This window comes from Arachis stenosperma, chromosome 7 (genome assembly GCF_014773155.1).
Source record: "Arachis stenosperma cultivar V10309 chromosome 7, arast.V10309.gnm1.PFL2, whole genome shotgun sequence".
NCBI lineage: Eukaryota > Viridiplantae > Streptophyta > Magnoliopsida > Fabales > Fabaceae > Arachis > Arachis stenosperma.
In genome coordinates, this window is record NC_080383.1 from 2,901,477 (window position 1) to 3,027,816 (window position 126,340).

At 31.8% G+C, this 126,340-nt stretch overlaps 8 protein-coding genes and 1 pseudogene across 27 annotated transcripts; 5 read left to right on the forward strand and 4 right to left on the reverse strand.

Moving 5' to 3' along the window:
- The first annotated feature begins 19,532 nt into the window (after nt 1-19,532).
- On the forward strand, nt 19,533-24,691 carry LOC130940550 (aconitate hydratase 1-like). Of its 14 annotated transcripts, none has more exons than XR_009070319.1 (9): nt 19,533-19,682; nt 20,715-22,285; nt 22,503-22,652; nt 22,726-23,278; nt 23,351-23,570; nt 23,664-23,745; nt 23,882-23,976; nt 24,158-24,348; nt 24,510-24,689. XR_009070319.1 is itself a non-coding variant. In XM_057868718.1 (8 exons), the coding sequence occupies exons 2-6, from the start codon at nt 22,072-22,074 to the stop codon at nt 23,118-23,120; spliced, it is 345 nt and encodes a 114-aa protein (XP_057724701.1). In that variant the 5' UTR covers nt 19,533-19,682; nt 20,715-22,071; the 3' UTR covers nt 23,121-23,278; nt 23,882-23,976; nt 24,158-24,496. The 14 variants fall into 14 exon arrangements, 1 of the variants encoding a protein (XP_057724701.1); XR_009070324.1 differs by lacking the exon at nt 24,510-24,689 and having other exon boundaries at nt 22,726-22,793; nt 23,111-23,278; nt 24,158-24,496; XR_009070326.1 differs by lacking the exon at nt 24,510-24,689 and having other exon boundaries at nt 20,715-21,228; nt 22,157-22,285; nt 24,158-24,496.
- Nucleotides 24,692-31,297: 6,606 nt separating this feature from the next.
- LOC130941887 (60S ribosomal protein L7-4-like) lies at nt 31,298-37,039 on the forward strand. 4 transcript variants are annotated; one of them, XM_057870517.1, is made up of 7 exons: nt 31,298-31,401; nt 34,868-35,046; nt 35,160-35,257; nt 35,371-35,428; nt 36,183-36,262; nt 36,354-36,456; nt 36,658-37,039. In XM_057870517.1, exons 2-7 carry the CDS (start codon nt 34,870-34,872, stop codon nt 36,871-36,873), a joined length of 732 nt encoding a protein of 243 aa, XP_057726500.1. In that variant the 5' UTR covers nt 31,298-31,401; nt 34,868-34,869; the 3' UTR covers nt 36,874-37,039. The 4 variants fall into 4 exon arrangements, with proteins under 4 accessions (XP_057726500.1, XP_057726501.1, XP_057726502.1 ...); XM_057870518.1 differs by having other exon boundaries at nt 31,301-31,475; XM_057870519.1 differs by having other exon boundaries at nt 31,301-31,450.
- A 3,638-nt stretch (nt 37,040-40,677) lies between these two features.
- On the forward strand, nt 40,678-41,499 carry LOC130940276 (putative aconitate hydratase, cytoplasmic). The gene is made up of 3 exons (XM_057868377.1): nt 40,678-40,949; nt 41,023-41,090; nt 41,407-41,499. The coding sequence occupies exons 1-3, from the start codon at nt 40,752-40,754 to the stop codon at nt 41,414-41,416; spliced, it is 276 nt and encodes a 91-aa protein (XP_057724360.1). The 5' UTR covers nt 40,678-40,751; the 3' UTR covers nt 41,417-41,499.
- A 4,322-nt stretch (nt 41,500-45,821) lies between these two features.
- Nucleotides 45,822-46,646, reverse strand: LOC130941215 (transcription factor GTE12-like). Its single transcript, XM_057869634.1, has one exon. It carries the CDS (start codon nt 46,644-46,646, stop codon nt 45,822-45,824), a length of 825 nt encoding a protein of 274 aa, XP_057725617.1.
- Nucleotides 46,647-51,961: 5,315 nt separating this feature from the next.
- LOC130940565 (syntaxin-61) lies at nt 51,962-54,902 on the forward strand. Its single transcript, XM_057868737.1, has 7 exons — nt 51,962-52,110; nt 52,569-52,679; nt 53,088-53,201; nt 53,377-53,570; nt 53,745-53,835; nt 54,004-54,069; nt 54,477-54,902. Exons 1-7 carry the CDS (start codon nt 52,057-52,059, stop codon nt 54,585-54,587), a joined length of 741 nt encoding a protein of 246 aa, XP_057724720.1. The 5' UTR covers nt 51,962-52,056; the 3' UTR covers nt 54,588-54,902.
- Nucleotides 54,903-86,205: 31,303 nt separating this feature from the next.
- On the reverse strand, nt 86,206-95,293 carry LOC130941121 (uncharacterized). Of its 4 annotated transcripts, none has more exons than XM_057869516.1 (5): nt 94,874-95,293; nt 93,541-93,726; nt 93,301-93,360; nt 93,136-93,220; nt 86,206-89,175 (listed from the first exon to the last, which is right to left on the reverse strand). In XM_057869516.1, the coding sequence occupies exon 5, from the start codon at nt 87,732-87,734 to the stop codon at nt 86,295-86,297; it is 1,440 nt and encodes a 479-aa protein (XP_057725499.1). In that variant the 5' UTR covers nt 87,735-89,175; nt 93,136-93,220; nt 93,301-93,360; nt 93,541-93,726; nt 94,874-95,293; the 3' UTR covers nt 86,206-86,294. The 4 variants fall into 4 exon arrangements, with proteins under 4 accessions (XP_057725499.1, XP_057725498.1, XP_057725497.1 ...); XM_057869515.1 differs by having other exon boundaries at nt 86,206-93,047; XM_057869514.1 differs by having other exon boundaries at nt 86,206-93,220.
- A 3,905-nt stretch (nt 95,294-99,198) lies between these two features.
- Nucleotides 99,199-102,667, forward strand: LOC130942258 (AUGMIN subunit 4-like). Its single transcript, XM_057870979.1, has 13 exons — nt 99,199-99,318; nt 99,396-99,443; nt 99,577-99,696; nt 100,032-100,382; nt 100,469-100,574; nt 100,684-100,732; nt 100,934-101,027; nt 101,179-101,250; nt 101,324-101,382; nt 101,642-101,710; nt 101,797-101,848; nt 102,172-102,249; nt 102,452-102,667. Exons 1-13 carry the CDS (start codon nt 99,199-99,201, stop codon nt 102,515-102,517), a joined length of 1,284 nt encoding a protein of 427 aa, XP_057726962.1. The 3' UTR covers nt 102,518-102,667.
- A 382-nt stretch (nt 102,668-103,049) lies between these two features.
- On the reverse strand, nt 103,050-105,750 carry LOC130942034 (calcium-dependent protein kinase 2-like; annotated as a pseudogene).
- A 1,916-nt stretch (nt 105,751-107,666) lies between these two features.
- Nucleotides 107,667-112,316, reverse strand: LOC130942033 (calcium-dependent protein kinase 2-like). The gene is made up of 8 exons (XM_057870708.1): nt 111,032-112,316; nt 110,055-110,198; nt 109,777-109,929; nt 109,524-109,639; nt 109,012-109,179; nt 108,795-108,922; nt 108,378-108,477; nt 107,667-107,970 (listed from the first exon to the last, which is right to left on the reverse strand). The coding sequence occupies exons 1-8, from the start codon at nt 111,819-111,821 to the stop codon at nt 107,896-107,898; spliced, it is 1,674 nt and encodes a 557-aa protein (XP_057726691.1). The 5' UTR covers nt 111,822-112,316; the 3' UTR covers nt 107,667-107,895.
- Between the last annotated feature and the right edge of the window lie 14,024 nt (nt 112,317-126,340).

Here is a 126,340-nt window from a genome sequence, read left to right on the forward strand (position 1 = left end):
AAACGATTACAGAAATACACCCAAAGGATTTAAAAAATACACCCAAAACTGGGGAGATAATATATTTCTTCTTAAAATCTTTTAATGTTTTGCTGGTTAAGGATGAGGCACATGGTAGAGACAATCTAGAAGAAAAACCTCGAAGAACAGTAAAACAGTACCTTGAATAATGTTTCTTCCTTTTTTTCTGGTGATTTTTTATGGAGATTTGTATCTTTTCTTCTTGATTTCTTCTACTCTTTGCGAGGAGTTGGAACGTTTCTGCAGAATCGTAGTAGTTTGCTTTGAATGTCCCTTGAATCTTGATGGCTTGCGTTTTGATTGAGGAAGAAGAGGAAGAGTGAACTTGTTGTGGAATGGGCGCGTGTTTTTTTCTTGATAGTTTGCGTTTTGATTGAGGAAGAAGACGAAGAGTGAACGTGTTGTTGAAGGAGCGCGTGTTTAAAAAGGCTTGTATGTGTAGCAGGCCTCTATTTAAAATTAATTAATTACTTATCAAATATTTTAAATTTTAAATTAACCCCATTGTATGCATTGTACAATACTTCTATTGTCTCATCGTACTTTCCCTTTTTATTATTTTACTACCCGCTCAACAAGCACTATCAACAGCTTTTTATTATTTTTTAAAAAATTAATTTTTTTTGTTAATGTATTATTCATTCTTTAAATTTAGTAGATAAATATTTTTATCATTATTTTAATATTAACGTGATCTTATTTATATCATAATTTTTATCTTAAAATTATTATAAAATTTTTTTAAAATATTAAATTATAAAAACACACAATAAAGAGATATATATATTATAAAAAAAATATAATTAAAAAAATAATATTATTATTCTGATTCAAAAAGAGTATATATAAATCAAAATACATGCTACTTATTTATAAAAGATAATTTTGCTTAAATATCATGAATATTTATATTTGTCTTTATTTTTTTAAGTATTAAATTAAAATATGAATTTAGATCTGAAGAGGTTTCATTTTTCTATAAATAATTAAAAAAACAAAAGAAATGAGAATGCTTGTCTTTTTTTTTTGAATATCAAACTATAAGAATAATTAATAAATAAAATGGGAGAATATAAAAATTGTGTATTTGAATTTTTTTTTCGTAATTCATCATACATCTTTTTATTAATAATTTTTTGAGTCTTGAAAATCTATAACATTTTTTTTATCATAAAAATAATTATATAAACGATTTAAGATTATTCAAGTAAATTGATTCTTTATTATAGGGACCAATTCAATTAATTCAATTAAAACCTGTAGAATTGAGATATTTTGTTTTGCACTGAATTTTTTGAAAAAACAAAAAAATTGACATTAATCTTAGTTTATGTATAACAAAATGTAAACTAAATGACATTACATCGGATATATTAGGAATTTATATTCATTAACAATTACCTGTAATGATATTGTTTGTCACCAAAATGAGCTAGTTGTGCTCTTCTAAGTTTATGACTGAAAAAAAATTAAATTTTTAACATAATTAGTATATATGTCTAAATAGATGATATTATTATTATATAATAAAAATTTATTTTATTACCTTTTATTCTTTTATCCAATATTTTTCCTTTTATCATCTTCCTGAGTTTTGTTTGCTACGGTATTTTTTCAACCAATAGAATAAATTTTGAGTAGACGAACCTGATTTAATATCACGTTTGATTATTAATATTAAAATAAAAATACGTATCATCAATACAATTGTTACGATAGTTAATATAATAATACTTAATTTACTGTTTATTAATTGGTCTCATTGATACAATAAATTGATCATCTTTTCATATACTCTATAACGGTTAGAATCCTTTTTCCTCTAATTTATTGTATATATGTATTACAATATATCTTAATAGTATTTTATATATTATTTTAGCATTAAATAATAATACATCCCAATTAAGATATACCTTTATTTTTTATTGGTTTTAAAAATTTTATTTTTATAATAAACGTCCATGTCAATATAAATAGAAAAGAATCAGAAAATAGTGATAATAAAAATGAAAAATAAATAACGATAATAATATAATAAAAAAGTACAAAACAATATATATTAGATAGTAGAAATAACAATAACTCTATAAACAAACTGCTCTTATGATAGTAAAAATAATGATAACTACATATGAGTTATATTGGACTGCTCTTATAATAGTAGAAATAATGATAATTGTATCGGTTGTTTAGGGTTATAGTGATAGGAGTAAAACAAAAAAAATAATTGGACACCAAACTCTTATGTCTCTTTTAATTTATCAGGTAACCAATAAAATAAAATATTATTATTTACAGTATAAATTAAATTAAAAAATATTTAATCTGTAATATTATATTTGGAGAAAATAATTATTATAACAAAACTTAAAATTGTCAATCATACAATAGTACTATTTCAATTCAACCTTGTGAAAAAAGAAAAAGAAAATTCGAATATACATTTATTAAGTATAAAATAAAATAAAATATTATTAACATTATAAATTAAATAAAAAATACCAATATTTTTAGAAATAAAAAATTAGATTTTGTAAAATAAATAAATAAATATATTTTATAAAACAACAACTTTTGTACGGAGAGTGATTGCACATAGTTTATAGAGCATAACTCACTTCAAGATTTGAGTGTTCAAATTTAAATTTTAATATTATTTTTTATGATAGAAATTTTCTCGTGCATCAGTTACCTTACATAAAGAAACCACTTACAGAACGACAACTTATCTTCTCTATTTCATTTTCATCTCTATTTCAGTAATAATTATAAAAAAATTATGTGTAACTTCTTCTTCAATTCTTTACTCTATTAATTTACCTTTAAATTTGTTTCACTTTTTTTTCAATTTTTTTTACTTCTATTTCTAATTCAGGATGCACTTTTATGTATGAAACAATTATTATTAGAATAAAAAAATAGTTATTATGACAAAAATAAAAAATAATAATTAGAAAATAGTAAAAAAAATAGTTATTATAATAAAAATCAAAGTTGTCAATCCTACTATGGGACTATTTCAATTCGAAAAGAATAAAAGAAAATTCGAATCTAAATTTATTATATATAAAATAAAATAAAATTACATAAAACACAATTATTTATCGTATAAATTAAATAAAAATTTATCAATATTTTTAAATAAATATTTTATACAACAACTGCCAAGCAGAACTCACTGAATAAAAAAAAAATTGAACATCAAACTCCCATGTTTTCTTTGTATATTGTTATTTTGTTATAGTATAAATAATAGTTTTGAAATTATCTAAATATTTTAATATAAATTATTTAATATTGTCATAGCTAAAAAAATTAAGAGATAAAATTAATATTTCTTCTAAGAATGATTATTTTTAAAATTATAAATACACAATAAAAAATTAGAATACATTAAAATAGTACCATAATAAAAAACAATTCAAAAGATAAAATTAACAAACTAATGGAATATATATACACAACTAACCAATGTTATCATCATTCAGAATATTATTTGGACCAATTCTAATACTTGAATATTTAAAAACATATTTTTAACATATAAATAATATTTTTTGAATTTCATAAATCTTTTAATATAAATAATTTAATATTGTCTAGACAAAAAAAAGATTAATATTTTTTTAAGAATAATTTTTATCAAAATTATAAATACATAATAAAATTTAGAGTACATTAAAATAATACTATAATAAAAAAAATTCAAATATTAAATTAATAGTATAAATTTTTTAAGTAAACAATTAACAATCATAATACACTATATTATAGATATATGTAATATAGTATAATAGAAATAATTGAAAGTTTACTAAGTATAAATTAAAGTTTTTAAAAAATTGATAATTTATACCCACTAATATTATTACCATTCTATCTATTATTTAGATTTGGACCAATTTTATTATTATTATTATTATTATTATTATTATTATTATTATTATACGAATATTTAAAAGCAAATCTATTATTCGCATGAGACTAATATATTTTTAAAATCTATTAATGTATTCAATAATATTAATAAGAGATGAGATGAGAAGAAAAAAATGGGTAAAAAGTAGAGACGGATCCACTTATATAAGGATGGGGCAAATGCCCCGATAAATTTGAACAATACAAATAATAAATATACATATATATTTGCAATGTCCCCATTATAATAATATATTTGTCCCCACATTTAAAATTTTTTACTTATAGTGTGAAAATAAATTATACTATTAAATATTAATATAACTATAAAAATTATTGTATTATATAAATTTAGAAAAAATATAAAAAATAATTTTTAATTAGTTAATATTAATCTATTTTAGTGTTTAGGTTTATAATTTAGGATTCATAATTAAAAATTAATAATTTTAAATTTAAATTTTAAGATAAACAGAATAATTTTTAAAAATTGACCGATGTTGGCTAAAAAACTTAATTAATTTCGTAAAAAAAATTGTAACATAAATATTATAGAATGTCAACTTAATAATTAAATAATAAAAAATATTTGAATAATGATTTAATTAAAAAAAGAGATTGTCTATAACTATATATAAAAGAATTGTGATTTGTTTGATTTTTTAATTTTTATATTTTACACAATTTTTTATTGTTCTCACACACAATTATATTAAAAAATCGAAGTTAGTCTATTTAAGTTAGGATTTTTATAGATTTTTTTCAAATATTAAGGTATAATTTTTTTATTATATAAAAAATAATCAACAAAAATAACTTTTTTATGGGTATAAAATATTGGTTTAATTACTGTGTTAGTCTATATAGTTTTGCAAAATTTTTAATTAGGTCCCTGTACTTCTTTTCTTTTTAATTGAGTCTTTGCACCAATTTATTTTTTTAATTGGGTCCCTATATTTTTTTTTATTTGAGTCCCTGCACCTATTTTTTTTAGTTGGTTCTCTATACAATTAAGCCAATTAGTCAATTACTGCCAATATGGACCTAATTGAAAAAAAAAATTGGTGTCGGAATCTAATTAAAAAAAAATATAGAGACCTAATTGAAAATTTTGCGAAACTATAAGGACCAATAAAATAATTAAACCTAAAATGTTTAATAACATGCTAGTATTAAAATAAAATACTATGCGACATATTAGAAAATTGATTAATATATTTTAAATTTTAAATGTATAAATATATTATTATTTTTGTCTTGACTACCAAAATTTGTTGGATCCGTCGCTGGTAAGAAGTGACGGGTAAAAATTACGTTAAGGTGGTCAAATAGAGTAATAAGAATTTTTTAGAAATAAATAACTGATGTTAAGTGAAAAAATTAACTAGAAAGGCTAATACTGAAAATCTTGAACACCAAACTATGTATTGCTATTATATATTATTAGGAAAAACTACCAAAAGTACCCATGAAGTTTACGAACGCGGACAAAAGTATCCATAAACTAAGGAAATTAATGATGTACCCATGAAAGATGAGTTTCATATGACAAAAGTATCTAAATCTTAATTTTTTGTTGATTTTTTAATAAAATTACCAAACTATCCCCACCCTCAATCTCAATTCACTTTTTTAACTTTCTATAACTCAACATGCATCTTTAAAACCATTGCCATGGAGTCCAAAACTACTCCTACAACAGACGAAATGAACCATTTATGGTGAAAATTTTGAATAGTAACGCAACAGAGGATTGCAGCGCCAAGATTAACAAAAGAATCAATCAATACTGATGAAGAATCAGAGAAAGAATTATAAAGGAACAGTCTTTAATCGTTTAAGTTGTTTTTTCCTTTTTTTCTTAATTTGAGGGCTTTCTTTGTGTGAAAAGATTGGTGAAAAAAATGGGAAAGAGCTCACCATACTAAATTTATTTGCCAGGAATCGGTCGAAGTCCTTTACCATCACCATTATCATTGATTTTGGCCTGGTCTATTATAGAAGTAGTTTTGGACTCCATGAGACCATAACAAAGGTTTTAAAGGTATAAATTGGGTTATGAAAAGTTGAAAAAGTGAGTTGAGGTTGAGAGTGGGGGTAGTTTGGAAATTTTATTAAAAAATCAACAAAAAAAAATAGGATTTGGATACTTTTGTCATACGAAATCCATTTTCCATGAGTACATTGTTAATTTCCTTAGTTTATGGGTAATTTTATCAGTGTTCGTAAATTTCATGGGTACTTTTAGTAGTTTTTCCATATTATTATAGATATATACACTTTTTATAAGGCCTATTTTTTTATATGAAATTTTTTTAATGTTTTGATTAAAAATAAACTTATTTAGTGTAATTATAGGTAAGTGAATATTGCAGGTGATAAAAATATTTAAAATTAATCAAATTCGAATAAAATGGATCAACCGAACTGGAAAAAAAACAAAAAAAATAACATTTTGCAATTTTTTTGTTAGGAAAAGCTCTAATACTATGTTTGTTTGAAGAGAAAATAAAAAGAAAGAAAATGGAGAAAAGAAAAGAGGAAGGAAAATGATCATTTTTCATTGTTTTTTTTTTTTGTGATTGAACATAACACAAAGAAAAAAGAACTAAGAGAAAGAGTAGCACTCCTCTCTAATAATAATGTCTAAACCACTCTAGATACACCTGCTTGTTTAAAGCAGCAGTCTTAGCTATTAAATCAGCCGCTCTGTTTGCTGTGCGCTGGATGAGAACTAAAGTAGTTGTCCAATTGCGCTGGAGCATCTCTTTGATTTTGTCAAGTAGATCAGAGTCATTCCTAATCATGCTGGTTGCGCCTCGCGAAATAAGAAGAAACGCATCAAAATTATCAGTTTCACAGATGACCTATTTGCACTCGCAATCCCAAGCCATAACAAGCCCTCTCCAAATAGCATGAAGCTCACAACAGAGAACACTAGAAAGAGGTATACTGGCAGAACAACTTTTTATCCAAATTTCCATGCTGTCTCTAATAATACATCCAAAGCCAGCTAATTGCTCATTTTCAAAAACGCTTGCATCGCAGTTCACTTTACAAACATTCATTAGAGGTGGTTCCCAGTTATATTTCAAAGAAGAAGGAATAATATGTTTTTGGTTGGTAACAACATTAGAGAAATCTCGAACAGCATGTTTAACCAAGTGAACAATTTTCTCCTTACTCCATGGATCATCTTGATGAAAGATGTCATTGTTCCTATCCCTCCAAATCCACCAAAAGGCCGCTGCAAAGAGAAACTCATTGTTGTTGAGGTTAGAACGAATCCAAGACACAAAATCCAAACTAGAGTCCTCAGCGGTCATTCCCAAATTTAAGCTAATCCAAATCTGACGAGCTTTTTGGCAAGTCCTAAAGTAGTAGTTAATATCCTCTTGCGCAAGATAACATCTCTGACAAAAATCAGAAGTAGCAAGACCTCTTTGAAATTGGTACCTAGCTGTGGGAACTCCGTTGTTGAGGCAAAGCCAGAGCAGACACTTTATCTTCTCCGGTATTCTCAAGCGCCAAAGCCAAAGCCAATTTTCATTATCATTCCAGCCAAATTTTTTCTTCAATATCCATTCATACCCGCTTTTAGTCGAGTAGGTGAGAGTATTTGAGTTTGTCCAAAACCAACCTGTTTTATCTCCTGCCTGCTTGATAGGATCAAAGAGCATCAACTCAAGTTTAACTTCTTGCGAAATAATTGATCAAAGAATATCCTACCTGTTTTTATCATTTTTCATTGTCTGGTTATAAAAAGAAATTGAAGAGAAAAGAAAAGGGATGAAAAAAAACTGGTGGGACCACCAATTTTTTTTTCTCTCAATGTTAAAAAAAAGGGAAAGAAAATTTATTTTCTCTCACAACTTCTAATATTATTCCTTTATTTTTTTAATGTATTTTATAATACAAAGATAAAGTTGTTTTTTTATAACATTTTTTTCCTTCTTATTTTTCTTTTATCCAAACACATCTAAAAAAAATAAAAATTCACTCAATTTCTTTTTTTTCTATTTCTTTCCTTCCAACCAAACATAAACAAAATCGGTATTCTTAAAATATCGTAAATAAATAATAAACACCCTTCACAAAGTTTTTGGGTGAGGCGAGTATCACAAAAATTTACTCGTAGAGGGATCCGTTTATTACATGGGAAGGGACAGGGATGGTGGTACAACCCGTTCCATAGGAATCCGTTTTATGATCCCTGTTTTATATATATGATATGAGAGCAAACCTAGCTAGCCGTCACTCACACTGTATCACGGGCACGGATTCGGTACGCAGGAGTAGTTTGCGCACGGAAATGCCAAGGTACATTTTGGCGCACTAGTCAGCCAAAAATTATCAAAATCAAAATATTTGTTTTTATGGGGTCTTTTTTCTAATTACACATAAAATAGAGGGATAACTTTTTTTTATTTTTTTTAAATGAATATATTTTACTCAATTGTTAAAAGCTGCTAACTTCCTCCTCCAAGTTTTCTTCTTCTCCTTCCTTTGTCGTCGCAAGCGCTCGCCCCTTCCATTATCTCCACCACCAACAACGACTCAACCCTCTCCACCGCCTCTCCTACTTGCTCCTTCGCGCTACCAACTCCTTCTCTTTCCCACTCAGCCATGGTGGCTTCGGCATCGTCTTCTCCGGCATACCCGAAGTCACTGCCCACACTCTGCCGAAAATTGCATGACTCATACCGTCCATCCCTTCAAAAGTGCCCACGTCCTCATACTCAACAGTGAGATCCACTTCCATAGCATAGAGATTGGTGAAGCCATTGACTAAAGTTGGAGTCTTTGTGAATCACTGTTGAAAAAGCATCGCTCAAATTATGAGTTGGGTCGGTGGAAACTATGAGAACAGAGTTGCCAACAGTGGCGAGAAGAATCGAGAGTATTCAGCTGCATATAGTTTTGCCAACACCACCTTTACCACCAGCGAAGACCCATTTGAGAGCTTTTTGTTCTAGAATATTCTGCACCGTCCTGTTAATCCGCCATAGCCACACTGCTCCTGTTTCTCTCAACTGTGTTTTCGAATATTCTGTCAAAGCCTAAAAGGAGATTCGGCGCTTTTGAATAATTAGTTAATTTTTATGACAATTATAATTAATAAAATTAATTTAGCAATTACTAATTTTTCATATCATATTATTATAATTAATAAAATTATCAGAAATATAAATAATTAATTTAATAAAATTAATCTAAAAAATACTAATTTTTTTAGCATATTACTATACTCTAAATAATTAATAAATTTTTATGACATATTATTATAATTAATAAAATTAATTTAACCATTATTAATTTTTTATATTATATTATTATGATTAAGAAAATTACTTTGAAATTATAGTAATTTCTCATATTATATTACTATAGTTAATAAAACTACTAAAAAGATAACTACTTTCCTAAATCATATTACTATAACTTATAAAGTTATTCTAAAAAATTACTAATTTCACATAACATCTTATTATATAATGAATAAAATTATTCTCCATATCATTTAACTATAATTAATAAAACTAATGTAACAAATCACTAAGTTTCAATATATATTATTATAATAAATTAAATTACTCTACAAATTACTAATTTAGAGTTTAGGGTTTAAGACTTAAGGTTTAGGGGTTTTTTTTTCTTCTTCTTATCCTCGATATATTCCATCCTATTATTTGAACCTTAGAACTTTTTACATATATTTTCTTTTTATTTTCGATTTATTTTCTAAGTCAGCGATAATACCTATCAATTATTTAATAAAATTAATCAAAAAATACTAATTTCATATTCTATGTAATTAATACTTTTTTATGACGTATTACTATAATTAATAAAATTGATTTGACATAATAATTAATTTCTCATATCATATTAACATAATTAATAAAATTATTTTAAAAAAGATTTAATTTCTTAGATTATATTATTATAATTAATAAAATTACTAAAAAAATAACTAATTTCTTAAATCATATTACTAAAACCTATAAAATTACTCTAAAAAATTATTAATTTCATATAAAATCTTTCTAAGATTAATAAAATTAATATAACAAAATTACTAATTTTTAATATATATATATATAATTAATCAAATTATTCTAAAAATTATTAATTTAGAGTTTAAGATTTAAGGTTTATGAGATATTTATTTGTGTAATACGAGACTTCTTCTTTTTCGTGTTATCTTCTTGAATTCTTTTGTGTGTATTCTCTCTACTTTCTATGTACTCTCTATCTGTACTAACTTTTACGGTATCTTACTATAATTAATACTCTGTTGTGATAAGAATGAGCAACGTGGATGCCCATTCCCATGCAAGACTCATATTTTCAAAGAGAGAATGAATATTAAATATGTGTTGAAAATCAAGACCCCATGCATGTATAAATAGGGGGGTATGGTACGAGGCTTTACACACAACAAGAAATACAAATACTCTCTCTTTTCTTTCTTACACAGAAGCAAGTAATAAGAAATCTATTCCTTCTGTATGCTACAATCAAATACTATTCTCCTTATATTTCTACTACAATTCTTTCTCCTATTTTATTTTATAAGTATTTTAAATTCTATTTTCTATTACTCTTTACGTATAATATTAATAGCAATATTAACCATCTTTATTATATTGAGATAGTATCAAATGCAAATCTCTCTCTCTTTATTTTTAATACTTTTTCTTATCTTTGTATATATATACACAATACAACATATAATATTATTATATATATATAATAATTATTGAGCTAATTATATTAATAATAAAGTCTTCTATTTATACATATCTATTTTATATCTTTTACAACACGTTATCAGCACGAGACTCTGATCAAATCTTTAGGAAGACTCAGGTAATATTTTCATTATGTCGAAACTCTCTCATCTTGAATTCAATGCTCTTGATATATCTGGAAACAATTATTTATCATGGATATTGGATGCTGAAATCCATCTTGATTCAATGGATCTTGAAGATACCATTAAGGTTGACAATAATGCATCCCAGAAGGATAAAGCTAAAGCCATGATTTTTCTCCGTCGTCATCTTGACGAAGGATTGAAAAATGAATATCTCACATTAAAAGATCCTGCAGATCTTTGGAAAGACCTTGAAGAAAGGTACAATCATCAGAAAACGGTGATACTTCCTCAAGCCCGGTATGAATGGACGCATTTGCGTTTACAAGATTTTAAATCTATAAATGAATATAATTCTGCAATGTTTCGAATCACCTCACGAATGAAATTGTGTGGGGAAAAAATAACTGATCATGATATGTTGGAGAAAACTTTCTCAACCTTCCATGCCTCGAATGTGCTCCTGCAGCAGCAGTATCGAGAGAAAGGGTTTGAAAAATATTCTGAGTTAATTTCTTGCCTTCTTGTTGCCGAACGCAACAATGAGTTGTTATTAAAAAATCATGAAGCGCGCCCAGCTGGCGCCGCCCCATTTCCTGAAGTAAATGCGGCAAATCATTACCCCAGAAGAGGTAAATGGCAAGCCTTTAATAACAAGAAAAATTATGGAAGGAAAAAGAATTATGTTCAAAAGAGAGGATCTCACCAGAAGTGGGACAAAGAAAGGAATATCGGGCAGAATAAATCAACGGAGGAGAAGTGTTTCCGCTGTGGTGGAAAGGGCCATTGGTCACGTACCTGTCGTACCCCAAGGCACCTAGTCGATCTTTACCAGGCATCTTTGAAAAAGAACGACAAAGGAAAGGAAACAAATTTTGTTTCAAATGATGCTGAGAACTCCACCACTCATTATGATGTATCTGATTTCTTTGAGGACCCTGAAGGAAATATTGGTCATTTGATCAATGATGGAATAGTTTAATATGTGGGATTGTGAAGTATATATGTAAATAAATAATGTAAAGAACTTATTGTTAAGTTTTATTTTCTATGTATTTAAGTTTCAAATGTGATGTACATAAATAATAAAATATTAATATGAATTTTGAAATTATTAAATGTGTCAAATTTTAAAATAAAATTTTAGTATATGACATTATTTTATGTACAGTGTTTCTTAGAAAAATAATTCTGATCAAGTATTCAATTTAACTGTGCATATTACTCATTTTATTATTTGTTTTTGAAGAATGGCAAGGATATGTAATGAAGATGTATGCCTTGCGGATAGTGCAAGTTCGCACACTATTCTCAAAAGTGATATATTTTACCCATCTTGTGCCAAAAGAGGAATATGTTAATACTATTATTGGATCAGGCAATGTGATAGAAGGCTTCGGAAGAGCTGTAATTTTGTTTCCTGGAGGAACAAAATTTATAATAAATAATGCACTATTATCTACCAAGTCTCTGAGAAACTTGTTGAGTTTCAAAGATATTCGCCGAAATGGATATCATGTTGAGACGATGAATGAGGGAAATCATGAGTATTTATGTATCACAACTCATGATTCAAATAAGAAAGTTATATTAGAAAAATTACCCCCTCTTTCATCTGGGTTGTATTATACCAAGATTAGTGCAATTGAATCACATGCCACTGTAAACCAGAAGTTTACTAGCCCAAATGAATTCATAACTTGGCACGACCGTTTGGGTCATCCGGGAACAACCATGATGAGGAGAATTATTGAAAACTCTCATGGACATTCACTAAAGAACCAGAAGATTCTTAAAACTAGTGAATTTTGTTGTGCTGCATGTTCTCAGGGAAAGCTAATTTTAAAGCCATCACCAGTAAAGATTGGATTTGAGTCTCCTGAATTCCTAGAAAGGATTCAAGGTGATATATGTGGACCTATTCATCCACCATGTGGATCTTTTAGATATTTATGGTCCTCATAGACGCATCTTCGAGATGGTCACATGTGTGCTTATTATCTTCTCGCAACCTGGCGTTTGCGAGATTACTGGCTCAAATTATTCGATTAAAAGCACAATTTCCAGAAAATCCAATTAAAGCAATTCGTCTTGATAATGCTGGTGAATTTACTTCCCAAGCTTTTGATGCTTATTGTATGGCTAATGGAATAAGTGTTGAACATCCAGTAGCTTATGTTCACACACAAAATGGGTTAGCAGAATCACTTATTAAGCGCCTCCAATTAATCGCTAGACCCTTGCTTATGAGAACAAATCTCCCAACCTCGGTTTTGGGGCATGCTATTTTACATGCCGCAGCACTTATTCGTTTGAGGCCAACAAGTTATCATCAATTCTCTCCTATGCAATTAGCTTTTGGCCAGCAGCCAAATGTTTCCCATTTAAGAATAATTGGGTGTGCAATATATGTTCCCATTGCACCACCTAATCGCACCAAAATGGGACCCCAAAGAAAATTGGGGATATATGTTGGATATGATTCTCCCTCTATAGTGAGGTATCTTGAGATACAAACTGGTGATGTGTTTAAAGCCCGGTTTGCGGATTGTCATTTTGATGAATCAAAATTTCCAACATTAGGGGGAGAGAATAAGCTTCCTGAAAAGGAACTTAATTGGAATGCATCATCGTTGATGCATTTAGATCCTCGATCAGGGCAATGTGAACTAGAAGTTCAAAAGATTATACATTTGCAAAGAATAGCAAATGAATTGCCTGATGCATTTTCCGATACAAAGAGGATAACCAAATCTTATATACCAGCGGAAAATGCCTCAATTCGAATTGACGTCCCAGTAGGACAAGTAGCCACTGAAGCAAATTCACGCCAGAAGCGTGGCAGGGCGGAAAATACCCCAATTCGAATTGATGTCCCAGTAGGACAAATAGCCACGGAAGCAAATACACGCCAGAAGCGTGGCAGGCCTGTCGGTTCCAAAGATAAAAATCCTCGAAAGAGAAAAGAGGTAAATACGATTCCTGTTGAAAAAGACATAGTAAAGACACCGGCAGTTGTCCAAAATTCTGATATAACGCCAGAAGACATTCAGGTACCTGAAAATTGTGAAAATGACGAGATCTCGATAAATTATGTCTTTACAGGAGAGAAATGGGACCGAAATAAGACAATTGTCAATGAAATATTTGCATATAATGTGGCAGTAGATATCATGCATGAAAGTAAGGATCTTGAGCCAAGATCAGTCGAAGAATGTCGACAAAGAAATGATTGGCCAAAATGGGAAGCAGCCATGAAGGCTGAATTAGACTCACTTGCAAAACGTGAAGTCTTTGGACCTATAGTCCGTACACCTGAAGATGTAAAACCTGTTGGATATAAGTGGGTATTTGTGAGAAAACGAAATGAGAAAAATGAAGTCGTGCGCTACAAAGCCCGACTTGTGGCACAAGGTTTTTCACAAAGGCCCGGTATAGATTATGAAGAAACGTATTCCCCTGTAGTGGATGCGATAACTTTGCGTTATTTGGTCAGCTTATCTGCATATCATAAACTGCATATGCATTTAATGGATGTGGTAACAGCCTATTTATACGGCTCATTAGATCGGGATATCTATATGAAAGTCCCTGAAGGATTAAAGATATCTAAACCATCCAATGAATATTCGCAAGGGTTATACTCAGTCAAATTGCAAAGATCTTTATATGGTCTAAAGCAATCTGGACGAATGTGGTATAATCGTCTTACTGAGTATCTGGCCAAAAACGGATTCAAGAATGATGATATCTGCCCATGTGTTTTCATAAAGAAATCTGCATCAGGATTCGTTATAATTGCTGTGTACGTTGATGATTTAAATATCATTGGGACTCCTGAAGAGATTCCAACAATTATAAAAACTCTAAAAGAAGAGTTTGAGATGAAAGATCTTGGAAAGACTAAATTTTGTCTCGGCCTGCAGATCGAGCATATAAAAGACGGGATCTTTATTCATCAAACAACATTCACAGAAAAGATCTTGAAGAGATTTTATATGGATAAGTCACATCCATTAAGTACCCCAATGATCGTAAGATCTTTGGATGTGAAAAAGGATCAATTCCGTCCTAAAGAAGAAAATGAAGATATCCTTGGTCCTGAAGTACCATATCTTAGTGCCATTGGAGCACTAATGTATCTTGCTAATAATACGCGACCTGACATATCATTCGCGGTGAATTTACTAGCAAGATATAGTTCCTCTCCAACCAAAAGACATTGGAGTGGAATCAAACAAATTTTTCGATATCTTCATGGAACGGTTGATATGGGATTGTTTTACCCCTATGGATCCAAGTCACAACTAGTTGGCTATGCAGATGCTGGCTACTTGTCTGATCCACATAAAGGGAGATCTCAAACAGGATATCTGTTTACATATGGTGGTACAGCTATATCTTGGAGGTCCACGAAACAAAAAATTGCTGCAACATCCTCTAATCATGCTGAAATACTGGCGATTCATGAAGCTAGTCGCGAGTGTTTTTGGCTAAGGAGTCTGATTCAATATATTATGTCATCATGTGGACTGATTGATCATAAGATAGCTCCAACTGTCCTGTTTGAAGATAATACAGCATGCATTGCTCAACTTAAGGGTGGATACATCAAAGGTGATAGAACAAAGCATATTTCTCCCAAATTCTTCTTCACTCATGACCTTCAAAATCAAGGGACAATTGATGTCCAACAGATCCGTTCAAGTGACAATCTGGCAGATTTATTTACAAAGTCACTCCCAAAATCCTCCTTTGAAAGATTGGTACATGAGATTGGGATGCGCCGATTTCGAGACGTTAAATGATGTCGGCAAGAGGGGGAGACTGTACTCTTTTTTCCTTGGTCAGGTTTTTTTTCCCATTGGGTTTTTCTTGACAAGGTTTTTAATGAGGCAGTCCCCATCACAAAGGATATTGTACTCTTTTCCCTTCACTAAGGTTTTTTCCCACAGGGTTTTCCTTTGGTAAGGTTTTAATGAGACAATAATCCTAAATGGGCATCCAAGGGGGAGTGTTGTGATAAGAATGAGCAACGTGGATGCCCATTCCCATGCAAGACTCATATTTTCAAAGAGAGAATGAATATTAAATATGTGTTGAAAATCAAGACCCCATGCATGTATAAATAGGGGGGTATGGTACGAGGCTTTACACACAACAAGAAATACAAATACTCTCTCTTTTCTTTCTTACACAGAAGCAAGTAATAAGAAATCTATTCCCTCTTTATGCTACAATCAAATACTATTCTCCTTATATTTCTACTACAATTCTTTCTCCTATTTTATTTTATAAGTATTTTAAATTCTATTTTCTATTACTCTTTACGTATAATATTAATAGCAATATTAACCATCTTTATTATATTGAGATAGTATCAAATGCAAATCTCTCTCTCTTTATTTTTAATACTTTTTCTTATCTTTGTATATATATACACAATACAACATATAATATTATTATATATATATAATAATTATTGAGCTAATTATATTAATAATAAAGTCTTCTATTTATACATATCTATTTTATATCTTTTACAACATACTCTACATAATTAATAATTTTTCATAACATATTACTATAGTTAATAAAACTAATTTAACAAAATTATTAATTTCTGATATCATATTAATATAATTAATAAAATTATTTTAAAAATTTACTAATTTCTCAAATCATATTTCTTTAATTAATAAAATTACTAAAAAATAACTAATTTTCTAAATTATATTACTATAATAGATAAAGTTATTCTAAAAAATTACTAATTTCACATGACATGTTACTATAATTAATAAAATTGTTTTCGATATCATTTAACTATGATTAATAAAATTAACGTAATAAAATCACTAATTTTTAACATATATATTACTATAATTAATTAAGTTACTCAAAATATTATTAATTTCTCAAAACATCTTACCTTAAAAAAAAGATGTATTTTATATATCCAAATATTACTCTTATCTTATATATACAAATATCACTCTTTTTTTGTCTTTCTTTTATTAGATTTTGTAAAAAAAAAAAAAACAATTTTTAGAAAATATTAAAAATATTTTAATTGATAAAATTAAAATATTATATAGATATTTATAAAAATTTTCAAATATTAGTTTGACTATAACAAAATATATTTATCTTATTTTTCAAAAAAGTAAAACACTAATTACGAGAGTTTAGGGTTTGAGATTTAGAGTATTGAAAGTTGAAATTGGAGGTTTAGAGTTGGGAGCTTGTGAATCCTGAATCCTAAACTCTAAATGAGTAATTTGATTAATTATATATATATATATATATATATATATATATATTAGAAATTAGTAATTTTGTTATATTAATTTTATTAATTATAGTTAAATGATATGAAAAATAATTTTATTAATTATAGTAAGATATTATGTGAAATTAGTAATTTTTTAAAATAATTTTATAGATTTCAGTAATATCATTTAGAAAATTAGTTATTTTTTTAGTAATTTTATTAATTATAGTAATATAATATTAGAAATTAATTTTTTTTAAAATAATCTTATTAATTATGTTAATATGATAGGAGAAATTAATAATTTTGTTAAATTAGTTTTATTAACTATAGTAATATGTTATGAAAAATTATTAATGATATAGAGTATTAATTATAGTAAGATACCGTAAAAGTTAGTACAGATAGAGAGTACATAGAAAGTATAGAAAATACGCACAAAAGAATTCAAGAAGATAACACGAAAACGAAGAAGAAGTCTCATATTACACAAATAAAGATCTCATAAACCCTAAATTTTAAACTCTAAATTAATAATTTTTAGAATAATTTAATTAATTGTATATATATATATAAAAAATTAGTAATTTTATTATATTAATTTTGTTATATTAATTTTATTAATCTTAGAAAGATTTTATATGAAATTAGTAATTTTTTTAGAGTAATTTTATAGATTTTAGTAATATAATTTAAGAAATTAGTTATTTTTTTAATAATTTTATTAATTATAATAATATAATCTAAGACATTAAATTTTTTTAAAATAATCTTATTAATTATGTTAATATGATATAAAAAATTAATTATTATATTAAATCAAGTTTATTAATTATAGTAATACGTCATAAAAAATTATTAGTTACATAGAGTATGAAATTAGTATTTTTTGATTAATTTTATTAAATAATTGATAGGTATTATCGCTGACTTGAAAAATAAATCGAAAATGAAAAGAAAATATATGTAAAAAGTTCTAAGGTTCAAATAATAGGATGGAATATATCGAGGATAAGAAGAAGAAAAAAAAACTCCTAAACCTTAAGTCTTAAACCTTAAACTCTAAATTAGTAATTTATAGAGTACCTTGATTTATTATAATAATATATATTAAAAATTAGTGATTTGTTACATTAGTTTTATTAATTATAGTTAAATGATATGGAGAATAATTTTATTCATTATATAATAAGATGTTATGTGAAATTAGTAATTTTTTAGAATAACTTTATAAGTTATAGTAATATGATTTAGGAAATTAGTTATTTTTTAGTAGTTTTATTAACTATAGTAATATAATATAAGAAATTACTATAATTTTAAAGTAATTTTCTTGATCATAATAATATAATATGAAAAATTAATAATGGTTAAATTAATTTTATTAATTATAATAATATGTCATAAAAATTTATTAATTATTTAGAGTATAGTAATATGCTATAAAAAAATTTAGTATTTTTTAGATTAATTTTATTAAATTAATTATTTATATTTCTGGTAATTTTATTAATTATAGTAATATAATCTGATAAATTAGTAAATTTTTAAAATAATTTTATTAATTATAATAATATGATATGAAAAATTAGTAATTACTAAATTAAGTTTATTAATTATAATTGTCATAAAAATTAATTAATTATTAAAAAACGCCGAATCTCCTTTTAGCCTTTGACAGAATATTCGAAAACACAGTTGAGAGAAACAGTAGTAGGGTGGCTATGGCGGATTAACAGGATGGTGCAGAACATTCTAGAACAAAAAGATCTCAAATGGGTCTTCGCTGGTGGTAAAGGTAGCGTTGGCAAAACCACATGCAGCTCAATACTCTCGATTCTTCTCGCCACTATTAGCAACTCTGTTCTCATAATTTCCACCGACCTAGCTCATAATTTGAGCGATGCTTTTCAACAGTGATTCACAAAGACTCCAACTTTAGTCAATGGCTTCACCAATCTCTATGCTATGGAAGTGGATCTCACTGTTAAATATGAGGACGTGGGCACTTTTGAAGGGATGGACGGTATGAGTCATGCAATTTTTGGCAGAGTGTGGGCAGTGACTTTGGGCGTGCCGGAGAAGACGGTGCCAAAGCCACCATGGCTGAGTGGGAAAGAGAAGGAGTTGGTAGCGCAAAGGAGTAAGTAGGAGAGGCGGTGGGGAGGGTAGAGTTGTTGTTGGTGATGGAGATAATGGTAGGAGCTGGCGCTTGCGACGACAAAGGAAGGAGAAGAAAAAAACTTGGAGAAGGAAGTTAGCAGCTTTTAACAACTGAGTGAAATGTATTCATTTAAAAAAAATAAAAAAAAGTTATCCCTCTATTTTATGTGTAATTTAAAAAAAGACCCCATAAAAATAGATATTTTGATTTCGATACTTTTTGGCTGACTGGTGCGCCAAAGAGTACCTTGGCGTTTCCGTGCGCAAACTACTCCTGCGTACCGAATCCGTGCCCCTGTATCACACTCCTCTCTTCTACTCTATCACTATCAAACCTTCTCCTCTCCTCTCTTCTGTCCTGCACTCAGCTCAGCCACTCTTGTCTACATCATTAACTCCTCATGAATGGAGTCTCAAAGTCAGGTTGGTTCTATATCTTCACTATTTGGCTTCTGCTTCTACTGTTTTTTTTGAAATTTTTAGTAATTTTAATTTAATCTTAGTATTTGTTTTGAATTGTGGATTTGCTTGAAAACACTACTGTAATCATGTTTAGTCTTTTATCATTCATAATACACAATTTAAGTGATAGTAGCAGTTGCATCCATTAATATTGCGAGTTTCTTATAAAAGGAAAATAATTTAGCTTTCATTATTTTGATTAAATTGTTTGGAGTGTTACTTTTTGCTTCTAGAGTTAAATGTTGTAGTTTGAAGACTGATGATCCAATATGCATATATTAAACTGTGGTTAGAAAGACAAAGTTACTATATTATGTTGAAAATGTAAACTCATTATTAAAGTGCAAAAATTTCTATATGCTGATTTTTATTTCAAACATACTAACTTCAATTATAGAACGCTTATTTTATAGGAAGCATTTCAAGTGCACCGGGAGTACCGGTGCACCAATTGTTTTAACCGTTGATCTGAATTATAAAAAATATATATAATATATATTAATTTAGATCAACGGTTAAAACAACTGGTGCACCGGTACTCTCCGGTGCACTTGAAATGTTTCCTATTTTATATAACCCTTAATCTGCCGCTGCCATCCACCGCCACTGCCACCCCTCCCCTCTCCCCTTTTTCTTGTTGTGCTTCGCCTCCCTTCCCCTTTTGCCCCCAACCCATCCCCTTCCCTTTCACTGCCAACCCTTTCCCTCTATGTTGTTTGTTCCCTTTCTGCCCCACCAGCCACCCTCACTAGTCATCGTTTCTCTCCCCTTTTGCCTAAACCCTCTCCTCTGCCACCATATTGTCAAGGTAAATTTGGGGTTTAATTTTTATTTTATTTTATGTTATTTTTTGTCATAATTTTTTATTTCCTGTTATATTTCTTCTTGGGTTAATATTTAGTTAAAAACAAAATTATGTCACTTTTTTTTCAAATTACTTTATTGTTTTTTATTTTACTTAATTGACTATTTATTTTATTTCACTCTTTTCAGGTATTAAATTACTTCAATTAAGTTGTGCAGCATTGACATACAGCAGAATTTAATTGAAAAATTAAAGCGTTTGTTTCAAAGACAGTAAAATGCAGCATTTACGACAGAAGAATAATTTCTAATTATTATGAATGAGATTTGATATCTTGGTTAAAGACCAAATCAAGTTCGAAAGATAAATGAAATATAGATACTTGGTGGCAGACCATAAAAAAAAGACTTCACTTGAAATCTTATTTTTTTTATTATCTGCCACCAACTATCTACATCCCCGTTATCTTTCGAACTTGATTTATCCTTTTAACCAAGATGCCAAATTCCATTCATAGTAATCAGAAATTATTTTTTTTTTTTTGAGAAATGTAACAAATGTATTCTCAAGATGTTACTGTCCTAGATGTTACATTTTACATGTCTTTGGTAAAGAGAACTTCACAGTGGGAAGAAGGAGAAAAAAGAGTTGGAGCCGGCCAGTGGTGAGTACAACAGCACTGATGGATTCTGAAGAAGTTTGGTGAGTTTTTTTCTTTTGGTTTTATGGTTCTCAAGATTACCAAATTAACTCAAATTCAAAAATTGCAACCGGAGTAAAACAACTTTGTAACTTGTTGGATTCACTTTAAAATGTTACATTGTATTCTCACAATGTATTGGTTCAAATCTTCAATGCATTAGTATTCCTTTAGTTTAATAAAGGAATGAAATCAATGTTCAATATCCCCACCTTCCGAAGATGTTTTCAAGGGAATTTTTACAAGTCTTATTTAATCCTAAAGATGCTGAATAGGAAAAATTTTACAGCTCGCCTTCTCTGAATGATTCTAGAATTGGTACCAACTTTAATAAGCTGTCACTTTCTTTTGGATTATGTTACTTATGTTAATAAAATTTAACTAAATTGTGTTTTTGGTACATTCAAGATAGTTTGCCATATTCCATAAGGATTCTCCTATAATCCGCAATTTAAAATTGTGACAACTTCAAAGTTACTAAGGGCCTGTTTGGATAGGTTCACAAGTTACTTTTTTTTTTTTTTTAACTTTTAACTTGTGAAAAAGTATAGTATTAATGTCTGGTATAATTTTCAAAATCAAATTATAGCTTTCTAAAAAGTTATTTTAGTGCTTATGTAGAAGTTAAAAAAAAATGAGTTCTCTCGTAATGAAATTTTTTTTATCACTCTTCTCTTAAAATAAGTACTTTTAGAACAAAAAACCAAATACAAAATAACTTATTTATAAGTTATTTTTTAAAAGGAGCTTAATTAAGCTGTTTACCCAAACTGGGCCTAAGAATGATGTTGAATTGATTATGGATTGGAAGAACACTTCTACTAAGCAAACTTGAGATTCTTTTCATGCTAGCTCGTGTTCTGCGTCAGGTTTGTTCCATTTCCATGAATCAAGGTCTAGTTTGAATGATTGAACTTTTTGTTTCCTTAGCCTTTTGATTTTGTTACAAGGATGGTAACTGCATTCCGGCTTTGGTTGATCTTACTTCTATGAGGGATGCCATGAAGAATCTTGGCAGTGATCCTAATAAGATTTGTCCTCTGGTATGAATCCAAATAGGTAAAAACTCACGTGCAATTGTGTTCATATAAAGATGATAGTAAGAATTGTTAGATTGTTTGATATGTTTGATTAAACTATCACCTAACTATTCTCAATTATCAACTTCACATTAAGACAACTGCATCCGAGTTTTCATCATCCAATTATTTAATCACTTTGCTAGTAAATGCATTTAACATGTTTTTGGTTAATTAGGTTTAGCTATTTCATTCAGGTTGATGTAGCAAGATCAGATGATGCATTTCAAGCAAATATGGAATGTGAGTTCCATAGGAATAGAGAGAGATTTGGTTTCCTTAAATGGGGTTCGTCAGCTCTCGATAACATGATTGTTGTTCCTCCAGGTTCTGGAATAGTCCATCAGGTAAGATATATGTCATTTGTAGAATTCTGTGCGTAGTTGGACTCAGAAATGAGAGATTCAACTTAATTTGTAGGTGAATCTTGAATACCTTCGACTGGTGGTTTTCGAAGCTGATGGGAGTAGGCAGCAATGCTTGGCCAGGTTAAGTATATATAATAAAGGTGGTTTGTTTTTAGATATAAATCAAGATAAAAGTTCCATGTTATGAACTATTTGATGCAGCTTATAGTTTTAGTAGTATAATCTGATTGTGAATTACATCTCTCTGAATTTTCAAATGCTTATCTTAAGTTGGCTTTTTTAATATTTGAATCAAATGTGAATTACATGTCTGTTTTCACATTTTTCTAGCTTTGATGATCATGATAAGTGCACTCACATTTTGGTGTGACAGCCAATGACTATGATCTTTGTAAAACTCTGAAATTGATTACATGTCCAAGTTTACTTGGTTACAGGTTTCAATGATCGAATCATATTTGCAAGCGAACAAGTCAAGTTAGTACTTAACAGAAGTTTCGGATTTCTATGATCACGAAATCTTTGCTGGTTTTCCAGTATCATGATGAAAGAGTATATATATCTCAATTGGGAGATGTTGAGTCCTATGTTTCCGGGCCTAAGAGGTAAATACATAGCTCACAAATATTTCTATACTTGTAGTTCTATACTCAAGCATGGGAGTGTTGTGATTGCAGCCATTAGAAGTTGCACTAATACATCAAACCCAAGTGTTATGCTTTGTGCTGGCCTTGTTGCAAAGAAAGCATGTGAACTAGGACTAGAGGTTAATTAATCTCTGGTTGATTCAATCTTATGATTGTGTTTCACACTTGTTCTTGATCATAAGATAAAGCAATGGATTAAAACAAGTCTAGCTCCTGGATCAAGGGTAGTTACAGAATATCCGAGACAAAGGTTTTTTATACATATTGCCTATGCTTTTGTTATTAGTTGCATTTATATTTGAATAGAAGTGCATAAGATATTTATATTAAACTTTATATACAGTGGCCTGCAAAATTATTTGAACCAGCTAGGCTTTCACACTCAACTATGGTTGCACAACTTGCATTGGGAATTTCGAATAAGGGTACTTAGCGCAAAAGTATTTAGTACATGTCAATCTGCATAACTTTGTTCATAAGATTGGTCTAAATTTAACAATATTCAATGCAAAAAATGTTAACATGCTTTTTTTTTAACTACAATGATAATTTGCTTCTCAGGTTGACATTGATTTTAGTAAAGAGCCAATTGAAAATGGAAAGAATGTGTACTTAAAAGATATCTGGCGGAGAACTAAAGAGGTCTGAGATCCGAGGTATCAAGAAAAGTGAATCATGGAAATGAATTTATATTAGGCTGCGTTTGGCGACTGTTTTAGAATCACGGGACACGCATTTTTACATTTAGTGTCTCGAGAACTAAAACATGCGCCAAACAGGCCTTAACGAATGTGATTATTAGCATTTGAAAAATATTGTTTGTTATGCACATGTTAGGCTCTTCAAACTTATGTGCTTCCTGAAATGTTCAAGAGAATGTATGAGTCTATTTCAAAAGGGAGTCTAATGTGGGATCAGCTTTCAATTCGGGCTTCTCCTCTCTATTCATGGAATCCAAACTCAACCTACATGCATGAGCCTCCTTAGTTCAAGAATATGACAATTCTACTATGCATATACTCTTTATAGTAGGCATCATTTTAATATTCGTATTTTCTTAACCATTAATACATATTATCTTTATCTTGTTAAACAATAATTTAAATGTATAATTAATTAATAATAATTGTATTTTTATAGGAGTGACATGAGAATGTGATATGTTAATTTTTGAAACATGGTGGTGCAGGTGGAGCTGGCATAGATAGTTATCCGCAGCTTGATTAAGCAATGAGCTCTTTGTTCTTATGCTTCCATTTGCATGTGTATACAAATAAATATAATTTACCTTTTTTTTTAAATAAACTATGTAAATATGATAATGTCAAATCCGTGTGTTTATTCCATGTCTAATTTCCATTTTTATTAGAGTTTTTTTATGTATATGAATATATTTATCGTAATATTTATTCGAATGATGTTTTATTTTTTGTTCGTCTCCTTTAAGCACTACTATAACGAAATTAGTTTTTATGTTTATATAATTTTATTAAATTACTAATAATTCATTCAACTTAATGAAGTTAAAAATTAACTGTGGAAGTTTTGTGTTGTAGTTTAAATCAATTGAATATTCTCAAAAAGAGTATATATAAATCAAAATACATATTAGTTATTTACAAAAGATAATTTTACTTAAATGTGATGGATATTTATATTTGTTTTTATTTTTTTAAGTGTTAGGAATGAACTATAACTCAAATAGCATAGTCTTCCCATACTTAATTAAAAGGTTGCGGGTTCGAGTCTCCTATTTTTGGTTAAAAAAAAAGTGTTAGGCCAAAATATGAATTTGGATCTAAGGAGGCATCATTTTCCTATAAATAATGAAAAAACAAAAAAAAATAAGAATGTTTGTCTTTTTTGTTTTTAATATCAAACTATAAGAATAATTAATAAACAAAATAGGAGAATATAAAAATTGTGTATCTGAATTTTTTTTTTTGTAATTTACCATACATCTCCTTATTTACAATTTCTTAAGTCTTAAAAATCTGTCACATTTTTTTACCATAAAAATAATTATATAAACGATTTAAGATTATTCAATTAAATTAATTCCTTATTATAGGGACGAATTCAATTAAAACCCATAGAATTGAAATATCTTGTTTTGCACTGAATTTTTTGAAAAGACAAAAAAATTGACATTAATCTTAGTTTATGTATGACAAAATTTAAACTAAATGACATTACATCTGATAATATTAGGAATTTATATTTAATAACAATTGTCTGTAATGATATTGTTTGTCACCAAAATGAGCTAGTTGTGTTCTTCTAAGTTTATGGCTAGTTAAATTTTTAACATAATCAGTATATACATCTAAATAGACGGTATTATTATTATATAATAAAAATTTATTTCATTATTTTTTATTCTTTTGATCTAATATTTCTTCTTTTATCATCTTCCTGAGTTTTGTTTGCTTTAGCGGTATCTTCCCAATCAATAGAATAAATTTTGAGTGGACGAACCTGATTTAATATCACGTTTGATTATTAATAATTAAAATAAAAATACGTATCATCAATATAATTGTCACGATCGTTAATATAGTAATACTTAATTTATTGTTTATTAATTGGTCTCATTGATACAATGAATTGATCATCCTTTCATATACTTTATAACAGTTAAAATCCTTTCTCCTATAATTTTTTGTATATATGTATTACAATATATTTTAATAGTATTTTGTATATTACTTTAGCATTAAATAATAATACATCCCAATTAAGATATACCTTTACATTTTATTAGTTTTAAAAATTTTATTTTTATAATAAATGTCCATGTCAATATAAATAGAAAAAATCAAAAAAGAGTGATAATAAAAATGAAAAATTAATAACGATAATAATATAATAAAAGAGTACGAAACAATATACATGAAATAGTAAAAATAACAATAACTCTACGAAGAAATTACTCTTATGATAGTAAAAATAATGATAACTACATATGGGTTATTTTGGATTGCTCTTATAATAGTAGAAATAATGATAATTGCATCGGTTGGTTTGGGTTATAGCTAATGATAGGAGTCAAATGAAAAAAATAATTAGACACCAAGGTAGCGTTTGTTTTCGGGGGCAGGACACGGAGACATGAACAATACTTGTTTAAAAAGTGTTTGGAAGTAGAGACATGGACAGTGGACATATTGTCTCCGAGACAGTTTCTTATACTTTTGTGTCCACTCTTTCACGAAGGACAATGATGGACGGATTTGAAAGAGTGGACACGGACAATTTTATAAATTTTGTTTTCCTTTTTTTCCACTATTATCCCTTCTTATTTTTCCTATTGCGTTGTTCAGAGATAATTTTTTCTTCCTGTTCTTTCTCTATCTCTTTCTTTTTCAGGTATTTCTGTAGAATTTTTTATTGGGGGTAGATAATTCTTTTCTTTTTATCGTTTTACTTTAATACCATTTTAACCTTATATTATATTATTTGATTTGTAATAAAAATAATAACAAAAATAATTAAACTTAAAACTTTTGAAAGATAAATATTATCAAAAGTAAAATTGATCTTTTAAAATGTTAAAAAATAATTTTTAAATTGTAATTGATTTTATATAATTTAAAGAAAAATCAGTTTTTTATAAAGAAAAATAAGTTTCTAGATAAAAAGATTAGTGTCTTGTCCATCGTATCCAAACACAATACACAAAAGATAATTTTTAGTGTCTCCGTCCTATTGTCTCCGTTTCAGTGTCATGTTCTGTCCTGTCTCTAGAAACAAACGCAGCCCAACTTCTTATATCTCTTTTAATTTATCAGGTAACTAATAAAATAAAATATTACTATTTACAGTATAAATTAAATTAGAAAATATTTAACTTGTAATATTATAATTGGAGAAAATAGTTATTATGAAAAAAATTAAAATTGTCAATCATAGAATAGCACTATTTCAATTCAACCTTGTGAAAAAAGAAAAAAAAAATCGAATATAAATTTATTAGGTATTAAATAAAATAAAATAAAATATTATTAACACTATAAACTAAATAAAAAAATACCAATACTTTTAGAATTAAAAAAATTAGATTTTTAAAAATAAATAAATTTTATAAAATAACTACTATTGTACGGAGAGTGATTGTACATAGTTTACAGAGCATTACTCACCTCAAAATTTTAGTGTCCAAATTTAAATTTTAATATTATCTTTTATGATATAACTTTTCCCCTGCATCCGTCAGTTACGTTACATAAAGAAACCACCAGTTCCAAAACCACAACTCATATTCTCTATCTCATTTTCATCTCTATTTCAGTAATGATTATAAAAAAATTATGTGTAACTTTTTCTTCAATTCTTTACTCTATCAATTTATTTTTTTTTCAATTTTTTTTTACTTCTATTTCCAATTCAGAATACACTATGGAACAATTATTATTAGAATAAAAAAATAGTTATTATGACAAAAATAAAAAAATAGTAAATAGAAAATCGTAGAAAAAATAGTTATTATAATAGAAATTAAAGTTGTCAATCGTGCAATGGAACCATTTCAATTCGAAAAGAATAAAAGAAAATCCAAATCTAAATTTATTAGATATAAAATAAAATAAAATTACATAAAACGTTATTATTTACCATATAAATTAAATAAAAAATTACCAATATTTTTAAATAAATATTTTATACAACAACTGACAAGCAGACTCACTGAATAAAAAAAATTGGACATCAAACTCTCATATTTTCTTTGTATATTGTTATGTTGTTATAGTATAAATAATAGTTTTGGAATTATTTAAATATTTTAATATAAAATATTTAATATTGTCATAGCTAAAAAACTAAGAGATAAAATTAATATTTCTTCTAAGAATGATTATTTTTAAAATTATAAATACATAATAAAAAATTAGAGTACATTAAAATAGTACCATAATAAAAAAATTCAAAAGATAAAATTAACAAACTAATGGAATATACATATACAACTAATCAATGTTATCATCATTCAAAATATTATTTGGACCAATTCTAATACTTGAATATCTAAAAACAGAATTTTAACATATAAATAATATTTTTTAAATTTCGTAAATCTTTTAATATAAATGATTTAATATTGTCTGGACAAAAAAAAATTAAAAAATAAGATTAATATTTCTTTTAAGAATGATTTTGATCAAAATTATAAATACATAATAAAAATTTAGAGTACATTAAAATAGTATCACGATAAAAAAATTCAAATATTAAATTAATAGTGTAAATTTTTTAAGTGAAACAATTAACAATCATAATACACTATATTATAGATATACGTAACATAGTAGTATAATAGAAATAATTGAAAGTTTACTAAGTATGAATTAAAGCTTTTAAAAATGATAATTTATACCCACTAATATTATTACCGTTCTATCTATTACTTAGATTTGGGCCAATTTTATTATTATTATTATGAGTATCTGAATATTTAAAAGTAAATTTATTATTGGCATGAGACTAATGTATTTTTAAAAGCTATTGATGTATTCAATAATATTAATAAGAGATGAGATGAGAAGAGAAAAATGGGTAAGAGGTGACAGGTGAAAATTAGGTCAAAATGGCCAAGTGGAATAACGAGAATTTTTTAGAGATGAATAACTGACATTAAGTGGAAAAGTTAATTAAAAAGGATAATATTAAAAAAAATCTTGAACACTAAACGCATATATTACAATTATATATTGTTATAGATACATGCACTGTTTATAAGGCTTATTTTTTTATATAATTTTTTTTAATATTTTTATTAAAAATGAGCTTATTTAGTGTAATTATAAGTAAATGAATATTACAGGTGATAAAAATATTTAAAATTAATCAAATTCGAATAAAATCGATCAACCCAACTGAAAAAAAAAAGACATTTTGCAAATTTTTTTGTTAGGAAAAACTCTAACAGACTCGGTCTTCTGAAAAAATCCTAAATAAACAGTAACACCCCTCACTAAGAATGGCAAGGTTCTTAAAAAATCCACAAAAATTTACTCGTAGGAATTCGTTTGTTATATGGGAAGGGGCAGGGATAGTGATACTACCCTTTCCATGGGAATTCGTTTTATTCTTGTTTTATATATAAGAAAGTATAAGAAGCCAATGACTTAAGTATACAATATGTAAAATAGAAGTTTAAGAAATATTAGAGATATGACTATTAGTGTTATATTGTCTTGTCAGGTAATATTTTTGGGATGAGTGGTTTAAGATATGGTATTAGAGTTTTAGTTTGGGTTAACGTAATTTAAGCTTTTGCAAACCAGAGTCATAAAATTGATTTTGATGATAAGTTAGTTTGGGTTAACGTAATTTATGTTTGGTAATCTTTATATCAAAATTGATTATAGTAAAATAAATGTTGTTTGGATTATATTACTTGTTCATACCTTGGCCCAATAATAAAGGCCCAGGTCCAAATAAAAGACCTAGTTCAGAGGATTGAGCCTTATTAAGCACCAACCTTCACACTAAGAAGTCGGGACGGAGAATAGTTGGCAGATAAGCACTCATTCAAATGAGTAACTGTCCCTAAAATCTCTCTAACTACTTTATCGAGCCATATCTTAACCTCCCTAAGATAATGGGACGGTTAACACCCTAAAAATATGGCACTATGTGGTTATTGGTTCACCTCTAAGCCCAATACTCTCTAGACCTGCTCACCCTTGCTAACTTAGGCATCGGAGTGTCTTTGCAGGTACCACCCCCCATTCTCTCACGAGCACAAGTCGGAAGGAGGCTCCAACGTGCAAACTAGCTCGGAAGCCACCATCCGCCGACGATTGGGCCAACCAAAGCCATCCATCTTATTAATCTCCGGTTACCCACCGTAACACTACTCAAAATCACTTTTAGATGAAAAATTACTAAAATAGACATCAATTTTATATACCTGCAAAATCAGAATACTATAAAAAATATTTATCATATAAATAAAATAAATACAATAAAAAATAAAAATATAAAAGAGAGTACTATAAATTTTTTAATGTCACACAAAAAGAAAATATTCTATAATTTTTTTTAGTATCGTCAGTACTCTTTAATTTAGTATTATTTTAGACTATAAATTTTTATTATTTATGACTCTATTGTTACTTATAATTAATTTTTTATTTAGTTTGTCCTTTTTTATAGGATCATAATTTATATTAGTCAAAATTTTGATAATAAACGTAGTATTATAATAATTACAATTACAAATTTTACAAATTTAGAATAAAAAATAAAAAAATTAATACAAAAAAATAGAGTACATCAAAGAATAGAAAAAAAATTATACAGATAAAAAATAATAAAAATTCCATAAAACCAACAACATATATCATATGAACAAAAAAAACCATAAAACGTAATTTATGATATAAGTTAGTTTGGGTTAACGTAATTTAAGCTTTTGCAAACCAGAGTTTGCATAAAATTGATTTTGATGATAAGTTAGTTTGGGTTAACGTAATTTATGTTTGGTAATCTTTATATCAAAATTGATTATAGTAAAATTCATATGAATAAAATTAAATAAAAATAAAAAAATTTTAATTTGTTAGTGATTGAAATAAATCTGAACGATTTTGATAAAAAAAAAATGGAACTAAAAAATTATGAAGAAGTAGAAAGAACTACAAAGAATGACGGTGAAAATAATAGTTACTAGTATCATTCTTATAGAAGAAAATGAAGGGTAGGGTTGTTAAAAAAGAAATATTTTAGCTTCTCCTAAAAGTGAAATATGAAAACGCAGAAGTTACAAATTTGAGCTTCTCCTAAACGTGGGTTCAGAGGCAGAATCAATTCTGCGTTCACAAAGATAAAAATTACCGAACATCAAAGTAAAACTTTCAAGAAGCTCAAACGGGCTTCTCTCCTCTCCAACGTGTTTGCCAAACACACCCTTAACCCATTGTACACATTGTACGCTTATATATATAATATATATGTATGAGAGCAAACCCTAGCTAGCCGTCACTCACACTGTGTGTCACACTCTTCTCTTCTACTCTATCACTCTCAAACCTTCTCCTCTCCTGTCCTGCATTCAGCTCTTCTGTCCTCCATCGCTGGTTAGTTTGCTCGATCCTCGTCTCTGTCTTGTCGTTCCTCCCTCCGGTAGTTGAGTTTCGTTCCTCCGTCGTCGGTAGTTCTGCTTGCTCAGTTTTTGTTTTTTCTTTTGTTAATTTTTATGATTTTGAGTTTTTGTTTTTTAATGATTCAAATCTATGTTTGCTTCAATTTATGGTTGTTTATTTTGTTAATTTTACTGAGTAACTGAAATCTGAAATCTGATTCTTGAGTTGCTGTTTCTTTTTCTGTTTGTTGTGTTCTAAGTTGGGATGAGTTGCTGTTTTTCTCTATTTGTTGTTTTTTGAGTTGGAGTTGGTGGTGCCGTGGTGGTGTGATTGCTGAGTTTGGATTAAGTGTTTAAATTTTTTTGTCTTTGGATTCTCTGTTTTTTCTATTTTTGAATTATAAGAAATTATTTTTGAAAATGTTGTTCTATACTTTTGTTGCTGATTGACGAGGATTGCCGATTGCGCGTGTGGTGATTGTTTTATTAGAACTTAAAAGTTATTTAAAAAAAATTTACTTTGTGAATTTTTAAAGATAAAATATGAATAAAGTATTATGTAAAATCACAATTTTGATTTTATTAGATTAAAAATGATTAAATTTTTAATAATTTTATTTTATTTATATTTAATTTTTGTTTGTGAGTATTGGTGGTTTGATTTAATTCTTCGGTGTTTCCAATTCTTTGGGTTTTATTTTGTTTTATATCTATTTCTTAGCTTGATGTTTGCACCCCGTTTTATTTGTTGTCGAGTTGGCTCTAGGCTGTTCCTCCATTACTAATAGATTCTAATTGATAAGAAATCAAAACACTACTGCACTCATGTTTAGTCTTTTATCATTCATAATACACAATTTAAGTGATAGTAGCGGTTGCATCATTAATCATTGCGAGTTTCTTATAAAAGGAAAATAATTTAGCTTTCATTATTTTGATTAAATTGTTTGGAGCGTTAGTTTTTGCTTCTAGAGTTAAATGTTGTAGTTTGAAGACTGATGATCCAACATGCATATATTAAACTGTGGTTAGAAAGACCAAAGTTACTATATTATGTTGAAAAGAAAGAAGTTTATTAATTTAGAAAGTACTTGTGTCCAAGCTTTATATTTATATCCCTTGCCGCTCTTTATTTTTTGTGGATCTATTGTTTCCATCCATTTCATTACGAAAATTCCACAATCATAGCTAAAGAATTGAGAATAATACGATCATTAGTATATAAAATAAAACACATTAAAAATAGCACTATAGAAGAGAAAGATTCTTACCTTGTACGTTGACCATTCAATGGGATATACTCTGCTTCCTCTCCCAGTGCATCCTTCTCTAAAAGTATTTGGCATGACAGAAATTATTTTGTATTTGGTTTTTTAGTTCTAAAAGTATTTATTTTAAAAAACATATAATAAAAAAAATTTTATTAATGGATGTTGATGTTGACTTCAAAAAACTTGTCCCTTGTCCCTTGAGACTGATTACCATTCCTTTGGTTAAGCTGAGACTTTGGTGATTTCCTTCTATTGTTTTGTCGTTGAGGCATTTCATCGAATGCTTGAACTTCTTTGTATTAAACATCATCTTCACTGAATGTTTGGTCTTCTTCTTCAATTTTTGTTCCATTTTTCTTCAAGTCTGCTTCGGTCTTTGTTTCAACTGTTTCAAGTTTGGTTCTGAAGGTTGGTTCTGCAATTCTTCTTTTGGTTCTGTCTTGTATTTGCCGGTTGCTAATGGTGGAATTTGTATGTATGGTTCTGAATTCTGATTGTATGGTCTTCTTCTTTGTTTGAAGTTCTGAAATTGTTGTTCAATTTTTGTTCCATTTTTCTTGTAATGTTTTGTAAATTGTAATTGTCTGCTGCTGATGGATCTGTCTTGTATTTGCTGGTTGCTGATGGCTGTAATTTTTTTTTTCAAATTTACTGATGGCTCATTGGCTCTGTTAGTCTGTTGCTTTCAATTCTTTGCTCTGTTACTAATGGCTCTGTTACTGATGGCACGATGGTTCTGTTAGTTGCTGATGGCTCTTAATTTTTTTGTTCAAATTTACTGATGGCTTTGTTTGTAGTTGCTGGTTTTGCTGGGTGAAGGTTTAGTGTTTTGGAATGTTTTATAAAGTGCTAATGTTTGTAATTGCTGGGTGAAGGTTTAGTGTTTTGTGATTATTGGTTAATGTTTTGGTTTAGTGTTCTCTCTTTTCCAGATTTCCCTTCTCCCTGTATTTCTGCATGTTGCTGAATTGGTAATCAATAAATTTGCCTTTTTGCTGTAAATCGGGACTCTACTAGGATTTGTTAAATTTGTTGCTGTAACTTGAATTTGTTGCTGCCCAGTCACAGAATCAGAACAGAATGCTCAGTCAGTGCTTGATTGATTGGCTTTGCTCACTGATTGTATTTGATGATAAATTTTAAATTAATAACTTTTAAATTTTAAATTTGCACTGCCTATGTTACTGATTCACGGTTCTTTCAGTGCTTTTTGTTGTTGTTAATCATTGTGATGAGCTTTGTTAAAATTTGCACTGCCTATATTACTGAGTATTCCTTCAGTGCTTTTTGTTGTTGTTAATCATTGTGGTGAACTTTGTTAAAATTTGCACTGCCTATGTTTAACATTTTGTTGAATTTTAGGTTCTGAGTTGGAGTCTCCAATTGATTTTAACGGTGGTTGTTAATTTTGTTAATTGTGTGTTCTGAGTTGGGGGTTGGTGATGAGATTCTGAATTTACTTTGGATGCTGAGTATGAATTCTTTGTTTTGAGTATGGATTCTTTTAGTTTTTCTGTTTTTGGATTTTCTGACTTTGGATGCTGAGTTTTCTGTTTTTGAATGCTGAGTTTTTATTGTTGAATACTTGATTAGAAGTCTTTGTTATAATTTTTTGATTCTGAATTCTTTGTTGTTAGTGATTTGAATTTTTATGTAAGTTTATTATTTTGAATTTTTTTTTTGTGATTACCGAATTTGATCTTCTTGGTTCTAGCCTCCAAAAGCAAGAACTGTATATTGTTGCCAAGAATGTCATTAGAGGTAAAGGAATTGCTCAGAGATGATAAATTGGATAGAAGAATTATGCAGCACCAGCACCATTTTATTGTTGTGCAAGAGCCAATAAGTCATAGAGTGAAAGAGAATTTGAGAATAAAAAAGAAAATTGATTTAAATATTTAATTACACTGAAATGTAAAAATATTTTTACCTAGTTACTGCTTTAGTTTTTATAATATCTATATGTATATTAAATTTTAATAATTTGATGTAAATGGATTTTCATTGTTAAAAAACATTGGAAGGACCTATTTTTTATTGTTTAAGAGAGCATGTAGTTTTCTTATTTGAAACACTGAACATTTAGCTTTTGAGTTGGAGCTGAAATGTGTCAGTATAATAATTTGAAACTCATGAATTCTTTGTTGGATGTTAATTATAACTGAGATTTTTATTTTGAATGAATGGCAGAGATGGGTGAGGTGGTGAAAGCAATTGTTCCCGAGTCTGTGCTTAATAAGCAGAAGAGGGAGGAGGAATGGGCCTTTAAGAAAAAGGAGGAGCTTAATGCTGCAAAGAAAAATAGAGCTGAGAGCCGCAAGCTCATTTACAGCAGGGCAAAGCAATATGCAAAGGAATACCAGGAGCAGGTTGCATTTCACCTTAATCTATTTCCCTTTTTCTCTGTTTTAACGTTTGTTTCTGTTTCCTTTATTGCGCTTTGCATTTTTCTCTGCCACATTGACCCGCTTTTATATTATAGGAAAAGGAGCTGATCCAATTGAAGCGGGAAGCAAAGCTGAAAGGTGGATTCTATGTTGATCCAGAGGCTAAACTCCTGTTTATCATCCGCATCCGTGGGTATGTGTTTGTTTCCTTTGTTACTCCATATTTATGCTATTTATACTGTGTCCCAAGTTTTAACCAATTCTGTAATCTAGGTATTCTTACTTGTTTGAGCTGTGTTTTTTCAGTATCAATGCCATGGACCCCAAGTCAAGAAAGATCTTGCAGTTGTTGAGGTTGAGACAGGTACTGCTTATAATCATTGAATGTTGAGCTTTATTGTGTTATTTCTTGTGTGGGCGTTATTATGGTTTACTTGGTGCTAGTGGTACAGTTCATGACTGTTGTTTTATAACCATGTTTAATGTGATGATCATTGAGGTGCTTCAACTTGAATTTGCAGCTCTTGCGGTTGAGGCAGTAAATCTATTGTGATGATTTAAACTACTATGTTTATGTGTGTGCTGCCATGCATGCAATGTGTTTCTCCACTACTATGCCATTGATACTGGCATATCAGCTTTGGCCACGAATGATTTTTTGACCCTTCAACTATGCTATAGTTATGAAGTCTGTTCTTAAGTGCTGTCTCGATCTGTTTTATTGGTTCATTTGCTGTTATAGAGAAGCTATGTATTTAAATTGGAATAGGTTATATTTGTCTGGTCATTTTTTGTCATTCTCGAGAAGCATTTGTTTTTGGCAAATTTCATGTATTCTGATCTACTTGGTAGAAAAACCTCACTTTGGAAGGTAATGATTAGAAAACATTATTCTTTTGATTGTGCACAAATTGTTTGTCTTGTGTATTCATTAATATGCGCAATGTCTCAAGGCCACCAATATTAGTCACAACATAAACTTCAAAGTTATGTTAATTTTCTTTCACAACTTATTCTCCCCCAAATTATGCTCTTAATTGTGGTGTATCTTATATTTATATACACTATGTCCTTGTGGTATTAGGGTATAGCCTTATTTCAAGTTCTTTTGGCTTCAGATCTTTAATGGTGTATTCCTCAAGGTTAACAAAGCAACCATGAATATGCTGCACAGGGTAGAGCCGTATGTTACATACGGGTATGCGAATTTCACATATTCAGAGACCACATCATCTTGAGTTGCTTACCTGCATAATGCCTTCTTAAAGCATTCAAAATTGATATTTCAGGTATCCCAATCTGAAGAGTGTTAGAGAATTAATTTACAAGAGAGGCTATGGAAAAGTTGATAAGCAGAGAATTGCTTTGACAGACAACTCTATCATTGAACAGGTGAGTTTGGTGTATGATTTATGTTCCCTTCAATCTCTTTTATATGTAATTGTCACTTTTCTTTCAATCTCTTCACATACTTGTACATTGATCCAATGGTGTTAAACCATGATGGTGACACGGAAAAAGGAAACAAATTAAGTGATTGTTGTTGTAATGATATGTTCAATTGCCCTTATATGATTAAAATATCAATGTTAGACATTGGGGAAGCACGGAATTACATGCGTTGAAGATCTGATCCACGAGATAATGACGGTTGGTGATCACTTTAGAGAAGCCAACAACTTCCTGTGGCCCTTCAAATTGAAGGCTCCATTGGCTGGTTTGCGGAAAAAACGAAATCAGTACATGGAAGGAGGTGACGCAGGTAACAGGGAAGCTTACATAAATGAGCTTATTAGAAGGATGAATTAATTTACTTTTTTGTTATATGGTCATTAGTGTTATAAAATCATTAAGGATAAGATGTTATTTTCGTTCATGTTTTGGTTTGAAAAGAATCTTTGTTGTTTTGACTAATGCTTGAACTGATGAGGATGTTATGGTTTTTACTTTATTGTTCAATTCTGATTTCTGATCATTCTTGCTTTTTCTTTGATTCCTTTTCTGAATTTTGTTGTGGTTAAGTACAATTTACTCCCTCTAAACTATATCTCAATTGCATTTCACCATTTTGACAAGAAAGAAATAAACTATATTATTCTGTTCATGCACCTTGTTTGGGATCATGAGGAAGCAAAGGAAAATACCATTTAGTTTTGAAGCCCTTATTCAAGAATTGAGCTATATTAACATTTGACGAATGAAAAAAACACATGTATGGATTCAGAATATTATTATGGGGCTAATAATATAATTTTAAAATAAGATTTATGCAAATAAATTATATAAGATGTATTATAGAAATATACTAATAGAAAATATATTTTGAACTACAAAAAATATGTGTATTTTTTAGAGTAATTCACATAAACAGATGGTATGGATTCCAATATTGCACCGATGTCCTAAATCTAAACAGGTTATAAGGATGTCTTGTTTTCATATTTATATAAATCGAATCAAATGGATTCGATTTAGTAGGAAAATGCTTTGATTTTGACCTGTCCATAGTATATTGAAACAATTAAATTTGATTTATAAGAAACAATTAAATTTTATTTATAAGAAAAGGAGGTTAAGGTAAATCAAATTAAGTAAATTTGATTTACCATTAGTATACATATCTATACAATTTGAATTATAAATCACAATCCCCCCCCCCCCTTTCCTTCTGACCCACGCAAGAGAGAAAAGTGAGGCCACCACACGACAAGATTTAAAACTGCAGGCATGGAAAATGACCCAATTACAAGAAAGAAACTATAAATGAGAATAAACGGTGTTACATAAGTGTGCAAAAGGGGTATTAATAATTTTGAACATGAGTGATAACGATAACGATAAAAAAGGTGTGCAAAAGGTCTTATATATAAAAAAACCTTTTTTATCTTGAACATGGGAAAATGTTAAGAGTAATAATAATCTTTCTCGTTTTATTTTATTTGAATTACGTTTTCGAGCCATGAAATAGAAACGACGAGGATGAAATTGGAAAATGTAATATCTTGAGAATGTGAATCAGAGGCCTACAATAAGTCATTGTAATGTTATGCCACAACGAAAAATGTTGTGTCTTTTGAAATTTGGTTTTCAATCAATATTTTAATTCAAATAATATTATTTAATTAAATTTTAATTAAAATATATTTTTAATTTATAGTTAAATATGTTAATAATTAAAATTAATTTAAATTTTAAATACTAAAATTTTTATTACTTTTTTACAAATAAATTTACTATTTGATATTTAATTTTTTTATTATCATTATTAAATGAGTCGTGATATTTTATTTCTTTTTCGAGTGACTTACATGCTAACTCAAAACTCATTTATCGTCCAATGAAATTTTAATAAGATTATATCAACATTTGAATTAAACAATAAATAAATTATCACTCTATGTATCAATATTCTTTTCTTCTTCTTTACTTTCTTTTTTCTTTTATTTATTTAATCTTTATCTCCATAATAATTAGAGAAGACCACCAATATAAAATAATTAGACCAAATTAAATAAAGGAGCAATTGTAGATATTCGAAAAAAAAGATAACAAATAAAAATTTAATAAAAGTTTATAGTTTTCAACAAATTTTTTTATTAGTTGAATTTTTTCATTAGTTATTTGAACACTAACACTTTTAAAATTATTAAAATGTATGTTGGTAAAAATTAAATTTTTTTTCAATTGTAACCTCACTAGTCATCGTTTCCCTCCCTTTTGCCTAAACCCTCTCCTCTGCCACCATGTTGTCAAGGTAAAATTGGAGTTTAATTTTTATTTTATATTATTTTTTGTCATAATTTTTTATTTCCTGTTATATTTCTTGTTGTGTTAATATTTAGTTAAAAACAAAATTATGTCACTTTTTTTTTCAAATTAATTTATTGTTTTTTTATTTTACTTAATTGATAAATTAAGTTGTGCAGCATTGACATATGGCAGAAGTTAATTAGTAAATTAAAGCGTTTGTTTCAAAGACAGTAAAATGCAGCATTTATCTTGAAGATGCATTTGTTGCACTTTTGAAAAAAAGAATAATCTCTAATTATTATGAATGAGATTTGACATTTTGGTTAAAGGCCAAATTAAGTTCCAAGAATGTAGATACTTGGTAGCAGACCATAACAAAAAACAAAAAGACTTCACTTGAAATTTTTTTTTCATTGTCTGCCACTAACTATCTACATCCTCGTTATCTTTCGAACTTGATTTAGCCTTTTAACCAGAATTCCAAATCTCATTCATAATATTCAGAGATTATTCTTTTCTTTGAAAAATGCAATAAATGCATTCTCAAGATGTTACTGTCATAGATGCTACATTTTACTTGTTTTTGGTAAAGAGAACTTCACACAGTGGAAAGAAGGAGAAAAAAGAATTGGAGCCGGCCAGTGGTTCTTCCGGCAGCACAACAGCACAGAGGGATTCTGAAGAAGTTTGGTGAGTTTTTTTCTTTTGGTTTTATGGTTTTCTAAATTACCAAATTAACTCAAATTCAAAAATTGCAACCTGAGTAAAACAACTTTGTAACTTGTTGGATTCACTTTAAAATGTTACATTGTATTCTCACAATGTATTGGTTCAAATCTTCAATGCATTAGTATTCAGTTAGTTTAATAAAGGAATGAAATCAATGTTCAATATCCCCACCTTCCGAAGATGTTTTCAAGGGAATTTTTACAAGTCTTATTAATCCTAAAGATGGTGAATAGGAAAAATTTTACGGCTCCCCTTCTCTGAATGATTCTAGAATTGGTACCAACTTTAATAAACGGTTACTTTCTTTTGGATTATGTTACTTATGTTAATAAAATTTAACTACATTGTGTTTTTGTTACATTCAAGATAGTTTGCCATATTCCATAAGGATTCCCCTATAATCCGCAATTCGAAATTGTGACAACTTCAAAGTTACTAAGGCCTGTTTGGATAAGATCATAAGTTTTTTTTTTTTTTTAAACTTTTAACTTATGAAAAAGTATAATATTAATGTCTGGTATAATTTTTAAAATTAAATTGTAGCTTTTGAAAAGTTATTTTAGTGCTTATGTAGAAGTTAAAAAAAATGACTTATCTCATAATAAATTTTTTTTATTACTCTTATCTTAAAATAAATATTTTTAGAACAAAAAAATCAAATATAAAATTACCTATTTATAAGTTACTTTTAATATAAGTATTTATTGTTTAAGTTATTTTTTTAAGAGAAATTTAATTAAGCTGTTTACCCAAGCTGGACTTAAGAATGATGTTGAATTGATTATGGATTGGAAGAACACTTCTACTAAGCAAACTGAGATTCCTGTCATGCCGGCTCGTGTTCTGCGTCAGGTTTGTTCCATTTCCATGAATCAAGGACTATAGTTTGAATGATTGAACTTTTTGTTTCCTTAGCCTTTTGATTTTGTTACAAGGATGGTAACTGTATTCCGGCTTTGGTTGATCTTACTTCTATGAGGGATGCCATGAAGAATCTTGGCAGTGATCCTAACAAGATTTGTCCTCTGGAATGAATCCAAATAGTACTCACGTGCAATTGTGTTCATATAAAGATGATAGTAAGAATCGTTAGATTGTTTGATATGTTTGATTAAACTATCACCTAACTATTCTCAATTATCAACTTCACATTAAGACAACTGCATCCGAGTTTTCATCATCCAATTATTTAATCACTTTGCTAGTAAATGCATTTAACATGTTTTTGGTTAATTAGGTTTAGCTATTTCATTCAGGTTGATGTAGCAAGATCAGATGATGCATTTCAAGCAAATATGGAATGTGAGTTCCATAGGAATAGAGAGAGATTTGGTTTCCTTAAATGGGGTTCGTCAGCTCTCGATAACATGATTGTTGTTCCTCCAGGTTCTGGAATAGTCCATCAGGTAAGATATATGTCATTTGTAGAATTCTGTGCGTAGTTGGACTCAGAAATTAGAGATTCAACTTAATTTGTAGGTGAATCTTGAATACCTTCGACTGGTGGTTTTCGAAGCTGATGGGAGTAGGCAGCAATGCTTGGCCAGGTTAAGTATATATAATAAAGGTGGTTTGTTTTTAGATATAAATCAAGATAAAGTTCCATGTTATGAACTATTTGATGCAGCTTATAGTTTTAGTAGTATAATCTGATTGTGAATTACATCTCTCTGAATTTTCAAATGCTTATCTTAAGTTGGCTTTTTTAATATTTGAATCAAATGTGAATTACATGCCTGTTTTCACATTTTTCTAGCTTTGATGATCATGATAAGTGCACTCACATTTTGGTGTGACAGCCAATGACTATGATCTTTATAAAACTCTGAAATTGATTACATGTCCAAGTTTACTTGGTTACAGGTTTCAATGATCGAATCATATTTGCAAGCGAACAAGTCAAGTTAGTACTTAACAGAAGTTTCGGATTTCTATGATCACGAAATCTTTGCTGGTTTTCCAGTAGTTTCATGATGAAGAGTATATACATCTCAATTGAGATGTTGAGTCCTGTGTTTCAGGGCCTAAGAGGTAAATACATAGCTCACAAATATTTCTATACTTGTAGTTCTATACTCAAGCGTGGGAGTGTTGTGATTGCAGCCATTAGAAGTTTCACTAATACGTCAAACCCAAGTGTTATGCTTTGTGCTGGCCTTGTTGCAAAGAAAGCATGTGAACTAGGACTAGAGGTTAATTAATCTCTAATTGATTCAATCTTATGATTGTGTTTCACACTTGTTCTTGATCATAAGATTAAGCAATGGATTAAAACAAGTCTAGCTCCTGGATCAAGGGTAGTTACAGAATATCTGAGACAAAGGTCTTTGATACATATTGCCTATGCTTTTGTTATTAGTTGCATTTATATTTGAGTACAAGTGCATAGCATATTTATATTAAACTTTATATACAGTGGCCTGCAAAATTATTTGAACCAGCTAGGCTTTCACACTGTTGGCTATGGATGCACAACTTGCATTGGGAATTTCCAATAAGGGTACTTGGCGAAAAAGTATTTAGTACATGTCAATTTGCATAACATTGTTCATCCATTGGTCTAAATTTAACAGCATTCAATGCAAAATTTTGCAGACATCATTGCTGCTTCTGTTCTCCCCGGAACAGAAACTTCGAAGGGCGTGTTGATCCGCTAGTTGGCAGGGTCAGAGAATGTCGTCTTCTGCATCCATTTTGTAGCAGATGTAAAGAACTAACTTAAAAAAAATGTTAAACATGCTTTTTTTTAACTACAATGATAACTTGCTTTTCAGGTTGACATTGATTTTAGTAGAGCCAATTGGAAATGGAAAGAATGTGTACTTAAAAGATATCTGGCCTAGTACTAAAGAGGTCTCATAGGTAAAAAGAAAAGTGAAATTATGGAAAAAATGAATTTAGGCTGCGTTTGGCGACTGTTTTAGAATCCCGGGACACACATTTTTCCATTAGAAAAGTATAGGGTAATAACATATTATCTGTCAACTTATTACTAACAATAATTAATTATTAATTTATTATATTTTAAATATATATATAAAGAGACACATCCAGAAAATATATATATAAAGACACTTCTATTAAATACAGTCATAAAAAAGACATTTTATTAGATACATTTATAAAGACATTTTTATTAAATACTCTTATAAATAAGAGTTAGCAGAAGTTGGCAAAAATGTTGTTGATAACATAGCAAAATTGTATATTTAATGGTTCTTAATTATGATTTTACGGATAATACTAGGTAAACAATGATTATTTTAAATAACATTGAACAACCACTAATTAAATAAGAATACAATACACTCTAATTTAATGCTACTAATTAAATTTAAGATTAATTTATTCTTTTAATTCTATTAATTCACATTGTTTATACATTGTTTAAAAATATTATCAATTATCTATACTTTTTCTTTTTATACAAAGGTAATTACATTTGAATTTTTTTACTTACTTAAATATTAAGAAAAGTTAGTGTATGATTTTACAAATCCAAGAATTGTCATGTTTTAATATTAGAGATAATGAATAGGGCGAGAAAGCAGTAATTGCTTAAGAGCTTTGACAGAATCCACCCTAGCAACCTTGTTTTAATATTATAGTATGCATCATTTTAATATTATTATTTTCTTAATTAATACATATTATCTTTATCTTGTTAAACAACAATATAAATGTATAATTAATTAATAATAATTGTATTTTTTATACGAGTGGCAGGAGAATTTGGTATATTAATTTTTGAAGCATGGTGGTGTAGGTGGAATTGACGGAGATGTAGTAGAAGCTATTTTTTTTTTTGGATTATAAAAAGTTACAATTTGTGTGTTTGGCACCATTTTAGAAAAAGCTTTTAACTTTTCGAAAAGTTAATTTGTAACTTTTTAAAAAAGTAGAAATATATGACTTCTTTATTTTTCGATAAGTCATTCTACCACTTACTTAAAAAAAATAATTTTAAAACAAAAAAAATTTACTTTCCATATTCACTTTGTGAAAAATACTAATCCTTCACCACCATTTTCATGCAAGGTCTGTTAGAAGTATTGATTAATCACCATTTTCACGTAATGATTAATCTAATGGAAGTATTGATCCTCTACCATCATTTTCAGACAATATTGCATTTGAACAACCTACTGCATATATTCCTTTTAAGTATTTTTTTTATCATTTTATCATTCTATTTTTTATTATTAAATTTGTATTTAACTGTGGTATGAAATTTCAGTTTTAATTTTATTTTTTTCATATGTGATTTTATAGCTTGCTATTATTTTCATAGTTAATTATAGCAAATTCCTGACCTCAATAAAAGAGAAGAGAGTTCTAATAGGAGTAAAAAATAAAAAATAACAACAAAATATACATTGACACACATTTTATATTTATTTTTTATTTTCACCTACCATATCATACACAATATTAGTGATTAGGTTATGTAAAATCAACATTCAATATTAAAAAGTATTTGTTATCATTGTTATTTTAATATTCATTCTCTTTAAAATAAGTACTTTTATAATTAAATATCCAAATACAAAATAACTTATTTATAAGCTACTATTATTAAAAAATTTTGTTTTAAACTTTTTTTTCAAAAGAACTTATTTAAGTTATTTACCCAAACTGGACCATAGTTATCCGTAGCTGGATTAAGCAATGAGCTCTTTGTTTTTAACTTCTTATGCTTCCATTTGCATGTGTATACAAATAAATACAATTTAATTTAAAAAAAAAACTATGTGAATATGATAATGTCAAATCCTTGAGTTTATTCCATGTCTAATTTCCATTTTTATTATAATTTTTTAGGGCAAAATACGTATATAAGCCAATTGGATACACAATTTACACAATTCAACCAAAAAGAAAAACGAGACATCAATCAACTAGGAAGATATTTTTATGTAGTTCGAATTAGATAAATTCGAATTAGACCAATGAATAGTAATTCAAATCACCCCCACTTCGAATTATACATGAACATAGTAATTTGAATTGGTGCAATTCGAACTAGGCATGCATGAAAGCATTATAGTAATTCGAATCAATTTCATTCGAATTACACACACAAACAAACACATACTAGTTCGAATTGAACTCATTCGAATTAGTACTGGCACATCGATCCGAACTCCGGCTCTGATACCATCTGTAATAGCCCAGACCACCCGCTAGCATGATATTGTCCGCTTTGGCACACAAGGCTGACGGTTTTGCCTTTGACGATAGGAATGATAGCCGAAGTCTCCCACACTCACTCGTCAAAACGCGTCATGCTAGGGAGAGGTATCCACACTCTTATAAGGCATGCTTCGTTCCCCTCTCCAACCGATGTGAGACCTTACAGAGCCAATGCTAAATTGAATTCAATTAGTTCGATAATACGAGTCTATGAAAAAAATTGCATTTTATAAAGTTTAAAAGTTTTTATTATGTGATATGTTAGTAACGGGTATATTACAAATTTTTATAGTACTCATAGTAACAATGTTTAATTTAATAATTATTATTAAAATTTTAGTTGTACTCGTTACAAAATAAATAATTACAATATATAAATATAAAATGAATTGACCGATTTAAAAATAGGACAATCTAATAATATTTGATAAAATTATGAAAGAATAAAAAAGAAAAGAATACGAGCTTTTATTGATTGTTGATTGATTGAACTGAATTGTAAACCATGAAAGTAAAACTAAATATATATGGAGCATTGTCCTATGAAAGGTAAAAGCAAATAAAGATAAGATAAAAACAACTAAAGATAAAATAAAGAAAAGATAAGATAAGATAATAAAGACTAAAATTGTAATTCTGTTGGGTTAAATTTGTGGGTCACGAGACTTCTTTATTGTTGCCATGCTCTAAGGTGAAAGAGTAGTTTAATAAGCCCCTGCAAACTGGTGGATGAAAGATGTCAATAATCCACAGTTTGGATAAGTTCCGATGAAATTGTTGAGCGTCTGACGTGGTGACGCGGAGGAAAATGCGTGCAGCGGAGTTTGAGCTGCCGGCGGCAAAAATATAAAAGGTGATGCTGTGTTTGAGTAGCGATCTTCAAAAAATGCGTGCGGCGGAACTTGAGCTGCTGGCGGCAAAAATATAAAAGGAGATTCTGTGCTTGAGCAGCAATCTTCAAGACTGATGTTGAATTTTTACTTGGATAGACGTAATAGAAATTGGTTGGATTTTGAGCTAAATTAAAAGATTGATTATTCATAGTGGGAGGATGTTGAAAAAGAAGTAGGGTGATTTTTTTTATTCTAGGGATTGAGGAGAAAGATTTCAAGTTCTTTCATACTTTTATCTTTTTCATCCGCAGTTATCTTAATCTTTTCTAATCCAATAGCAATTTCTCTTTCTATATTTTTCTGTCTCTTTAGGCTCTTTTTCAGCAGCTTTAATTTGGGTCTCAATCCTAACTCTTTCTCAACAGAATCAGCATCAGATTTCTTCTGCAAATGTGAGTTGCGATGGCCTCGTCTTTCCAGTTTATTAGTACCAGATTTGTGTACACGTCCTTTTGATCCTTTGTGCATGCCTCTCGGAATTACTCTGAACGTAGCACTAAAAGTTGGTGTGTAACAAATTCTCGCAAGTCTTTGAGGTGGCTTGTTGGACAATGTATCATTTTCTTGATTCATACTTTTTTCAGGATCTTGTTCACACTTCAAACTTCTCTCAAACTCTTCCCATTTACCCTCAAATATTTGGCTGAGCTCCATTGCAATTTTATAAACTTTCTCACCACGGGCATAGTATATCATGGAGTTACAGAAGGTCAATCTCACATCAGCCACAAAATCCTCCATAAAAGGATAGCTATTTGACTCGAGCTTGTATTTAATTGTGCCTAAATCCATGGGATGTGTTATGATATCAAAATAATCAGGGATTTGGAACAAAACAGGATCCACTGGCTGATTGAAAAGCCATCCATGTTTGTGAGTGGACAAAACATTGAGAATAGTAGAACATTGGCGAGATGCTTTCAAATCCATGATCCTTCTCATCTTCTGCTTCTTTTCCTTTTGGCACTCTGTATCCTCTTCTCTCTTGAGGGATGCAACTGCTTCAATGTCACTCATTCTTACGAATTTGTTCACAACGCGCATCTCCTGTTACACGTTCTTTTTCTTCTTCTTTAATAAAATTGTGAAAGAATTGAAAAGAAAAGAGGAAGAAACTTTTATTGATTGTTGATTGATTGAATTGAATTGTAAACTATGAAGATAAAACTAAATATATATAGAGCATTGTCCTATGAAAGATAAAAGCAAATAAAGATAAGATAAGAATAACTAAAGATAAGATAAAGAAAAGATAAGATAAGATAATAAAGACTAAGGGCTTGTTTGGGTGAGCTTTTTTTAGAAGATCTTTTTTCGAGTTATCTTTTTTTAAAAGATCTTATAGAGAAGTAAAAGTAATTTTATGTTTGGATATCTCATGTAAAAAGGTCTTCTTATCTATCAATTATGTTTGGGTATAACAATATAAAAGTACTTTTTTGTTTATTTATTACATGAAAAACATCTTTTTTTAAGGAAAAAAGATCTTTTAAAAAAAGATGTAAATTACAGCTTCTAAAAAAAGATCTTTTTTTTTATTTTACTAGTGCTTTTACTTTTACTACTAGAAGTTTGCCAAACACGTTAGAAAATAAAAAAAGATCTTTTTTCATTGAAAAAAGATCTTTTTTTAACAAAATAATGGCGCCCAAACATGCACTAAAATTGTAATTGAATTTATGTATTCTATTGGGTTGAACTTGTGGGCCACAAGACTTCTTTATTATTGTCATGGACTAAGGTGAAATAGTAGTTTAATAATATTAAAAGTAATTTAATTTAAAAGCGTAATTTAAAAAATAAATCATTCACATACTTACATAATTATGAATTTATAATATAATAAATACTTCCCAAAAATCTATTCTAACGCTTGACTTCTAAATACTGAATTATTTATTTAAATAGTTTAATTTTTATCTAACCTAATATAATAAAGTATGTTTAAACCTCCTCCTCCTCCTCCTCCTCCTCCTCCTCCTCCTCCTCATCATCATCATCATCATCATCATCATCATCATCATCATCATCATCATCATCATCATCATCATCATTGTAAATAATTTTATAAAATGTGAAAATTTGTTAGAAGATTTTTTGAGTACTAGAAATTTGTAAGTCAATTTATGTAAATCCATTTATAATACTTTTTTTTTATAATACTCATGGAATCTTTTAAGAAAGTTTTATAAAAAAAATTTATTGTGATTATTTATTTTGTAATGAGTACAACTAAAATTTTAATAAAAATTATTAAATTAAACATTGTTACGATGAGTACTATAAAAGATTTGTAATGTATTCGTTACTAATCTATCACATAATAAAAAATTTTAAACTTTATAAAATATAATTTTTTTTCATAGACTCGTATTATCGAACTAATTAAATTCGATTTAGCATTGGCTCCATCTAGATATAATTGTTGGTGTATTAAAATAATTACATAGATTAGATTTATGCTATAGAATTCACGTTCAACTAATATTTATAATTTTTTAAATATTTTTTATAGTATATTTTTGGGTTAAGTATTGTTTTCGTCCCTAACGTCTAGGGCAAAAATTAAATTCGTTCCCGACCTTTTTTTGTTATTAAAATCATCCCCAACGTTACAAAACGTTATAAAATCGTCCTTTACTACTTCAATTTTATTATTTTGACAAAATTACCCTTTATAATTAATAAAAATAATATAAAAAAAACAAAACAACCTGTCCCATCTTCTTCCTCAACACCCTTCTTCTTCCTCAATATTAACAAAAGCAGAAGCAGATACACAAACGCAGAAGAATCCGCCACCACCACCATTATCATCATGGTCATCATCATCATCATCATTATCATTATCATCAGAACCATCAACAAAATTAAAAATCAGAAGAACCATCAACCAAAAATAGAACATCAAGCAGAAGCGGAAGAACAGCAGAAGCAATTTTTAGCAATTCAATAATAGAAGCTCAACAACAACAATAATTCAGCAGCAATTTTTAGCAATTCAATAATAGAAGCTCAACAACAACAATAATTCAGCAGCAATTTTTAGCAATTCAATACCCTAAAATCAACTAACAGAAAATTAAAATCCAGCTAAACTAATCCAGAATCAAATCAAGCATCTAACACTAACCAAAAATAGAAATTGAAAGCAAAATGATAATTGGATTATGAAAATAGAAAACAGAAAAGAGGAGATAGGGAAGGCAGTGGTGGAGCACCGGTGGTCTGGGCATGACAGGAAGGGGCTGGAGGGAGGGTAACAGACGGCGGTGAGCTCTGATTCCTTCTGTGATAGGAATTGAGGGAGGGAAAGCAGGGAGGCTCGCTGGGGGTGGTGAAGTAGGGGAGGCTTCATGTTGCTGCTCGCGGTGATGAGCTCTGATTCGAGGAGTCTGAGACAGGGAAGAAGAAGCGGCGGGAAGAACAAGAAGAAGAAGAAGAAGAAGCGGCGGACGGCGGTGCGGCGGCATGGCATCCCTCTTCTCTCCCCCCTCCACCCTCCCCTCTTTTTCTTTCTTTCTCTCCCCACCCACTCCGCTTCTCTGTATCCCCCTTTCTTTCTTTTTTTTTTCAATTTTATTTTATAATTATATTTATTTTATTTTATAATTTTTTAATAAAGGGTAATTTGGTAATAAAAAAATAAAATTGGTAAAAGGAAAAACAACCATTTGTACCCATGAACTTTACGAACGCTGACAAAAGTACCAATTAAAGAAGGAAACTAATGTTGTATCCATCAAAGATGGATTCCGTACGACAAAAGTACCCGAATCCTAAATTTATGTTGACTTTTTAATAAAATCCAGAATTACCCCCACTATTATCTTCAACCCTTCCTCTCTTCTTTCCCAAATCTGAAACACCTCCATTGCCTAAAAACCCTAATCTCAATACCTAAAAACCCCAAATTACCATTTTCCTAACCCTAACCTCAATACCCCTTTCAGCAAATTTCAACCCTCTCTTTATTCTTTTCATCAATTTTACCACCTCCTTCACCAACACCATCATCACCGCCACTGTCACCAACCATCAGCCTCATTTTCCTCCTTCTCCACTGTCACAGCCATAAACAAAAACAACTTCACTCTAACTTTTATTTTTACTTCTCATCATCACTTTTCCAATCTCAAATCCTATCAACACTCTATTACCACCATTACTATCACCACCCTTCCTCCATCACTTACAATGTCAGAAGGAGAAGCACCTTTGGATGCTAAAAATTGAAACTTTGGCAAGATTGCTTTGGTGGGTCGCATGTGAGTAACACAGAAATCTTGCACATGATGGTGGTGATTTGGGAGAGTGAGAAAGTTCAACTTCGTTAATTATATAATAAATTTGTAATTTGCACTGTTGTAAATATAGTACCTTTTTCCATGGAGTCCATGAACTTGAAGTGGACTTAGGAGGAATTGAATCGCACCACAGGACCTTGCGTTAGATCTCGGTTCAGTCTCACTTCCGGAGCTTCTCCATCTAGCGTTGCGTGAAAACGGATGGATTGCTTGGTTGCCCTGTTGTTGTCTTTGTCATCGTCAGCGTGAAAAAATGGCGGCAGTGGTGGTTAGTAGAGTAGTAGAGAATAGAAGGTGGTTAAAGTAGTGGCATTGGAGGTGTTTGAGATTTGGAAAAGAAGAGAGGAGGGGTTGAAGAAAAAGGATGGGGGTAATTCTGGAATTTTATTAAAAAGTCAACATAAATTTAGGATTTTGATACTTTTGTCGTACGGAATCCATCTTTGATGGATACAACGTTAGTTTCCTTCTTTAATGGGTACTTTTGTCAGCGTTAGTAAAGTTTATGGGTACAAATTATTGTTTTTCCAATGGTAAAAAGGACTATTTTAAAAGCGTTTTTGAATGTTGAGGATGATTTTAATAACGAAAAAAGGTCGGGAACGATTTTAATTTTGACCCAAGACGTTAGGGATGAAAACAATACTTAACCCTATATTTTTTTATATTATATAATATTTTTGGTAAATATTTCACTAATATTTTTTCTAATATTTTTGGCAAATATTCCATAATTCGAATTACTATGAGCTAATATACTAGGTACTAGTTTGAATCAGTCCAATTCGAATTAATATGTGTTTATTTGTGTGTAATTCGAATAAGATTGATTCGAATGACTATGATGCTTTCATGCATGCCTAATTCCAATTCGAATTACCATGTTCATGTCTAATTCGAGATAGAGTAATTCAAATTGTTATTCATTGGTCTAGTTCGAATTTATCTAATTCGAATTACATAAAAACGTTAATGTCTCATTTTTCTTTTTGGCTGAGTATCTAATTAGCTTATATGCACGTTTTGTTCATTTTTTATTTATATGAATATATTTATCGTAATATTTATTCGAATGATGTTTTATTTTTAGTTTAGGTCTCTTTTAAGCATTACTATAACGTAGTTTAATTTTTTGTTTATATAATTTTATTAAATTCCAAATAATTCATTCAATTTAATTAAGTTAAAAATTAACTATAAAAGTTTTATGTTGTAGTTTAAATCAATTGAATTTTCTTTCAAAAATTGAACAATCTTTACTAAACTAATAACCATCGCCATCAAACTAAAAACTTGTAATTGTTAGATTAGTTAGCTAATTAAAATAAAAAAATTACTCTTCATTTGAGTTGATTGAATTATTAATTCATATAATTTAATTAAGTATCAAAAATTTAAAATTTAATTAGTTTACATAATTTAATTAAGTATAAAAAATTTAAAATATATATTATATATACAGCAATCTATGAATTAACAATGTGAACAACCAATAAAATTTTAAATAAAATTTAAATTATAACAAATTAATTTTTAATTTATTAAATTAAAAAATATTATAAAAAAATAGAAAATTAGATTGAATTTATCTCTCACTAATATAGTGGTCCAGAACTATGATGCACTATCACGATCTAACACACAAATTTTAAAATTTTATAAGACACAAGAGTATGCATATATAATATAAAATATTTTTTAGATAAATTATAATAATATTTTAATATTTTATTAATATTAAAATATCAATTAATTTTTTAATTATTTTAATATTTTATTTTAATAATATATATTAAAAATAAAATTTATTTTTTTATTAAGATACGGTTTACGGTTTACACAATAATACGATAACTTATAGAAGTGATTGTATCATAGTTCAGAGTATTACTGTAAGTAACTAAGTATGAATGAGAAAGAAAAAGGAAATTTGTATTAACTATTATAATATGAGGCAAACTAAAAGGGGTCAATTTGTATATTTAAGAAAGTTAAAGGGTAAATTGAAAATAAAGCGAAGTTACAGGGAACAGAGAAAGCAACAGTGTGTCACTCTTTCGCCATTTATCTTATCTGTCGAGAGAGAGAGAGAGTTCAGACAACAATAACAATAAGATAATATGCCCTCAGCTCAAGATCCATTCTACGTTGTCAAAGAGGAGATTCAAGATTCCGTAAGTTCGCATCGTTTTGCTATTTTGATTTTTTTCTTCAAATCCTTTAGGTTTTCCTTTTTCTGTACAATTTCGACATTGAATTTTGCAATTTTTATTCAACAATTGAAACTGCCAAATGATTTCTCTGTCGCTCGTATTACTCGATCCGTGAATTTTGTCGATCCACCAACTCAAATCTGATCACTGAACTGTGATAACACCTATTTGGGTGAATGGTTACTATAGTGATTGGGATTTTTTGAACTGATCATGCTATTATTGAATTTGAATTCTGGATTTTGAACAGATCCCAATACAATTGCGATCTTATGGTATTGCATGTAATTATAGCTGAAAAATACTGAAAAGAAATGAAAGGGTTGAGGATCATTTTTTTTATTTAATGGTTATATGATTCTTCTATTTCGTAGAGCAGGATATTCTTAATTATACGAAAACATTTTGTGTGTTGTTAGATTGATAAGTTGCAATCTTCTTATCACCAATGGGAAAGCACTTCTGACGGTGGGGATCGAACAAATCTCTCAAAGGAAGTTCTTACTGCTTGTGAGAGCATTGAATGGCAGGTATACCTATTGCATATGCAGAACCACGCACACACTACCTTGTAAAGTTTTTCCTTATTTTCCTATATTGTATTGTAATCATTTACATGATTTCGGATTTGAGAACTATATGTGGCATGCTTAAGGTTTGTTTTGATTTTGTTCATGCTATTTGGGCGGGGGATGCTAGAAAAGGTTAAAAATAAGGATGGGATTGACGTTTGGAGTTATGTAGAATTGTTTTGGTTTTTACTCTGTCGATTGTGAAAACACAAGAGGGTTATTAAGTTCTTTCGTTTCTGTGGGAACATAGTGTTCGGTACACATCATAAGCAAGGCTAATATTTGGATTGAATCCTCTCTTTGCTGTATTATGGTTGTGTACACAAACCATGCAAAGTGCTGACATATGGTTTTTTTGATAGAAAGGTGGATGAATTGGACAAAGCGATTTCTGTTGCATCTAGAGATCCTTCTTGGTATGGCATTGATGAGGTCGAGATTGAAAACCGGAGAAGGTGGACCAGCAGTGCTCGCACTCAGGTATCCATGTATTCCAGATTTTAGTAAGAGAAGGGTGAATTATAGTCAAATTGTTTTCTCAACCTAATGTTAACGGTTCATCTACCACTACTTTCTTTTATTAGTATTCCTCACATCATATTTCCGGCTTTTCATGCCTTTGTGGCAATCCTGAATGATTCTTGTATTCAATTAGGTGCGCACAATGAAGAATTCAGTGGAAGCCGGAAAGGCCTCGAATGTGACGAACCATGCAAGTGTGAATGGGATGCGCAGGGAATTGATGAGGCTTCCTAATTCACATCAAGCTGATACATCCAACCAGTATACTGCCAACCATAATGATGATTTCATTGAATCAGAATCTGACAGACAGATGCTTCTTATGAAGTACTTAACTCCCCCTTTTTTCATTTCATTCTCTCTATCTTGCATGTAGCCTTGATTAAGCATGTCATTTGTCCTACTTTGGCATCCCTAATGATAATGCATCTCCCCATGCAAAAACCATTCTTCGTGCTATTTTATTTTGGATTTTGAATTAGATTTATTTGGTACGGATAGAAAACAGGATGAGGAGTTGGATGAGCTTAGTTTAAGTGTACAAAGAATTGGAGGTGTTGGACTTACGATACATGAAGAACTCCTTGCACAGGTATATTTGTGAGAGTTTTTGTTCTCTGATTCTTGCTATATCGGTTCAATACTAGGAGCCTAGGTAACACTTGTTTAGTTGTGTTAATGAAACTTGTTCTCATACTTCACTCTGTTCGTACGAAATGTTTCTTATTCTAAAATTGTAGAAATGATGGTGTTTTTTCAGGAAAAGATTATAGATGAACTGGGTAATGAGATGGACAGTACATCCAATCGTCTAGATTTCGTACAAGTGAGTTTCTGCTTCTTGTTTTCTTAATAATGTTATAGTGTTTGTGATTTATACTTTTATAATTGCCGTCACTAACTAATTGAATATCTATTAAGTGAGCAAAGGATTCACTGTAAGAAAGAGATGATAAACTCTTGCATATTATAATTTATATACAACAGCAACACCCAAGTCTTGTCCCTCGAAACCTTCATTGTTATAATTTGTATTAATGTTCAAAATTCATATATAAAGTTATGTGATCTTTAAATAACTTTCAATATTTACCATTTATATTGGTATAACAGTCAATACTTACCTCTCATGTAAAGTTAAGGCTCTCATTAGACATGCCTCTGTATATAAATGGGAAAAACCTTTGAATATTGATGTGAGAGTTGAAATGTAATACTGGATTATGATTTCAGAAAAAAGTGGCAATGGTGATGAAGAAAGCTAGTGCAAAGGGTCAGATCATGATGATATTGGGTTTGCTGGCACTGTTTATTTTCCTATTCATCTTGGTGTTCTTCACCTAAACTCAGTTGAGATTGGCCCTTGTTTGTACATGAAGAGAGAGATATCTCAGTTTTTGCGAGAAGATACAAGATTGTTGGGACATGCTTTAGTGTCTATTAATCAAATGGAAGCCATTTTGGTATTTCAAGGCAGTAGAATTTTATGATTGTGATGATAAAGGGACAATGTAAGGATTTAGATTCTCTGAACATTTGGATTACAAATATGATTGGATTTAGGGTTATTCGGATTAAATTGTTCTCTTAGATGTAATGTAATGTGATGTCAACTTATTTTTAACATCCTTTTAGAATGATAGCATGGAGTTTTAAACCTATTATTATTGTTATTATTATTAGTGCCTTGTCCAGCACTTCATGTCCATCAAGCTGCATTTTTAGATTTAGATGTATATATTTTTAACAATTTTCTAATTTCTAGTATAGCCATTTTGGCTTCTAAGTTATATTCTGAATTCATGGCTACTTAGCTAACTCAAACATTCATTTTTTTATATTTTATAATATGAAGTAAAGAGCTAAAGAGCATAGATAATTCATAATTGTATTACGTGTTTGCATCAGTTCTAGTAGTTTTGAATACATGTCTATTTTTATTAGAGTAAATAGTTAAATTGGTCCCCGAAAGATAGCCCGATCTTCAAACGAGTCCCTGTAAGAAAAAGATAATAAAATTTGTCCCCGAAAAATTTAAAATTGGTAACGTTAGTCCTTCTGTCAACGTTCCGTCAATTCCATCAGTGACGCCGTTAACTGTTGCTTATGTGGCTGTCAGTGTGGCATATGAGCATGCCAGTTTGGCACAGAGTGGCTGGTGACAAGATATGTTTCCATATGTATGTCAAATTAGTCCTAGGTCTGTAAACTCTAATCCCCTCTTCGTTTTAAATTGCCATTGTTGCTACAGCTTGAGATTGATTCTGCAGAGGCCCAAAATTCATCACCGATTGCACGATGGGTAGCGTAGGTGGGGGTCGCAGTCGACAAGTGTCGCAATCACACAGAAGCCATGCCTCGAGCTCTTCGCTGCGGTGGCGGAGGAAGAACTCCGACCTAGTTTGCTTTTGTGGGCTGAAGACAGTGATCAAGAAGTCTGGGACAAGAGAAAATCCTGATAGATTGTTTCATGTTTGTCCAAGATACCGAGTGAGCTATCAATGTAGTCTTCTTGAAACTTCAAATGATTTGAGTTGGATTTTGACATTTTGGTACTCTGATGTTGTGCAGAAGGACAGTGTTAAAGAAAAAAAAAAAAAAAACTAGATGCAGTGTTAAAAGTCAGAAAAAGGAAGAGATACTTTTGAAACAAGGCACTTTGGTGGTGTTGATAAAAACCAGTTCAACCCTGTGAATTCCACCATTCTAACAACCCATGGCTAGTTTATGGGAAAACCATTGTCAGGCTATAATGGGTTTATCTTCTAATAAGACCAACTTCAGACCCAGCATCAAAGGGTATCTTAATTTTTCAATCATGGATCAATTACCGCCTCCCCTCGGCCATGCAACCAATTATGTGTCCCATGAAGACCCACACCCGCATTTGCAAACTCATTGCTACCTTCTTCCTCTTGACCAAACTGGACTCGATGGTGCTCATGCAAAAGTCAGTGATGCATTGGTGATGATGCAAGTGTTAGTGACAACTTGAAGAGTTTCAAACTGATACCTTCTGTTGTCTGACCATGGTGACAACTTGACTCATGCAATCCCCCAAGACCGATTTTGACACCCAAATGCATGCAGGTAGTTTACGAAAAAGAATATGCAACTCAGACGAACCTCAAACAGATATAGCACGATTGATAGCCAACTTGGCCCACTCAGCAGATTCTTTAATCAAATGATCTTCTGAGGTCAAACATTCATCTAAAAATTCTTTGCTTGACAAAGACTGCTGAATTAAAGAACCTGCATTGCTTCCTAGCGTATCAGCCAGATCTCCAAGGACTCCAATTGCTGTTTTCATAACCACTTCATCCCTGCATAGTGAAGGCAACAAAGCCATTAAAACTGGTTATTGTATTAAAAAAAAAAGCAAAAACACTCAAGGTAACATTTTTCACTTTCTAACATGTCTTTTTCCATGTATATGCTATCCAAGAATTGGAGGATGTGAGGTGCATAAGGAATCAAGAGCTGGGTTTTTGATGAATTCTTGAACCCTTGGAAAATCCCAGAATATGCCTCTAATATTCCATTTCTCAAAGAATTAATGTACTCCGTCATTTCATCATCAAAACCTGATGTGTGGGCATACAACTCTGAGGCAAGCTGCAGTGTGTTCATTGCATACATAAAGTATTTATTAAAGTTTTCTCCTATTGCAAGAGCTATATCACCAATGCAAGAGAACAATGGGGGCTTCACAGAACGGTGCAAATTATCACTTGACAAATTCTTCAGAAGTTGTGTCATAATCCCATCACAGTAAGGCAGTATTTTATCTTCCAATGCCCTGCACAAGTCCCCCACCACACCAATAGTGACGGCACAAACTTGATAATCCTCAAAATTCTGAAGGTCCATCTCCAGAAACCTGTAAAATTCAGGCATGTATTTGGCAAAATCGGCGCCTATAGCATAGGCAAGGGCTCCAATGGCTAGCATGGCTTCTTCATGTGCTGTGGCGTTTCTGCAAGCAAAAACCCTGTAGAAAAGCCCCATTATCTGATTAGCATACTGCAGGAAGACATATTTGGTGGGCTCTGAAGACCCTAGCTTCTGAATAATTACTTGCAAGCAACCACAAAGTAGGCCAATTAGTTCACTCTGCTTTTCTCTTTCATCAGATGGATTTTCAACGATAACACAACTACATTGATCAGGAGATAAAACCACAATCACTCTCACAAAAATAAGAAAAGAAAGCTAACCTATCTCTCACGCAAGGCGATGGAGTGCCTTTTTCGGTTGACTAACGTGGTCGCAAACCGGTCACCAACAACTCCAGCACACTGTCGTCGTCGGTCAAGCCTGGTCGTCGCCGTTCAATGCTTCGTCTTCCTGGAGGAAACAACTAAGACAAAGGGATTGCAGGGATTCTTTCTTTTCAAAGAAGGATGCAACTTGAGAGAGAATACGAAACAGGGATGAAAACCCAAGCGTTGTAACGGGGAGCAACGAAAACGACGCCGTTTCAGCTTTCGCTGACGTGTTACACTAACGGCCAGGTAAGCATATATTCACGCCATTACTCAAACATTTGACGGAAGGACTAACGTTACCAATTTTAAATTTTTTGGGGACAAATTTTATTATCTTTTTCTTACGAGAACTCGTTTGAAGATCGGGTTATCTTTCGGGGACCAAATTGACTATTTACTCATTTTTATTATATAAGAGAGGATATAAATTTATTATTGAATGAGCTTATAATATATTAATTTTTTTATTGTGTCACGTCAGTTTTTTGCATAGATAACAGTTTTATAATTTTATAAAATAAAAATAATAGATTTTTATATAATATTTATACAAAAGTGATTAAATTCAATACTTATAATTACCAATTGAATTAAAAAATAACTGTTAAATACAATTAATATTATATTAAAATTATAATAATAACCATTTTTGGTTACAAATATTTAAAGTGTATAATGACACAACATTTGTTTACTATGTATATATCATGATTAGTAAAATATATTTATAATATTATCTTTCACAATTATTTTTTCCTAACTTTTTTTTAATTATTTCTAAATACACTAAAAAAAACTTTAAAATTACACTATAAAATACAATGTACTAAAAATTGAGTAAATAGCCAAAATCGTCCTGAAAGATACATCGATCTCTATTTTGGTTTTCGAAAAATAAAGTTAATCAAAATCGTCTCCGAAAGATATACAATTGGTCACGTTAGTCCTTCCGTCAGTTGGATGATGATGTGGATGGCTAATGCCACATGTCATAAGATGATTGGTTGACATGTCAGATCAGTGACACCTGGCATGCCACGTGTCAGGTCAGTGACACGTGACATTCCACGTGGCACTTGACATGTAAAAAAGTTATTCATAATCAAAATAGTCCTTGAAAGTTCAGACGCAAGTCATTTTCATCTCTAAAATTTTAAAAATTAATCAAATTAGTCCTTATATAATTTTTTTATTTTTTTATAATATTAAATTTAAAATATTTTTTGATACTACTAATTTTAATAAAAATGTAGTTGACAATAAAAAAAATTAGTAATTGTATCTTTTCTTCTTAAAAATTTTTTCAATAAAAATCTCTCTCTCCTTTAATTCTTGTCAAAATCTCTCTTATTCTTTTCTGTTCTAAAACATTTTTCTTACATTATTACATTTTGCTGGATATATATATATATATATATATATATATATATATATATCTATATATATTATATATATATATATATACTCAAAATTAAAATGTAGGTATTTGTTAACCTAAACAAAGTTATATGCTCAAAATCAAAATTTATGTATGTTAACCTAAATAAAAGTAATACCATAATGAAAAATAATAATACCCTAAACAAAGTTAATAAAAATTTATACATTTTTTTTCATTACGGTATTACTTTCATTTAGGTTAACATACATAAACTTGATTCTGAGCATATAACTTTGTTTAGGTTAACAAATACCTACATTTCAATTTTGAATATTATATATATATTCCAGCAAAATGTAATAATGTAAGAAAAATGTTTTAGAATAGAAAAGAATAAGAGAGATTTTGACAAGAATTAAAGGAGAGAGATATTTTTATTGAAAAAATTTTTAAGAAGAAAAGATATAATTACTTATTTTTTGATTGTCAATTACATTTCTAATAAAATTAGTAGTATCAAAAAATATTTTAAATTTAATATTATCAAGAAAAAATAAAAAAATATATATAAAGACTAATTTGATTAATGTTTAAAATTTTAGGAATGAAAATGACTTACGTCTGAACTTTTAACGACTATTTTGATTATAAATAACTTTTTTACATGTCAAGTGTCACGTGTCACTGACATGACACGTGGTGACACGTGGCATGCCAGGTGTCACTAATTTGACACGTCAACCAATCATCTTGTGACACGTGGCATTAGCCCTCCACGTCATCATTCAACTGACGGAATGATTAACGTGACCAATCGTGTATCTTTTGAAAACGATTTTGATTAACTTTATCTTTTGAAGACCAAAATGGAGATCGAGATATTTTTTAGGAATGATTTTGGCTATTTACTCACTAAAAAATATTAACAAACAAATATAGTTTGTGCGAATGATTTGTTTAAGACATTAGCCAAAAAGAAAAAATTAACCACAATTTTTTCTCAACACTCACATTGTAGCTGGATCTCTAAACATCTAAAGAATAACTTATTGTAGTTGGCAACATGCACTCTATTAGTCGGGTGCAGGTTGAGTCTCAATTCTACTCGATTAATTCGCACTCACACCTTTTATATATTATATATTTATATAAAAATATGTGTTAAGTGAATGTTGACTTAAAGACTTCTCATTAAATGCAAAAAATCTTTAGCCGCTAAAAAATATTATTAATTGGTAATTTAATATATTTTTTTTACATAAAAAATAATTCTATTTTAAATTATAATCGAATAAAAAATATCAGCTTTCGAGTAAAATTAAGATTAAATCCAAATTCTAACCTATTGATTGTTATCCTTAATTAGAAGTGTATACAGTCCGAGCCTGAAGCATTTAGATCCACCCCATGAAATGGCACAAAGCTGACCCGAGAAAAACCCAAAAAATAACTCAATTGAGTTTGGGTCAGAGTTCGAGTTGCACGCCCGGCCTGGTGAGAGTTTCTAATTATGCAGTGTTAATTTCAAAACATCTATTCTATTTATCTCTCTTCTCTCTATATGTAATAACTAGCAAGAAGCATGCGCGGGTGGGTGATTGAGTTTATGAAATTAATAATAAAAATATAAAAAAATATATAAAAAGTGGATAATGATATGTTTGTTATATATATTTATTGAGCTTAGAAATATAATCATAATAATGTAACTAACAATTCTAAATCATGTATTAATTAAACATGCTTAATTCAACGATTGCATGAATTGAGTAATCAAAATTTATAATTAAGAGTTCAGGTAGTATAGACACTACATTGTATTCATTTTTTGAATGTGCAAACTTTCTATCTCTCAAATTAAGAATCCATTATACAGATTCTCTTCGTTTTCTGACGCTTTCATTTTCTATTGAAGACCTTAATCTTATATTGTGAGTTAAAGTTAATAATTTCTATTCATGTCATAGATAAAAGAATCAATTGATGCATTAATAATATCTTGTCTAGATCCATTTGTTATCAAAGGAAGAATTTGAACATATGATAATATAACGTAATACTTATTTTAATAATTTGGTTTTGTATTTGTGAAATTTTTGAAGATATAATTTTGAACAGACTTAGGCTTAGTTTAGTAAAACTTTTCGAAGAGATGCTTCTGCTTTTCAAAAGCATAAGCACCTCGTTTTGCGTTTGATAAATCAAAAGCTCATGTACTTATACTTGCGACTTTTAAAAGTTAGGGATACTTTTGATGAGTTATTATTTAAAGTGAATTACAAGTTCTATCCAAAACATTTGTATTCTAAATTTCTAATTTCAAGAAGTGATTCTCAAAACTCCAACTATAATTCATGACGTATAATTGACGACAGGATAACATTATATCACTTTTATAAACGTTAGTGATACAAATAAGACAATTTAAATGTTAGAAACACAAATAAAACTTTATTCTAAATGTTGGAGACAAAAATAATATTTTACTCAAATAATAAATATTCGATGGTGTTTGGCTGTTTGCATCATCATATGTGAAATTCACAACTAAAAAAAAAATAGCCTTCATATTTAACGTGATTTATCAGCATCTCAACAAAAGTTATATGGCTTGTTGCTTACCTGAAATTAATTGAAGATGAATTTATAAAAAGAATCTAGTGCTTTTAGTTTGTACATATATGGGTTACATTCATCATAGTTACAAAAAATTAAAGTCACGACTTTATGCTAGTGCCTAGTTGTCCTCAACCGTCTATTATTTTTATAGGTTTAAACCAGCAAATACACTATATTCCGAATCATAAATCCAAAATAGTATATTAAATAGTATTTGAAAGGAAATTGTTGTCCAGTACAAAACAGTCAAAATAATAATAAAAAACAGAAACCCACTTGAATGTAAAACTATTCTGAAGATCTAAATTGTTACTTAATCTCATTGCTACATTATAAAAGTCCCTTGTAGTCAGCTTATGAACAATTTATTCATAATAACAAATCTCTTTGCACAAAGTATTTATTCATAATTTAGATTAATTAAAAGCAAATTAGGTAAATATTCAATCACTTAAACTAATAATAAAAAAAAATCATTCAAAATTAAAAAAAATAATTTTTAGTCAAAATAAAAAGAAAAGTAAGAATCTGACAAATTCTATACGATAAAAAACTGTAAAAGCATGGAATTTAGATATAAAGTTATACATGAGTAACCTTCTTTAAATACATTATCCTCTTTACTCTATATTTTTTTTGTGTAATCCTCCTTGCTCTAAAATTGCTAAAAAATTCCATTACAAACTCACTTAACTGTAAGTTGAATAATTTGAAATCAGAAACATAATATTATTGGAGTCAAAGCTTTTAAAGTCATTACATGATGTCAAATGATATAGCTTTCTAACGAACTATAAATAATAAACTGTATAGTTTCTCATGATTTGTTACACCTAGTCCTAAACTTAAAATAAAATGACAAATCCGAAAGCAGCAAGTAATTCATAAAAAGCAAAACATCATGATTTTCCCATTTTTCCTACTACTTAAAAGTGATAGACTTATTTCCACTACAATTGCATCTTCAAATTCAAAACCACGGACTACTCATTAGCACCAAAAGTTGAGAACAAATTATCATAACAGTCACCACCACAAATAGCTTGCAGATTTTCTTCTCAATCAAAACCTTACTAATGAAATTAATCGTGTAAATATTATTTAATACAACTATTAATCATGTAAAATAATAAGAATTTTCACATTAGTAACAGAGAAAAAAGAGGTCTTATTTCTTGTAAGAAAGAATATTATAAGATACACTTTTATTAGTTCCCATAAAAATTGGAGAACTTTTAGATTGTCAAAATAATAACCACCATAATAAAATAGCAACATTGTAGTGGAGCAACTGTAATCATGCCAAATTCAAAATCAAGGACTACTCATTAGCACCAAAAGTTGAGAATAAATTATCATAACAGTCACCACCACAAATAGCTTGCAGATTTTTTTCTCAATCAAAATCCTACTAATGAAATTAATCGTGTAAATATTGTTTAATACAACTATTAATCATGTAAAATAATAAAAATTTTCACATTAGTAACAGAGAAAAAAAGAGGTCTTATTTCTTGTAAAAAAGAATATTATAAAATACACTTTTATTAGTTCCCATAAAAATTGGAGAACTTTTAGATTGTCAAAATAATAACCACCATAATAAAATAGTAACATTATAGTGGAACAACTGCAGTCATAATATCTTAAGAGTTTAAGCTTTGCTAAGATCAAACATAAAACTCAAGAAGTTTCAAATTATATGGTTTAACATGCTTATTTAAGTTAACCAAAATGCAAAAACTGTTAAATAACTTTTTGGTTCACTTAAAATTCATTTATAACTCATGTAATTTATCATATTTATTTAGATTTAGATACAAAAACAATTCAAGAAGATCGATTTTGATCCCACAATTTCTTTGTTTATATTAAATGTTAAAGGTGGTGACAAAAATAATATAAGTGCCAGACATCAAGTTTTTAGATACCATTCAGTATTTAAAAATTAAAGACAAAAACAAATTAAGTATCTAAAAAATATTCACATATTTGATTCACACTTCTCATAGGAATACATTAATAACCAAAATACTTCAAATTAAACCCCAAACTCAATGACTTTATTTTTATTTTACATCGTTTGAAAAATTCATTGGGTGTAAAATGATACCAATGAAATTAAATTCATTTCATATTACCAATATATAATTCAACAGATCAAGTTAGTAGTACTTATTCACCACCTTCTCCTATGCCATCTCCCTTCCTCACCCTTAAATAAGCCACCTCATTCAATAATATTCTTCAAAAATGCCTAAGCTTGTTTAACTTTCTAATAATAAAAAAACTACCGTTTATTATGGACAATTTCAATTACTACTTTCTCAATGTCAATTGAATAGTCTTAGAAAAGACCAGCAGAAAAATAACACACAAAAAACCACCTCTTATGAGAGACAACACTCATGTTTTGTATTAGTAAATCAAAGTCAATTTCTTAAAGAGGAGATATCATTGTCTCTTCCTTAAGAAATTATGCTTTCTTTATGTTAGGGAGATGCAAAAGGATTTCGATCTTCTCATGTTTTAAGTTGTGTTTCAATCTCCACCGTTAAAAGATAAACATTCAATTTTAATCAATGGCATAGATTGAAACATAAAAAGACAATAACATGAGAAGATCCAAATATAGCCAAAAGAACAAAAAAAGAGAAAGGAAAGTGTTTTGAGTGTAGCAATTGTGGTGCGCAAACATGATAGTGGTGGAATCATTGAAAACTTTTGAAGTGATTATCTGATCATCTTTGACATTTGCTTGATTTCCAGCCTTTTGATTATTACTCTACCCACTAGTTACCGTGTCTGAGAAAATAGGTAAGCTGAGGATTCATGCAGAACTTAGCCTGCATTTGTTTTTAAGAATAGGACAGGACAAGACACTGAGAACAGGACAGGACAAGACACTAATGGACAGAGGCAAAAACTTTTGTATTCTGTATTCTATTTAGTGATAAACTAGAACAAATTATGAAAATTCAATTTATTCTCATTTTTTTTCATTCAAAAATTTGAGATGAAAAATATAACAATAAAAAATATAATTATGAAAAATTAATAAGAATAATGAAAGAAAAAATAAAAATTAAGTTGTGTCTCTTGTTAGTGTCAGGATGGACACAAAATACACTAATTTAGTGTCTCTGGACATATTGTCTCTGTCCATGTCTTCTCTGCCAAACACGATTTTGTCTCAGTATCCATGTCTCAGTGTCCTGTCTTTGTAAACAAATGCAGCCTTAAGCACGTCATGATCAAATACCTTCAGGTTCTTTCTTTCTTATAATTTTGATTTGCTTATTAGGAAAGCGAAATCTACTTTTGTTTCAAGCAAAGTTCTTTGCAAATTCTGAATTGTTCTGTTATCTGTCAGAGTTTCTTGCTACCCGTGTTTCTTTTAAATTCATTTCCTGTGTTTTTTCTTAAAGTATGCAGAAAAAATTGGAAGAGCTTGAGAAAGCAAATGTGTCAGTCATATGCATAGAGTAAGCATTTCTTTTTGGGTAAAGAAGAAATGAGAAATTGTTGATATATGACACAAGAAGAATGTTGAAATTGATTACGAGATCTACTAATTATTGTCTCAATTAGAAGTTTACGTGGTTCTTATTCTTATTAGTTATTATGATATTGATATTGCTTAAATTTCAGTTTGCTGCAAAACGTGGAAAGTAGGCTTGATCCACGTATTCTTATTAGTTATTATGATATTGGTATGGGATCGATGGTTTGAATTTTCTCAGGATCCACACGAATGTACATGTTTGATTCTATGAAACATGTACAAGGGTTTAAACATGTTTGCGTTCCAATCAAGTGTTACACTCTAATTAGAGCTTAATTGAGGAAGATTATTGGTTTTTGAGGAAGTTGGCTATACTTTTAAGGTATATCTTCTCAATTAATGTTGTTGTGGCTTTTTGGACGCCCCACCTTTCTTTCTTTCTTTGGATTAACCAGCAAGTGGACATTGACTGTGCGACTTGAACTATTTGTAGTTGCCAAGTCGAATAGAGATAGATCCAACCAGTATGCTGCCAACCATAACGATGATTTCATTGAATCAGAATCTGACAGATAGATGCTTCTTATGAAGGTACTTAACTACCCTGACTTTCATTTCATTCTCTCTATCTTGGTGTAGCCTTGATTAAGCATGTGATTTGTCCTACTTTGGCATCCCTCATGAGAATGCATCTCCCCATGCGAAAACCATTCGTAGTATTCTTGCTATTCTATTTTGGATTTTGAATTAGATTTATTTGATACTGATAGGAAGCAGGATGAGGAGTTGGATGAGCTTAGTTTAAGTGTATTTGTGATGACTTTTTCTTCTCTGATTCAATACTAGGAGCCTAAGTGGCAAGCCCAGGTAATACTTGTTTGGTTGTGTTAATGAAACTTGTTCTCATACTTCACTCTTCACTCTATTCTTATGAAAAGTCTCTTATTCTAAAATGGTCAAAATGTTGATGCTTTTTCAGGAAAAGATTATAGATGAACTGGGTAATTAGATGGACAGTACATCCAATCATTTAGATTTTGTACAAGTGAGTTTCTGCATTTAGTTTTTTCTTAATCATGTTGAGGAGTTTTTGTTTTTATACCTTCATGATTGCTGTCACTAACTAATTGAATATCTATCAAGTGAGCAAAGGATTCACTATAATAAAGACATGATAAAGTCTTGCATATTAGAATTTAAATACAACAGTAACACCTAAGCCTTCTCCCACGAAACCTTGATTGGTATAATTTGTATTAATGTTCAAATTCATATCTAGAGTTATGTGACCTTTAAATAACTTTAAATTCATTAGACATGCCTCTGTATATTGATGAATATTGGAATGTTCTATTTGATTATGATTTCAGAAAAAAGTGGCAATGGTGATGGAGAAGGCTAGTGCAAAGGGTCAGATCATGAACTGTTTATTTTTCTCTTCATCTTGGTATTCTTCACTTAAACTCATTTGAGATTGGTCCTTGTTTGTACATGAAAAGAGAGATACCTCAGTTTTTGCGAGAAGATACAAGATTGTTGGACATGTTTTGGTGTCTATTAATCAAATGGAAGCCATTTTGGTATTTCAAGGCAGTAGAATTTTATGGTTATGATAATAAAGGGAAAATATAAGGATTTAAATTCTCTGAACAAGTTGAACCACAAATATGATTCGAATTGGGGTTATTCGTTTTAAATTGATTTGCATGTAATGTAATGTGTGGTCAAATTGTTTTAACCTCTCTATGATAGCATGGTGTTTTAAACTTATTACTATTATTAGTGCCTTGTCGAACACTTTATGTCTATCAAGCCGCATTTTTAGAAATATAGATATGAAAAATAATAGTGGAAAAAATTCTGGGATTACGATAATTAGTAGTAGTAGCAAAAAAATATATTATGTACAGTCATTAATTTTGGTGGTTTATTTGGTGCATATCTATTGTGTAAATAGAATCTTATAAAAGGTATTGTCTCCATTATGAAATTATATTGGATAGTCTGTTTTTTGTTTGGTGGAAAAGAAAATTATACACTTTCTTTCTATTTAATTTTTTATATGCATCGAATCTCAAAATAAACCATATAGAGATTAATTCATGCATTATTACATTATGTTTAACTAATTTAACTATAAAATTTTACATAAACAAATATCTAATTAAATTACACTGTTATGTATAGCAATTAAACTCATTTGAGGTTGGCCCTTGTTTTTTACATGAAGAGAGAGATTTCTGAGTTTTTACGAGAAGATACAAGATTGTTGGGACATGCTTTAGTGTCTATTAATCAAATGGAAGCGATTTTGGTATTTCAAGGCATTAGAATTTTATGATCGTGATGATAAAGGGATAATGTAAGGATTTAAATTGAACATTTGGATTACAAATATGATTGGATTTAGAGTTATTTGGATTAAAATTTTCTCTTAGATGTAATGTAATGTGATGTCAACTTATTTTTAACATCTTTTTAGAATATGATAGCATGGGGTTTTAAACCTATTATGATTGTTATTATTATTAGTGCCTTGTCCAACACTTCATGTCCATCAAGCTGCATTTTTAGATTTAGATGTATATATTTTTATATGATACAAAGAACAAATTAAATTATACTTTAACGGTTAAGGGTTGTGTGTAAGCAACCTTTATAACCTTAAATACTAGGTTCAATTTTCTAATTTCTAGTATAGCCATTTTGGCTTCTAAGTTATATTCTGAATTCATGGCGACTTAGCTAACTCAAAACATTCATGTTTTTATAATATGAAGTAAAGAGCTAAAGAGCATAGATAATTGTATTACGTGTTTGCATTAGTTCTCGTAGTTTTGAATACATGTCTCTATTTTTATTATATAAGAGAGGATATAAATTTATTATTGAATGAGCTTATAAAATATTAATTTTTTATTGTGTCACGTCAGTCATTTTGCATAGATAACAGTTTTATAATTTTATAAAATAAAAATAATAGATTTCTATATAATATTTATACAAAAGTGATTAAATTCAATACTTATAATTACCAATTGAATTAAAAAATAACTGTTAAATATAACTAATATCTACATTAAAATTATAATAATAATAATTTTTTGTTACAAATATTTAAAATGTATAATGACACAACATTTGTTTACTATGTATGTATTATAATTAATAAAATATATTTATAATATTGTTTACACATTTTTTTCTAACTTTTTTTTTATAATTTCTAAATACACTAAAGAAAAACTTTAAATTACACTATAGAATACAATCTATAGAAAAATATCAATAAATAAATATAATTTGTATAAATGATTTGTTTAAGACATTAACAAAAAGAAAAAAATACCCACAATTTCTTCTCAACACTCACATTGTATATGAGACATCTAAAGAATAACTTATTAGAGTTAGATTTTGTTATGGATCATCGAAAAATAAGATATCAATTACACTCATATTACTATTCTCACATGTAATAACTGTAGGTACCGAACTCAATCCAACTCAGTTGGATATCAACTCAATCTGCAGCATATAGGGTACGGTATGGGTAGGGTTTTCGTGCGAGTTGACTCTCAACTCTATCAGATCAACTTGTACTCTCAACTATATTCGAGTACCCGATCAACTCGTATCCTATATATGTAGATGTTATATACTTATATAAAAATATGTTTTAAGTGGATGCTGAACCAAAGACTTCTCACTAAATGCAAAAGATCTTTAGCCACTAAGAGAAGATCATTAATTGATAATTAATACTTTTTTCCTATAAAAATCAATTCTATTTTAAATTATAATCACGTTGTATAATAATGTTGCGTCGTTTTGACCCTACCTGCGGGTTAAGAAAGAATAAAGTTAGGGTTGAGATATTCTCAACCTGCGGGTAGGATAGGATTAAATTTGTATAAAAATCTCAACTCGCGGGTAGAGTTAGAGTTAGATCCAAACCTGACACAACCCTACCTATTGCCATCCCTAATTAGGAGTGTCTACGGCCCAACGTGAAGCATTTAGACTCGCCTCCGAAATAGCATGAAGTTGGCTCGAGAAAAAAAAACCCGAAAAATAACTCAACCGAGACTGGGTCAGAGTCGGTTTACCCGGCCTGGCTTAGTGAAAGTTCTTAATATTGCCATATCAATTTCAATACATTGAACAAAGCAGACCACATCTCACCACACACGCAGTCTCCTCTCTTGCGCTTTCTCTTTCTCAATGTTAGGGCATGCATAGGAACCAGTGCCACCGTTTACCACCGGCCACTGTCACTAGCCTCATGGAGTTCTTCCTCGAAATCGGTGCTGCTCTGCTTTTGCTCGACTACTTCTCAGAACCAGCTGCTCTGCTTCTGCTGCACAGCTTTTTCCCGCCGTACTGCTCATTGGTGAACCTCAGTCACAGTGCCACCAGCAGTAGCCACAAAGTGTGAAGGTCACTGCTCCTGCTCCTCTTCTTCTCGGTGTTGCTTATCTTCTTTTCGGAGTTGGTGCTCTTCTCATGATGAAGGTCAGAAACCCCTGCTCAGTCGCTCCTCTTCTTTTCGATGCTGGTTCTGGTAATGCTTTTGAACTTTTTTTCACTCTCACATCACAACAAGCTCGTTCACTCAGCGAAAAACCTTAATGGCATAACTAATTGTCCCATCCACATCACTCTCATCACAACAAGCTCACGCACTTCTCACAACACGGATTCTCCTACCCTCCACTCTCGCTGTTGCCGCTACTCGCATCTTCATTGGCACTCTCTTTGTGCCTAACTTTCTCGTTCTCTTGTTCTTTGCTACTCTGCATTGCCGTCTCTCTACTCTGTTGCCTTTGGGTCTCTCCTTTGCTGTCTCGTACTCCACCTTCTCTGGCTCTCTCTTTCCGTGGTCTTCTATGGAGGTTTTAGGTTCTTAACTCATTAACATGAGGTATCTCACATGAATAACAATAACTTAAACGAGTAAACTACCATTTCTACCCACAAAATTTAAAAACGCTGACATATCTATCCATAGAAGAAGGAAATTACTATTGGTACCTATGAAACATGGATTCCTCACAACTAAATTATCCAAACACTAAAAAATCACCAAAAAATCCCAAATTACCCTTCTTTTCACCACTACTACCATCAACCCCCACTCTCTCTTCGCATTCCCTTTTTTATATTTTTTCCATTCCCCGTTTTTCTCATTCTTACCCTCTCTTCACATTGGACTTCCGCAGTCGGCCTTCCCCAACGCTACCGCAACGGCAAAAAAACCCACAATCACCACCACTACACCTTTCCTTCCACCTCCCACTCTCGATCTGCTTCGCCATTAAGAAAACCCTATCTCTGCCTCCAAAAACGTTGAACTTGCTGACTAAATTCCCATAGTGGTCCCTGAGATTGACGTCGTGCACTAAAATCGTCAGTGAGATTCCAATAGCACCAATTACGTCCCTGAGATTATAAAAATTGCACCATATTAGTCCCTAACCCATGTGTCACAATGCTATTTTGCCACGTGTCAGATTATGCCACATGTCACAGTACTATTTGTCCATGTGTCATCCACTATGTCATCATTACATATGCACCAAATTGGTCCCTTACTTTGCATCAAATGACTCATTTTAGTCCCTGAAATTGAATGTCGTGCACCAAATTAGTCCATTCATCAGTTTTTTCTCATTTTTTTTATAAATCTAAAATTCTCAATATTTTTTTATACACTAATTTAATTATATTTTTTATTATACAAATTTTTATAATAATTTTTGTAATTAATAATTTTAACTTGTATCATTAACTTGAGCGTCGGAGTGCCTTTGCAGGTACCCACCTCCACCTCTCTCTTGCCGACGAAGTCTGGGACATATCTTGGAAGCTTGCGACCTTACCAGAAGGAGCGACCTATACCTCGGCTCAGGCTGGTAAGAACAACTATTATACTACTCCGCTTAATGTTCTTACCAGCCTAAGCCGAGGTATAGGTCGCTCCTTCTGGTAAGGTCGGCAAGCTTCCAAGATATGTCCCAGACTTCGTCGGCAGGAGAAAGGTGGAGGTGGGTACCTGCAAAGGCACTCCGACGCTCAAGTTAATAGGTGAACAATATCTGAGGAGTTTTTCTTAGAAAGATTGCATACCTCTTTCATTCCTGTCCTTTGTTTTTATATTTGTTCGGATTGGGATGACCGTTTTGTCTAAGTTGTAACGTCTGAGGAGAGCATTAATCGCATGTCCGACGTTATGGAGATAAATGCTGATTATTGCGAATGTTCGGCCATTATTGTGGGTGCGTTACCGAGCTATAATTCGTAACCGATCTTACTGGTCATATCAATTTCTATGTTTGGTTTCTTACAATTTGGACTAGAGCTCTTGTCCTTAAAGCTTTGGAAGCCTTCCTTTTAATTCTGCCATGTAGGAAAGGATGAATACGTTAAAGATGGAGTTTGACGAGATTATGCGACTCTTAAAGGGACAGAAGGCAACCAAAAGGGTAAACTCAAGGAGAGGCGTGATTCCCTCACTGCTAGTATGCCACAAAGAGGTGTTTGGGCGATTAGTGAATATTGAACGCGTTACTTTGTGTTGAATAGAGTTGAGGGTGACGAGCGTATCACTTGGTACTGCTTGCAGTGGAGAAGGCCTTGAATTGGTTCGCTCGTGGAAGCCTCAATAAGGTGGGTCGATGATGGATTTCATAGACCAATTTAAAAAAATTTAACGACCCATGCAAAGAGAAATACTAAAGACTATATTCACTAATGAACTTAGGCCATAATTGCAAGCGGAGATAAAAGCTTAGTTGGGCTCATTATTTGAAATCAAAGAGGGTTATTCTCTTATAAGAAGACACTAGAGTATGGAGAAGAGGAGTGGATTAGGCCTCAAAGAGTGCCAAACTATTTTGAAGCAGGCTTGATGCTATTAGAACATGGCCCAACAAAGTAAGCAGCATTCTCAATAGTGATAACAGCCATCTATCTATCGAGCAGAATGGGGGAAGGGCGCCATCAGTTGCTACAAGAGCGAAGTAGTAAGAGGTTTTGCTTCAAATGTGGGGACCACCGATGACTTATTGCTTAAATGAAGTCTTTGAAGCTTATCTTTCAAGAGAATGAAAGGGATCACGACAGAAAAAAAGTCACTCATGTTGATAGGGCTCCTAAAGGAGAAGAAAGGCGATGACGAACAAGAGACAAGTAGTGGCAGATGCAAAGAGGGGAACCAGCAGCAGCGAGGACAAGGGTGGAGGGCTGGAGGCTATGTGTTTGAGGAGTGCGTGAGCAACTTGCAGTATTGATACTAAAGAAACAACGCTAACTACTGATGGGTATCTGACAAAGAAAATCTCGATGCAAACAAAATAATCAAATTTTTTCCCTCTCTAAATTTGACGGTAATGTGTAACTGAATTATTTTTTTAAATAAAAAAGAATTCTTATTATCCAATAATCCCACACTAAATCCAATGACAAATAATTGAAATTTCATTTTTATAAAGTTGATATATATTTAAATATATTATATGTACATAATGTTGTGATCAAAATATTTTTAAATCACTATTAATCAAATTTAAAAAAATCGTCTGATCTTTAAACTGGCGATGAATCACAACCATTTGAAACCGATGGATTAAACTGAACTGAAAACTGGATGGTTCAGACAAAAATGACGCCGTAAAAAAGAAAAGGCATAACTGACCAGATCTGGTAAATCATCAAAAGGGAAGAAACAGATAGAAAACACATAGTCAAGTAAACAATGACAACATGAGCAACGAAAACAATAATAAGGAGCTGCATGAATGATGAATTGGAAACATTACTATGTGCTAACAATCTAAACTTCAATAATATGACAATTTTTTTTCAAAAATTCAACAAAACATCTAATTAAAGTAGAAACAATTAAGACAATGACATCACAGACTTCAAAAAAAATTCTACAATCTACATGAGCTAATAATATAATCATACAACCCTAGTCAAAAACAATTTCGAAAACATGAGCTAATAATCAAAGCATACAACCCTAGTCGTTCTATTGCACATCACCTTATTACTCCACAATTTCCAGTAAATAAAGGATCGAGAAGGTGCTATTAGACATCCTTCTCCCATTTCTGTCCTACAAATATATCTTAATAAAAATAAGTCCAACATAAAGCTAATGTTTCTTAAACTTAAACAATTAAGTGATAAAAAATTAACCTCGACTCCAAACAACAAAGCTAAACACTTCAAGTCCTTTCCGAACCGAAATCCAATAGAACAAACAGAAATCACCAAAGTCCTAAAATTTATATCCAATTATGCATTGATAAATTATTTAATATTGTAACAACTCCCAAAAAATCTTGTAAATTAAATTACCTTTGAAATAACTTCAGCAGTATGTCAATGCTGCACAATATTGAAACTGGATGGTTCAGACAAAAATGACGCCGTAAAAAAGAAAAGGCATAACTGACCAGATCTGGTAAATCATCAAAAGGGAAAAGACAGATAGAAAACACATAGTCAAGTAAACAATGACAACATGAGCAACGAAAACAATAGTAAGGAGCTGCATGAATGATGAATTGGAAACATTACTACGTGCTAACAATCTAAACTTCAATAATATGATAATTTTTTTTCAAAAATTCAACAAAACATCTAATTAAAGTAGAAACAATTAAGACAATGACATCGCAGGACTTCAAAAAAATTCTACAATCTACATGAGCTAATAATATAATCATACAACCCTAGTCGAAAACAATTTCGAAAACATGAGCTAATAATCAAAGCATACAACCCTAGTCGTTCTATTGCACCACCTTATTACTCCACAATTTCCAGTAAATAAAGGATCGAGAAGGTGCTATTAGACATCTTTCTCCCACTTCTGTCCTACAAATATATCTTAATAAAAATAAGTCCAACATAAAGCTAATGTTTCTTAAACTTAAACAATTAAGTGATAAAAAATTAACCTCGACTCCAAACAACAAAGCTAAACACTTCAAGTCCTTTCCGAACCGAAATCCAATAGAATAAACAGAAATCACCAAAGTCCTAAAATTTATATCCAATTATGCATTGATAAATTATTTAATATTGTAACAACTCCCAAAAAATCTTGTAAATTAAATTACCTTTGAAATCATTTCACCCGCTTTACAAAGGTCGCCATGAGAATTCCCGACCTCCATCCAGAAGTTCATTTACACGCCATAAAAAGCGGCCTTCGCCCTGGCAAATTCCAGGAAACTATTGCGGTAACCAAGCCAAAAACCTTAGCCGAATTTCGTGAAAAAGCCAAGGGTCAGATCGACGTTGAGGAACTCAGACAAGCAAGGAAAACGGAAAGATCGGCAACGAATAAGGACGACGATAAACCTCGGGATAGCAAAAAAGCATTTAAGCCGGTTCCACGATATGACTCATACACCAAATTCAATACAAAAAGGGACGATATTATAAAAGGGATATTAAACTCCAAACTAATCAAGCCTCCTCGCAAAGCTGGCAATTATCCTGAGTCAAAAAGCGTCGACAGATCAAAGTATTGTACCTTTCACCAGAAACACGGACACACCACCAACGAATGTGTCATCGCGAAAGATCTCCTTGAACGGCTAGCAAGGCAAGGACATCTCGATAAATTTATTGCAAGGCAGATGCAGAAAAATACTAGCCCCACACCAGACACATCAACAGCTGGCACCTCCTCAAAAGGAAAGGACAAAGCACCGGCACAACCTAGAGGGGTAATAAACTGTATCTCAGGAGGCTACGCTGGAGGAGGACACACAAGCTCAGCCAGAAAGCGTACTTATAGGGCTATGCTAGCAATTACGGATGCCCCAAGCCATCCTCGGCCGCCGACGAACATTTCAGAAGTAACCTTCAGACCAACCAACTTCAACGGTGCCGATGCCAACCTAGACGACCCTGTTGTCGTTTCAATTCAGCTGGGGGACCTGATAGTGAAGAAAGTTTTACTCGACCCAGGAAGCAGTGCAGATGTTCTATTTTTTACCACCTTTGAAAAAATGAAGCTGAGTAACAACATTCTCCAGCCATACATGGGAGACCTGGTTGGATTTTCAGGAGAACGAGTTCCTGTACTCGGATCAGTGTGGTTACAAACCACACTCGGTGAGCAACCATTACACAATACACAGGATATTCAGTATCTTGTGGTCGACTGTTTTAGCCCATACAACGTTATATTAGGCAGACCATTTTTAAACAAATTCGCTGCAATTGTTTCCACTGTTCACCTCTGTGTCAAGTTCCCTGTGCAGGACAATGTCATAGCTACAGTTCACGGAGATCTCCAGGAGGCGAGGCAATGCTACAACACAAGCCTAAAGCCACCCAAAAAAGTCGGACAGTCACATGTCAACTCTATAAAGTCGGAACAGATAACAATATCGGAACTTGACCCACGGGCCGACTTTCAGGACCGGCCTGCGCCGAACGAGGAGTTGACAAAAATCATTTTAAAAGATGATCCACTAAAATTTACTTTTGTAGGTACTTCCATGACTCCAGAAGATAAGAAAAGTCTAACAAGCTTTCTGCAGGAGAATGCCGACCTATTCGCATGGACCTCCGCTGACATGCCAGGAATAGACCCTTCTATTATAACACATAAATTGGCACTGAATCCAGCAGCTAGGCCGATCTCCCAGAAAAAAAGAAACCTCGGCACCGAAAAGCGACAAGCATCAATTGCCGAGGTACAAAAGCTCATTCATGCAAACTTCATCAGAGAAATCCGATTTACAACATGGCTCGCTAATGTGGTTATGGTAAGAAAAATAATGGTAAGGCGCATGTGCGCGATTTACTGATTTAAATAAAGCATGTCCAAAAGATGCTTACCCTCTACCTTGTATTGATACACTGGTTGACAACTCTTGTGGCTATGGTACTTTAAGCTTTATGGACGCATACTCTGGCTATAACCAGATTCTTATGCACAAAATGGACCATGAAAAAACGGCTTTCATAACTGAAAACGGAAATTATTGCTATAATGTCATGCCTTTTGGTCTAAAGAATGCAGGAGCCACATATCAGCGGCTAATGAACAAGATTTTCCAGCAGCAAATCGGCCGAAATATAGAAGTTTATGTTGATGATATGGTCGCCAAAACAAATCTCGGCGACTCTCATATCCAAGACCTAGCTGAAATCTTCGGACAGATCCGGCGATACAACATGAGGCTAAATCCAGAAAAATGCGCCTTTGGAGTGCAGGGAGGAAAATTCTTCGGATTCATCCTCACAAGCCGAGGAATTGAAGCAAATCCAGAAAAATGTCAAGCAATACTCACTATGCAAAGCCCATCCACAGTAAAAGAGGTTCAACGGCTAACAGGACGATTAGCCGCTTTATCTAGATTTTTACCATGCTTAGCACCTAAATCATCAAATTTCTTTCAATGTTTAAAACAGAATGCAAAGCATTTTGAATGGAACCAGGACTGTGAGCTGGCTTTCCAGAAATTAAAAGAGTTTCTTTCAAAACCCCCTGTCTTACAAAAGCCAAAACTCGGTGAGCCATTATATATATACTTATCAATAACTGACAATGCTATCAGTTCTGCACTTGTAACAGAAACAGATCGGAACCAACAGCCAGTCTATTTTGTGAGCAAGTCCTTACAAAACGCCGAGCTTCGCTACCCAAGGTTGGAAAAGCTTGCCTTAGCTCTAGTGTTCTCATCAAGACGCCTCCGACCATATTTCCAAAGTCACACAATCATCGTCAGAACAGGACAACCTTTGCGGCAGGTTCTTTCAAAACCTGAATTAGCAGGAAGACTAATTAAGTGCGCTATTGAGTTGTCAGAATTTGACATTCAATATCAGCCACGAGGGTCGGTCAAGTCCCAATACCTCATAGACTTTATCGCCGAGCTTACAGAACCATGCTCAGACACATCAAGTTCAACCTGGACCTTATTCGTAGACGGGGCTTCCAACCCTCAAGGCGCGGGCGCTGGAATACTACTCGAAAATTCAGATGGGATAGTCCTCGAGCACTCCCTCAGATTCTCATTCAAGGCCAGCAACAACCAATCCGAATATGAGGCCCTCATCGCAGGGCTCAGGTTAGCAACCGATCTATATATTGATAGTTTAAGAGTTTACTGTGATTCATTATTGATTGTCCAGCAGGTAAACCACAGTTTTCAAACAAAAGACCCGATCTTATTAAAATACTTGGATATTGTTCATCAACTGTTACAAAATTTTTCAACAATAGACATCATTCATATTCCTAGGGAACAAAACCATAGAGCAGATATTCTGTCAAAATTAGCAACTACACAGACATACACCACTACCCTTCTACAGTCAACATTAGATAAGCCGAGCATTGATACACATAACGTTCTAAACATTGTTGATAAAGAAAATTGACAACAACCTTACATTCAATACCTCCGTTCGGGAACAATTCCGAGCTACATTGACAATAAAGGTAAATTTAGAAGACAGGCCTCCTATTATACACTGTTAAATGATAACCTGTATAGGCGAGGATACTCTCGACCTCTACTAAAATGTTTGAACAGGACAGATGCCGAACTTGTATTATCAGAAGCACACGAGGGAATTTGTGGAATACACTCTGGAGCTCGAAGCCTATCACAGAAAATCCTCCGAGCCGGTTTCTACTGGCCGACGATATGGATAGCAACACAAGGTCAGAACATGTGATAATTGTCAGCGGCATTCGCCGACCATTCATCTACCAGCAGAGCATCTTCACCATTCGACGGTAAGCTGGCCATTCGAAAAATGGGGAATCGATATTCTAGGACCTTTCCCCACTGCTCCAAGACAGGTAAAATACTTGGTAGTGGCAATTGATTACTTTTCCAAGTGGATTGAAACACAACCTTTGGCAAAAATCACATCCACACAAATGATAAGCTTCGTTTGGAAAAACATAATATGCAGATTTGGCATACCGAGTATATATAAACTGACAATGGCCGTCAATTTATCGACCAAAGTTTTAAAGCTTTTTGCAGAATCTTAAAATAAAACAGCATTTTTCTTCAGTCGAACATCCACAGTCAAACGGATTAGCAGAAGCCGCCAATAAGGTTATTCTCCAGGCTTTAAGGAAAAAGCTAGACGACGCAAAAAGATTATGGGCCGAGCTTGTGCCAGAAGTGTTATGGGCATATAATACTACTGCTCATTCAACAACAAAGGAAAGCCCATTCCGTTTGGTATACGGATCTGAAGCTATGATCCCTATAGAAGTCTCACATGGCTCAATGCGGACGATAGCTAAAGAGCATGACCAAGCTCGGCAAGCAGAGCTCGATCTAATTGAGGAGATACGAGAAACAGCAGCCATTCGACACCGAGTATTGCAGCAACAACTCAGCCGACGATATGGGCAGAAGGTGAAACCGAAGACCTTTAACACTGGTGACTTGGTACTCAGAAAAACCGAACAAGCCCGCCGACCTCCCTCTCATGGGAAACTTGCTGCAACATGGGATGGTCCCTACAAAATATCTGAAGTCCTCGGCAGAGGGGCATACAAGTTGGAAGACATCAATGGCACTCAACTTCCTAGCACATGGAACGTCGGCTCCCTGAAGCGATACTACAGTTAGCAAACAGCAGGCCAGTACTCTTTTTCCTACCACGAGAATTTTTCCCAAAGGGTTTTTGCTCGTGGAGGTTTTAACGAGGCTGGCTTACCTTGAAAAAATTAAACATTTCACAGGTACTGCTGTTAATACATTGTAATTTACATTTCACTTTAATCAACTGTCAATCATTCCCCGAACGGGACTCCAGACCAAATTACACTCCTTTAAAGGAGAAACAGATTATATCTAAAGTCGCATTATTACTATACGAATGCGCAAATGCCATAATCCAAACTGTCATTAAAGCCATCCGAAGGCAACAAAATACACGATGGGGAAAGCAAACAAACCCCAATCAAAACAGTTTTCTGACAGATAAATACTTAAATACAAAATACTACTGTTCAGTCATAACAAACCAGATCCTCAAAATTCAAAACAAAAAATTTTCTCAAAAGAAAATATCAGTTATTTAAACTGTCACCTCCTTCCTCTTCATCGTCAACAAGCTTACCATCCCGAATTACTTTGCCGGGATCCATGGCCGAAAAATCTTCTTCCGGACACAAAAACCTCGCCTGATTAACAGCCCGTTGAAAACCCTCAGCAAAAGCATCCAGAACATCTCCGATTCTCAAGATCTTTCATCTTCGCCGACACCTCAATCACCTGAGTACTCAAACTCGACAAATCATTTTCCTTTTTCTTCAGCAGACCAGAAATCTACTCATAACACTCTTTTTGGACTTTCAGTTCACTCTCGACCTCAGACAGCTTTTTCTTCAAATCAATTATGTTCGTTTCTTTCAACAAGAGTTGTTCCTTCAATTCAGAAACTTGCGAAGCCTCACCAACCGACTTCCTGTGTTTTTTCTCTTGGCTACGACCAATGCAAGCTAGCCGAAACCCCAACACCTAATACCCACAGATCAAAATTCAGTTCGAAAAAAAAAAAAACAAACAGCAAAGAACAACAGATACCTATAAAAACTGATCAACACCTATATCCCCAACCTCCTCTACTCGCCTAACGTCCGTCACAGTCTGAACGACTTCATCAGCAACAATATTAAATGGAAAGTTTTGGTTCCACACAGACGAGCTCTCGCCTTCCTCTTCAAATACGTGTAGCCTCTGCTGCTTCGTCAAAAAACTTGACAAATCATCCAGCTGAACATTTTCCTCCTTACCCTGCATATCTCCCGACAAAGCTGACTCTGTCTTCCTTTTCTTAAAAACAATCGCCTTCTTCCTCGGCGGGGGCTGATTAACCTCGGCACCCCCATCAGCCTTGTCCTGATTAGACGACGAACCCTCAAAGTTTTTTGCTTTAAATCGAGACCTTAAGCTAGATGCGGTCACCCCTGGAAAAGCACCAGCTAAAAACACCGAACAGTTATTTAGCTAGGCAATCAAAAACACATAACATTAAGAAACAGTTCTTCAAATCCTTACCAAAGTATTCTATAACAGAGCCCTTATCTTCCTCCCAAGGAAGTAACTCAGACACCGAAATCAAACCACTTTTCTCAACCATCTCTAGCAGAAATGAAATTATACACTCATTTTGACCGTTTATGAACTCGGGGCCCAGTTTGTGTTGCGGATGGCAACACCAATACATAGGAAATTTTTCCCCCAAATGTTCATCAATGTAAAAAGAAAATTCTTCATCAACAGATTTCACTTTCAGATACATTTCCTTGAAATCCTTAAAGGAAGATTTATAAAGTTTAAAAACCGAAAAACCTGGAGTACTATTCAGATTAATCCATAGACCTTTCCATACCCCCTTAGCCTGAAACAAACAGAAAAACAGTTCTAAATCCGGCTTAACTTCAAGGAAGTCCATCAAGCCTTGGAAACATCTAATAAAAGCCCAGCCATTAGGATGTACTTGGGAGGGCGCACAGTTCAGTTGTTTCAAAACACTACATTCGAAACTGGTAAAGGGAAGCTTCACTCGCAACTCCTCCATGACGCAGCTATACATATAAAAGCTTTGAAAATCGTTCCTTCTATGAAAAACACGATCGGACCGGTTGCATGGCAACGGTTCCAGCCGAAACCCAGCCCTAGCTATCCTACCCAGATTCACCCTGTTGACACTTTTCACATCAGAAAACAATGAGCCTCGAATGTGCACGTCCTTGTCAACCCAACTATAATCCTCAAAACTTTCGATTTGAGGTAAAAACTTTTTCATTTTATCACCCATGCCCAAGAAAAATTTAACAACGGAAGAAGTAAGAGAAGGTTTACTAACCTCTAGTACTCATGCTTCTATGAAAAACTGAAGCTTCAAACTTAAACGGAAAAACAGAGAAACCACTCTCCTTCCAAGCCACTAATTAAATGAACTTTTCAGTTCCATCAATTAATCCAAACCGCACATCAACACCCACTTAGAACGGTTATAAACCAACTTCGGAAGTTGAACCAAATCATAAATATACACAAGGCCCAATAAACACAGGCCCTACACTAATACATTTTGAAATCTCTAATTACAAAAAAAGAAGAAGAAAAAAGTATTGCTGAGTGAGCCACGTTGACCTGGGGCTCCATACACCGAGCTATAACCCGGCAAAAAAGCTCAACCCGTCTCCTCAAAGCCAGGCTAAGCTTGGGGGCTGTGATATGACCAGTAAGATCGGTTACGAATTATAGCTCGGTAACGAGGTTAATCAGCCCCCGCCGAGGAAGAAGGCGATTGTTTTTAAGAAAAGGAAGACAGAGTCAGCTTTGTCGAGAGATATGCAGGGTAAGGAGGAAAATGTTCAACTGGATGATTTGTCAAGTTTTTTGACGAAGCAGCAGAGGCTACACGTATTTGAAGAGGAAGGCGAGAGCTCGTCTGTGTGGAACCAAAAGTTTCCATTTAATACTGTTGCTGATGAAGTCGTTCAGACTGTGACGGACGTTAGGCGAGTAGAGGAGGTTGGGGATATAGGTGTTGATCAGGTTTTACAGGTATCTGTTGTTCTTTGCTGTTTGTTTTTTTTTTTTTCGAACTGAATTTTGATCTGTGGGTATTAGGTGTTGGGGTTTCGGCTAGCTTGCATTGGTCGTAGCCAAGAGAAAAAACACAGGAAGTCAGTTGGTGAGGCTTCGCAAGTTTCTGAATTGAAGGAACAACTCTTGTTGAAAGAAACGAACATAATTGCTTTGAAGAAAAAGCTGTCTGAGGTCGAGAGTGAAGTGAAGGTCCAAAAAGAGTGTTATGAGGAGATTTCTGGTCTGCTGAAGAAAAAAGAAAATGATTTGTCGAGTTTGAGTACTCAGGTGATTGAGGTGTCGGCGAAGATGAAAGATCTTGAGAATCGGAGATGTTCTGGATGCTTTTGCTGAGGGTTTTCAACGGGCTGTTAATCAGGCGAGGTTTTTGTGTCCGGAAGAAGATTTTTCGGCCATGGATCCCGGCAAAGTAATTCGGGATGGTAAGCTTGTTGACGATGAAGAGGAAGGAGGTGACAGTTTAAATAACTGATATTTTCTTTTGAGAAAATTTTTTGTTTTGAATTTGAGGATCTGGTTTGTTATGACTGAACAGTAGTATTTTGTATTTAAGTATTTATCTGTCAGAAAACTGTTTTGATTGGGGTTTGTTTGCTTTCCCCATCGTGTATTTTGTTGCCTTCGAATGGCTTTAATGAAAGTTTGGATTATGGCATTTACGCATTCGTATAGTAATAATGCGACTTTAGATATAATCTGTTTCTCCTTTAAAGGAGTGTAATTTGGTCTGGAGTAAGTCCCGTTCGGGGAATGATTGATCAGTTTGATTAAAGTGAAATGTAAATTACAATGTATTAACAGCAGTACCTGTGAAATGTTTAATTTTTTCAAGGTAAGCCAGCCTCGTTAAAACCTCCACGAGCAAAAACCCTTTGGGAAAAATTCTCGTGATAAGAAAAAGAGTACTGGCCTGCTGTTTTGCTAACTGTAGTATCGCTTCAGGGAGCCGACGTTCCATGTGCTAGAAAAATTCTCGTGATAGGAAAAAGAGTACTGGCCTGCTGTTTTGCTAACTGTAGTATCGCTTCAGGGAACCGACGTTCCATGTGCTAGGAAGTTGAGTGCCATTGATGTCTTCCAACTTGTATGCCCCTCTGCCGAGGACTTCAGATATTTTGTAGGGACCATCCCATGTTGCAGCAAGTTTCCCATGAGAGGGAGGTCGGCGGGCTTGTTCAGTTTTTCTGAGTACCAAGTCACCAGTGTTAAAGGTCCTCGGTTTCACCTTCTGCCCATATCGTCGGCTGAGTTGTTGCTGCAATGCTCGGTGTCGAATGGCTGCTGTTTCTCGTAACTCCTCAATTAGATCGAGCTCTGCTTGCCGAGCTTGGTCATGCTCTTTAGCTATCGTCCGCATTGAGCCATGTGAGACTTCTATAGGGATCATAGCTTCAGATCCGTATACCAAACGGAATGGGCTTTCCTTTGTTGTTGAATGAGCAGTAGTATTATATGCCCATAACACTTCTGGCACAAGCTCGGCCCATAATCTTTTTGCGTCGTCTAGCTTTTTCCTTAAAGCCTGGAGAATAACCTTATTAGCGGCTTCTGCTAATCCGTTTGACTGTGGATGTTCGACTGAAGAAAAATGCTGTTTTATTTTAAGATTCTGCAAAAAAGCTTTAAAACTTTGGTCGATAAATTGACGGCCATTGTCAGTTATAATATTACTCGGTATGCCAAATCTGCATATTATGTTTTTCCAAACGAAGCTTATCATTTGTGTGGATGTGATTTTTGCCAAAGGTTGTGTTTCAATCCACTTGGAAAAGTAATCAATTGCCACTCCCAAGTATTTTACCTGTCTTGGAGCAGTGGGGAAAGGTCCTAGAATATCGATTCCCCATTTTTCGAATGGCCAGCTTACCGTCGAATGGTGAAGATGCTCTGCTGGTAGATGAATGGTCGGCGAATGCCGCTGACAATTATCACATGTTCTGACCTTATGTTTGCTATCTTCCCATATCGTCGGCCAGTAGAAACCGGCTCGGAGGATTTTCTGTGATAGGCTTCGAGCTCCAGAGTGTATTCCACAAATTCCCTCGTGTGCTTCTGATAATACAAGTTCGGCATCTGCCCTGTTAGTATAGGTCGAGAGTATCCTCGCCTATACAGGTTATCATTTAACAGTGTATAATAGGAGGCCTGTCTTCTAAATTTACCTTTATTGTCAATGTAGCTCGGAATTGTTCCCGAACGGAGGTAATGAATGTAAGGTTGTTGCCAATTTTCTTTATCAACAATGTTTAGAACGTTATGTGTATCAATGCTCGGCTTATCTAATGTTGACTGTAGAAGGGTAGTGGTGTATGTCTGTGTAGTTGCTAATTTTGACAGAATAACTGCTCTATGGTTTTGTTCCCTATGAATATGAATGATGTCTATTGTTGAAAAATTTTGTAACAGTTGATGAACAATATCCAAGTACTTTAATAAGATCGGGTCTTTTGTTTGAAAACTGTGGTTTACCTGCTAGACAATCAATAATGAATCACAGTAAACTCTTAAACTATCCATATATAGATCGGTTGCTAACCTGAGCCCTGCGATGAGGGCCTCATATTCGGATTGGTTGTTGCTGGCCTTGAATGAGAATCTGAGGGAGTGCTCGAGGATTATCCCATCTGAATTTTCGAGTAGTATTCCAGCGCCCGCGCCTTGAGGGTTGGAAGCCCCGTCTACGAATAAGGTCCAGGTTGAACTTGATGTGTCTGAGCATGGTTCTGTAAGCTCGGCGATAAAGTCTACGAGGTATTGGGACTTGACCGACCTTCGTGGCTGATATTGAATGTCGAATTCTGACAACTCAATAGCCCACTTAATTAGTCTTCCTGCTAATTCAGGTTTTGAAAGAACCTGCCGCAAAAGTTGTCCTGTTTTGACGATGATTGTGTGACTTTGGAAATATGGTCGGAGGCGTCTTGATGAGAACACTAGAGCTAAGGCAAGCTTTTCCAACCTTGGGTAGCGAAGCTCGACGTTTTGTAAGGACTTGCTCACAAAATAGACTGGCTGTTGGTTCCGATCTGTTTCTGTTACAAGTGCAGAACTGATAGCATTGTCAGTTATTGATAAGTATATATATAATGGCTCACCGAATTTTGGCTTTTGTAAGACAGAGGGTTTTGAAAGAAACTCTTTTAATTTCTGGAAAGCCAGCTCACAGTCCTGGTTCCATTCAAAATGCTTTGCATTCTTTTTTAAACATTGAAAGAAATTTGACGATTTAGGTGCTAAGCATGGTAAAAATCTAGATAAAGCGGCTAATCGTCCTGTTAGCCGTTGAACCTCTTTTACTATGGATGGGCTTTGCATAGTGAGTATTGCTTGACATTTTTCTGGATTTGCTTCAATTCCTCGGCTTGTGAGGATGAATCCGAGGAATTTTCCTCCCTGCACTCCAAAGGCGCATTTTTCTGGATTTAGCCTCATGTTGTATCGCCGAATCTGTCCGAAGATTTCAGCTAGGTCTTGGATATGAGAGTCGCCGAGCTTTGTTTTGGCGACCATATCATCAACATAAACTTCTATATTTCGGCCGATTTGCTGCTGGAAAATCTTGTTCATTAGCCGCTGATATGTGGCTCCTGCATTCTTTAGACCAAAAGGCATGACATTATAGCAATATTTCCGTTATGAAAGCCGTCCATTTTGTGCATAAGATCTGTTTTTTTTATGCGTCCATAAAGCAAAGTACCATAGCCACAAGAGTTGTCAACCAGTGTATCAATACAAGGCAGAGGGTAAGCATCTTTTGGGCATGCTTTATTTAAATCAGTAAAATCGACGCACATGCGCCACTTACCATTATTTTTTCTTACCATAACCACATTAGCGAGCCATGTTGTAAATCGGATTTCTCTGATGAAGTTTGCATGAATGAGCTTTTGTACCTCGGCAATTGATGCTTGTCGCTTTTCGGTGCCGAGGTTTCTTTTTTTCTGGGAGATCGGCCTAGCTGCTGGATTCAGTGCCAATTTATGTGTTATAATAGAAGGGTCTATTCCTGGCATGTCAGCAGAGGTCCATGCGAATAGGTCGGCATTCTCCTGCAGAAAGCTTGTTAGACTTTTCTTATCTTCTGGAGTCATGGAAGTACCTACAAAAGTAAATTTTAGTGGATCATCTTTTAAAATGATTTTTGTCAACTCCTCGTTCGGCGCAGGCCGGTCCTGAAAGTCGGCCCGTGGGTCAAGTTCCGATATTATTATCTGTTCCGACTTTATAGAGTTGACATGTGACTGTCCGACTTTTTTGGGTGGCTTTAGGCTTGTGTTGTAGCATTGCCTCGCCTCCTGGAGATCTCCGTGAACTGTAGCTATGACATTGTCCTGCACAGGAAACTTGACACAGAGGTGAACAGTGGAAACAATTGCAGCGAATTTGTTTAAAAATGGTCTGCCTAATATAACGTTGTATGGGCTAAAACAGTCGACCACAAGATACTGAATATCCTGTGTATTGTGTAATGGTTGCTCACAAACCACACTGATCCGAGTACAGGAACTCGTTCTCCTGAAAATCCAACCAGGTCTCCCATGTATGGCTGGAGAATGTTGTTACTCAGCTTCATTTTTTCAAAGGTGGTGAAAAATAGAACATCTGCACTGCTTCCTGGGTCGAGTAAAACTTTCTTCACTATCAGGTCCCCAGCTGAATTGAAATGACAACAGGGTCGTCTAGGTTGGCATCGGCACTGTTGAAGTCGGTTGGTCTGAAGGTTACTTCTGAAATGTTCGTCGACGGCCGAGGATGGCTTGGGGCATCCGTAATTGCTAGCATAGCCCTATAAGTACGCTTTCTGGCTGAGCTTGTGTGTCCTCCTCCAGCGTAGCCTCCTGAGATACAGTTTATTACCCCTCTAGGTTGTGCCGGTGCTTTGTCCTTTCCTTTTGAGGAGGTGCCAGCTGTTGATGTGTCTGGTGTGGGGCTAGTATTTTTCTGCATCTGCCCTGCAATAAATTTATCGAGATGTCCTTGCCTTGCTAGCCGTTCAAGGAGATCTTTCGCGATGACACATTCGTTGGTGGTGTGTCCGTGTTTCTGGTGAGAGGTACAATACTTTGATCTGTCGACGCTTTTTGACTCGGGATAATTGCCAGCTTTGCGAGGAGGCTTGATTAGTTTGGAGTTTAATATCCCTTTTATAATATCGTCCCTTTTTGTATTGAATTTGGTGTATGAGTCATATCGTGGAACCGGCTTAAATGCTTTTTTGCTATCCCGAGGTTTATCGTCGTCCTTATTCGTTGCCGATCTTTCCGTTTTCCTTGCTTGTCTGAGTTCCTCAACGTCGATCTGACCATTGGCTTTTTCACGAAATTCGGCCAAGGTTTTTGGCTTGGTTACCGCAATAGTTTCCTGGAATTTGCCAGGGCGAAGGCCGCTTTTTATGGCGTGTAAATGAACTTCTGGATGGAGGTCGGGAATTCTCATGGCGACCTTTGTAAAGCGGGTGATATAGTCCTTCAGACTTTCTTGTGCTCCCTGTTTTATGGTCGTCAAGTAATCAGAATCGTGGAGATATATTGCGGATGCTGCAAAATGATCCTCAAATTGGGCGGCCAGCTCTTGAAAACGAGATATCGAATCTGCAGGCAAAGAACAGAACCAGTCAAGTGCAGGACCGTCTAAAAAAGATGGAAAACATCGACAAAGAATTGGATCATATGCAACGTTAACGATCATAATAGATCGGAACTTCTTGACGTGCTGCTTTGGGTCGCCCAACCCGTCGTATGGGGTTAAAGTCGTCGACAGAGTGAATTGTCGGGGGAGTTGGAAGTTCATTATATCTGCTGTGAATGGTCCTGCCGAGTTGTCGGGTTGTTCTTCTTCGTCATCGGGTTGGGTTTCATCATGGCGCCGATTTCCTTCATTGTCGCTCTGCGGCGTCTCCGAGACATGAGTTCGTTCGTTGTTTTCATGATCGTGATTATGATGCTCTAGGCGAGCTTGTTCTAATTGTGCGATTTGGTTTTGCATTCTCTGGTTTTCCTCTGCCATTCGCTGATTTGCTTGTTGGAGTTCAGTCACCATCCTCAGAAGTTCGGATGGAGTTGGCGGGGGAGCGTCAGCCATGAAAGTGTATGTAAATTTTGGGGCCTGCCACGAATGATGTTTTTAAAATTTTTCGGCCCCACGGTGGGCGCCAATGTTCTTACCAACCTGAGCCGAGGTATAGGTCGCTCCTTCTGGTAAGGTCGGCAAGCTTCCAAGATATGTCCCAGACTTCGTCGGCAAGAGACCAAGATATGTACCAATCTGAGGAGTTTTTCTTAGAAAGATTGCATACCTCTTTCATTCCTGTCCTTTGCTTTTATATTTGTTCGGATTGGGATGACCGTTTTGTCTAAGTTGTAACGTCTGAGGAGAGCATTAATCGCATGTCCGACGTTATGGAGATAAATGCTGATTATTGCGAATGTTCGGCCATTATTGTGGGTGCGTTACCGAGCTATAATTCGTAACCGATCTTACTGGTCATATCAATAGTATTATTCACCCTGATAAATATGGATCTCAACGAGAAACCAACGAAAATAGGACCCTATAACAACCCCACTCTCCTAAGCCAATTCCCAAATTCAGTCTGTCTTTCCTTTCTTCCCCTTTATACGCGCGCCATGTGCACACCCATGTCTTAGCATGGCATTCCCCTTCTCTCAATGTTTGCCAAGTTAACAATACTTGGGGAGCCACTCAATTTTTCCACCTTGATCCTACTTAATTCCGAAACCATCGCTGAACCTTTTGTGCCTGTATACCTGCCACGCTTTCATGCCGTTGCGGATTTTGAGCTTTCCGCCGTAGCAAAGCTGTTTTGTCTCGGTAATCACGGCGATCTGCAATGGTGGGTTTAGATTGCAATTATTTTGAATTTGAGATGTAATTTATTACTTTAAAAAACCATAAAAACAGATCGAAAGTCCACTTTATTCTGAGGTCGGTGTCACTAAATTGAAATTTTTTTCAACTAAGAAGATTTCTCATCATGTTAACTAATTAAAAACAATAAACAATAAAAAATACCTCGAATAGACTCTCAATTGATTCAAACATAAATCTTCAACCTCCTTTATTAGTAAGGTTGTCAGACGATAGCTGTTCTTTTTTATTTTTGCCTTGCTCTTTCATCTCAGTTAGAACCCCATGTCTCTATCCATTACATATTTGAACCTTAATACCATCCTTCAAACTTAAATTTCCATAGTATTTATCCTTTAAATGTAACATTTTTAAACCTTCACAGACAAGTCTAAAGATTGATATAAAATCTTTTCTTATGTTCTCCCACCAATCTCCACCCGTCCGTCGTTCCACCTTCAAACTTTTTTTGGTCTCTGGCCAAGAATTTAAATTCGAATAATAATATTCTGAAATTATTCTTTTCCGTGATAAATGCAAAAAATGCATTCTCAAGAATAAATTTCAATCGAAAATACTCCACTTGACTTATCTTGTCTATCGACGCTCTAGTTCATCAGTCTTATGGTCTTCAGAAAACTGATTAACCATCACCCTGTAAGGAAGAGGGAAAAGCAAATCTGAAAACCCACTATAACCGATCCGTGCATGTAATTGTAACAAACCTGGCCTTTTTTCAGATATTTCAGACATGGCACCTTTTTTTCCCAAGTTAAAAAACATCATCAAAAGAAAATTACAAACTCTAAGACTCAAGCAATTTTCTAATTTATAATTTTCTAATTTTCTAATTACAAACAAAACTCGATTTTGCTTGCTTACTAAGTATTTAAATTACAAATTAGAAAATTGCTTGAATTTTAATGTTTGTAATTTTCTTCCGATGTTTTTTAACTTAAGGAAAAAAGACGTCATGACTGAAATATCTGAAAAAAATCAGTTTTGTTACAATTACATGCACAGATCTGGTAATGGTGGGTTTTCAGATTTGGCTTCCCCTTTTCCATATAGGGTGATGGTTAATCAGTTCTCTGAAGACCATAAGGCTGATGAACTACATCGTCGATACACAAGATAAGTCGAGTGGAGTATTTTCAATGAAAATTTATTTGAGAATGCATTTTTTGCATTTATCACAAAAAAAGGATAATTTCAGAATATTATGATTCGGATTTGGATTCTTGGCGAGAGACCAAAAAAAATTTGAAGACTGAATGGACGGATGGAGATTGGTGAAAAAACATAAGAGAAGATTTTATATCAATCTTTAGACCTATCTGTGAAGATCTAAAAATGTTACATTTAAAAGGTGAATACCACGGAAATTTAAGTTTGAAGAATGATATCAAGGTTCAAATATGTAATGGACAGAGACGTGGGATTATAACTGACATGAAAGAGCAAGAAAAAATAAAAAAGAACAGCTATCGTCTGATGTCACCACCTTACTAAATATTATTAGTAAGGTTTTAAATTTATCATTTAAAGAAAGCACTCTATACATAACGGAGGTTAAAGATTTATGTGTGAATCAATTGAGAATCTATTCGAGATATTTTTTATTGTTTATTTTTTTAATTAGTTAACATAATTAAAAACCTTCTTAACAAAAAATATTTCAATTTAATAACACCAACCTTAGAATAAGATAGACTCTCGATCCAGTTTTATGATTTTCTAAATTACCAAATTATATCTCAAATTCAAAAAAATTGCAACCTGAACCCGCCATTTCCACCGTGGACAGTTGCAAATTGCCGTGATTTCCGAGACAAAACACTTTGCTACGGCGGAGAGCTCAAAATCCACAACGGCATATCACCATAGCACTGTCGAGGCCACTATTTTATAACACGGATAAATACTCCAAAGCACGACAGGTGTATATGCGCAAAAGGTGCATGGACAGTTTTGGAATTAAGCTGAATCAGAAAGTGGAAAATTGAGTGGGTTTCCAAGTATTTGCCTTAGGCATAAATTGAGAGAAAGGGACTACCATACTAGCACGTGTAATTGCTACCATGGAAAGACGGGTACATGGGGAAGAAAGGAAAGGCATGCTGAATTCGAGATAAATTGAGAGAAAGGGACTACCATACTAGCACGTGTAATTGCTACCATGGAAAGACGGGTACATGGGGAAGAAAGGAAAGGCATGCTGAATTCGAGAAAGAGTAGGGTTGCTATAGGTCCCTATTTCCATTGGCTTCTTGTTGAGATCAAGACTCATCAGGGTGAATAATACTATTATACTACTCCGTCTAATTTTTATGTTTGGTTTCTTACAATTTGGACCAGAGTTCTTGTTCTTGAAGCTTTGTGAAGGTTTGTGAGCCTTCCTTCTAATTCTGCCATGTAGGAAATGATAAATACGTTAAAGATGGAGTTCGTTGAGATTATGCAACTCTTGAAGGGTGAGAAGGCGACCAAAAGGGTAAACTCAAGGGGCCAATGTAATTGGGTCCAAGGCGTTCAAAGGAGGGGAGTGACTCCCCACATTGCTAGTTTGCTACAAAGAGCTCCACGACTCTCAGTCCCATCTCCGAGAGGAGTATTAATCCCCCATTCCCGCAGAGGTGCATTTCAGAAGGTTATTTTTGAGAAAGCCAAATGTCGCACTCGTCACTGGACAACCCTCACCGTCGGCGACACGACCAAGATCGAAAGATGAATTGCCATTTTCATGGGTGAAGACGTGTTTGTGCGATTAGTGAATATTGAACGCGTCACTTTGTGTTGAACAAAGTTGAGGGTGACAAGCGTATCACTTGGTACTGCTTGCAATGGAGAAGGCCTTGAATTGGTTCACTCTTGAAGTTCCAACAAGGTGAGTCGATAATGAATTTCATAGACCAGTTTGAAAAAATTTAACGATGCAAAGAGAAATACTAAAAACTATATTCACTAATGCACATAAGCCAAAAAGTGGAGATAAAAGCTTACTTGGCTCATTATTTGAAATCAAAGATAGGGTTATTCTCTTATAAGAAGACACAAATAATAGAGAAGAGGAGTGAATCGTACAGAGAAGGGGATTAGGCCTCAAAGGGTGTCAAACCTATTTCGAAGCAAGCTTGATGCTACTAGAACATGGCCCAACAAGGTAGGTTGGGCTCTCAACAGAGACAACTATTGATGGAGAATGGAGAATAGAAGTGAAGGGCGCCATCTCTCCCAAACAGAGTTGCAAGAGCGAAGTAGAAAGGCGGCTTTGCTTCAAATGTGGGGAGGTTTCAACTATTGATCAAGGACCATGTTTACAAGATGAAACACTGTATACTCATGTTGGTTGAGGATTTGGACGAAGATCCAGACTTGGAAGATAAACAGAACCACATGGAGGACCACCGAAGACTTATTGCTGTAAATGAAGTCTTTGAAGCTTATCTTTCAAGAGAATGAAAGGAATCACAACATAAAAAAAAGTCCCTTGTTGATAGGGGATCCTAAAGGAATGGAAGTAGTTATCCTTATCGAAACAAAAAGGCGAACATAAGCAAGCGGAGGCAAATGGTATGGCAAACTAGACACAAGCAGAGGCAGATGGTAAACAAGAGGGGAAGAAAAGCGATGACGAACAAGAGACAAGCAGTGTCAGATGCAAAGAGAGGAACCACCAGCAGCCAGGAGGAGGGCTTGAGGCTTCGTGTTTGAGTAGTGTGTGAGCAACTTGCAGTGTTGATACTAAAGAAAAAACGCAAACTACTGACAGAAATCTCGACGGAAAATATTACCATCAGTTTTTTGGATACAACGCAAACAAAATAATTTATTTGATGATTTATCTAAATATTACCGTCATTTTTTTTCCTCTGAATTTGACGGTAATGTGTAACAGAATTTAAATTTTTTAAATAGAAAATAATTCTTACTATCTAATAATCCCATGCTAAATATGATGAGAAATAATTGAAATTTTATTTTTATAAAATTGATATCTATTTAAATATATTATATCTACATAATCTTGTGATCAAAATTTATTTTTAAATCACTGTTAAGCAAATTTTAAAAAATCATCCAATCTGTAAACCGACGATGAACTACAAAACCGTCTAGAAACCTGGATGATTCTAACAATAACGACGCCAGGAAAAAAGAAAAGGCATCAAGCCAGAACTGGTAGATCATCAAAAGGGAAGAGGAGCAACGGAAGCAATAGTAAGGAGCCGCATGAATGATGAATTGGAAACAATGTCCCAAAATGCTAAGAATCTAAACTTCAATAATATGACAATTTTTTTTTCAACATTTCAACAAAACATCCAATTGAAGTAAAGCAATCAAGACATTAATGACATCATAACTTTAAAAAAATTCTACAAAATATCCCCATAAAGTAAAGGCATCCCACCAAATAATATAATCATTTTTCACAGAATAAACAATTTCGAAAGCATGAGCTAATAATCAATTTCCAACAAACAAAGGATCGAGAAGGTGCCATTAGACATCCTTCTCCAGCTTCTGTCATACAAATATATCTTAATGAAAATAAGTCCAACATAAAGCTAATGTTTCTTAAACTTAAACAATTAAGTGATAGAAAACTAACCTCAACTCCAAGCAACAACAAAGCTAAACACTTCAAGTCCTTCACGAACCGAAATCCAATAGAACAAACAAAAATCACCAACATCCTAAAATTTATAACCAATTAAGCATTGATAAATTATATAATACTGTAACAACTCCCAAAAAATCCTGTAAATTAAATTACCTTTGAAATAACTTCAACCGTGTGTCAAAACTGCACAACTTAATCGAAGTAATTTAATACCTGAAAGGAGTGAAATAAAATAAGTAGCCAACTAAGTAAAATAAAAAAAGCAATAAATTAATTTGAACAAGTGACATAATTTTTCTTTTAACTAAATATTAAAAAACATGAAATATAACAGGAAATAAAAAATTGTGAAAAAAATAACAAAATAAAATAAAAATTAAACCCCAATTTTACCTTGACAATATGGTGGACAGAGGGTTGCTGGTGGAGCGAAGAGGGAAGAAACGACAAAGAGGGAAAGGGTGGCCGCAAAAGGGGAGGGGATGGGTTATTGGCAAAAGGAGAAGGGAGGCGAGGCATAACAAGAAAGAGGGAAGAGTGGGAGTGGAGGGGAGCGGTGGGAGTGGTGGTGGATGGCAGCTGCAGATTAAAGAATATATAAAATAAGTATTCTATAATTAAGTTAGTATGTTTTGAATAAAGATGAACATATAGAAATTTTTGTACTTTCCATACATAACATGTCTCCAAAAGGGTTTTAATAATGAGTTTATATTTTCAATATATAATATAGTAACTTTGGTCTTTCTAACCCCAGTTTAATATATGCATATTGGATCAACAATCTTCAAACTACAACACTTAACTCTAACAAAAACTAACACCGCAAACAATTTAATCAAAATAATAAAAGCTAAATTATTTTCCTTTTATAAGAAACTCGCAATGGATGCAACTGCTTCTATCACTTAAATTGTGTATTATGAATGATAAAAGACTAAACATGAGCGCAGTAGTGTTTTGATTTCTTATCAATTAGAATCTATTAGTAATGGAATAATGGAGGAACAGCCAACAAATAAAACGGTGCAAACTGCAAACATCAAGCTAGGAAATAAATAAAACAAAATAAAATCCAAAGAATTGGAAACACAGAATTAAATCAAACCACCAATACTCGCAAACAAAAATTAAATATAAAATATAATAAAATTATTAAAAATTTAATATATAAATTTCAAATATTCAAATTTAATCATTTTTAAATGAATAAAATCTCAAAATTTTGTGATTTTACATAATACCTTATTCATATTTTATCTTTAAAAATTCACAAAGTAAAAATTTTTTAAATAACTTTTAAATTCTAACTAAATAATCACCACACGCGCAATCAGCAATCCTCATCAATCAGCAACAGAAATACAGAATAAGAACATTTTCAAAAATAATTTCTTATCATTCAAAACGAGAAAAATCAGAGAATCCAAAAACAAAAAAAAAATTAAACAATTAATCCAGACTCAGCAATCATACCACCACGGCACCACCAACTCCAACTCAGAACACAACAAACAGCAGAACTCACCCCAACTTAGAACACAACAAACAGAAAAAGAAACAGCAACTCAAGGATAAGATTTCAGATTTCAGTATCTCAGACAAATTAACAAAATAAACAACCATAAATTGAAGCAAACATAGATTTGAATCATTAAAAAACAGAAACTCAAAATCATAAAAATTAACACAAGAAAAAAAAAACTGCACAAGCAGAGCTACCGACCGACGAAGGAGGAACCAAACTGACGTCGATGGAGGAATGGAACGGGCGGCGAGGAAGGAACGAAACTCGACTACCGGCAAGGGAGGAACGACGAGACAGAGACGAGGATCGAGCAAACTGACCAGCGATGGAGGAATCCAACCGACCGCGCTTCGATCTGCAAGTACACGACGATGAATACGACGACGATGTAGAGAAGACGACCACAAGCTTCGATCTGCAAGTCCAGAGGCGACGACGTGGAGGAGAAGAGGATCGACGGCCAAAAGCTTCGAGCTGACCCTCTCTCTGTCACTGCCGGCGGCAAGGCACCCTCTGGCTGACGAGAAGAGTTCGGCGACGGTGGAAGCGGTGACGGCTGCTGCTGCTGGCTGAGAGAGAGGGGCTGCTGGCTGAGAAGGAGGGGCAGTGGATTAGGGTTTCTGTCTGAGAGAGGGGGACAGCGAAAGTATTTATATGCTCAATTTTCTCTTTTTTTTTATAAATTAAAACTCTGAACATCGGTTTATGGGTTTATTGCCGGTTCAACCGAGTTTTTGTTGATTTTTTTGTCAGACAATTTTTCACAACAATCGAATCGATTAAAAGACTGATTTTCGGTTAATTTAATCGGATCGATCAATTCGATTCGATTTTTAGAACCATTTTAGAGTATTTTGTATATTTTAAAACTTAGCGAATGATTTGAGTAATTTTTCAATAAGTTATTGTTATTCATGAGAGATATCTTGTACTAATAAGTTAGAGAACTTAAAATTTCCACCGAAAACTAGAGAGACTCAAAGACAATAGAAAGTATGTATAAATGCTTTAGCCCGGGCGTGTACACTCCTAATTAGGGGTGATAATATATAAAGTAGGGTAGGATTTGAATCTAACCCTAACTTTATCGGTGGGGTGAGATTTTTATACAAATTTAACTCTATCTTATCTACGAGTTGATAATATCCTAACCTTAACCTTATTCGTTCTTAATTTGTGGAAAGGGTCATGACGTTGCAACATTATTATATAACTTTATTATAATCTAAAATATAATTGATTTTTATTTTAAAAAATGTATTAAATTTTTAATTAATGATCTTCTCTTACTGATTAAAAATCTTTTGCATTTAATGAGAGATTTTTAGTTCAACATCCACTTGAAATATATTTTTATATAAGTATATAACATATACATATATAGGGTGCAGGTTGGTCGGATAGTACAAAAACTCTATCCGTTGCAGATCAAATTGACAACTCTACCCACTCAAATTGGATATGTGAGAATAGTAATATAGGTATAATTGATATCTTGTTTTTCACTAATCCATAATAGAATCTAACTCAAATAAGTTATTTTTTAAATGTTTAAATATTTCGATTATAATGTGAGTGTTGAGAAGAAATTGTAGTTATTTTTTTCTTTGTTAATCTCTTAAACAAATTATTCGGATAAACTATATTTATTTGTTAATATTTTTTAGTAGATTGTATTCTATAATGTAATTTTGATAAACTATATTTATTCGTTGATATTTTTTAATGGATTGTATTTTATAGCGTAATTTTAAAGTTTTTTTTAGTGTATTTAAAAATAATTAAATCATGTTTATTTTGCGAGAAGATACAGATTGTTGGACATGTTTTAGTGTTTATTAATCAAATCATCAAATGGAAGCTATTTTGGTATTTCAAGGCAGTAGAGTGAGAAGATACAAAATTATTGGACATGTTTTAGTGTCTATTAATCAAATCATCAAATGGAAGCTATTTTGGTATTTCAAGGCGGTAGAGTTTTATGTTTGGGGTTATTCGTTTTAAATCGATTTGCATGTAATGTAATGTGTAGTCAAATTGTTTTAAAAAGGTGGAGACAAACTTTTTTATCAATTTATTTTTTCTATCTATAAATATTTTTTATTATTTTATTATTATCTCTTCTTATTTTTTTTAATTTTAACTTTTTCTCTATCTCGTAGTTCTTTTTTTTTTGCGTTCTTTTTTTTAAATACTCTCTTTTTTTGGTAGAATTTTTTACGTGACTGGATAATTAATTTATTTATTTTTATCGTTCATTCTCTTCTCTATGGCATACTTAGGGGTAGCAAAGCGGACCGCCCCGCCCCAACCCGCCTAGACCCGCTTCATAAACGGACCGGGCCGGCTCGCTCCGCCAACTAATATGGGTTCAAAATGCTAGCCTGCCCCACTTTATGGCGGATTGGCGAGTTGGCGGACTAGCCCGCTTGACTCTTTTTTTTTTTAAAAAAATAAAATTCATTAAAATTAACCAAAAAATAATAATTAAAAAATCAAATACAAATAAAAAATAGTCAAATTATAATATAATTTTTTCACTATATTTTTTTTAATTTTTAACTTCAATAAAATTGTTCAAAATAATATTTGTCAATAGAATCATCTTTATTTTAAAAAATAAGTCACATAATTTGAGCAAATATACGAAATTGTAAAATAAAATAAATAAAGTTAATAACTAAAAGAAGAATAAAAATAAAAACAAAAAAAAGTGTTTGAAAATTTTATAATTATTAATTTTATAACAGTAATCACTCTTTTATTTAATAGAAAAAAGAAAAATAAAAATATTCGGCCCGGCGGATCGGTCCGCCTCGTCCCGCCAAAACCCGCCAATTTGGCGGGCCCCAAATCCTAGTCCGACCCGCTTTGGTGGGTTTAGCGAGTCGACCGGACGGGTTCAACCCGTTTTGCCACCCCTAGGCATGCTGTATTAATGGAGACTTAATTCACTTTTCTACTCTATGTTATTTTATTTATTCTTAATTTTGCTACTTTAATACCATTTTTATCTTATTTATTTATAGGCCAATTCTTTTTTGTAATTTTCTGTACTTCTATATATTATTATTTTTATTAAATTAATTTGTACTTGATGTAAAAAATTTGGAATCACATGGCTATTTTAGTCATTTCGCATAATATTTTAGTTTTGTCCATATCTATTCAAACATAATACAGGATATTACATTAGTATCTTGTCTATCGTATCTAAACATAATACACAAAAAATAATTTTTAATATTTCTGTTTTATTATTTTTATTTTAATGTCATGTCATGTCATGTTATGTCTTGTCTCCAAACACAAATACAGCCTTTATGTTTATCAAGCCGCATTTTTAGAAATATAGATATGAAAAATAATAGAGTTGAAAAAATTTTGGGATTACAATAAAAAAAAGTATAGGGAGCCAATTTTGGTGGTTTATTTAGTGCATATCTATTATGCAGATAGAATCTTATAAAAGTTGGTAATGTCTCATTCATTATGAAATTATATTGGATACTGTTTTTTGTTTGGTGGGAAAGAAAATTATACACTATTTCTTTCTATTTAATTTTTATCAAACTCAAAATAGACTTTATAGAGATATTAATTCATGCAGTATTACATTATGTTAACTAATTTAACTATAAAATTTTACATATACAAATATCTAATTAAATTGCACAGTTATTTATAGCAATTAAACCTTTTTCCTAGATGAATTCACCGATTATAATGTTTTTGTCTTAATATATGGTAATATTTGGTGCAAAACAAAAAAAAGTTTCTTAAAAAACAAAAGGTATATATTGATATTACAAAAATAGTCCAAGAAAAAGAATGGGTAAACCACTAAAAAAACATTCGAATAAATCAACGTTGATGACAAAAATAGTCTCAAATAATTTTAAAATACGACAAAAATATCCAACATTAAATATATATTTCTTAAAAAATAATTTAGACATTGAATTTTGATACAAATTTTTACAAACATGATTAAAAAAATGAGATATTATTATTCTTAAAATTTGGTGATTTTTTGCTAAAATAATAATATTTCATTTTTCTAATCATGCTCGTAAAAAATCACATCAAAATTTAACTTCTAAAGTATTTTTTAAAAAATGTATATTTAATGTTGAATATTTTTGTCATTTTTTAAAATTATTTGAGGACATTTTTGTTGATAGCAAAATTCAGGTGCATTTTTGTCAGTGTCAAAATTATTCGAGTTAATTTTTGGTAGTTTACCCAAAAAAAACAAAAACATTTTAGGGCAAAAAAAATTTGTGAAGCTGACAAATGTATTTGATGCGTATTTTACATAATCATACAATTATATCCGTTTTTTTTTATTACCATTCAAATATAAAATATATTTATTTTTGTAATGTGGCCGTATATAATTGGTTGCACGCTTAAATTCTTTATTTTATCTGAATTTTTTATTGGAAGTTGGCGATGGAAGCTTGATTGAGATTTGAGAGAGTGACGTCTAACTCTTGAAATAAAAAGAAGAAGAAGAAGAAATGGTGAAGGGACAAAACGTACCAAGCGAATTGAGACATGTTATTGATCAGCTGGAGCGTTACTGCATGGCACCCGATGGATCTCTCATGTCCATCAATGTTTACAACGATCTCCACCTTGTAATAATAACAATTCTCCTTCAAATTATGTGTTCATTGAATTCAATTTTGATTCTCATTAATTGAATTCTACGCAGGCAAGAGAGGAAATGTGCAGGGAGAGAATACGCTACCTGGAAGCCATGGTACAAAGTTACAATCACCTTGTTCATGGACATGAAACTATTGATTTGATTAATTGCATGGCATGCTTAGTTTAAGAACAATTTTATTGTGTGATTGTTTATGTATCCATGTGGTGAATTGCATTGATTGAAGGCAATATACTCCGAGGTGGTTGCAATGGTGGAAGAGTATCATGAATCATCGAGCTCCGGCGGAATAACCGATTCTTCTGGTGGTCTTCATTCGCCACTTGGAACGATGAACTCTTCTCAGGTTTTGTACAAAAATGCTATGTACTCACCAAAAATCAGTTACCAAATTAGCCATTATGTATTTTTGAATAAATACATGTGTTGTTTAAATAATTTTCAGTGTGTATTTTATATTCCAATATGTATTAAGTGGCTGATTTGGTAGCTGATTTTTAGTATACACGTAGCATGATAGGGTTTCGTATTTGTTATCCTGCTAACTTCTTTTCCTTTTTGTTGGTTATAATCTTTGGTACATTACTATGTAAGGATTTGCATTATGTGTTTACATATGGTTGTTGGTTATGGCTTAGGTTGATTGACATAAACAAAAATTACATTTTCTCATTCTGTTAGGTGCATAAGACTTTAGAGCATCGGATGGCTGTGGCCGAGGCGGCTCAAAGATTGAGACTTCCACTTATTGCTGAAGATGGGAAACTTCATGAGCATGAAGATATTGAGAAGTTGAGTGTGGTGTCTAGAAGCTTCATTGATAGTAACAGTTCCAGTCCCAGTGCCACCATCTATTCAAGCAATGCTGCAAATTATGCTACTCCAAGAAGCTCCATCAGTGGGGTTAATTCTGCATTCTCTGGCGTAGTAGATTCGGCGGAACCAGGAATTTTTGGTGTCCCTGATCGCTTTTTGGGAATTACACCTGCTTATTTGTGGCAAAGTCAAATTCAAAAAACACCATCATCTGGGGTATACTTTTAGCATAATTTTAAATTTGAATTGAAATGTGTACTTTCATCATTGAAACCTAAAGAAAGAAAATCAAAAATCTTTAGGATATGAGAGAATACTGCAAGTCTCTTTCCCGTGAGATAGACGATCGCCTGAAATTGAAATGTGATATGCTATTAAGTGCCTTTGTATTGGATGTCGACGAAAATAGTAAGTGTAATCTGCATATTATTATTCTAATTAACTGTGTGATGCTGATTCTTTACCTTGGTTTATCATTTGTAATATTTGCTAACTGATTCCTTGGTTCTTGATCTAGATTCTTTTTCATCTCCAAGTCTAAGAACGAGTTCTTTGCTTGCAGAAAGGTATGAGCTAATTCCAGTAACGTAATCTTTAATTGTTTGAAAGTTCTTATTCACTTGTAACATGGAAAATTGTCATGTCATAGAGCAAATATTCATGTTTTTGTAATATGAAGTAGAGTTAAAGAGCATAGATAATTCCAGTTCTAATAGTTTTGACTTTTGAATACATAGCTATTAACTGCAGTGTCTCAATCTAAACAGGGTGAAGTCAATGATTGAGCAGATTGAAAGAGAAGAAACAGCATTGCGAGAGAACCTTTATTCTGCATATAGAAAGTTTGCTGAATACTATAATGTACATGCATAGACACTGAGTATAATCACCTCCCTACGAAATTGCACACTTTTTTTTTTCTGTGTATGCAAGTTGAGGCATTGCAATTTACATTCTTTTCCATCTCTTGCATCATCTTCACAATTTTACGTACTAAAACCTGTTTTAATAGGTCCTGGAGCAGATACTTGGGGTGATTATTGAACTATTTAATAATTTTAAGTTGGGACATCAACATGATTATGTGAGTATTTAACAAATTCCATTATAATTGCTAAGGCTGCATATTCTCGACTTACCCCCGATGTATTTGTTAGGATGAAGTGAAGAAGTCATGGCTCTGTCAAAGATGTGAGGCAATGGATGCAAAATTGAAGTTGGTTTTTTATCTGTTACCTTTGCTATGATTAATGTTTCTTAATAATTAAAATTCAAATCATATCTGTATTTTATTTTATTTTAAATATGATTCTCTCTATATGGCTGAAATTATAACAAATTTATGAATTCCAAACATCGGTTGGTTTACGTCATATGCATCGTATATCTACTTCAAATTATCTTTTTAGCAGCATCTTTAAGTTTTTTCCAGGTGACATTATCTGATAAAATTCATGTTTTCCATTGCATGTCAGGGTCCTAGAGCATTTTTTCCTTTATAAGACTTACAATGAAGAAACCGTACCTGCCCTATATAAGATAAGGTACAACCATTGAATCCTAAGTTTGTAAGTAGATCTGTTTTAGTTTTAATTTAGCTTTGTTTTTTCCTTACCCGTTTTGTTCTTAGGGAATATATTGTTGAGGCTACTAAAGAAGCTTCTGATACTTATAATAAAGCGGTATGTTTTTATGTTTACTCATGCATGTCTTGGTATTTCAGTGATTAGTTATTATGATAGTAACACAAGAAAAGATTGAGCAATAATCATCTTCATCTTCTACTTCTAGTATTATATTTTGAAAAAGCTAAGGCAATGACAAGGTTGACAACTGACATTGTATCTGTTACATGAGACATGATCCAATTTCGTCTCTAGCTTCGAAGCAATTTCAGAATGTGGCTCTTGTTCCAGTTACATCAAGTGCAAATGTGTAATACTTATATGGTTATATTTATGGTTGTGATAATGTTTTAGTTTTTATATTTCAACCTTTTTAACAGTTTACTCGCCTGATGGAATACCAAGGTCTTGATGATGAATTTGAGGACATGGCAAGGGAGTATGAGGATATTTTAGAGGTGATTATATTTCTTTCCTTAGTTTTTAGGCCTTTTAGGCCGTTTGTAAATGCAATGTTAGTTTTCTCTTTATTTATTTATTTATTTTTTGAAGTTGGCTTTGAAACTCTGGTATGGGATAAACCACCTAGCATATGAACTTTCTCAAGTATTTGGCTTTGTTGAATTATTATTTATTCCTTATATTGATGATGTTTTGCAGAAATTGGAAAATATGCAATGGACAATTCAACAAGTTGAGATGGATCTGAAATCATTTGCTAGATAACCAAAGCATAGAGTATAAGAGTTTAGTAACGAAGCTTGTGAAAAAATTAAGTGTTCCAGCCTCATGATTTTGCTAAATGAGGGGAAGCAAAATATATGTTGTAGTTAAGATTTTTTTGAGCTTTAGTAAACCTTTTATAGTTTATATTGCAACCTTGGCAAATGATCCGTTATTTTCTTTTCTATTATATGAGGATGAATTTCATATCATAAGTAATAGAAAATGAAGTCCTTTTTAATAAATTATAGTGTGACTATTCTTTGTTTTTTGCCTTTAAAGTTTAAAGTTTAAACATTATTTCATTAGGCTATTCTTTATTAGAAGTATTTTTCTAAGGGGAACTTTTTAAACATTAACTTCTTTCTAATACAATGTTGAAATTACATTCCAATAAAAGTGAATGAAGAAACCAAACAATTGGATGTAACAAATTTTCTGTGCAGAGATATTCTGTGATTTAGAATAGGCATTGCCTTCTTGCTAGGTTACTCTAACTGCTCATCATCAACAACAAAATCTTATCCCACTGGGTGGAGTCGGTCATATGGATCAAATGATGTTATTGTGCTGTATCATATATCATGTCTGTAGTAAAATTGATCATACAAAGATCGTTCTAGCTTTCTCCACATATCCAAACCACCTTAGATGAGATTTCACCATCTTTTTAACAATGGGTGCTACTCCAACTTTCTATTCCAAAATCATTATTCCTTATTCTGTCGATACGAGTATGAATTTTTTTTTTTGGGTGTCTATACGAGTATGATTATTTGCATCTTCATTTTGGCCACTCTAACAGCTCATCATTGTACAAAATTCTTCATAGCTTATTCTACCATCCTGTGATACCACAAGATTAATAATATTGAGTTTAGTATAAGCTGAGGAACTATAATAGAATCTTATGGCAGCTCAATACAAAAAGATAAAATATGCATACATTATCTGTATCAATTTGAGAGATTATTTCATTGATTGTGACTTCATCATTGGCACCAAATTCTGCCATGAGTGTGTTCAGATTATCTCTTGTAATAAACCTGTAATGAACCAGAGTAAATATGTCAATTTGGAGAAATACTTGCATGTTTCTGAAGCCAAAAAAGCAAAAATCCAAAATATGTAACTGTAAAATCAAACTAAAATTATTATTCATGTGTTATATATTATTGGAAAAGAAATTAATGTAGAAATCTTACCCACTCTTGTCTATATTAAAATATTGGAAGGCCTTGTAAAGATTTTGATCTCTTTTTAATCTATGCCTGTGCATTGCAGCAGTGATGAACTCTAGGCAGTCAAAAGTGCCATTTCTATCCATATCAACCTAAGATTTGACAATAAAATGTAATTAAAGATTTTGAAGACATATATAAAAAATGAAGATAAACAGATTATAATAATAAATGATACTAAGTCAATGATAATAGGTTGCAACACTTACAGCATCCATAATCTGCTTCGCTTCGGAATCAGTAAGCTTTGAACCAAGTTTTTGCATTCCTGTCTTCAGTTCTTCAGTGGTGATTGCACCATCATTATCAGTGTCCATATTTGCAAACATTGTCTTCAAACCTCGGACCTCTTCTTTAGAAAGATTTTGCGCAATAACCTACGATTATTAGAAAATAAACAATAAAAGGAGTTAACTAACTCTTAGGCAATAAAGAATATGGTGGTTTCTTCATGCAGTTTGTTTGGTTGAACAACATACTTTGAGGGAAAGTTTCTTTAGCATATTCATTTCTCTGAATGCATTCATTCTGGAAAGGATTGCATTGTCCATTGGCTTGTGATGAGAAGAAGCCTTCACATTTTCTTTAATCCACTTGTGCTCTACAAGTCATACAATTCAAATGATTTAATTAGTAGAGAAATTAAATACACTAAATGGGAAATTAAGTCCTTAATCATGCTAAAACCATTCTATATAAGTGATTTTTGAGCGTAAATTAGTATCCACAAATAGGAATGTCCAACTAAAACACCCTTAGTTTATGTTTCGCAAGAGTCTTGTGACGATAGATAATACAAATATAAAAATAAAAGACAGAGACAGGACAGAATAGTTGTGTATATCGATCATGTTCTTTCTAAAATAGTTACCAAACGGAGTCTTTATAATAAAATTCAAATTATAAAATAATGCTTATATATGCTAAAAATTACATACCTAGCACCTCAGCAGATGTAATGCGTTTCTCTGGATCAAGTGTTAGCATCTTAGACACAAGGTCTTTAGCATCCTTTGATATTCTTGGCCATGGATGACTTTCAAAATCGATACGACCTAGTAGTATAGCTCTAAATATTCCCTCTTCTTTCTCTGCAGCACAGATTTTGTGTAAATGGAAAAGTTATTCAAGTCTAGAATGCAACAGAGAAAAGTTCAAGTGTTAGGCTCTAATACAAGGTGATGATTCCTAATGTGAAAGTCAAAGTCAAAGTCAAACTTTACCTGCCCAAAATGGAGGCATACCACTGAGTAAGGCATACAATATAACTCCTGCACTCCATATATCTGCTTCCTTTCCATGTTTGCCTTTTAGAACTTCTGGAGCAATATAGTATGGACTCCCAAGAACATCAGCATATTTCTCTCCTGTATGAATTAATCAATGAAAGTTTATTACATATTCCAAGTTCAAGAAGATACTCTTATCATGTTTTTTGTTTTCATTGATCGTTTTCACTTTTTTCTTTACAGAATCTTGAAAAACATTAAACATTCATTGCATCGTCTTTAGGTTTTAGTGCCGTCCTTTTTACTAGACTCTAATTCTTGTTTTCTATCCTATTTTGTTCGGTATCTTATAAACATTTATTTTTAGATGTTCAAATAACATTATTCTTTTCATTATTTAACCAAATAGACTGAAAAACCAAACAAAAGATCAATTCTTACCTTGTTCAATGAAAGAGGCATGGCCAAAATCAATGGCCTTAAGAATTGCATCTTCACCCCTAGTAGAAAACATGAGATTCTCTGGTTTGAGGTCCCTATGCATAACACCCATGAAATGGCATTGATGAACAATGGTAACAATTTCTCTACACAATGAAGCAGCATCTCTTTCATTGTAATGACCCTTTTGCATAATCCTATGGAGAAGATGGCCACCTGAACATAGCTCCATAACAATATGAACATAAAGAGAATCCTCAAAAACACTTTTGAACTCAACAACATTTGGTTGGCCACTCAAATGCATCATAACTTGGATCTCCTTCTTTAAGGCATCCTTATAATCACCACCTCTGCTTAGAAGCTTCTTCTTTGAGATTGATTTGCATGCATATTGCAATCCACTTGATCTCTCAATGCACAAATGTGTCACACCACAATTGCCCCTCCCTAATTCCTTCCCAAAAGTATAGAACTTACCAATGTGTTCAAATGGTATCCCAAGAATTGATTCAGAACTTTCATCAAATGGGTAGGGTGCATGTGCTTTTGCTTTTTCTTTTGAACTTTGGCTTTTACTTATACAAGCACCCATATACTTGAGAATGTTGAGATTATGGACCGTGATTTGCCACACAACAATTATAGCTGCAAAGAATTTGTAACTATGAGACTAATTTGATAATAACTTAATTACTATCTTAGAAAACTTAGTTATAACATAAAAGCTATTTTGTCCTACATAATATTTCCAAAAATAAATGTTAAATTAAGATTTGGATTATGAGTCTAGAAATATTATTAATATATGGAAAGTATTATTTATACATCAATACAGAGAACCATTGTAAAATAATCATTACAACTAAATAAGACAATAGAAGTAGGATTGAAATTATGGAGGAAAAAAAATTAGTTAATACCTCCTTAATAGAGCTGTCAAATAACAATAATTGTGGACATATATTATTTAATGAAAGAAAAGAATTAATTCAAATAACTAGTTTTAGTTGGTTTATTTATAGATTATGTATTTGTAATTTCCAGTTAAAACAATATACATATTTAACTAGTGACAGCATTTTCTATTTTCCATTTTTGTCTTCGTTGTCTCCTAAGTCTTACTAATGAATTGGATTCAATATATGAAATTATTTCTTATAGTGTTAATAATGTTGGGTTATTTGTGCTTTTCAAATTTTTCATTTCATAACATTCAATCAGTTACAAAATGAATTAATAATGTCATTAAACATAAATACTAACCATATCATATGAATAAGGAGAACAATTTATTTCTCATTGATACAAATGTCATGTAACAATTTTCAACTAGTTTTTCATTTATTTATTTATTTTTAATCAAGACTATCAACTAGAATCCATAACAATGAAATGATAAGAACCCATGAGAACTAAATCAATTGAAAAAAAAAAATAAAAAAGAACAGAAAAAGAACATGAGATATAGTTGATAAAAAAAACTATGTATATATATATTAAACTAATGGTAACATTTTCATGACTCAAAAGGAACTAACCTTCAATGTAGACCTTTAAATGTTTCTCTAACTTGTATTTGATTACCAATGATCAATTTTGAACTCTCAATAAACAAATGCAGACTTTGAAAATTGATTGAAATGTAAAAGGAGATAGAAAATGTGACTTTATGCAATATAAAAGGCAAGTGAACAAGAGAATGACAACTTCCACAATAAGAAAATGTGACTACATTAGGAAATATATAGGTTTCAATCTCTGAATATAGTAAAATAGGGTCTTCAAAATCAACCTATTATAAATAGATTCAACACCAACTGTTCCAACAAACATTTTCATTTTCAATTTCATTTTCAAATTCATTATAAATAGTTAACGCGTCTTATTTTTGTTTAACTAAAATATCGGAAAATAATGAAATCGCGATATGTCTAACTTGACTTTTTATTCAAAATTAGTCCCTTAAATGGTCTTAATTTTTGAATCCCAAAAATAAATAATTAAAATAAGTAACTCATAAGAGAGACAACAATTGTTTCTCAAATCTTATTAGTTGGATTTCTAATATTATGGCTAAATATTAATATCAAAAGATTTTATTTTATCTTTTTTATCCATGCTATAAACATTAGATAAAATTTTATGATTCAACAAAATTTTATTTCAGCTGACTTTAGAAGTCACAACAAGCAACAAATTACATGAGAGATTAAAAAATAATGTTTTAAAGTGGAGAGGGAAAAAAAAAAAGAAACCAAAGAAAGTTGATATCAGTCACTCAGGACATTGAAATTTTGAAACTCAAAAACAAATCTAAAATTTATAATCTTTACATGCCCTGTTAGATAATATTATTTATTTTTATTAAATATTGGAAACCTTCTAAGAACATTATAAGTACATGATGCCTTTTCACTAGAGGGGTCCTAGCAGCTGCAGACTCTCAAAACTAGTGAAATTATTTCATTTAGAATAGTTTGCCTTGATGAGTTGTTCCACTCCTCATCATTGTACAAAATTCTTCATAGTTGATTCTTCCATCCTGAAAAATAAAATAAAAGATTAATCTATTAATAATGTAACTAAAATATAAAAAAAAAACTACTCCCTCCTTTTCAAAATTATTCGCCAATTTCGACAAAGTGATACATTAAAATATATCCACATCATCTACTTCGTCCGAATTGTCTGTTTATTTATTTTTTTGATTGCTGACGGTATCCCCAAATCTGATAGACTAAGGATTAATCCTTCGCAAATCTAGGCTTCATTTAAGAGTTTGTCCTTGGCTACTGGGTTGCTGCTGCACAAGGTAAGATTCGAAACCCGGACACTTGCTTAAGCGAACAAGTGAACTAACTACTCGACCAACTGTCTGTTATTTATTATGAATTGGAGGATGGAATTAAATTAGAAACTTGTAGCAACTCAATAAGAAAATAGGCTTACATTATCTGTATCAACTTCAGATATGATTTCCCTGATTGTGGCTTCATCACCCATACCATATTCTTTCATGGCTGATTCTAGTTCATCTCTTGTAATAAACCTGAGTCAATATTAAAGAAAATGCAATCAAGTTTGGAATATTCATCAATTGATACTTCATATGAAGCACAAATACTGCTACGTGACACAAACACAACACGATACGGATTCAGAGATCCGACAAAATTTAGAAATTACAAGATACAACACGGCCTTACCAATTACCATAAGTCCATAACATATAAATTTGGTAAAATAATAAAAAAGAAACACACTGTTAATTTTACCTTACTTAAAAATATAGAAATGCACATGAAACTTCATTGACAGTGTCATACATCTAACATTCAAAGTTAAAATCAAGATAGAAGGACTAACCCACTGTTGTCTTTATCAAAATATTGGAAGGCCTTGTAGAGATGCTCATCTCTTTCTAACCTATGTCTATGCATTGTAGCAGTGATGAATTCTATGTAGTCGATCGTGCCGTTTCCATCCACATCAGCCTGGTTTAAGGAATAAGAACGTAAGCTTAGAAGATTCAAAAGAAACAAAACAACAACAATAATAATAATAAACATTGTGAATTACTGACAGCATCCATCAACTGCCGCACTTCGGCTTCAGTGAGTTTCGATCCAAGTCGTTGCAATCCAGCCCTTAGTTCCTCATATGTGATTGAACCGCTATTGTCAGTGTCAATATTTGTAAACATTGACTTTAAACCTTGGATCTCTTCTTCAGAAAGATTTTCAGCTATGACCTAAAATTGTATCAAAATCTAATCAGTTTTATCATTCCCAACTTAGACTTACATACCTCTATACTATAGTTTAGAAAGAGTGATGGGAGATGATGTCATAACAAGAACACTAGAATGATATGTTTTATATTTCTCAATGTTTAACCATTACAGGCCGTTCGACTTCTGATTTCATTTTCAGCATTTTCTACTTTTAGAATTGTGAAAAAAAAATTGAAAACAACAAAATCATATTTTCTGTTTCCATTTCTTATTTTCTTTTTTTTTTCCCAATAATTTCTAATTAGGGGTACTAAGTATGCCACTGAATACAATAAGAATCAAAGAACAATTAAAATACTTACCTTAAGTGCAAGTTTCTTTAGTTTATTCATTGCTCTAAATTGCTTCATTCTGGAAAGGACTGCACTGTCTATTGGCTTGTCAGAAGCATTTCCATCTTCTCTAATCCATGGGTGCTCTAACCATTCATACAATACATGGACTCAATTAGAAGAAAAAATTAAAAATACTTCAACCGAGAAGATTCTTAAGGATGATGCTACAACTTATACATTCAATCATCAGCAATAGGAATCGGAAACAAGGTTAACCTACCAAGAACTTGAGCCGAAGTGATGCGTTTCTTTGGCTCCTGTGTAAGCATCTTACGAACGAGGTCCTTAGCACTATTTGATATGCTTGGCCATGGGGCGCTTTCGAAATCAATATGGCCTTCCAATATGGCATCAAATATTCCCTTTTCCGTCTCTACATAACATTTTAATGAAACAAAGTCATCAAGCTCAATTTGTAATGAAGAACAGGGGAAAAGAAAATGATAGGCTCTAACACGAGATTATTATCCTGTTATTAATATCGAAGTCGCATTTTACCTGCCCAGAATGGAGGCACACCACTGAGTAAGATATATAATATAACTCCTGCACTCCATACATCTATTTCCTTTCCATATCTACGACGTAGAACTTCCGGGGCAACATAATAAGCGCTCCCAACTATGTCACGATACACCTTGCCTAGAAAGAATTAGTTAGAAAGATAATTAATATATATTCCATTTTCAAGGTGGAAAAATCTTACTATCTTATCAGAAAAAACAAGTCCAGCTTTAAAAATATGAGAAAGTATAAAAACAAGGTGAATCACATTCTTGCAGAAAGATTATATCTGAACAGATATTGGTGGATTATGATGGAACTAAAATAAGTAAGAAACTTGTCATTTGAAAAAAAAATGAAATTATGCACAAGATATTAACATTTGCTAATCATCTTGAGTTCAGGAACCTCGTGAAACCTAAGGATAGAATGCAAATCAAAAAATAGAATCTGGTCAACTTGATCAATCAAGTGAAGTCACCATGAAGGACCACATCAATACTTTATGTGCTATCATACTTTAATTCTACTTTATACCATGTCTACCGTGCAAAAGTGCTACGGAAGCCAAAGGAAAAAGTTGATATCCTCACAAAGTCTTAAATATTCATCCTAATATATATTCAAAGTTAATTAATTTACATGTCCATATTTAAAGAAACATATATGCAAATCTTAGCATAAATTGGACAGCAAAGAAGTGTAACAAATCAGGAGATTCAGGACTATTAATGACAAGTTTTGGCAACAAATTGACAGAAACAATCCCGGTTAATTTTTGATCTGGAAGGTTGAACAATTTACAAAAATTTCCCACTCCCACAGCAAGGAAAATCATCAGATAAGTTTCAGACACACAATTACAGAACAGTACATGAGTATGGTAGAACAGTTCACTCTTTTTTCATGATTAAACTTATGAACCTAAAAATTTCAAAGAACCAATGTGTGAAAAGGATAAAATTTTTTACCTTCATCAATGAATACCGACAGACCGAAATCCGTGGCCTTGAGAAGTGCCTTGTCATCCTTACCGGACAACAAGAAATTCTCTGGCTTAAGATCCCTATGCATCACACCCATGAAATGGCAAATATGAACAACATTCACAATCTGTCTGCATATTGAAGCTGCAGCTCTTTCACTGTAATGTCCCTTTGCAATGATCCTATCAAAAAGCTCACCACCTGCACACAACTCCATGACAACATGAACTGAATGCTTGTCCTCATAAGCACCTTTGAATTCAACAATGTTTGCTTGTCCACTCAAATGCTGCATAATATGAATCTCCCTTTTTATATCCTCCTTATCAGATTTGCTAACAAGCTTCCTCTTTGAGATCGATTTACAAGCATATTGCAGGCCACTTGAATTCTCAGTGCAGAGATATGTCACACCAAATTGGCCTCTCCCCAATTCTTTTCCAAGGGTATAGTATTGCCTAACATCCTCTAATGGCTTCCCAAGAATTGTATCTGACCTGATAACAGGTTTTGGACTTGGAACAGGAACAGTGTTCTTGTTCCAATTGGCTTGAGGTGCAGCAGGTTTCTCAGGTATATTGTAAGGTTGCCGCTGTTGTTGTTGTTGTTGTTGCTGTTGCTGTTGTTGTTGTTGCTGTTGTTGTTGATGATGATGATGATGATGATGATGTGGGGGTGGAGGAGGGTTCTTTGATTGGTTCACATAGGGTTCATGTCCATGTCTGTAACCATTGTATTCATGTTCTGATCCTTTTTTACTCAAACAACCACCCATGATTGTGTCACAGAAACAGAAAGTAAAGATGGTTCAGACAATTCAACAAACACCACCAATACAATACTTGAAGCTGATCAGTCAACGCATATAAAAAAAAGCCAGATGAGAATTCAACAAGACTATACAAACAGATGTTAATGAATATAATAATAAAGCTTTGGAATTGGATCAGGAACCTTGAAAGTGAAGATAATAGAAGAGACCCCAGATAAGGAAAAGAGAAGAATATGCAGAAAAATTAAGCAAAGTCTGAAACTTTGATAATACTATGCAAAAGGGTATATGAGAAAATGGATCAGAGAATCTGGGTTTTTGTGAAAAGTTGGATGGGAATAAGGGACAAGCTGGTCAACTATTGAATTTGGATTTGGATTTGTATTAGTGAGAAGTTTGATTTGAAGTGTTAAATGGTGCGACCAGAACAAAGGTTAGAACTTTAGAATTTAGATAGAGAAAGAAGGTTCCTTGTAAGAGTTACAAACACACCCAAAGGACCGAATCAGAGACAGATGGAGACAACATGAACCACTTTGGTGTTTTGCTTTCACCCATGTTTTCAAGCCCATTAATGTTTTTTTTATTATTATTTAAAAAAAAAGACATAAGTACATTTTATTAGGTAATGATCACGTTTGATTGTCTGTTTTAATTTTTAATAATGAATGATATATTATATAACATAAGAATATTGATTTATAAATGAAAGTGAAATGATACAATTTGGAACTATTCGATTTTATATAAATGGTAATTATATGTACTAAACCCTTTTTAGTCAAGGTTTGATCATAATTTTTTTTTATCAATAAGCATTATTACAATAATATTTTGAAGTAAGTAGAAAGTCTTAGAACTATGAATATTTCATTGATATATTTTCTCTTGAGTAACTTTCTTAAATAATTAACTTATATATTTTCAGTCATTTTATATGTCGTTTCAGATATATATATATATATATATATATATATATATATATATATATATATATATATATATAATTCCTAATAAATTATAGATTAGATATTTTGATTTTAACAATTTTTTGTTTTTTAAAAGTTTTTAAGAAATATTTTCATAGACAAATTGTCCTTTCTATCACTTTTAATTAAATTTTTAATGGAAATAGAGTCTTTTTTTAATTTTTTTTTCTCAATTATTGTTATAAGGTGTGATATCTCATCATACATTCTGAGATAAAAAAAAAAATTGAATGAATGAATGATAAAAATCACAGTTGACAAAATAATTGGAAGAGAAATTTAAGAAGATTTATTCACATATTTTTTGTTAGATAAATAAATTCTTAATAAATTTTATTATAAGATAACTGGATAAAAAAAATTATTATAAGACAAATTAATCTCTTTTAAAATTATATCAACAAATTCTAGTTCAAATAGTATAATCTCTCTATACTCATCTAAAAAGTCGGAAATTCGAATCTTCCTATCTTCGGTATAAAAAATATCTCTTTCAAAATTATAATAGGTTCAATCTATCCAACAAAAACAATTATCAATAATTTATAGCGAATAAAAATTTGTTGAAAAGCAAAATATCCTACCTAAAATTTTTTAAGATGGATTTAGATATTTATTTGAAAAAAAGAAAAACTACTCTGTAATATGTGTTAATATATATATACAGATGCCAATAAAAATAACCATATCTATTTACGGATAAAAATACAAAAATGAGAATAAAAAATACATAAAACCTAAAACCTATTTTCAATTTTGGTTAAGACACTACCTGTTAGCTAATTCTTTAAAGGAAGGGTTTGAATCAATCATGATAAACTGATAAACCATATTGATGTCATACAAAAGCAATATTATTAATAAAAATGGGACCCTTTTGACTCTAAATCACGAAGTGTGCACACATGTACTTTACTTTTGATTTGGCTTTTTAATTTGGAAGTAGTTGTTGTCTAAAATAATAAAGAAAGAAAACGTGTTTGCAAGTAATAAAGCTGAACGAAGCAACTCTTAATTACTTTAACCCTTCATTTATCTTTTTTTTTAAGTCAAAGTAGAAAACCCTATCATTTTATGCCAATTCTCTAACCCTAGTTCGTCTCATTTATTTACCTTCTCATTCTGAAAAGAATATTATTTTCGTTTACCTCTAGATTTTTTAAATCTTCTTGCTTCATCAAAATCAAGGATTAGAGCACTCAAAGTCAAATTCGATCTGTTTTAATTTGTGATATGCTACAATATAAAAAATTTCGAGTAAATGTCTTTCTGATCCCTAATTATTTGTTTAATGGACTTCCTACTCTCTAAGAAATTTAAAAACACAAATCGGTTCTTATCTACTTTGATATATGTACATTCCAGTCCTTGGTCAGGGACTGAAAAGAGCAATTACTCAAAGTAGATAGGGACTGGAACATACATATATCAAAATAGATAGAGACCAATTTGAGTTTTTAGATTTCTTAGAGAGTGAAAAGTCCATCAAACAAATAATTAAGAACCGAAAAAGATATTTACTCAAAAATTTCTGGATTTATATATATTTATCAACTAACTATCAATACATTTTATTACTTGTTCATCTTGGTTAGTGAACTATAAAAGAGAGGTATCACTTTTAATTTTAATATATTCAAGCATAAATTCTTACTGTCTTTTTTTGAAAATTTAAATGCAAAATGTTTGTTTTTTTATAACTATCGTTGATGAGAAATGAGAATAATTATATGAAGAGAAAAAGCCAAAATAAACCAAATCTTTCGTAGAGGCAAATAATTTGAATTTGTATCCTTTCAACAAGCCAACAATTTCATTGCAAATGGTGCATCTAAATAACGAACATATTCACCTGTCAATATTGCATATAGTATTGACGATTATTTTATAACTGTAGTAAATAATTTAGTGACCATTAAAACTGTGTTAAATAATAAAAAAGTTGTCACAAAAAATTATTTTATTGTATGATGTTCTAGTTAATACTATAATATAGTATAAGAAAGTTTTTAAATGTACCGGATGTTGAGTTTAGCAAACAACAATAATATTTTGGTAATGACAAACATAATATTAATTGGAGTAATAGCCCAAAGGTGTTTGATGGTTTAGTTAATGTTGTAGGCACAAAAATCATGAAGCAACCCAAAGAAAGGAAATTATATATCTGAGCCATAGTTACTTTGATTAAGGTTGCTAAATGAAAATGAATCCAAGCAGTCGAGGCTTGGAGTTAGTGGCAGTATCTGCTGCTTCACAAGAAGCTGCACCTGAGTTTAAGTTCTATGAGAAAAAATAAATGAACCTTTAAATGAACTTATGTATTGTGTGTGGGTATGTAATACATGAATAATGTCTAAAATTAGGAGTTGTCTAATCCATCTGACTTAAAAAAAAAAAATCCAAAATTCAGTTCATTGCCATTTAGGAAAATGGAAAGCAATTCTCAGCTGGTGGTGTTACAGGATTTCGGACATTGCATTGCACAGAGAAAAAAATAGGAGTTTACTTTTTCAATTTAATATCAAAGAAGAAAGAAAAGCAAATCTCGAAAGTTACATCAAATAAATGGAGTTTTAAATCAACTCAAACAAGTGATCTATTTCAAAAGAAAAAGGTAAAAGTTTTCTATTAATAGGCAAATAAATTACTTGTGGAATTCATCTTCCTTCTGCACATGCAATTCAGAAAACAAAAAAAAATGGAGGTTACTTTAATCTGTTGTGAATCAATGATTGATAATGAAATTTAAGGGCAAAGTACAAGGTTAATGGTTTGGATTTATCAAATCCATCGAGGATCTGTTTTCAAGAAAGCTGCGTTGATTAACTCTGATTCAAAATCCCTTATTTTTTTATCTGATTGAAGAAAAAGCATAAGGAAGTAAAACCTCAGCCAGCTTAATATTCAAAAAGCTGACTTTGTGTTGCAAGCCCTAGGTGTGGAAACAGAACTCATACAAAAAGAAAAATTATCTTCATTTCTACTTAATGGGAGAGAACTAAAATCTGAGTTTCATTGAGAACTTCTCTATAATAGTTCAACGTTTTGGACAGTGTTTCTACAACAAAGAAACATTCCGCCAAAATCGAGAGCTTCATCAGAGAGTGCTAAATCCGGTTCATCTTATAGTGTCAAAGACTGTTAGACATTATCTCATTCATAGTTTATCATTGAATATTTTGTTTGTACGTTATATCCTTTATTTCTATTTAGTGGTAAAAGGCATATAAGTGAGGCATTAAGAAAAAAGTCATTGAGAGAAAAGATAAAGAGAGAAACTTAGAGAGAAAGGCTAAGATTTAATTCTTGTATCTTTTGATTGTATTTCTATTTTGCATTTTGTATCTGATGCATCCCTTGTTAAGTTGGGTAAGCACTTAGTGTGTTGAGGTTATATAGTTGAAATGATAGTGAAAATAATAGTGAAAATTTCACCAACATTGTAGTGGAGATTGTATGTAAGTTGTATTGCATAAGACAACTGAAACAGAATATATGGTTGTGTCATCTTCTTCTTTTCCGCACTTATTTTAATTTTCACAATTTATGAGACAAAATAAAATTGTCTTCTATATAATCCATCTCGCAGACAGAACAAAAGCTAAGTTTCATTTTCTGATTTGATGCACAATTAATCAAAGTTAAAAGAAAGTTATAGATTCAACTTCCTTTCTCTAGGCCATCAAAAACTTTTACCTAGAATATCGGCGTTCTAATAATTTTAATTAATATATATTTTTTATAATTGAGATTAATGGTTAAAATTATTGAAAAATTAATATACTTGATATACTTAAAATTCTTTCCATAGTGTATTAAAGAGTAGAAGAGATGCTAAATTATTACTGCAAGCTAAGGGAGACCTAAGTTATTCGAGAATATGAGAAAAAGTAACAAAGTAACTTAAGCATCAAAAATGGATTCTCTCACATTTTTTTAATATTAAATAATAAAAGATTATATTTTATAAAAAATTAAAAAAATTAAAAAGATCTATTTCTTCTTAACAACAATAGATTTAAAATTTTTTAATAAATATAAGCATTGTATAAATAATATGATTCTAATAATAAATAATCATTTTGATAGGATAAAAATAAGTCGGTACGTATATCTTAAACAAAAGTTTAGACAATTCTATTTTATAAAAGAAAATATATTTTAGTGTGGCCACGTACTTAATGGAGCTATTATTAGCTATATATATCAAGGTTTTGAAAATCGAACCGGTTATCGAACCGCTCTAGTTACTGATTTATTGGTTTATAGGTTCAATCGGTTCGACTGTGATTGAACCGAAAAAACTGTTTTATAATAAAATAATAAATAAAATATAAATAAACACATGAAAATATAATTATATTCTAATGTAAACTTTAAAATATCATTCAAATTAAAAATACTACATAAACCAGAATGTTATAATCTCATTCAAATACAAATTCAAAAGTCAAAAAATAAAACAACCAATCAAACATAACATAGCAACATCAATATGCACAAAATTTCAGAATAGAAGAAAATTTTATGGAGTAAAACAGCTACCTATTTGCTCATTCAATCAAAGAGGAAGGAGGAAGAAAAAAAGGTCAAAGTCCATATCATCCATAGTTAACATAGAACTCTACCTCATGCTAGGGAAATGAAGAGCAGAGTAGAGTACTTTGCTAACTTACATATCTGAGTTGAGATATTCAATAAAGGTTCACAAAACTTACAGTGCAAGATGCCTGTGATGGAGGCTTATTTATTTCTGATTGAATATAATCATCAAGAAGCTCGAATAACTGTAAAGATGTCTGCAGCTTGTAAGGGAATGCTCAAAAGGTGCATATATCTTCCCATCTAAGTTTTAGCCTAAATAAAACAAATGCCTTAAGAAATGAGAAAACAACACAAAGAACAATATACTAATCATAGATAGTGACAGCCACCAAAATCAAATGTTATTATATCAAGGTACATGAAAAAATCCAGTTTTAGGATGCATAACAAAACCAATGAGGACTAATTGAAGATAAGATCAGATCCAATATATATATACATAACAAAACCTATAAGGACTAATTGACATGATGAAGATTTTGCATTTTCAAAACCTATAAGAGCATTTTTGGACCATATAGGCCGTTCATCAAACAATCTAGATATAGCCATTTGTGATTCCCGCTGATCCGAACCTTGTGGTACATATTCCTCCCAATTAACTATCTTAGGAATCTGTAAGCAAGCTAAGTAAAACCAGAAACACTAAAGTACATTTTTATCACAATATGTCTCTAGAATATGTTCTTGTTCTCTTGTTTCGAAATCATTAAAAAGAGTCAGAACTCAGAAGAATTAACAGGGTTTAACCAAAATTTCCTCCAAACACAAAAGAAAAGGATATCTTTAATGTCAAAATCAAGTGCAAGGACTTGCTCCATGTCCATCTGCACACATGGCGGTGAGTTCACAGAGTTCAGTTCATCAGAGTTCATCACAAAATTGGAAATTAGGGAATCAGAGTTCATCAGAGTTCATCACAAAATTGGAAATTAGAGAATCAGAGTTCATCAGAGTTCATCAGAGTTCAGTTCATCAGAGTTCATCAGAGAATCAGTATCAGATTTCAATCTTTCATCACAAAATCATGTTCATAACTAAATGAAAAATTACCTGGAAATGAGGAAATCTATTGCTTTCTCTCAGAGCTCGAAGGACTTCAGGCTTTAATTTTTTCAACGCTTCAACGCTTCTCTATTGCTTTCTCAGAGGCAGAGCTCGACGGAGGTGACATGCAAAGTGGCTGAGGGCGCGACGGAGCTGAGTGCGGGACGGAGCTGACGGCGGGACGGTGCTGACTACACGAGGTATCTGAAGGCGCGACGGACCCAACGGTGCCACGGAGCTGACGGCGCGACGCTGCTGACGGCGTGACGATGCTGAAGGCGCGACGGAGGTGAGTGCGTTGAGGGCTTCAGGCGTTCTCTCTCTGAAGTCTGACCCTTGCTGAACTGTGGTGGACTGGTGGGTCGTGGCCTCGTGGAGTCGTGGCGTGGGTGTTGTTCTGTCTTCTGTGGGAGGCTGGAGACGAAAGTGGAGGCTGCGAAGGGAAAAAGGGACGAATTAGGGTTCACACAACACAAAACAGGGGCGTTTTGCTGCAAGGTTAAAAAATCGGCCGGATTCCGATTCAGTTCGACCGACCGATTCGCCGGTTCAATGCCAATTTTCAAATTCTACGGTTTTTCTTATTATCCGAATCGCTTTAGTGTCCGGTTCACGGTTTGACCGATTTGATCAGCCGGTTCGAACCGGTTTTCAGAACATTGATATATATATAGCACATGCACGTTAAATATGACATGGCGACTATGACCATCCGCTTTTTATTTTTAATGTTGTGGTTCAATGATCTTTTTTAAACAATATAAAAATTTAATATATTCTTGTATATCACAAATTTAAAAGTTAAATTTTTAATTTTTAATTTGTTTTTTTATAAATATGTAAATCTAAGGGTTATATTTTTTATTTTAAATTATTTTAAATATATATTTCTGATCTTTAAATTTATATTTGAATGTTGAAAAATCTTTAAACATGTTAATCAGACTGTTCGATTTGTTTTACAACAAAAAAAAATTGCTTCACCATAAATTAGATCCTTCGATTTATGCAGTATAAAATTCGACCCTTAAATTTTTCAAATATAAAGATCGAATTGTTATTTAAAATTATATATATATATATATATATATATATATATATATATATATATTATATACCAGTTAACTATGATATTAGATTACATACAATTTTTTTTTCATTTCTAAAAAAATTAGCCAAGACCATCATCATATTCTTATTATATTTTCTTTCGGTTACTTTTCTAAGTGTTAGAAACAAGAGACTAATCTAAAAAAAGTGTTTTGTGTATTATTCAGTTTAGAAAAAATATAATGTACAAGGGGTATATAACTGCTAGAGAAATTAAAATAATAAACGCATAGAATCCTAATTTGATTCTAATAAATTTTTATTTCGTTCATCTATGTCTATGGATTTTAGTTTTTGTAGTTGGCTGCTTTACTTGAGAAGGACAACCATGGATGAAGCATTTATCATGTAACAAGAAGAGATGCTAAAAAAAGGTTATTGAAAGCAAAGAAGAGCAGGACAGAGGGGAGAAGGGCTTGTAGGAGGCAATTAGGCAGCGAACCAGAAAATACAATCAATGCATGCAACAGATTTAAGGGGCAAAAGGTGAAGAAGATATCTGAAAGTCTGATCATAGAGAGACGTGCTTTTGCATAATTTTGAGTTGTTGTAGAAGGAGAAAAAGTGTTGGCATTGTCTGTGCTTGCATTGATAATTTTAGCAAATAAAATTTGAAATAATTATATCTCTTTTGATGTAAAAAAAAATAACCTAAACTCTGATACCATGTTAGAAACAAGAGACCAATCTAAAGAAAGTATTTTGTGTATTATTCAGTCTGGGAAAAATACAATGTACAAGGGGTATATATAATTGTTAGAGGAATCAAAGTAATAAACGCATAGAATCTGACAATTAATATACAGATACAAATGATACTAATTGATCTAATTTTATTCTAATTATTCTCTTAACACTAAGGTTGTTGTCTAGCACGTTTGAAAAAACTATATACACATAGATATATAAACAAGCAACACCGCCATCGTTATCGTCATCATCGTATTTTTTACTATAAAAGATTCAGACGCGGATATTGTTATTCATGAAAGACGAAAATTAAAGTTATACCCATGAAAGATACATTTTTACCGACAAAATTATCCAAATCCTAAAAATTAAATAAAATTTTCAAACTACCCTCTAATATAACCTAACTCTAACATCTAATTTTACTCCACACAACTACTCTCTCGACCCTAAATCCTACCACCACTTTCATCCTCAACTACCACCATCATTGCCGCCATCACCATCAGCACCACCGTCACTTCTCTTTCCACATCCCAAAAACAAACCTTTTCCAATCATAACGCGAATTAATCATTATTCCCACTCCTCATTTTCATGTTGTTGCAATCTATCTAACCACCAATTTTTCTCCTCTTCAATCTTCCACCACCAATCTCCGTTCCACCTCTGTAATAGTGGGAGGAGTTGTTTGTGACAATTCTCTCATTCGAGAGTTTCGATCTCATCAAAGACTTGCTATGAATCTGAGTTTGAAATTTCACTCCCTCCACATTTTTTCTCAAATTGTGTTGACTATCGAAATGCGATGTCAAAAAATATTTCTGTTTTTTTTTTTTGCTGTCGATTCAGTGATTGCATCGCTACTCTTAACTATCATTGTGTCGGTGCCATGGTGGTTTTTATTTTATAGAGGGTTTTGATGGAGATTTTTTTCTTTTGCGATGAAGTTTAAGATTCCGCGTTGATTTTTGCCAATGGAAAAGAATTTTAGGAGTGTTCGTGCTCTCAGCCTCAGCCTCGTGGGCTCGATTTGATCGATCTTAACCCTAGTAAAAATTTGCATGTGGAGGACAAAAACAGAAAAAAAAATATAACTTTGGAATTTGATCGCTTCTAACTTCTGCCGCTATTTTCTTGTGGAGCTTCTCGTCACCCAAACCTCCACAGGCAAACTGCCGACACCATGTGCCGCAGCTCTGCGTCGAGCCGTCGATGAGTTTGCTGATGTCAGAATCATTGTCGTAGGGCTGCCAAAGTGTTGCCAGTGAGGGCAGAGAGGGATGGTTTGAGATTGCTTCGCTGGCGTGCGTCTTCAACGCGCAGCATGCTACCAACAGTAGTGGAGCGATTCGGAGACGATCGAAGAAGACATTGCGGTGGTGGTGTGGGTGGCGGGTGAGGGTGTGGTAGGAGTAGTAATGAGGGGGTGCGGTGATGGGTCATTTAATTGGGACTGGTCTTTATAGATTTGTGTTTGACATATTAAGTGCTCTCTTTCTCTTTTCTCTTTTCTCTGTCTTTCTCTATTTGGTAATGGTGGTGGTGGTGGCAGTGATGGTGCTAATTGAGGATGAAAGTAGTGGTAGGGTTGGGAGAGTGGTGGTGTGAACTAAAATTAGAGGTTAGAGTTAGGTTATATTAGAGGGTAGTTTGAGAATTTTACTTAATTTTTTAGAGTTTGAATAATTTTGTCGATAAAAATGCATCTTTCATGGGTATAACTTTAATTTTCATCTTGCTTAGATAGAAATGCCGGCGTCCAAATTTTTCATGATCAGAAATAATTATTTACTCGAAAAAATAATTTTTATAAAATCATAGATACAATACGAATAAAAAAACTAAAGATTCTAACAAAATTGTTATTTTTTATTTTATTTTTCTCTATAAGTTAAATATCATGTTAAAATTATAAGAATAAAATATCAAAGTTGATAAAGTTGCATTTATTTTTTGAGATTGAGATTGAGAACAAAAAAAACTAAAATAACTAGTGACAAAAATTAAAATGTTAATAATAGTTTTTAAGATAATTTCATTTAATTTTTTAAATTCTACATCTACTAATCAATCTCTATATTATTTTTTTTGTATTAAAAGAAAATTTTAAACCTAAATAAAAAACTACAAAAAAAATAAAATAAAGTGAAATAAGATAACCCCTCTACAACCATCATCAACAATTAATCTCTCCTATTATCACTCTCTTTATAAACATGTGTGTTAGCTTAAAGGACCAATTTCTCTCATATTACTAATTTTCTCTTCTTTTTTTTTTGTCTGTGGATTGGAGAACTTCCAGTTCTAGGTATATAATACATCCACACACTCCTCATATATTTTATCACATTTTTTTAATTGCGCATTATGTAGAATTTAAACCCTAGACTTTTGAGGTGGGGAGGAGAAGACATGCCATATAAGCTAAAATTCATTGGTGATTACTAATCTTCTTAATGAGTGGCTCTGAGTTTACGTAGCTTCTAAGGCTGCTACCAGCCTACCACTATATCTTTGAGTCCATTTCGATCATGATCTTCCTCAAATCTAGATTTCAGACATTTTGGAGTTCATGCAAAAATTTCTTTTTTATATTTATCTTAAATTAAATATAATATTAAAACATAATTTAATCTTATATATTCTACATCAAACACAATATAAAAAAATAATTTAATCTTAGATGCTCAATATCAGATAATTAATATTCTTTTTTAAATGCAGTCTAAAAAAATATTTATAAACAAATACATTTTAATACCATAGCTACCATATGTAATGAATTGAGTGTAAAATAAAATCTTCATTTCATTCGTATTAAATACATTCAATACCACAACTACTACAACTAATTAGTTATCATAAAATAAAACCATTTTCTCTATTTTAGACTAATGACTAACCTAGTAATAAAATAGAATAATATCTTTCAAATTAAAATAGAATTCATTTTCTCTATTTGTTGCTTTAGACACATTATCATCAAGAGCAAGTAAGTGAAACCTGGAACCTACATATGGCAAGAAAAAAATAAGAAAAAGTCTAGAGACCAACAGCTTTATTAAATTCTGGTTAGCATTTAACCAGCAAAAGAAAAGGAAGTAATTTTACATCATTTGAAGAAATCTCACACCATTAAAAATATCATTGATAGCTATTTAATGATTACAAATCACAAAAATTACTGGCCCTAACACCATAGTTATCAAATTCAGATCGGACCGGTTGGTTCGACCGGTTACCGAACTCTAAACCAATCCGGGTTAACATTTGAACTGGATAAGTAAACAAACCAGTCAAATTTGGAAAACCCGGTCAAACTCGGTCTAAACCGAGGAGCGGGTCAACCACTGATGTCAGCATCACTCAATTTCAAAAATTGAGAATATACACCAGGCGCTGTTGCTAGGGTTCGAACTTGAGTAATTCAAGTTGCAAAAGGGCCCTTGCAACCACTGGGGCAAGTTTTCTCTTTGTATTAAATTCTGGCTAGCATTTAACCAGCAAAAGAAAAGGAAGTAATTTTACATCATTTAAAGAAATCTCACACCATTAAAAATATCATTGATAGCTATTTAATGATTACAAATCACAAAAATTACTGGCCCTAGCACCATAGTTATCAAATTCGGACCGGACCGGTTGGTTCGATCGGTTACCGAACTCTAAACCAATCCGAGTTAACATTTGAACTGGATAAGTAAACAACCCAGTCAAATTTAGAAAATCCGGTCAAACTCGGTCTAAACCGAGACTCGATTCGGAGCGGGTCAACCGCTGATGTCAGCGTCACTCAATTTCAAAAATTGAGAATATACATCAGGCGTTGCTGCCGGGGTTCGAACTTGAGTAATTCAAGTTGCAAAAAGGCCTTTATAACCACTGGGGCAAGTTTTCTCTTTGTATTATATGGTGTGTTTTAATAATTCTATTACTAACCATTAAACATATCCTAATTAACCACTTATGTATTAATTCTTTTAGTCATGTAAATTTAAGATATTTTTTATTTTTTTATTCTAGTGAATAGTATTCATATTAATTTATTTTATTTTTTATTTTATACTTACTTTTTTTTAAAAAGAATTATTTTTTAATTATATATAATTATTAAAATAAAAATTAAACTTTGTTAAATATTTTTAAATTAAAAAAGATAAGCAAAAATTTTTTATTAATCAATGATATATTTTTGTTACTGATAATTATATAACATCTATTAATACTAATATTTTTTAACATATATTTGAATAATGTAATAGATACTAATTAATTAATGAATTAGAAAATAAGTTAATTTAATAAAAAAATTAAATTTTATATAATTAATTAATTATGACCGGATCAATCGGTTGAATCTGTGATCTACCAGGTTGAATCTGTGATCTACCAGTTGAACCAGTAATCCAATGACCCAATAACTTGACCGAATCGATTGCCGGATCGGTTCTGATAACTATGCCTAACACTTCTCGTTTATATAACTTCTCTTGTGTTAGATTTTGTTTTTAAGGAACCACATCTTTTCATAGTTTTAACTGCATCTTTATGTAAAGAAAGGAGCTCACCAAATCCTTTCATATCTAATGAGTAATGACACATACTTTGTCTTTTAATTTTGGATATATACTTTTTTTTATGGTTTAATTACTCCGTTGATCCTTATAGTTTGGTAAAATTTTTAATTAGGTCTTTATATTTTTTTATTAAGTCCCTATACTAATTTTTTTTTAATTAGGTCATTTTTAGCCGTAATTGGCTTAATTTTATAAGGACCAAACTAAAAAAATTTTGGTGCAAGGACCTAAATAAAAGAAAATAAAGTGTAAAAAACCTAATTAAAAAAAATTAATATAAAGATTCAATTAAAAGAAAAAATACAGAAACTTAATTAAAAATTTTACAAAATTATAAGGATTAATAGAATAATTAATTTTTTTTATTTGCTTTCAAATGATTTCCATCAAATTGTGTTCATTATAGTTGCTATTGGGATTTAGATAAATTAAAAAAATTATACTATTTCTTTTTAATAACATGACATATGATGAGGCATATTTTTCTATGTTATGTTATTCAAACCATATTACTAAAACTAATCTAGAGTTATTTATTAGAATAATGTAGAGTTGTACATGAGAGAGTTAGAAAATAATGTTGAAATCAGTTAGAAAGTTACACCAACTAACAAAAACAGAATTTTTTCTAACTAACTACTCCTAATATAGTTTTTCATTTTAATGAATACAATAGTCCTTCATTCTCAACTAACTAGTTAATGATAATAGTTGTTATTCACACTTCACATAGTCAAATAAAAAAACTGAGGAAGACTAACTATTTATTAGGAAAATTGAGTGTTTTATGTGAGTTACGCTACATGTATGCTAAAATCAGACTTCATATATGCTAAAATCAGTCATCAAAGTTAGTTACTAATATAAAATACATACTAAAATATAAATATACATTAAAAATAAATTAAACTATACATATATTAAATATAAATACATTTATGGTTATTTAATGTACAAATAATATTTTTGGTTATATATATAACATAAGCTAAGTATTGATAGAATCAGACTTCATAAGTACTTGTTTAATTTATCGGGAGAAATGTTATTAGAGGATATTAGAATTTATTATTTTTAGTTATTAATTAATTAGTTATCAATATTTAAAAATATAGAATAAAATATATATGTTGTTATGTAGATGACTAGATTTAAAAAATTGAATTAATGATTAAATGATGACTAAAATTAATAAATTCTGATAATTCTCTAACCTTTTTTATTTATTGGTATAGTAAAGTTTATATATATAAACAAAACATTTTTAAAAATTAGAAAAATTCTTAAATATTTTTTTATGTATATAAAATAAGAAAGAAAAAGCATAATATAATCTGTGGTTGAAAACTTCATGAAAAATGAGATAATAATTTCTTGAAAAATTATCTATGCTAGTCTAGTTTGGCTCTACACCTATTTATAATTCAACTGCGATATTGAATAGGATTTTAATAGAGTTGATGATTGATATTAGAAGCAATAAATATGGGCTTGTGGC

Excerpts from the sequence above, each read along its gene's own strand:
- LOC130940550 (XM_057868718.1), top strand. The coding sequence starts at position 22,072 with ATGCTAGCTCGTGTTCTGCGTCAG. Across the intron at positions 22,096-22,176 it reads TAGCTCGTGTTCTGCGTCAG|GATGGTAACTGCATTCCGGC; the intron begins GTTTGTTCCATT and ends TTTTGTTACAAG. Across the intron at positions 22,653-22,725 it reads GTTCTGGAATAGTCCATCAG|GTGAATCTTGAATACCTTCG; the intron begins GTAAGATATATG and ends CTTAATTTGTAG.
- LOC130941887 (XM_057870516.1), top strand. The coding sequence starts at position 34,861 with ATGGCAGAGATGGGTGAGGTGGTGAAAGCAATTGTTCCCGAGTCTGTG. Across the intron at positions 35,429-36,182 it reads AGTTGTTGAGGTTGAGACAG|ATCTTTAATGGTGTATTCCT; the intron begins GTACTGCTTATA and ends TTTTGGCTTCAG. Across the intron at positions 36,457-36,657 it reads ACAACTCTATCATTGAACAG|ACATTGGGGAAGCACGGAAT; the intron begins GTGAGTTTGGTG and ends TATCAATGTTAG.
- LOC130940276 (XM_057868377.1), top strand. The coding sequence starts at position 40,752 with ATGCATTTAACATGTTTTTGGTTAATTAGGTTTAGCTATTTCATTCAG. Across the intron at positions 40,950-41,022 it reads GTTCTGGAATAGTCCATCAG|GTGAATCTTGAATACCTTCG; the intron begins GTAAGATATATG and ends CTTAATTTGTAG.
- LOC130941215 (XM_057869634.1), bottom strand. The coding sequence starts at position 46,646 with ATGAGTGACATTGAAGCAGTTGCATCCCTCAAGAGAGAAGAGGATACA.
- LOC130940565 (XM_057868737.1), top strand. The coding sequence starts at position 52,057 with ATGCCCTCAGCTCAAGATCCATTCTACGTTGTCAAAGAGGAGATTCAA. Across the intron at positions 53,202-53,376 it reads CCAGCAGTGCTCGCACTCAG|GTGCGCACAATGAAGAATTC; the intron begins GTATCCATGTAT and ends GTATTCAATTAG. Across the intron at positions 54,070-54,476 it reads ATCGTCTAGATTTCGTACAA|AAAAAAGTGGCAATGGTGAT; the intron begins GTGAGTTTCTGC and ends TTATGATTTCAG.
- LOC130941121 (XM_057869518.1), bottom strand. The coding sequence starts at position 87,734 with ATGGCTGACGCTCCCCCGCCAACTCCATCCGAACTTCTGAGGATGGTG.
- LOC130942258 (XM_057870979.1), top strand. The coding sequence starts at position 99,199 with ATGGTGAAGGGACAAAACGTACCAAGCGAATTGAGACATGTTATTGAT. Across the intron at positions 101,251-101,323 it reads TGGGACATCAACATGATTAT|GATGAAGTGAAGAAGTCATG; the intron begins GTGAGTATTTAA and ends TGTATTTGTTAG. Across the intron at positions 102,250-102,451 it reads AGTATGAGGATATTTTAGAG|AAATTGGAAAATATGCAATG; the intron begins GTGATTATATTT and ends GATGTTTTGCAG.
- LOC130942033 (XM_057870708.1), bottom strand. The coding sequence starts at position 111,821 with ATGGGTGGTTGTTTGAGTAAAAAAGGATCAGAACATGAATACAATGGT. Across the intron at positions 109,640-109,776 it reads CACTTCGGCTCAAGTTCTTG|AGCACCCATGGATTAGAGAA; the intron begins GTAGGTTAACCT and ends ATGAATGGTTAG. Across the intron at positions 108,478-108,794 it reads TTTGATAAAGACAACAGTGG|GTTTATTACAAGAGATGAAC; the intron begins GTTAGTCCTTCT and ends ATATTGACTCAG.